General features: G+C 42.3%; 6 protein-coding genes across 12 annotated transcripts; 4 read left to right on the top strand and 2 right to left on the bottom strand.

The window, feature by feature from the left end:
* Positions 1-4,421: 4,421 nt before the first annotated feature.
* LOC108919406 (serine/threonine/tyrosine-interacting protein) lies at positions 4,422-6,310 on the top strand. Its single transcript, XM_074559722.1, is given in 9 exon segments — positions 4,422-4,466; positions 5,286-5,339; positions 5,476-5,527; positions 5,530-5,572; positions 5,741-5,752; positions 5,754-5,799; positions 5,902-5,938; positions 6,043-6,082; positions 6,223-6,310. Coding segments are annotated over 9 exon segments (384 nt in total). The 3' UTR covers positions 6,278-6,310.
* A 2,008-nt stretch (positions 6,311-8,318) lies between these two features.
* gnpnat1 (glucosamine-phosphate N-acetyltransferase 1) lies at positions 8,319-13,540 on the bottom strand. Its single transcript, XM_018727276.2, has 6 exons — positions 13,401-13,540; positions 10,716-10,879; positions 9,393-9,455; positions 9,128-9,255; positions 8,981-9,042; positions 8,319-8,827 (listed from the first exon to the last, which is right to left on the bottom strand). The coding sequence occupies exons 1-6, from the start codon at positions 13,406-13,408 to the stop codon at positions 8,680-8,682; spliced, it is 573 nt and encodes a 190-aa protein (XP_018582792.1). The 5' UTR covers positions 13,409-13,540; the 3' UTR covers positions 8,319-8,679.
* An 8,692-nt stretch (positions 13,541-22,232) lies between these two features.
* On the top strand, positions 22,233-24,807 carry socs4 (suppressor of cytokine signaling 4). Its single transcript, XM_018727511.2, has 2 exons — positions 22,233-22,400; positions 23,254-24,807. The coding sequence occupies exon 2, from the start codon at positions 23,644-23,646 to the stop codon at positions 24,805-24,807; it is 1,164 nt and encodes a 387-aa protein (XP_018583027.1). The 5' UTR covers positions 22,233-22,400; positions 23,254-23,643.
* A 1,841-nt stretch (positions 24,808-26,648) lies between these two features.
* wdhd1 (WD repeat and HMG-box DNA binding protein 1) lies at positions 26,649-42,939 on the top strand. The gene is made up of 26 exons (XM_018727503.1): positions 26,649-26,715; positions 27,710-27,808; positions 28,022-28,133; positions 28,335-28,486; positions 29,173-29,284; positions 29,930-29,980; positions 30,163-30,258; positions 30,532-30,624; positions 30,745-30,851; positions 31,008-31,155; positions 31,733-31,946; positions 33,311-33,477; positions 33,852-34,036; positions 34,448-34,689; positions 34,953-35,090; positions 35,233-35,389; positions 35,642-35,756; positions 36,278-36,409; positions 36,527-36,750; positions 36,898-37,046; positions 38,230-38,286; positions 38,449-38,480; positions 38,672-38,836; positions 39,253-39,383; positions 40,969-41,104; positions 42,572-42,939. Exons 2-26 carry the CDS (start codon positions 27,732-27,734, stop codon positions 42,746-42,748), a joined length of 3,369 nt encoding a protein of 1,122 aa, XP_018583019.1. The 5' UTR covers positions 26,649-26,715; positions 27,710-27,731; the 3' UTR covers positions 42,749-42,939.
* Positions 42,940-44,545: 1,606 nt separating this feature from the next.
* Positions 44,546-63,250, top strand: gch1 (GTP cyclohydrolase 1). Of its 2 annotated transcripts, none has more exons than XM_018727328.2 (6): positions 44,546-45,073; positions 48,430-48,539; positions 57,709-57,764; positions 59,934-59,977; positions 60,553-60,637; positions 60,997-63,250. In XM_018727328.2, the coding sequence occupies exons 1-6, from the start codon at positions 44,710-44,712 to the stop codon at positions 61,121-61,123; spliced, it is 786 nt and encodes a 261-aa protein (XP_018582844.1). In that variant the 5' UTR covers positions 44,546-44,709; the 3' UTR covers positions 61,124-63,250. The 2 variants fall into 2 exon arrangements, with proteins under 2 accessions (XP_018582844.1, XP_018582845.1); XM_018727329.2 differs by having other exon boundaries at positions 59,934-59,965.
* Positions 63,251-67,369: 4,119 nt separating this feature from the next.
* On the bottom strand, positions 67,370-108,463 carry samd4a (sterile alpha motif domain containing 4A). 6 transcript variants are annotated; one of them, XM_018727317.2, is made up of 14 exons: positions 108,430-108,463; positions 107,857-108,044; positions 105,661-106,181; positions 87,975-88,490; positions 86,165-86,428; positions 82,203-82,312; positions 81,875-81,961; positions 79,027-79,258; positions 78,724-78,809; positions 77,445-77,563; positions 77,004-77,202; positions 74,991-75,117; positions 73,699-73,782; positions 67,370-68,858 (listed from the first exon to the last, which is right to left on the bottom strand). In XM_018727317.2, exons 3-14 carry the CDS (start codon positions 105,854-105,856, stop codon positions 68,830-68,832), a joined length of 2,049 nt encoding a protein of 682 aa, XP_018582833.1. In that variant the 5' UTR covers positions 105,857-106,181; positions 107,857-108,044; positions 108,430-108,463; the 3' UTR covers positions 67,370-68,829. The 6 variants fall into 6 exon arrangements, with proteins under 6 accessions (XP_018582833.1, XP_018582837.1, XP_029114513.1 ...); XM_018727321.2 differs by lacking the exon at positions 107,857-108,044; XM_029258680.1 differs by lacking the exon at positions 108,430-108,463 and having other exon boundaries at positions 107,857-108,063.
* Positions 108,464-144,179: the final 35,716 nt, after the last annotated feature.

A 144,179-nucleotide genomic window follows, 5' to 3' on the forward strand; every position in this document is an offset into this window, starting at 1 on the left:
GCTTGGAGTGCCTTGCGACGGACTGGCGTCCCGTCCCGGGTGTGTCCCTTCGCCCCGGGTTCGGCTCCGGCTCCCCGCGACCCTGTACGGGACAAGCGGTTTTAGATGGTGTGTGTGATGTTCCTGTTGATGTCTTCAAATTTTTTTTGCCTTGATGTCTGTTCACTTCTCTCCTTAGCAGCTGAACCCGACGGATGGACTCTACACCTTGCACAGGGTGAAGATCATCATGGCTACTAACTGGCTTGCCACATCAGACACAGCCCTGCTGCATCCTGGAAGAGACGAGAGACAAGAGAGGCTTTATTGTTTCAACCACGTACAGCTGGTACAGGACACAGTGAAACCAAACAACGTTCCTCCAGGACCGTGGTGCTACATAAAACAACGCAGTTACCTACACAGACTACATAAAGTGCACGCATGCAAGACTTGTGCAAACAGCACTAGACATTTCACAATTACTAAACATGGGCTTGACCGCAACGTCTCTGTACAGCCTATCGGTGCAAACTGCAAAAGTCCTCAGTAAATGTTTGAATACATGATGGAATTAAACCAAGGTCCTGGAAACCTATTAAGAAAGTATTGCTTCTCTTGTATTTTCTAAATGTAATTTTCTGCATTTTTATCTGTTACTCTTCCTTCATTCCTGTTATTATTAAAGTTTATCTGAAACCTTTATCCAATAGGATATATAATGTTCAGTATGCTGTATTAAACTACCTACAGTTTACATTTACATTTATTCATTTAGCGGATGCTTTTGTCCAAAGCGACGTACATCTCTGCAAAAGTACAATTTATGCATTATATTAAGAGAAAGAGACACAGCTGCAGACACGTGACTCAAGTAAACCTAGTTCGTTGTTCAAGTAGGTGCATAAAACACGGGATAGACAAATCCCGATACCCTCCCACCAGTTTCTTTTAAATATTACAAGATACACAAATAAGCAAGGCCAATGCTGGAGTAGTGGCTGAATAAAGGCTTATCTGGGGATGCTCATGAAGTTACGGCGCATGAACATTTACACCTCACATGAGCTGGGGAGATCTTGGGAGAAATGGATCCAGTTATTTATAGAACAGGGCAACAGAACACATTAAGGGCAGTTTAGATTGACCAGTTCACCTGAATTGTGTGAAACCCACACAAACGCTGGGAGAACGTGCAAACCAGACCGAGTCCAATCCAAAGCCACGATCCAGGAACTCTTAGGTACTACTGCTACTCGCTGCGCCACCATGCTGCGTGTTCCTTTTCCCAGCTCCGTTCCCAAACCGGTGGGGCTTTGTCTCGACCAGTGAAGTAGCACATCTGTGAGCTGACAGCTCAGAGGTGCCTTTACAGTCAGAACCGGAGTTCATCAGAGGTGCCTGCTCTCGCCTTTCCTTTTCCTACTGGTAATTGAGCGGATAATGAAAACATCCACAGACCAAACTAGGACAGGAATACAGTGGACACCCTTCACAACAGCCTCAAAGACCTACATTTTGCTGATGACTTGGTGCTGCTTTCTCACTCCCGGCAACAAATGCAGGAAAAATCAGATAATGTGGCAGCCAGTTCGGCACAAGTAGGTCTACTAATCAACAAGGCCAAGACAAAGGTTCTGAAGACCAGCAGCACAATTATGGATAAAATCAATCTAGAAGGAACAGTTCTGGAAGAGGTAGGATCATTCACCTACCTTGGAAGTGTCATCAATGGGGGGGGGGGGGGGCATAGATGCAGACGTCAAATCTAGATTTTGCAATGCAAGAACAGCTTTCCTGCACCTGAAGAACATCTGGCAATCAAAACGATTAGCGCTCCACACAAAGGGCAGGATTTTCAGCTCAAATGTCAAGTCTGTTGCTTTTTACGGAGCAGAAATCTGGAGAACAACAGTGGCCACCATGAAAAAAGTACACACCTTTATGAATACCTGTCTCAGAAGAATACCCCAGATCTGCTGGCCAGAAACAGTTAGCGACACTGAACTTTGGGAAAGTAGAAACCAAACTGGAATTCAAGATGAAATACTGAAAAGGAGATGGAGGTGGATTGGCCACACGCCGCGCAAACCGAAAACCAGCATCGCAAGACAGGCACTGACCTGGAACCCCCAGGGAAAGGGAAAAAGGAGATGGCCGTGCAACACCTGGCGTAGGGATCTTGAAGCTGACAGCAGGATGCTGGGATACACCTGGAGCCAGATCGAGAAGAAAGAAGAGGACAGAGACGCCTGGAGAGCCCTTGTTGTTGGCGCCCTGTGCCCCAGCAGGGGTGGAAGGCGTGGATAATGGTGATGGGTGACATGGTGGCGTAATGAGTAGCGCTGCTGTCTCACAGCGCCTGGGTGGTGTGAGAGGATGTGGGTTCGATCCTCGCTCAGTCTGTGTGGAGTTTGCATGTTCTCTCTGTGCCTGCATGGGTTTCTTCTGGGTGCTCTGGTTTCCTCCCACAGTCCAAAGACATGCTGTTCAGGTTCCCCCATAGTGTGTGTGAGTGACAGGGAGAGTGTGTTCCACTGATGTGTGGATGAGTGACCCAGTGTAAGTAGTGTATCTAGCAGTGTAAGTCACCATGGTGAATAAGGGGTGTGGGCTAGTAACACTACATAGTATCCATTGTAAGTCGCTTTGGAGACTTCCAAGAGAATAAATGTAAATGAGGTCAAGTACCGCGGCGACTCACAGGCTGAAGTGCACAAATTGGCCACCTGGTGGTGCTGTACCAAACATTTCAATTGTTGACTTGTCGCCTGAACGCGGTCGAGCGTGACGATGAATCCCGCAACCACGTGACTCCTTCATAAGCGCGACGTTTTCGTTACACGTGGGTGGTGCAGGTTCGTTCACGTAACGTAGAAGCGCTCGGTTCACTTTAAACGGAAGGCTTCCAGCGCTTTGATTAGTTGTTAGGAGAAAAGGATAATGAATGAAATGCTAAGCAAAAGGTTGTAACAAATTAATATTTATGTACGTTTGTAAAGAATATAGTGCTTCGTTAATTCGTTACAATCTTCTGCTTACTTTGTGTTGTATTGAGTGTCGTATAAACTCAGGGATAAGTTTTAATAGGCCACTCTAATAGCAGCGTGGGTTAGAGTTTGGTTGGCCAGCGATATTACGTAGGAGGAGAACAGGAGTTGTTGCTTCCGCGCGGTTCAGTAAAAAAGAAAGGCGAAAATGTCGTGTCTTGTGGTTATTCGCGTTCGAGTGTAATGAATACACCAGCAGAACACGACACTTAGCATTTAATTTAATTTATTATCCTTTTCTCCTAACAACTAATGATGAAAACACTGGATGATCGAAACTAAGTTAGCCGTTAGCAGCGGCCGTCTCAGTCTGCGCTGGATTTCGATTTTGTGTTCAGTGTGTAAAACTTAAACTGTCAGTCACAGACAAATAACTTTTACACACTTAAGCACAGTAGCCTGGTGCTTAAGCAGAGTCTCCCTCCCTTCCTCCCTCCCTCACTGTCAGATCACTTGGGATGATTTGGATCAGTCATGAGCCGTCAGTCGCTGTTCCGCCCGAATTATTATTGGCCTTTTTTTTTTTTAATTCAAGTAAAGTTTCGACCCAAAACTTTGTGTTTGTGTAATTTTTTAAGTTACTGTAGGGCGGGTGCCGCTCTCTGGTGGATCTGAGGTTCGAGTCCCGCTTAGTTGGGGTGGTTTGCGATGGACTGGCGTCCCGTCCTGGGTGCGAAAAGCAAACGGATAAACTAATAGTGCATTACCTGCTTATTAACTGGTTGCACTACATATATACACATTTTAGTTATAGATGTGACTTCTTTTGCTAAAGAGGGGCTACTCCTACATTAACATTTATTTATTTGTCAGATGCTTTTCTCAGCAATTGAACTTCCCATGAACTCTCTCTCTCTCTCTCTCTCTCTCTCTCTCTCTCTCTCACACACACACACACTCTCTCTCTCCTTATTTACCGCCCTGATTTACACTGCTAGATACACCACTTACGCTGGGTCACTCATCCATACACCAGTGGAACACACACACTACAAGGACAGCTGGTAAAGCACTGCTTAGAACTGCTGTCCTTGGACCCCAAAGGTTGCAGGTTTGAATCCCACCTCTGGCTGTAGTACCCTTGAGCAAGGTATTTACCCTCAAATTGCTCCAGTAAAATTACCCAGCGGTGTAAAAGGGTAAACGATGAGTAATTTAACATTATACACTGGAGAAAGGTATCAACTACTTCAAATGAGAAAATTTGCTAACTATTTTAAATATATATACATTGCATTAAAAATGATATAATTAATTTATATGTTAATTGTCGATAGCTGGTGAGAAAGTGCCTTTTGCCTGTTTAGCTCCACTGGACTTCCTCTGCCTGCATCTTTTGGCCCACCTGTCTCGACGTGAAAGTGAAGACCGCGAGGCTCGTGCGGTTTGCCTATGTTTTTACAGGACTGGTCGTACCCCATGCGGCGAGAAATGCAGGTATGTGGCAGCTGCGGGAGTTTGAACGGGACTCAGTGATGCGGAGGAACTCGCTCAGCCGACGACTCGGTATTCTTTTTCCTCGACTTATGGCCAATTGCAGTACGATTTTCTCAACGCAGGAACAGAAACGCATCCAAAAAATTGCACATTCCCACTTTTATTTCCTAAGGCTTGTGGTGGAGCAAAAGCAACCCCTGTCTGCCCAGCCATTTCGGTCATTTTCAGTCATGCGAAGCTACTTTTAATTTAATGCACTTTGACATTAGATTTTGCCAAGTATTTTTCTTATATTCTTATAAAAAAAGATTTTTAAGAAGATTAAGCTTTTTTAAGACCTAACCTATAAATTAATCAATGAGTGTCTGTATAATTATAAGTTTATTGAGTGTTACTTGGAGGAAATTCTGAGTTTGGATTTAGGAATAATGAACTATGAACAGATGACCCAGTTGAGAACCTGTGTAAAGGTAAATGCAAACATTCGCAAGTGTTTGGACCTCAATCTGGACCACCCTTTCCTTTTGTCATCTTAGATCCTCCTTCATTTACTTTTTCATGGATCTTAGTGTCCCTAAAGTAAATAACAATTATTTAGAGCATTTTTGTTGTCTAATATTACTGTAATAGTTTTGATGGATACAACGATAATGCACATTAAATGTGTATATTGTAATCTTTTGTACCACATAATGGTTTTATTATGCCTGTAGTGATTGTTATCCGATAACTTTGTAATAACGCTGTATTGTGCAATCACCGTAAATCTGACAAAGGTGTCAGGAAAAACTATGAAAATGCACTTGTTCTTTGTTTCAGGAAATCATCCCAAAGTTGTTTCTAGGCCCTTATTCAGCTGCCATGAAGAGTAAGGTAAATTCTTATAGATGTTCTAATGCAAAGGAAAGTCGAAGAAATAAAGGAATTAAATGTATTTTAATTTTTCTTAACTACTGGTGCAAAATTAATTTTTTTATTTGCAATTACCTAATCTTAATATCATTTCAAGCTTCCTACACTTGAAAGGCATGGGATAACACACATTATTTGTGTCAGACAAGATGTGAGGGCAACTTCATCAAACCAAACTTCCCACTGAGATTTAGGTGAGAGTATTTTATATAATTATATAATTAATTTTATAAAATCCAGACCATATGTCCACTTTATGAATTCAGATATTTTAAATGTTCCAAATTTGTGAAACAACTCGCTGTTTTAACACAAGAAGCTCACTTATAATGTAGTTGCTGCTGTTTTCCCCCAATTCTCAGCTACCTTGTCTTATATTGCAGATAATCCAGTGGAAAATATAATTAGGTATTTTCCAGTGGTAAGTTACAGGAAAAGCTCTTTAATTTGCATAATTTTCATTGGTTTTAGAAGTGTATGCTGTGTTTAATTACAAATAGTTCAAGAAATCTTTCCTTTCTAGACCAAAGAATTTATTGATGGAAGTTTACAAAGTGGAGGTACTTACTCTTGTATATTAAATTTCTCTATGCAGATTGTAAAGTGTGTTTTCAGTTGCCAGACCTTGTTTGTTTTGAATATGAACAATGTATTTTTTCCACAGGAAAGGTACTTATTCATGGAAATGCAGGAATATCAAGAAGGTTTGTTTTATCTACAAACATGCCTCCTGAAATGCAGATTCATTGTAAAAGGATGTCTTTATTGAGTTAGATAAAAATGACATGGAAAACATAAACAGTGCATCTGTCTAAATCTCTCCAACTAACTCAATTTTTTTCAGTGCTGCTTTAGTTATTGCTTACCTTATGGAAACTTTTGGTATAAAATACAGGTAGGTATACAACACTTGTCTACCTTTATTTTCCAAGTATTGATTAAATTTATAACTTTTAGATAATGATTTGAAAAGTCAACTTGAGATCACTGAGATCATGACTGGCACAGAATGGATAGCCCTGCACTGATTCCCTGTCTTTCAAAGGACTTTTTTTTAAACAACATTACTGTGATTAATTGTGAGGTATTTCATGTGGAACAGGAGCAACTGTTGCTGTCATCTAAAATTGCTACAGCAACTTTTTGCATTTTTAAAGGATTTAAGGCATTTTGCATTAATAATAGGACAGTATTGCAATTATGCACTTTGATACTTGATTTTTTTTTGCAATGTGGAATGAAGGATGGCAATATAGAATAGTGTAGATACTGTGTAATGACTTGTATGGAAGTATGTTTTGGGGTGCTATTGAATAGCACTTCATTAAATACACCAATGAGCAATGACTGAATATTACTCAAAGCAATGTTTGTGCTTCCTATCTTTTTTCTAGAGGTATTCAGCAGTAAAGATACCATGTACAATCTCTCCTGCATTATTAGTGTTTCAGATGGATTGTTGTGGTCAATATAGCTTTTCAACACAGTATGTGGCTTTTATACTTTTTGGTTTCATATATGCTGCTCTACTTTATTTTTTGCTGGAGATGCAATGAATTTTTTTTTTTTTTTTTTTTAAAAACCTACTCAGGTTCTAGATTAAAATATTTTTTGGCGTTGAGCATAAGATTGTGATTAACTGGAGTCACCGAAGTCGTCAAGCAAATTGTCAGAAACAGTTTTATTAGAATGGGGAAAAGTCCTGTTAGATATATTAGTAATCTTAACTATGTTCAGGATTTTATGGTTGAGGTTGAAGCTGCACTTATTTTTGGTGCCACAAGTTAGGCTCGAAGGGGGAGGGGAGTCAATTTTACTGTGTGATTAAAAAATTTAGAAGGCATACAGATACTACATACTGTAGAAGTGATGTGAAATAAAACTTTTATACTGCCACATTCTTCATAAGTCCTTGTAATGTAATCATGGTTTGTCATACAGGTAAATAGTGCTAAAAGGGGCAAATCCATTCTTTTAGTATCAGGGATGTCAAAAACAAGGCAATTTGCAAAATAATTTATTTGCATTCTACATCTGTTAATCATTATAAATAAATATGCAATCTTTGACAAGACTACCAAAGTATAATTAAATAAAGCAGGTACCTTTCCATACAAAGAAAATTACATTTTAATATCTTTTACCCCCCCCAGGGTTATCAGAGTAAAGCATCCTTCGCTAACTATACAGTTTTTTCCTTACTGTATATTTCCTGAGAAAGCTAGAAATTAAGATACTTGATCATTAGAAATACTACAGATCATAGTAAAGAGGCTAAGTACTGTACAGACAGCATTTATCAGTAATTTAAAATATACATATAGCATTTAAATGAAAAGGCTGAAATGTTGTTTAACCCTTTGTGTGGGAAAAGCAACATAAGTAACATAGTTGCAGCACTGGCAAATTGTGTCAAGTAAGGTAATCACCAGTTTGATGCAGATATAAAAGTAGATGACATCCCTCTGCCTAGAATATACCTTCACAAGTATCACCAAATCTTAAAGCACCATACCACCACCACCAGACCAAAACAATCCCCGGTGATCTTTAAAGAATGATATGCAAACTCTTTTATAAACAGTTTTCTGATCTGGTATAAAACAGGTCACTTATTTTCTTCACTTTAATAAACATTTTAACTTACCTAGGTGGAATTTAAATAACCAGACTTCTCAAAACAAACATCTCAGAAACAAGCAACTCATCAGTTTCTTAGAACTTTCAAAGAAAATTTAAACAGTGAAATAAATCCAAGGTGCTAGAAAGAAGTTAGATCTATCAATCCTGAAAATATTGTGTAGGCTACACAACTGCAATTATAATGTATTTAGTTACATACGAGTCCAAATGTGTTTTAACCGTATGCAGAAGAAGCATAAACAATACCAAGAATTCAGTGGATTAAAATATCCTCTTCATCACTGCAACACAACAAATCCTTATTTCAAAGAGATGGAGAAATTCCGGCCCGGATGAAATTCAAAGAATCTTATAGTTCAGGATCTTATAGTTCTTTTTTTAATCCAACTGTAGAGGGAAACTATTTCATGTAAAAATGTTCACAGGCCACACACACCTGTGCATCATACACCTTGGCATTTAATCAAATGCTGATATTTTTTAACCTAATTTATCATCACATTCGTGTCCTTCTGAAATGTTGCGTTTCCAGGATTCCTGGCTGTGCGTCGCCCTTCTGAAGGACATTCACATCTCTCTGCACGCACAGACGTGTTGGGAGTATCGTACTTGGTCTCGACTTTCCACTTCATTCCAGTTCCAAAGGCATTAGCCCATCTTAGTCAAAAAAGCGGAATTGCATGTATGTCTCATTTGATGCAGAGTAGCCAAATTTCTTATAAAATGCCACATTATTTGGCGCACACTCCAGTGTTATTTTGTAACAGTCCAGTTTTTTACTTAGAAGGGTCAGAGTTGAGACTAACCTGTCATTGGAAAGAGGAAAAAAAATAAATCTGTAAATTTCACAAGACTATAATGTTATAATAATAATGATGATGTTTCCAACCTCCAGCAGACTAGTTCTCAGGCAGATATGGTATTTCATCTGAAAACTGAAGCATGCAAGTGTCACTTACAGTTTCCCCAGCTGTTTTCCTCTGCACACGTCACTCACAACTACCTCTTCCACTCGACCTCTCTGTGAAATATATATCGGCAACATAAGAACACAATTCTAGTTGAATCTAATCCACTGCCGCTCCACCGATTCGACTTTACTGCACCTTGGCACAAGAATGGATGAACTTGTGCTCTGTGATGAGCGTCGCTGTTGCAACAATCTGCCCGAGGTTGCTGTCCTCCACCACAATGACATAGTAATCACCTGTACTCTTCATGTGCTCAAACTTCTCTGAAAAAGCCAAAAATGTCCTTTTTCAATAAGGACTTGATGGAAAGTAATAGGAAATACTAGTAAAATATCAGTTACAGTTTTAAACAGTTCAATATTAACATCTAAAGGCATAAAGTGTTAGATGAAAAACTTACTGATAAATTTCTCAGGAGTTACATCCCCTGCCAAAGTGAGCTGAGAAAGGAGTTTGAAGAACCCTATATGGAAGGGAAAAACATTTTAATGGTTGGCATACAACAAAGATTTAAAATAAAGGTTAGTCAGCTTTAACTGAAATCAAAATTCTGCCAACACAAAATAGCAGAAAATGTGTGAACAAATTCCTGAATGTATGGAAACTTGCTATCTTTAAACGAACTGAAAATATATTTATATGAGTTTCATGTAAGTGACACTGATAAAATCAATTGAAATTCAGTGAAATGATTTATCAAGCCTTCCTTTCCATAACAAAAACTCATAAGAATTTGTACTGGAAAGCAATTAATACAATTTGTATAATGAGCCATCAACTCACGACCGCCATTAAAACCTTACGAAAACATAGAATTTAACTTGAAATAAAAGCTTAGGTGATGTACAGCACCACATAAAGCAACACAAGCCCACTCTAAAGCACATTTCAGAAACAGACTTCATCATAGTCTAGAACCATAAAGATATAACAAGTCCAAAAGCAAAAAGATCTGAAAGAAAGTGCTAGTGCAAACTGAAAAGGCAAAGGAAAGCCTTAGCTCTCAGTTTAAAAATTAAAGTGGTAAAACAGAAAATTCTCTTGAAAGGCAATTTTACAAAAGACTTTGTGTGATTTGCATTACAAGTGATACTGTAATTGCATTATGAGAATTTCCTCATGAGGTACTGTTCTGATATACTGGTCTTGGTTCTGAATTATGTTTTCTGTGTTTAGAAGATCAGGCTGGACCCTTTGCACGATTGGTGGGGATAAATCAGGTGAAACTTTTGTAGCTCAGGAAAGTATTATTTTTCCTCACCTTACACCATCCCTTGTTTTAAGAAATGTTCATATACTGTACTTTAGCAATCATCTGTCTTACTTCATCCATCACCTGCTTTGATGTTCTAACAAAATTCATTACTAGAGCATAAATATGCCAACAAGCCACTATCACCTCGCAACAACATCTGAGGTCTTATATTTAACATGACTTGCTGATAGACCAGCCATTAACTGAATGAAGCTTCACCTTTTAAAAACATCCTCGCCTGTTAAAACACCCACAGTACCTTCTCAATTACAGAGCGAGACATCGCAAGACAAACTGAACCATACAACTGTTTTTCAAACTTGTAAATTATTATAAATTAGCACGTTTTGTGTAAATTAACCTAACATTATGAAACATTTGGCAGAAATCCAACCCCATAATTTCAGATAGAGTATGTTGAATAGAACCTAACATTAAAACTCACACGTTTGATGTGTGAAGTCTTACCTCGGTTGAGGTCAGCTGTATGCAGTGGACGAAGGACCAGGCCCTCTCCAGGGTAGGCTGGAGAGATGGGGGGAGAAAAGGACACAGTGTTGCTACTCCAGTCCAGCTCCTGGAGCAGAGAGGGGTCAAAAAGCGGAGTCTCATCTAGCAACATCCCACAGCCCCTGAAAAGAAAAGGAAAAAAAAAAAAAAAAAGGAAAAAAAAGAATGTACGAATTCAAATTCAAAATATCAAAGCACATTTCTGAAGAAAAAATACACAAGAATTATAACTCAATGGTAACGATCAGCCCCAGAGGATAACACTTGCTTTTAGGGAAGCTTAACTAATCATCTACACAACTGTTCCTCTGTCTGACACAGTGTTAAAGGTATAATAAATGAAAACTTCATATCCTGTCAAATAAGCAAATAAATATAAAACACTTGTGACTTTGAAGAAACATGCAGACGGACATGAGGACATAGAGAAATATATTATCCGCAGTGCTGTTTGAAACTATGCGAGCCCCTTATGTCCCTTGATTTTACCACTCAAATCATTATTTAATGAGAAGCAGTTTTTTCTCATCTGACATAAGTGTGTAATGACCAGTTCCACATGTTGCTCTAGAGGAACTCATGTGTGTAGTAGAAAAATGGAAGTAGTGCAGGTGCAGAAGTAAGTGAACCCCAAGTTGCACTGGTTAAACCAAGTAGGTAAGTAGAATTAAGTGTATAAATCACTATCACTTATTAATAAGTGTAAGATTTAACATTTAGATTTAATATTTTATACAAGAATAATGATCATCCCAAAAGGGTTCACATGCTTTCAAGCAGAACTGTATATAATAGCATAATAAGGGGCTTTGAGATCCTGCCAAAAAATAATCACTTAATGTTTGCTTATGCAGAATAAATACGGCTTTACTAAGGAAGTGGAATTTGGACTAATGGACATACCGTTCAAATACAGGGGAAGGATTTAAATTGGAGCAAAAAACTTCAATAAACAACAGAGACATAAAATGGGTAACCTGAAACCAGTGCACACAAAGATATTAATTTGCATGGATCTAGCTACTAAATCAAGTTTCTTTAAAACACTCAGAGATAGCAAAAGTGGTTCTCCCAGTGGCACCACTTATTGAGGACCACCCCTGCAGCATCATCTTCCTTCTAAAGATCGCTACCGCTCCTCATCATGACACGTGTCTTATCACTGGCTTGCCAATAATTGTCCGTTCTTATTCACGGGTCGCCCTTTGCTCTTGACATCTGTGAGCAGCTCACCATCATCGCCAAGACCAACATCTTCCACATACTCACCCAAGCATCATCTTCACATGAGTAAGAATTCCAAACAGAAAATGTTCCGTGTTCAGAAGAAAAACCGCATACAGGTCCGAGCTGCTACAGGAGGCGGAAATATAGGAGCGAAATGGTCCAGCCGCGAAATTGGTGACATCTCTGCTTCTCGTTAAATAACGATTTGAGTGGTAAAACTAAGGGACAAAAGGGCTTCGCATCGTTTCAATGGTGGTTATCAGGCAAAGCTGGATAATCCTGCGTGTACCTAAAGTTCTTCTGTTGCGACGTGCACTTTTGTGCAGATCATGAGTTGTACCCTCTGTTAACATAAGTGACACACATGAAAAACCTTTGCTTTCGGCATACTAGAAATCCGTGGCTATCGCGGCCTGGTTTCTGTTACGTTTCCAAGGAAAACTTGCAGATCAAGTCTTTCCAGGACACGTCTCAGAGAGAGCAGTTCCTGGAGTTCCTTACTCTCAATTATCGAGTGATGTCATACAATTACGACCGCAACGTCGACCCGCCCTGAACCGTCACCATTCATAAAAGTTACCAAAGTAAAAAAAAAAGAAAAGTATACAACTGTGAATGAAACGAAGGAAAAGGCAGTCAAACTTCTGAAGGACAAAGTTTTGTGACACAGCAGCACGGCGAGTAGCGCTGCTGTCTCACAGCACCTGGGTGGTGCGAGAGGACATGGGTTCGATCCCTGCTCAGCCTGTGTGGAGTTAGCATGTTCGCCCTGTCTGCATCCATTTCCTCTGGGTGCTCTGGTTTCCTCCCACAGTCCAAAGACCCATTGTGTGTGAGTGACAGAGAGAGTGTGTTCCACTGATGTGTGGATGAGTGACCCAGTGTAAGTAGCGTATCTAGCAGTGTAGTCACCTTGGTCAAAAGTGTGTGGGCTGGGTAACACATAGAAGTCGCTTTGGATTTAAAGCGTTTGATAAATGTTTCGCCTACGTGGCCGGTTGAATGAAATAATGTCCTCCTCCTCCTGGGCAAATAAGCACATATACGGACGAGACACGCAGCACACCCGACTGTGTAAAAATGTTAGCAGGACACTCAGTCCCGGTAAGCGTTACGCTGGTTAGGCTGCCGGACACTAGACTGAAGATGCGTCGAGCGGCGAGCTAAGGAGCTTTCCACCACGGGAAATTATTTAGCTACGCGCTACTCCTAACTTTGGAGGACACATGATCATGAGGATCATGGCACATGATGATGTATCCAGCGAGAAAGTCAGAAAGAGATATAACTTATAAGTCGTCGAGTCACATTCTGATGATTACTATAGTATATTACTAGCACACCCTGCTGTTGCGCCCGCGATCATACGAAGTACCAGCAGCGGCACGACGCCGCGCGAGCGGTTCAGTCACTTACGTTGACATCCACGTGAAGGGACCCGCGTGCCGAAGAACCTCTGCTTTCGGTGCTACGATTGTCGGTTGCTGCGGCTCGCGCAACAAGAGAGTTACTTGAGCTGACGTACGTACGCGGCACGCGACACTTCCTCTTTTCCCTCCGCCTCCTCTGTACGACGTGGCGGGGAGGCCGAGGCGCGCGGGCACGTCGCAGTGACGCAAATAGCAGAGGCAGTACGAGAAACACGGGGATTGGATAAGGTTTCGCTTAGTAATTCGCGTGGAAAGAGAAAAAAGAATGAATGGTTATAGGAATGTCGTGAAAAGATCATATGTAATATAGCAACCGTTGTCTTAAAGATCAGATATTGCTCACAAGATTGTTTGCTATTTTGATGGTAAATTAATGCTTATGCTACCATACACTTTAAGTGTGTGGACTAGTAGTAGTATTCACAACACTGACAAAAATCATATGTGTAAACACTTAATAATAAGTCTTGTGTTTTTATGTAATAGTCGTAATGAAATTATATATTATTTCTTCGCCTGTATTAATTTGAAGAATTGAAAGGAGTTGAGGGGAGGGCTGTTTGAAACGAATCAAAAGATAGTTTATCATGGTGAAATAACGCATAAGATTTTTGCTTGTTTTGGGAGATAGTTACTGTTTTATTTTGTCTCTTCTTCTTTAATAAAGACAGACAATCCCAGTTCTGAAATGACTGTTAAGTAAACTTAGAACACTGCACTTACACACTCACGTTATCCGGGACAGCTTTCTTTCTCTCCCGGTGCTCACTCTAAGTGACACCTCCTGCAACAGCATATTATATAACAATAGTTCCTATTTTCTTGTTACAGCCTTTCTCTTTTCTTTTCTTCTAAGAACCTTCAAAAAACTTTCCTGGGTATTCTTCACTATTACCACAGTTACTGTGATACGTGCAGCAGGGCTGCAGTGTTTTTCCACAGGGCAGTTTAACGAACCAGGAAGAGTACATTCAGAGAGGTGTATAATCATGTACCTCCAACCCATAAAATCATAAAATCTGACTAAATGAACGCTGAGTTAAGCAGGAGGAAGTGGTGGCCAGTTCTGAAGCAATGCAAATAAAATGTGTTTTATTCTGAAAAGTACTAAAAAGGTGCAAAGTAAACTTTGAGGATTTTTTTTTATGTACTGTGTGTTACATTGAGTGAATTTCTAGGTCCACTAGCCTAGCTGGAAGCACCAAACATTTTTAGTCTGAAGTATTCCTTTCTGTGAACTAAGCACAAAAATGTAAGCGTACTAGGGTTCCAGGGCCGACCCCCGCTAACACACCCCTTGAGGAGCTGCGAGCAGCGATCGTGTTCATCCGAAGTGCCGGCTGTCCAAATTCATGGTATACCACTGTATAGTCTGGTCCACCAGACCATCCGCCCTTCTGATTTATAGTGATGATTCCAAGCTCAAAGTTCATTACACCCTTGTGCAGGAAGCAACTTAATTACTGCCTATTCTTGAAATATGAGTTATGAATGGAATACCAGCTACCATGATGTAGGCCACTGAACAAAGTGAAGACTTTGTAGAAGTTGGGCTGATCTTGCCGCTAAATTACAGTGGAGTTCATCGGTCGTATGCGGTTTTTGACAGAATTGTTCATTCTTTTGTTTTCGGAAAACACTTTTACCGATACGATTGCAGTGATATGACAAAGTCTTCTCTGGACAGCACTCAAGTTCATCACCAGGCACAAACTTAGTTATCCCCACAATCATTAGAAAACACTAAAGCCAACTGAGTGTCAGCATTTCACCTGAAAAGCACATCTTGGCAACGCCAAAGTAAATCTGAGAACCAGCATCTGAGATGGCTTTGACATGTTGCTGACCAGATGATTATGGACCCATCTGTCTCAATTTCTAGAGCTTAGGGTGTGTCATTTTATTTGCTTTCTGCCTACTCTCATAGTTTGCCAGTATCCATTTTGTAGACATGTCTTGAAGTTCTGGCCCCTGTCCTTTTGCCATTTTATCCAAAGTGCCTTTTTGGGTAAATCAAAATACAGATACTTGTGCCATTTCTCATATGAGCCAGTGAACTCTCAGTAGTGTCTGTATGGCCTTGCTCAGGGGCATACTATTCAGAGTCACAGTAGGGTAAGGAGTAACAGAACAGGACACATAAAGCTGTTTCTTGTTTCTGTAAGGTGTACAGGATTGTTATCTTGTTTAGAGTGACTTTTTTTGTCTGGAAATTAGTTATGAGATGGTTGGATGATGTGTAACAAGTCACTGTTTTTGTAACAGGTCATGTGTGGTCTTCAATAAAATGCGGACCAGACTCAAGTGGAATTTCCCCTTAAGTTACATGACACTTTTATCCAAAGCAATATACAATGTTAAGCTGCTTCTAGCTATTTATGCATCTAAACAGCTGGGTAATTTTAACTGGAGGAATTTATGGTGAGTACCATGCCCGAGAGCGCTACAGCTGGATTTGAACCTGTGACCTTTATGTCCAAAAGCAGCAACACTAACTACTATTCTACCAGGTGCGTCCTCTGTATGAGAACTATACCCACCAGTTTTCAAACAATAACACCAACTCCAGCAGAGAACAAACATAATTACTACTCAAGTAGAGTATCCAAGAAGGGAAAAAAGAAGAAAACACAGTTGTGTTATTCATTTGGCAGGATGTAGCAATATATATACAAACAGTATTAGCCTTCTTCTATTACTATGGACAATATTAAACAATACAAAATGAATAGTAAGTAATTAGAACAGTTAACCACTATGCACGCACTGATTGAAACACTTGTCCCAAATGGGGTCACGGCAAACCGGAGCCTAACCCAGCAACACAGGACACAAGGCTTGAGGGGGAGGGGACACACCCCAGATGCGACGCCAGTCACCTGAAGGTAGGACTCGAACCCCAGGCCTACCAGGGAGCAGGACCCAGCCAAACCCACTACGCCACCACGCCACCACACCCCCACTGCTGTATATTATAATAAAATGCCATCAAACCTCTGCAGCTTCTACAGAATTCTGCTGCACGAGTTGTGTTTGATTCGCCAAAGCGCTCCCATGTATCTCCTCTACTCATTTCTCTGCACTGGCTTCCTACTGGCTCCGTTGTGGCGGAATGACCTTCCCCTCTCACTCAGAAATGAGGAAACTCTGTCTATTTTCAAGAAGGGTCTGAAAACCCACCTTTTCCATATCTATTTTGCCCAAGATCTCTCCAGCTCATCTATGGTGTAAAAGTTCACACATCATAACTCCAGAAGCATCCCCAGATACAACCTTTATTCAGCCATTACTCTGGCATAGTACTTGCTCATTTGTGTATCTTATGATATTTAAAAAAAAAAAAAAAACTAGATTGGCGGGAGGGTATCGGGATTTGTCTGTCCTGTGTCTTATGCACCTACTCGAATGATGAATCTCGGTGCAGCAAGTGGTAGGTAACAAACTAGGTTTACTTGAGACTTTTATGTCTGCAGCTATGTCTCTTTCTCAATGTAATGCATAAATTGTACTTTTGCTGAGATGTCCGTCGCTTTGGACAAAAGCGTCTGCTAAATGGATACGTGTAAATGTATATGTAAAATTCACAACTACTTAAGAATTTTCAATTATTTTACATTTAAGAGGTCTTAGATAAAAGCCTTGACTGGCTAGGATACATATATTTTTCACTACTAGTGCACTGGATAGTATATCATATAGGGAGTTACCTTCTGAAGTGATATTTGTATATTTGAAAATAACTTTGTGAAATCTTTTTATAAAGCTTGGAAAGGCATGTGAATGACTGCTTCTTTATACAAGCAGTCTGACTGACAAAGTAACTTCCAAGCACAAACAAGCTGCTCAGTAAGGAAGTGGTTGCCTGGATCCTGTCACATTTTGAAGTTTCCCCCACGTAGTCAGCTGCAACGGTCTTTTCAGCATTTACCTTGTGTGTTTGTTTTGCTACTTGCATAGCACTTAGATTATAAGGTATAAACTATTTGTTCCGCTCCAGCGACAGATTTGTACACAGACCACTGGGATTGGCAGTATAACTTTAATCATTAAATTGAAAAATAATTACATCTATTCTAAATAATTTCTCAGAGTAAGTAAAACTAAGGTGAAAGGCTGCTCTTATACCGTAGTTTGCTTTGGAAAAAATGTGAATGCTACGCCTTTTCCTCTTCTTTTCTGATTTGAAAACCATAAGGAAGTGAGTTTTTTCCTGTGTAATGACAATGCACACACGCACACACACACCATCCGAAACCACTTGTCCCGTACAGGGTCGCAGGGAGCCGAAGCCTAACCCGGCAACACAGGGCGTAAGGCCGGAGGGGGACGGCACACACCCGGGGCAGGACACCAGTCCATCGCAAGGCACCCCAAGCAGGACTCAAACCCCAGACCCACCAGAGAGCAGGACCTGCGCCAACCCACTGCGCCACCATGCCCCCCCTAATGACAATGCAGAAGGTTTGAAAATGTTTATGCATATGAGCGATGACCTAAATTATTCAATTTGCCAAAGAAATATTTATCTCTTACGTGAATATAGGTGTTTTTCTTATTCGTTGCATCCACATCGTATTCTGCTCCCTGCAAGGCAAATTTACCCCACCCTGTTTTGTACCCGCCACAAAATTTACTTTATAGCTAAAACTCCAGTGTCCTTTGAACTGATGCCATATGTACACAAGCCCATTAACAGAGTACATCCTGCAGGATTACTGGATTTCCTGATGGTTACCAAAGAGGGTAACAAATGCAGAATGTTAATGGCATATCGTATGAAACACATTGTGCATAACAGTTTTGGGGCAACTAAATATTTAGTTTCACATGGCAGTAGTTTCTGCTATTTCCATGTTTTCCAAAGCTAACAGAGTCACAGTTAAAAGTGATAAAAGTCACGGATATGGAAGTGATCTGGCAGGATAGAAACATGCTGAGCTAAAACACTTTGATGAACATTGAAATGTAGGGATCTTGAAAGAGGCAAAGGTCATTTGACCTAAGACAAGTACAAACTGTATGTTTGCTTGCCCTTATGTGCGGTTTCAGTGGTGAAACAGATGTATGCTTTTCTTGTCCCGACTGTTTTCTTTCTTTTAATTCAAATGTTCCAGGCTATTTTCTAATAACATGTTTGAAATCATTTGCTAAAAAGTGAGAACATGTATGAGGTTTGTCACCTGTTGCGTCTGTCATGTTTTCATATTGTTATATTTAGGTGAATTTAATTTTGTAATGAGTGATTACAATACAATATACAGACCCTTTCTGAGAGGTTGAAGGGTGGGGATGCTGAAAACAAAAGCAGAAAATGTTAAGAGTTTTTCTGTGGGATGTACCTTGTTATCCGTTCATAGCAACAATAAATTATTCAAGATGCACATCCATGGTGTGTTCATCAGATCAATAAAACTGCTGTATCTGTCTAATATAAAACCTTCCTGACCTGCTCCCTGTGTACTGTATTAATGGCTTACTGGGTTTCCTCCACATCCTGAGTGTAAGCATTTAGGGCCGAAATGGCTGCAAAAAGACATTCTTTAATTTTCGAAAGCTGTATTTTTTGCTTGTTAAATGAATGTTGCACATTCTTTGTATTAATTGATACATGTGGTGTATTAATTAACATTATAGTATGTGAATAAATGTGACCCTAGATCTCTCAGTACAGAGATGAAATTTGCATAAAGTCCATAAAACAAAATCAAACCTAGGCTCAGGGACTCAATGGATATGGCAAAATTTGTGAAGCACAGTTGTCATATAAGACATCCTAAGAACATATGAAAACACAAGAATCATACATTTAAAGAGCTTTGAGTAAGCTATAGAGCCCAGGTCAGAAACATTCGATACTTCCGAGCTCAAGTGCAGACTGATGGTTTTGAGTGGGTTTGTAATCTTATTTAAAGAATGGAACAAATTCTATGGCTTTGATTGACCTCAGTGGGAGGACAGTTAGATGACTTGATGACTCGGGACATAGTAACTTTGATGAGATGTAAGTTAATCAGTGAAGGGAGATCATGTTGAAAATATGAACACTTCGGCAAGTCAAAGACAAGATGCCCAGCAGTGTCCAGGTAGAGCTGGCACATGCTGATGGCACATGCCTGGACTCCAGTGCTGGGCAAACTTCCGATATTCCAATGAATGGAACATTACATCCTGTGGGAGACAGTGTCATGACATAGGGTCCTTTTGGATATTGTAGAGCAGGCATCTCTTTGGTTACCAGTGATGAACCGGTGCTCTTTGAGGCTGAACCTGATATTTTTGGCAATTACGGAGATGTCGTCTTTGTATTGATTAGGGATGGTAATCTCACAATGAGCCTGCAGTAGGTGAAGGCAGAGCTTAGTATCGCTGTGTTGGACAAGGTCTGGTTTCAGATGGTATTCAGACAGTCATCCAGACAGATATCAGTCAGGTATAAGCAAATTCATGAAAGTTCCTGAATTTCTGTAAGCAGAATCTAAAGCAGAATTCAGTTTCATCTTCATAAAAGTGATAGGAGAGAATGTGAAATGAGATGAAAGAGTCAACTGGAGTAGAGTCCTCCAAAGAAAGGAGTTTCCATACTGACCGAAATTGTTTTACTGCACTGTGTCGAAGAAACAAGCTCCACACATTGATCAATGAACACTAAGGACACAGGAGAAGTGGGCTCTAGCAGAAAAGGGGCCTCAAGGTTTGCACGAAGAGCCATTTTTATCGAGTGTCTAGAGCACAAAATGCGCAGAAAGAACAGATTTGGAAATGTTTTCTAAATACTTTGACTTCAGCTCACAACCAAAGAAAACACTGTTCAAGCAATACATAGTGGTTTGTGTTGTTGCATCGCAGTCAAAGACCCAGCCTTGAACACCACCTCTACCTCTACTACCCTTCAGGAAGGTACTTACCCACAATTGCTCCTGTAAAAATGATCCAGTGGTGTAGTGTGCAAACCTCACCTTACAATGAATAAATAATATTAACTTGGTGACCCTAAATTGCCCAGAAAGTGAACATGCTTCTGCTCATATAGCCCATGTAAGTGTCCTCTCCAGCTTTCACACTGCTCTCATACAGGACTTTGACAAGACCAATGCTTCATGATAACAGGGACAAATTACTTTTTGTAAAGAAGGACACAGGGGCGAGAATAGTAAAAGTATCAGAGCTACGGGAGCTACAGTATGTCTCTTGTGCAGTGTATTATAGTATACTGTTATGTGTAGTTTGTGTGTGTGCACACATGTATGTGGGGGGTTACACATCATATTTATAACATAAGCAATATGGATAGATTGCATTGCCTTTTTCTTAATAATGCACCTGAAGTTTCTTCAACTCCAAGCAAATAAAAGAACAATAAAACAAAAAACACCAGTTACCACTGCAGCTTGGTGACTTCTTTACCTATTTTCCAGTAACATTCTCTGACCTCTAGGTAAGTGGTAGATCCTGCCAGACAATTAATTGACCATGCAGCGCACTGACAAGAACAATAACTCTTTTTGGTCTTAATAATACGAGTCATCAAATATTTAAGAGAGGCTTCAGCAGAAGAAGGATGTCATCACATTATCTCAATCTTTAAAAAGGCAGTGATGATCTCTCCCCCCCTTCTTCAGTCCAGTCGCAGAGCCTTTGTACACTCTGGTTAGCCGCTTATAATGGTTCTTCTCTCATGAATAATTCAAATAGTATGAGTTAAAGACGTCTGGCAGGGGAAGATGCGGACGAGGCAAATGAAAACTTGTTTTAAATATGAACATGACATCACCGTATTTAATGGGGCGGCAGCGTGTTTATTGGATTTATCCAGTAACCCGTTTAGCGGGCCGGATGTCCACGCGCTGCACCCTCTGACATCCGATAGAGCGGCGCTGCCCTGAGGCTTCGCTGGGGGTCCGTGGAAAAGCCGCCACGCGGCATCTGCTCTGCTCTGTGCGCGCGGGACCTCGCACAGTAGCCCACCGTTATCGACTGAACTCCGGCGTGTCGAAAAAAGCAGCCGCAGCCTGACAGGTGTTAGTCTTGCGATGGTGGCTAGTATTTGCTAATAAAGAAAAGCTCACATTACCAACCTTTTATGTGGCATACACTGCTATGTTTAGCTCACTAGCAACTCCAAAATCACGTCACTTTCAAACTTCTAAGCTTGGCTATAGCCTATACTGTTACATTTTATGTTTCACATAACCTGAGCAAAACCACAACGACAAGCAGTTCATCTACTTACAAATTGTTATATGATTATAAATCACACACACACACATACAGTATGTACTGTATATATACAGCATATACATCTATACTTATAATTTGCAGTGTCTTTTTTCAATACCAACGTATTACATCTATCCTATACATAAAATCTTTACGCTACAGCATAATATAGCACTGTATGTATAGCATATGATATGGTATAAGCACACAGTACATGCTATAACAATTTTTAAGCTTTTAGCGGCTTTTCGCGCACGTCGTGGGCTATACATGTAGTCTCATAATAAGTAGTATGTAGCCTGAAGTTTTGTGAGGCTACATGTACTTAAAATGCACTGTTAGGTTCACTACACCGACTACACAACAACAGCAGGCGAGCAACGCAGTGTGTTGAGGCTCTTGTTGTTCGCGCTGCCGTGAACCAAGTGCGACTCACGAGTCCGTCTCAGCGGAACCCCGTCGCCGCTAATCATGTCCAGCCACGATTTGTGTCGCTGCGCCCTTCGGACGGCAGAGCACGTGCCTCGGGGCTGTGGGTGGGGGGTGTTGTCTACGGACACGTCGCGCGTGTTCACATGAGCGAGTGACTGATGAGGGGAGAGCGAGGGCCACTCCCGGCCCTTTAAAAGCTCTGCGGCGCTTCCACTAAGTTGCTGTGAGTGACTGCGAGCGCGCATCTGCGCTTCGGACCGGTGCGCGCTGTCCTCCCGGGGACACTCGGGACACTCGGGACGCTCGGATGGACGCAGGGAGGATCGGCACGTGCGCGGTAAGGTCACCGCTTAGCCCACTCTTCTTACCGCGGTACGTGACGAGCTCCCTTCTTCTTCCGCTGTTGTACCGCACTTCTGACACACTCAGCTCACACACCCTTTTACAGCATCGTACTATCCTACTCTTGACAACAGTGAGTGTGTGTGTGTGTGTGTGACTCATTGTTTAACCGGAACGTTTCTTTTCTCTCTGCGCTTTCGGTGTGTGGATTAAACACAACAGTGTGAGATCCACTGTAGCCGTACTAAAGCACTCTGAAACAGTGTAATATAGTTTTCATATGTGTCAGAAATTACTGACCAAGAGTTAGTGTGGACTCAGTAAGAATGTCCTATTATTATTATTATTATTATTATTTTTTTTTATTATTATTTTTATTATTTTCAAAGCAGTGTCTGCTAAAGCCAACCATGGGAGCAGGAATGCATTACACATATGCAGTATAATACATTACATGATATATAGACATTACACGCATCCATGCCATGGACCATCCTGAATCTGGAATATCCAAACAGCTGTGTACAAGTCTTATGTCGATACTTACAAATACGCCCTTTTTTCTGACAGCTCTTTCAAACAATAGCTCGTAGCCTAATGCATTCAGCAAAGAAAAACAGTTTGACACGTTGCCCATTGATATTGTAAAAAAATAATAATTTAGTTAATTTCTTTTCTCTTTTGAAATTGGAGTAATGCATGATGAGTGAAAAGATGTGCGAAGTCGCGCCGTTTTCAGCAGACGGTTTGTTGTGGGATCCGGACCCGCCGTTTCCTCTCTTCTCCTCCGGGAAGCTCCGGTGGGATACAGTTAATGACTTCACATTGATTTCCTTTCGTTTCCACAGGCGAACCAGCAGCGAGATATTCTGACTTTTACTGGAACTTCCAGAAGGAGAACATATTGACCTTCAAGTAACGGGAAAGAGGAGAAAAATCCATACACAGCTGAAACCTGAGTAATAACACAGTAGCCTTATCAGGAGAAATATTATCTGGGAAGATCATGTCAGCGTGGTTTGCCAGAACATTTTAAAGTTAACTCTTCGCAATTTTATGAAAATCTAAATTATTGCAAAAAATTCTCCAAGAGTTTTTACTAACAAGGTGTAACAAGAGCTTTAAATTATAATCGTCATCAAGCGCATTTGCATGCGTTACTTTTCTGAGAATAGTTCGGAGGTGCTTTTCATCCACACAATACACCTCTTTTTGCAAGCGTTCATTAAGCATAAACAATGGACTCCGGAGAGGCGGGTGTGTCTGAAAAGAAGAAGAAGTCCGATGCTAGGCCCAAGTGCGTCCGGAGCTGGAGCGCTGACAGCTACGTGTGGAGCAGCAAGAAAGGAGCCAACCGAAGTAAGACGGGCGTGCGGCATGCGGAGGGAGACAGGGCAGAAGACTCGGGGGCTCGCTCAGCCTCTTGCCCCAGGAGACGCAGAGAAAGAAAGTGCAGCTGTACGTCCCTCAGCGAGGCAAACTCTGAGCCCCCCTGTCAGAAAGCCCTGTCTCGCCGCTCCCTCCGGCAGAAGTTCCAGGAGGCGGTGGGCCAGTGCTTCCCCATTCGCACCCACCACCACTGCCACCATCAGTCTGGAACCTCGCACCCCTTCTCTGTGCTACTCTGGTCCAAGCGCAAGATCCACGTGTCGGACCTGTCGCAGGAAAAGTGCCACTTCTCCACCACATCTGAACTAGTGCACTGCTGGCACCTCATTAAGAAGCAGTCCTCTCCGAACGGTAACACAGCGCGTGTGGAGAGCAGTCACAGAGCCAAAGGTTTCTCTTCCTCTTCTTCTACATCCAGCCCACCGTTTGCTTCCTGGGAGGAGATCAGCTGCCGTGGAGGTCAAAGCCCCGGAAACTGGGACTCCTCGTTCCCCCATGAGGCAGAAGATCCATGCTCCCACGCTGACTATGTCCTCGTGCCGGATCTGCTCCAGATCAACAACAGCCCTTGCTACTGGGGTGTTCTAGACCGCTTTGAGGCAGAGGAACTGTTGGAGGGCCAGCCGGAGGGGACCTTCTTGCTCCGTGACTCCGCGCAAGATGAGTTCCTCTTCTCCGTCAGCTTTCGCCGTTACAGCCGGTCCCTGCATGCCCGCATTGAGCAGAACGGGAAGCGCTTTAGCTTCGACGGCAGCGACCCGTGCGTCTACCGAGATCCCAGCGTCACCGGCCTGCTCAAGCACTACAGCAACCCGGCCACCTGCCTCTTCTTCGAGCCCCTCCTGTCCCGTCCGCTGCCCCGGAACTTTCCGTTCTCACTGCAGCATTTATCCCGAGCTGTCATTTGCAGCTGCACCACATATCAGGGCATCGAAGCGCTGCCCCTGCCGCCGGCCCTCCGGGACTACCTGCGGCAGTACCACTTCAAGTGCAATGGGGCCTGTGCTGTTTAACCATCTAGGTTCGAGACACAGTGCGCCTGTTGCAGCCGCAGTGGGACAATCAGAATCTGTTGCCTAGTGGGAAAATTGAAATGACTCGTAAAGGTATCGAAAATTTTAAAAAAAATTATTCATAAAGGCGTCCTTGTCATATGATAAGTGTGCTGAACTCTAATTTCTTGGACCATTACCTTTGGGTAACAGTGAAATGCAGAGAAACACATATGTCAGGAAGGAAGAAACGAAATGCAAAGCCAAAATGCAACCGGAGTTGGAACTTTAATAACTACACGTTGTAACTTTCAGTTGCGAATATTGCTGCCATTACTGTTCCTCGAAAATCTCTTGTGGGAATTTATAAGCACGCATGGGTCAGGCTTCTCTACTGAACTGTAATTGTCAGTAATGTCTGTTCTAAATATGGATAAACAAGGAAGGGAACACTTAAATGCAATAGATTTTAATGTAGCCTTATTTTGAGTACAGTATAATAGTGTCGGTAGCACAAAGTACATTCAGTGTGTGTAGCATTGATATAAGGTGTGTACTCTAAATGTCCACCTGATGGCAGTGCTGATGTTCTAATATGATTTTTATTATATGGCAAATCATAACGTCAAGTACAATAGGCAGGTAGAACTACTTGTTTTTTGAAAACATGGTTGTTCATGTTATATTTCTTAAGATTTGTAACATTCAGCGTGTTGGTTTCCAGCATTATATTTTGGATGTAACTGACAAGACCATACTCTCAAAATTATATAAAGTACACATTTACATTGAAGTTTTTCATTCTGCAAAACAGACTGTATCTAACATAAGCTGTACCATGTTGTATAATACAATATATTGCCTTTTTCTCCAAGGAAGATGGTTCATGAAATAAAGTACCAGCAAGTCTGAAGCATGTTTTCTTGTTTTCTAAAATTTTCTTTTGAAGCTTGTCATGCTCTAAAGAAACCATGTACAGTAAGTTGAGTTGCAGGTATTGAGTTGAGTTTGGCCTTAGTAAACTGCTGTGATGAACATACAATTATGTACAAACTGAAAGCAGTTGTGCTCTGCAGTCTCTCCCGTGTTCCCTGAAAATGATCAAATCATCACAGCCAAACAGAAATTCTGCTCACCCAACAGCAACAGGTTCAGTTACACCTGTTAAGGTGAACAAATTCCTCCTCTTGTCTATCATAGTCTTCAGTTTCACTGCTTTTTTTTTTTTTGCATCTGAATACAAAGTAGATCTTGGGAGGTGGGTGACTCATTCACATTGCATATAGGATATTGATCATTTATTGTAACTGATATTGATTCATTGCAAGCTTAGCTCTGGCATCTTCACATTAGTGTTGTGGTTGAAGAGGTGTTTGAGGGCACAGTAGGGGTTCCTGAACTTGCTCAAGTAATAGGAGGGCCATGCAGCATGCTGTAGTACCACTGAGATGCCCTCAGTTGCTCCGATGCAATAGCGCAGGATAAATGGGCAAATTATTGCTACTATATATTACATTTCAGTTACAAATACTGTAATTCTGGGAAGTAAATAGATATTTTTAGTTTTAGCTAAAGTTTTAGTTCAAGCAAAGTTTTGGCACATTTTATTTAGTTTTTACTGGGCAAAGGGGAGCAAATAATAATACTGAATACGTTTCTTATCGTTAGGAAGAAAAACGAGCAGAGAGCAGCACCGACCTAACAGCTCAGAAAGCGAACGCGCGCGAACGGCTGGTCCTGCGTCTAATGAGAAATGCGCATGCGCCTGCGCACCGCGCGGAAATCCCAACCCACCCAACCAGTTCCGCTCAGAAGCGGCGTTTTGTGTTGGTCGAAGCGCCGTGACGTCACTGGCGGGAACACTGAACCGGGTTAGTTTCCTCTTCGCAGCGCGGGAGATTTGGACCACGGCCTCTTGTGTCCATTATTGTAAGTTTTCTTTTTTTTAAAAAATAAATCTTTTATAAATGCGCATATTATGGTTATGCTGTTCGGCGTAATGCTTGTACCTGGTTGAGGAATTTTGCTTTGACATTGTGAACTGTAGCGATAAACATGATGATGATTACAGTTCGTGTTGTGACTCGTCGCGCTTCCATGGTTTCGGATCATCAACATGTACGGCTCCTCACATCGAAAGATGAAGTACTCGTGAAAAACATTCGCCAGTGTGTTTTGCAGCAGTGGTTTGTTATTGTTTTTACACTATTATTGGTGCATGTAACAATCCCATAAGTAGTAAGTACGTCGTAGTAGTGTGTGTCGTCTGTGTGTGTCGGTACTTCAGTTTGAGGCTAGTAGAGAAACCTTAATAAATCGTGATTAGTAAAGTAACGACGAAAAATTTTAATGTGACGAAACCGTTCACATTTCAAAAAACTTAAACAACTTTTTAAAGCCTGTTTTTACGAATCACCCGGACAGCAGCAGGTGGCGTAGTGTTGAAGGCTGTGGTCTTACAGTGTTACCCAGAGCAGAGGTCAGGTGGTAATAAAGTAAGAATACATGTCTGAAATTCAAATTGTTGTGTCAGCAATGTACAGTTGACTATCCTGCAGTCTAAGTTGCATTGGTAGACATTAAACACACACACACACACACTGTCTGAAACCGCTTGTCCCATGGCATGTGGGGTTGCGGTGAGCTGGAGCCTAGCCCGGCAACACAGGGCGTAAGGCCGGAGGGGGAGGGGACGCACCCAGGACGGGACGCCAGTCCATCACAAGGCACCCCAAGTGGGACTCGAACCCCAGACCCACCGGAGAGCAGGACCCGGTCAAACCCACTGCGCCACCACGCCCCCCCCGAACATTAAGCATTATAAACTTAATGTTCTCTTTAGTGTAAATATGAACATAGTCCTGGGTAAATGGCTGAGGCCTTGTTGTTTTTTATAGTGTTCGTTTCCACGTTGTGTCTGCAGACTGTTTCTGAAGATAGGGAAGATGCCTGCGGAGAGGAAAGCGCTGCGCTATGGTCACTCGGAAGGACACACGGACGTTTGCTTCGACGACACGGGCAGGTGACTTCCACGTTCATACTTGGCATTAAGAACTGGACGCTGTAGAGCGTTTGATTATTTACAATAACCTGAGATCTGTCCTTAATCGCATTATTTGTTTGCCATTAATCAGACATATCCTTTCTTTCTTGACAAACTTTTGTTCTAGATGTGTGTGATTTTTTTTTTTATTGTCACCCTCTCGACATTTCACTCTTGGCCTTTTTTCGTAAGGTACATTGTGACCTGTGGAAGTGATGGTGACGTTCGGATATGGGAAGGTTTGGATGACGACGACCCGAAGTCCATTAACGTGGGGGAGAGGGCTTATTCTGTAGCCTTAAAGGTGAACGTTGAAATGGATATGCAAAAATAAAAACCTAATTGGCCATTTCATCAGATTTCTTTTTATTTCTTATTTTTCTAGTTTTAAAAAAGTCAGTGAAAATGAGTGAAGCACATTGCGTAAGGAATTGTTCATTAGATTAATTGCGTCTGTGGTGTGAATATAACGATTGTGACAAAGGCCTGTGCGACTTTCCCGCAGAATGGAAAATTGGTCACTGCGGTGTCCAACAATACCGTCCAGCTTCACACGTTTCCCGAAGGCGATCCAGATGGAATCCTGACACGCTTCACCACTAACGCCAACCACGTGACCTTTAACGGCGATGGGTCAAGAGTGGCCGCTGGATCCAGGTATGCATTTGGTCATTTTAGGAATATTTTCCCACTGTAGTTCTTTTTTGTGACATTTGTGTGAATTAACTAAATGGTAGATGTCTAACAATTAATGTAACCTCTGCAGGGTTTTTTTTAAATTCACTTTCTGCTCTTTTACGTACAGATGGTGTACCTAGAGTAGGGGTGTTCAGTTCTTTAGTGGGTGCTGCGTGAAGAGCAGAGTTGCTTTATTAAAACCTGATGTTTCACATGTAAAACCTGGTAGACCCTTTAATTTTTAATGTGTTAATTTCTGAGATTTGAAAGAACATTTCTGAGCTCTTGCCATCCTGCTGTTACTTCGAATGAGCAGGAAATCAAAAATGATTAGTTTGTGTTTATTTTTGTCCTCAGTACTTGTCAGCTGCTTAGAGGGATTTTTATCAATGTATATTACATCACCGAAGGCACAGAGCCTGCCGCATGATTGATCGTTCAATTTCTGCGCCTAATATCCATTTGATTGCCGAGCATCATAAATAAGACAGCTGAGGCTCCAGAAAAATGCTAACAACTTTATTACAAAAAATATCTGCCTAAGTGTTTTTGAGCAGGTATCGCTGGAACGGTTGTGTCTCTTATTGGCCTGCCAGTTGGTTTTGTTTGTTCTCCTCTGAAAAGGATCGATTTAGTTTTCACCATTGTCAATTCCCCATCCTCAGTGACTTTATGGTGAAAATTGTGGAGGTGTCTGACAGCAGTCAGCAGAAGACGCTGCGTGGACATCAAGCACCTATCCTGAGTGTGGCCTTTGACCCGAAGGATGAGTTTTTGGTAGGAATCAGCTGGAGTCCTTATACTTTATTGCACAGTTAAGTCTGTCTTTTGGTCCGTAGTTGACTGTAATCTCGCAAATTTTGATCTGAATCATCGAGTTACGTATCCTGGGGGCGAATCCAGGAATGAGTTCTGAAATAAGACCGGAGTTCTTGTGTCTTTTCCCGCAGTTCCACATACTGTTCCAGTGTGTAAAGATGAATGGGGTATGAAGCACGTTGCAGGATAGGGATCGTACTTGGCGTGTTTAACATCTGCAGTTCCATTGGCATTTGGCAGAAGTTTCTTTTCCATTTAGAATGTGCATTAGGATTTTTTTTGTTTTTGATGTCAGGATTTAAGTAGTTGCAGGTTACACAACAGCTTAATTGGAATATAAAACTGTAGAATTTCAGAATGTTTGTTTCTCCATTTTGGAGGTGGAGCATTTTTTGGAACAATGTTTTTTTTCCAATATGTACGTCTTTCACAAGGCGTTTTGCTCCCGTTTCGCTGCTGGGCAGGTAAATAAGTCACGCTCCTTCTACAGAACAAACGTTTTTAAAAATAGTAGTGAACAAAATGTGCAATTTCATTATTATCCAATAAAAGAAGTGAACCTTTTATTTACAATGAGTTTGAGTATGTATCTGTCCATTGCAGGGCTCTTCTAGCTGTGATGGATCTGTAGCTGTGTGGAAAATAGATGACCAGGTAAGGTTGTGTGGTGAAATAGGGTTTGTGTGTCTTTGTCAGCTGATGTGGCTGCCGGTTTTCCTTCCTGCATTTTCACCAGTATTCTGCCCCTTTCCGGAAACACTAATATTTATTTATTTTTTATGCATATGGGCTTTTTTGAAATTTTAAATGCCATTTTTTCAAAACTTGCTTTCCAGGTACAGGTGGTCAGCTGGAATGTGTTGCAGAAATCCAGCGATGTCAGCAATGCCAAATCTCTGTGTAGACTGGCCTGGCAGCCAGGTTTCGGAAAGGTAGCGAACGATGTGCTGCAGACACACACCCAGTTGATGCAAAGTGGTGTTTTCTGTGATCGCTGCGCTGTGTATGTTTGATAATCATTACAGTCAGTAGGAAGTGTGACTGAAGAACAGCGTGTGATGATGACATTTAGTAGCCAAGATGCTGCGTTAATTTGAAACCATGTGATTAAAATCGTTAACGACTCTGAGAGGTTACATGTAATGTAGAGATTGTTCAGTGATTCTGTGCACTCGACTGCTCTTATTTCTCCTTCCTCCTTTTAGCTCTTGGCTGTTCCAGCTGACAAATCTGTGCAGCTGTATGAGAGGAACTCTTGGAACAACGTGAGCAGACTTTCTGATGACTTCATCGCACAGGTGAGTCGACCGGTGATGCTGTGCTCTCCAGAGGTCAGTAGAGTAACCTGCTAAATTCTCATGCTGTGTAGGAATACAAAGTGCGTGATACAGACGAATGTATGTTTCTTTCTCTCCCAGCCTGTGAATGTGGTAGCCTGGTCTCCCTGTGGAAAGTTCCTTGCTGCTGCCACTATTGGGGGTTTCATTGTAGTGTGGGATGTGGACACCAAGCAGTGTATAGAGAGGTATTAGACTGCTCATTTTCTTTTTTTTTTTTTTTTTTTAAATAAATCTGTCTTATGAAATACTGTTGAAATATCACACCGTTGTAACGACGTGTTGTATCTACACTCTAAAGAAGGGGTTATACTTTTTCGACCAGAGGTTTTGATTTCTCTCAGGCAAAAGCACGAGAAGGGTTATACAGTGTGTGGGCTATCCTGGCATCCATCTGGGGGTCAAATAGTCTATACTGACACCGAGGGCTGCTTGGGACTTCTGGATGGGGTGGCTGCCTCATCTCCCCAACATGGGTCGAAGAACAATGAGGTGGGTATCTGTCAGAGGTGTTCTCTTTCCGTGTTAAACCCTCTCAGAGCTTCACTTCTCCTTTGACAGCTTACTTTGTCCTCCCCTGCTTCTAAGACTTGAACTATATGTCCTTATTCATGACCTGTTAAATGCACATTTTTCTTCCATATACATTTTAAAGATATATTGCCAATGGTGATTATACAGAAAAATCCAATGTAGTTTTGATATCAGAAAGTAACACTGCAAAACATAACTTGATCTGTCTGAGCATATTTTGCTAGGATGTCAGGCTGTGCATGTGTGTGCATACATACTCCTTTCCTGTGTATTTTTGCGCCAGGTTTCATATCAGCGCAAATATGACAATCATGTCTTATAAGTAATTTTGTGTTTCACTATTCTATCTCCTTTGTGATGCCCAGCTCGCCAGTACCTTGATTTCTGTGTGTTCTCTACCTACCCTGTAATTCATTTAATAAGTGTTAAATGGTAGAGTAATAGCTAACACTTTTTCATAACATTAAAATCATGATAAATTACATTGGTAACCACTGAAAACACCTAACTAGTTTGCAATTCTGGTCATTTGCAGATGGTAGTAAACAAAGCGATGGGAAACTATGATGACCTGTTTGATGAGGATGACGATGGCCATCTCGCAGAGGACTTGAGTGAAAACGGCTTGGCAGCTAACACCGTCACCGGTGGTGGCAATGAAGATGATGAAGACGATGACCTGATGCCCTCCACCGGAAGACCTCGGAACCGTGGAGCCTTCCTCGATGATGACGACGACACTTCCGTTGGTAGGGCAGCGTTGAGAAATGTATGATGCCGATCATCATCCCCACTTACGGCTGTCATTGAAGAAGTGTTTTTGGAGACCATATTTTTATTTTCAGTCATTATAAATTAGTCTTAAAGTAGGTCAAGTATTTTTAATAAGTACTTGTAGCTACATCCAAAATTTTACATAACCTGTCCTGCAAATAATTTGAGAGACGTTTATATTAAGTTGTTACCGGGGTAAAAGTGACTTCGGAGTTAGAGTTCTGGTCCCAGTTGTGTTCTTAGATTGAGAAGCCACTATAGTGGCAAAGGAGAAGTGAAATGCCATATGTATAGCTTCTCGTATGTACATGTATACCGCTACTTGCATAATTTGTACTGGTTTTTACAGCGGCGTGAGACAGGTTGGCTGACTCTTCTCAAGAATCGCGTGTCTGCATATAGATCTCTGTTGGTGTAATGCAGGGTGATATTGTATTTCCAGATGTGCAGTAAATGTGGCTTGAACAGTGGTGTAGCCCAGATGTTTAAAAGTATGGAATTAACTGAAATGGCATAGTGCCAGATGAACATTGCCTGTCTCTAAGATTTGATTTCATATTAATATTTGCAAGTAATTCTGTTGTCACAAAGCCCATTTTGTAGAGGAAATCAAGCAGAAACATCCTGTTAGCTACTTAAGGGGGAAAATTGGAAATGATTCCCTGACCCCTACAAAGGGCTGATCAAGGAAAACTCAAAGAAAATAGCGGGCTTGTTTGCCGAGTGATGTCAGCAATGCCAAAGGCTCCACGGAGAGCCTTGATCGTGAGACTCGGCCACAGATGATCATCGCTCTGCTTATTCCATCACGAGCTGAGCGGATCCATGTGAACTTTGCTTCACTGTGGATGCTGTCCGGAGCTGGCGTCTGGAGGTCGCCCTGGAGGTTATCTGTGAGCTTGGGACCAGATGGCCCTGAGCAGGAGGTAGAGGAGAGCAGGAAGAATGCTTACATTCTTGTTTATAATTACAGCAGCAGACAGCCATGTGTGCTACGCAGAGACCCGGCTGGAATAAGCTCAGATAGGTTTAGGGTACATAAGCATGCGTTTGTGGCAATGTTTTGATCTGCACATGTGTTACTGGAGACCGGATGTACAAACTGCTTCACTCAGTCCTTAGCTCGGTAGCTTCCATACAAAGTCGTGCACACTGGTGTGAGTTTTCACCAAATCTCAAATATATGAAATGCAATTTTTTTAATATATTGTGTGTGTGTGTGTATGTTTGTGTTTATATTGATCATTTACCTTTTTCCGTAACATTTTGATCATTTACTGAGTGAAAATTATTCCTGTCCAGACTCCTCTTCAGAGCTGAATGTGTTTTGTTTTTCCAGATGCTGGTTCAGTGAAGTACGAGAATGATGGTAGGGTTGGCACCCCCCTGCCCTCTGTGCCTTGTCCAGCTGTGTCCCAGCCCCGCTATGAGGGGCCCATGCCCACACCCCCACAGAAACCGTTTCAGCCCGGATCTACTCCTGTGCACCTCATGCATCGTTTCTTGGTGAGCATCATCTCGACCTTTTGGCTGTCAGGTTTGGGTTTCAAGGATTCTTTTTGTCCCTTTGCGTAGAAACCTTGACACGGTAAATCAAGTTTCATGTATTCAGTCATGTGGATTATTTATTTATTTAAAATACATGGCAAGAAATATCAAGCGGCTTTCTTCGGAAATGTTTTAAATATGTGCAAACCTGAGGAAGTTATGCTTTTTGGGATTGACCACTGCTTTGTTTGAGGAATAACTTATTTTTTCCAAGAGTTTCATTCTTGCCATCATGATGCATATGATGATTACAGTGTGTAACTAGCGCAACTTATGTCCTCTTTCTGAATGGCGATCCATGCGTTTTTTTTAATTATTATTTTTTAAACAAGGTGTGGAACTCAGTTGGAATCGTGCGTGGGTACAATGACGAGCAGGACAATGCCGTTGACGTGGAATTCCATGACACGTCCGTTCACCACGCCATGCACCTCACCAACACTCTTGGCCACACCATGGCCGACATGTCCCAGGAGGCAGTGCTGCTGGCCTGCGAGGGAACGGATGAGCTTGCTAGGTAGATCATGATTTCCAAAAGCAATGTTAGAGGCCAGGTCATTGTGCTTTGATGCTTTTTGTTCTAGTTCCAAACTTAATTTCTTTCAGTTATTATATAGATGGAAATTCACTGTTTTTTTCAGATGTTCATAACTTGTGCTTGCAAGGTGTCAGGTGATTTTTTTTTTTTTTTCTCTCTCTCTCTCTCTCTCTCTCTCTCAAAAGAAGTATTTTACTTATTGATGCAGTCCTGAGACTGACCCTATGGCCCTTATAAACCCTGTTCATCCCTGTCTTAGTGGTACTGTGCTGCACACTGTGTCTTTTGCACTGTCTAGGGTTAAATTCCATATTTAATAAATGAGTATTTAGACATTGTAAATACTGTTAGCACTGAACATTTTTTGATTTCTCCTAACTCCCAATGCAGTAAGATCCAGTGCTTGCACTTCTCTTCCTGGGACACCAACAAGGAATGGATGGTGGACCTTCCCAAAGAGGAGAATGCCAAGGCTCTATGTCTGGGGCAGGGTTGGGCGGCTGTGGCCACCAGTGCCCTGCTGGTGCGGATCTTCTCCATTGGTGGGTTGCAGAGGGAAATCTTCAGCCTACCCGGACCCGCAGTGTGCATGGCAGGACATGGACAACAGCTGCTTATTGCTTACCACCGAGGTACTTGCGTGTGTTTACCTTAAACTGCCATAAGCCCCAGTCTCCCTTAAGTCATGTGAAAAGTTACTGGGGAACGCTGGCTAAAAATCATACGTAATTATTTACGGAAAGGAACTTAACAAAAGGTAAAAAGCTGCATGAAATTCTTATTGTCATCTTTTGTTGGTTTTTGAGAATACTGAAGCAAGTTTTATGTGTCACCTGCTTGATGCTGATATTATATGGTTTTGTTTTCGTCAGTTATGTTTGATTTCTGTTCTCAGGTACTGGATTTGATGGAGAACAGGCTCTCGGGGTCCAGTTGCTGCAGTTTGGCCAGAAGAAGAGGCAGGTTATCCATGGGGAGCCACTCCCACTCTCTCAGAAGTCATACCTTTCTTGGATGGGTTTCAGCGCTGAGGGTGAGTCATTTCATTTGTCATCACATTGTCTGCACATCTTGTCATCCCCATCTTTTCTTTTGATTTCTACCATTTCTTTCGTGGTATCATGACGCATCTGTCCGCCTGCTCTCCTTTCCAAATTAATGTTTGGTATTTGCAGGCACACCGTGCTTTGTTGACTCGGAGGGCACGGTGCGCATGCTAAACCGCAGCCTTGGGAACACATGGACTCCAGTATGCAGCACTCGAGAAAGCTGCAAGGGGACGTCGGACCACTACTGGGTGGTGGGTGTCCATGAGAACCCCCAGCAGCTCAGGTGAGACGTGTTGGACATGTGTACATTTTTCATTTAGTAAGTCTTCATATTTTGTAGACCCCCAGGTAATTTCAGTTGATGATGCGTGTGTGTGTGTGTGTTTTTTATTGATTTATTTTAAACCAGAGAAAAATGCCTTCCAAACTGCTTTTTGTTGGCTCGGATGAAACACAGAATAAGGTTTGTCTTTCTGCCTCTGGAGTGGTATCTCACCTTCTTATTTTTGACCTCGTGTTTGATCTTTTACCTAAGGTGTATTCCTTGTAAAGGGTCCCGCTTTCCTCCAACACTGCCTCGCCCTGCTGTGGCAATCCTTCCTTTCAAGCTGCCCTTCTGCCAGACCGCCACAGAGAAGGGTCATATGGAGGTAGGATCATTGATACGCACCGAGTCACTCTCCTAGATCTGTGTACTTTTTCAGACTTTCTTCTACAGCTGAATACTTGCTAAATTGGTTATGTACCCCCTTGGCTAACTAAATAGTCATGTGGAAAAAGTATGGTTTAATGTAAGAAAAAATCTGGGCCCAACCGTTGTACGAACCATTTAGAACGATCAGGTGTTTGAAAATAAAGTCATTCTGAAATTATCAGATCGTCAGTTGAGGGCATAATTTCGTTTAGCGATTGCAAGAACTAGAATAATCATCTCAGGATAATTTCCTGCCAATATAATTATAAATTCTGAACCTGTTAAACACATACTGTAAACATGGTTTAGTTCTTTTTTTTTTTTCTTACAATTAAGGTATTTTATGAAACTATTAAAAAGTAAAAATACAGTTGTTACACAATTCATTTATTGTGAAGAACTGGCTGACGTCTGAATTTTTTTCCCCCCCAACATGTAATGTGATTTCACTAGATTAAATATATGTCTGTATTCCAGGAGCAGTACTGGAGATCTCTGCTCTTCCAAAATCACTTAGACTTCCTGTCCTCCAGTGGATATGAAATAGACGAGGAGGCAAGGAGCAAGGGTCAAAAGGAACAGCAGGAGCTGCTGATGAAGATGTTTGCGGTAATTCGTTTATCAGAAGCTACAGGCAGACGTACTTTTGCAAAACTGGGTTTATATTTTTGTTTTATAACTGATTTCTAAAATGAATATTGCCAAAGTAATCTGTGTGTGCCCTAGCTGTCGTGCAAACTGGAGAGGGAGTTGCGCTGCATGGAGCTGGCGGAGCTGATGACCCATAGCGTGGTCACGCTGGCGATCCGTTATGCCACACGCTCCCATAGGATGGCCCTGGCACAGCGTCTTGGAGAGCTTGCCCTGGAGAAGGCGACCGCTCAGCACGAGGAAGATCACGAAGATGACGAAGAGCAATCTGAATTGCCTAGCACTAGGCAGATGTCTGGGTAATGTCTTCTGGGCCTTTTTACAGAATTGTCACTGTGCAGTTGTTGGTACAGGTCAGCCATTGATGTTGTCATCCTAGTAACTTTTTGAAGATGAAGTTGAGTGAGTTGAAAGCCTCACTTTGCTCTAACTAAAATGCTGTGCAGGTATAGCCAAACAGGCAGTAAGTGGAAAGAGAGCCATCAGCCAAATTGCCAGCAAACACAGAAGGAAGAGCTGGAAGACGAGGATTTGGGGGAGCAAGATGACCGGGAGGGGATGGATTCTAGAGAGGGAACGGAGGGCCGGAAACCTTGTGAGTGTCTTTCTTCTTTTGGAAAAGAACAACACGCCAAAAGTCACACAAGAAATATTTAATCCTTAGTTGCTTTTTAAAATGTTTGCGTTTAGGATCCCCCCCACCACCACAGCGTTGAGATTTTCGGTGCAGGACGTATCCTGGAAATAAAGTGAATGACTTCTGCTTTATTATGCTTTTATTAATAATCTCAGCAGAAGCTGACAAACATTGAACACACTTATGAGATGAATCTTTCACTAGCTGGGATTGAATGAAAGGTCAGATGACATTTTTTAAAAATGCATTTCATTGGATTTTATTGTAAAGTACTTTGAAGGTAATGAAAAATAAACGTTACACTGTGAGGGACTGGCATCCCCTCTAGGGCGTACCCTGCCGCGTACCCTTTGCATGGCTCTGGACCACTGCATTCCTGCACTAGTTAGGTTTTTGTAAATGGATGTATGGAATGGAATGTTTTTCATTATTGTTGCTTTATCTCAGGTTTTCCCTGAATCAACCCCATCAATGAATGGGGGATGTCTATTATGTGGCTTTCATTGGTTATGATTTAGTGGTAACTTTGGAGTTAGACAAATCAAGTGATGAACAGACTTCTGGTCTTAATTGTGTTTTTAGGTTGAGGAGCTAATGCATCTCCCACTTGGGACAAAGTAGTCTCAAATAAGGCTACTGGTTGTCTCAAATTCAGTTTTCAGAAACCATATTGAACAGTTATGATCCTAAACAGCACGGGGGTGTGGTGGTGCAGCGGGTTGGACAACAGTCCTGCTCTCTGGTGGGTCTGGGGTCCGAGTCCCGCTTGGGGTGCCTTGCGACTGATTGGCGTCCCGTCCTGGGTGTCCCCCCTCCCCCTCCGGCCTTACGCCCTGTGTTGCCGGGTTGCCTCCGGTTCCCCGCAACTCCGCCTGGGACAAGCGGTTCAGAAAGTGTGTGTGTGTGTGTGTGTGTGTGTGTGTGTGTGTGTGTGTGTGTGTGTGTGTGTGTGATCCTAAACAGTACCATACTGGAAAACAGATTTGCAAGTCATAATGAAGGTTTAAAAGTACAGTTTTGTAATGAATTTTTGGTGTGACATCAGACTTATTGTTCATATTTATTGTCATAGAACGGTATAATGTTTTTGGAGCACAATTAAAATTTTGCTGTTTTGAAACCAGCTGTCTTCAATTTCCAGGTTTGCCTCTGTTCAACAAAGCTGACATCTCACCAGAAAGAACATCTTTAAAACCCTGTAAGCTGATATGTATTAACATAAAAGCAGCCCGTTTGATGTTTAGTTTCCATAATTAATTTTTCTACGATTTTTTTTTGAAGGATATTTTAGTAATGATCAAACAAGTATCTTGATTTAAAACAGTAGTAAAGCGCTAACTTTATTTTCTCTGTCTTGCAGCTAGCAAAGAAGGGCGCGTTAATCCTTTCAAGGTGAGCCGCCGCTTGTGATGAGTTGTGGGCAGTGTGTGTTTGTAAACCAGTCCTTCTGTAATTATCCCACCAGAATTTCTGTTTCATTGTGCAAGGGGAAGGGCTGCTTGAAGGTGCACTCGTACAATTCACTCCTACAGCTGCTTGATTGACTTCCAACTATCTGTGAGACCTTAATTTGTGCTTGCCAGGTGTCTGCGTCAAACCCTTCTGGTTTGTCTGCTCAGCCCCGGGCAACCAATGTCCTGGACAGCATGACACCATCAAGCAGAAAACCTTTGTCACTAGGAATCTCTGGAGGAAAACAAAGTAAGGAACCAGCTCTGAAACCCCTGGTTCCACGACCCAAGTCAAAGGTAACCCAGGGGATTATAATGGTGGCACAAGTGTGTTTCCTTCGGTACAACACAGTAGGTTACAGGGGTAACTGCTTTAGCCACCTTATTTCTTATTTCCTCCTGTTTCATCAGGACTGCTTTCATGTCAAATCAGTGGTTACTCATTGCTTAAAACTCAAGCTTTCATTTGCTTTTGAATGGGGAAAAAAAAAGGTATGGCAACAGAAACTACTATTATTATGTTTAAATTAAATGGTCCAGTAAAATACTGCTGTCCTTCGAGACCTGATAGGGATAAAGGCTCTCATTTTTCCACGCTAAGAACATTAGAGATGTTTTTTCATAGCACCTATTATTAATTGCTCCATGTTGTGAGTTTGTACTCTGCAGTAAAGCCCCATTGTGATTTTACCGAAGTCTGCTGTTTCCTCCAGACTCAGGTTACTCTGCTACAGATGAATTGTCCAAAGATTGCAAGAAAGAATCTAGAACCAGCTACAGAAGAACCAGCACAGAAAGACACTATTTCTCCTGCTAGCCCTCCTGCCAGTACAGAGAACTTGAAGTAAGTTGAAATTTCTGATTCATGACACTAAATTTGTTTTTTTTTTTTTTCTTTTTTCTTTTAAAAAACAAAATCTTGGTTAGTGCTTGAAATCCACTCTAGTGTTAACGATATGGATTATTCTTTGATGTGCATACTGCAAATGAGTGTGGATTCATGAGCACACACTCACACTAAGAGTTCTGTTTGTATGAATTATAATATATTAAAATACATAGGCAACATGGTTGATGGATCTAAAAGGAAACTGTACTACACATTTACCTCTTTTGTCCTGATTTCCCTGAGACTCTATATTCACTGATTTCCTTTACTGTAATGTTTGCAGTAATGGGGGAGAAAAGACCTTTTTATTTCCATAGAACTATTCTTTTGGGGTTGGGGTAGGCAGGAATTAAAATGTCATAGTCAATTTTTTTTTTTTTTTTTTTTCTAAACTCTTTAATGACTTTTGTAACAAGTAAAACACATTATACATGTAATTGTTTGTAAGACTTTCCTAATTTCTAATGAATGTTCTTCGTTGTAAAAATATTGTAATTAATATAGTATTTTAGTACATTGGCCTCCAAAATGATTGGCACCCTTTATGGGGGGGGGGGGAAGTGGTTTAAAATAAACAGCTATGGGTAATCACCAAAAATCAAGAAAACCTTGTTTTACTGAAATACTTGTTTCAAAACATATACATCAGCAGGTGCATTTTCTTCAAGAAAATATGTTTCAAAACTGTTGGATCTCCTGTTCCTAGTACTTGGTGCAACCTTTGCTGTAATTTGTAATAAGGTTGGAGAATACACATCTTGGACCATTTGTCCATGCAGAACTTTTCCAGATCCTTGTTGTCTTTAAGTTTGCTCTAGCGGACTTTCCTCTTCTGTGTCCGGTGAGTGGTGGTCATCAGAAGACATGCCAGCCATTTCTTTGCTGGTTTTGCGCTGTGTTTTGAGTTATTGTCATGTTTGAAGGCCCACCTGCACCCTAACTGTGCTTAGTAGTGTGTAAAGGGCAGCAGGCAGTATAGTGATTATGACTGCCTCCTTGCATTTGAAGAACCCTGGTTGGAATCCAACCTCCTTGTGTAGTACCCCTAACCATGGTACTTTTCCTAAATTGCTCCAGCAATAAAATTACTCCACTGTACAATTGGGAGTGCACTTTAAGTAGTGTGACGCCCAAAGTCACTTTGGAGGAAAGAACCTTCTAAATAAATGGTTTAATTTTTTCCATCTTTTTTTGCATCCATGACCTTCTTGGAGTTCAGCAGTCATTTGTCTTTTTTTGAATAAGTTCTTTACTTTTTCCCATGCTGATGGCTGACAGTTTTTCCTCACATGACCTTCTTTTTTTTTTTTTGCCCCCCAGTGAAACAAAGTTGAATTCCTTTACATGTTTCTTAATATTTCTATTGAAAGAAGTGTATCTGGATTAAAATCCAGAGGATTTTTGTAATTACACAAAATTTTTATGTTTATTCTGCATTTTTCATCTTTTTCATGGGTGGCATCTAGTGGTAATTAAGGTTACCACTATATATACAGTATTTTAGTCCAGCCCTGCATCTGTCTGTCCCTTTTTCATCTAGACCAAAGACTGGTTTCCAGCTGTGGCTTGAAGAGAACCGTAAAAGGATCCTGGCTGATAAACCAGACCTGGATGAAACCGATATCATCAAGGAAGCCATGAGCCTGTTTCGGGCCCTGTCAGCTGAGGACAGACTGGTAGGTGTCCATACAGCTTGTCAATGGGTCAGTCTGTGTGTGTTTGAGGTATTGTACTGTAAATTTGCTTTTTCAGTCGATCTGGGCTGTGAACAAAACGTGAAATGGGGGACCAGGTTATGCAGCACTGCAGCATTGGTCTTGTGTCCTAAAGGTTGCTGGTTGAGCCCTAGTCCCCTCTTCCACTGTAGAAAACCTTAAGCCAAGTCCTTAGATTGAATTGTGAAAATACCCAGCAGGATAAATGCATTAATTACATGTTACTTTCCATAAAAACCTCAGCTGTGCAACAAATGAAGGATAAATGCTTGGGCTTTATCAAGATATCCTGTAGATGCTTTCATGAAGAGTGGGTGTTGAGACCTGTAGTTTTCCTTTGTCACAGTCTTACTTTGGAAAGCTGTAATTCCATCCTACAAGCCATGCTCTAGCAAGAGATGTTGATGGTTTTCATTTAAATAACACGGTAAGGAATATTTGGAGATAATCTTCGAGTGACTTGTAATTTGCCGTATTTTTCCCAGATGCTTGTAATTTTTATTTTCCCGGTGATAATTCCATTTATTTATTTTATTTTTTGATGACCGATCATGTTGAAAGAGGGCTCAGCTTTCTGAGTTTTCTCACCGTCTTGTACCTTGCTCAATTCCTGAAAGAAAGCATCAAAGCTTGGGCACCACAACCACTCATATTTGGGCACCTTGTGACCCTGCATTAAAAAGGCCACTCAGTGGTGAAGAGTGACAAGATACCTGAGCCCCAGGGAGGGCTGGTAACCTGAATGGACCTGGGATGCCTGTTGCTTGGAAACCTGTGGCAAAAAGGGGTTGGGATAATGTTCATTGATCTTATGCTAATGATTGATAATGAAGGAGGGGGACAAGGGGTGGCACAGTTACTGTGCAGGCAGATGCAGGGACACGACAGTGGATGCGTTCATATGGGCTGGAGAATAGGAGTGGGAGGCTTTCATTGGGTTAAGTGGGCATTGCTGCTCCAAGCAGGGTGGGATGAGTCATCACAGGCTGTGTCACGTCCAGTGCTTTGTTTGGCTGTAACTGGATTGCGTATGTGTGTCTGTCTCTTCGTGTGTGCGTGTAAAAATGGACCCGTCATTAGTGATGAAATAACCCACATTTACTTTCACATGGCAAAATGTGTCCATATGCACGTTTCACCGAGAAGCAAAATATTAGTAGAAATTTTGTCACTCCCTCTCAATTCACTGCCGTCTTTGTTATAGGTGAACGAGTGGATTTATGTGGCTTTAACTGAGAATGCCACATAATCTGCTCTCTTCATGACCATGCCTTTTCTGTGCCTGCTGGATAAATATTTTTTTTTTGAAAATATGTTCTCAGACTCACTGATTTTGTACACGGCTTTAAACGTGCTCTTTTAGCATTTCTTTGTGTACTTGCTCTTTCTTTGTTCTGTGTGTAAAATAAGATGATTCTTTCCTGACAGTCCTGGACAGAGAGAGCTAAAGGGCAGTCTGGAGGGACTGCAGATCTGAAGAAAAGAAAGAGGAGAGAGGAGAATGTGGAGGAGAAGAGGAACGAGCTGCAGGAGAACAGTACCAAGAAAACCAAGACCGTGGACACGTCAGCTAGGCTGTCTGCGTTCGCTTTCAACAAAACCTGAGATGAAATTCAGCCCAGATCAGTTAAGGTCTTATGTGTTCCTTTTAAGAAATTTTTTTTCTTTTTTTTTTTTTTTATGAGTGAAGGTAGCAATTGTATCATACATGTTTCTTCATAATTTTTGCTGCAGACTGTAAGACATGTTAAAAATGTGATTTTTAGAATGATTGCTTTACACCATTAGGATTTGTTGCCATCAGATTCCAGAGTTGTTAATTAAATGTTTTCTGAAGTAAAGCTGGGTTACTGGACTTAGTTAAAGGCCAATATTCTAACCGCTTTGTTTATATTAGCTGAATATAAATTTTAATCTTCAGAGGGATGAATAAAAACAATGTCTTTGATATACTGTTTGCTTCATGAGACAGGTTGTGACTGTTGTACTAGAAAGCAGGGTTGCGCTCCCTTCGTTACGTCAGTTTTCAGTTAGGTTCGTTTTTTTAAATGTTTCTTGTTACTGTGTAGCTATTGAATATGTTAAATATATTAAGGTGAGTTTTGTCTGACAGAATCCATTTAAAGCAGTACACCAGCTCTTCAGTTTATGAACACAACTGGGACTGGAAGTCTGTCTAACTCAATTTGTTCATAACTTCAAAATCACCTGTAACGCTCACAATCATTAAATGCTACATAATACAGATGTCCCTCCATCAAGTTAGGTTCTGCATAAACCTCAGGAAGAACCGCAATGAATACAGAAAACCTCTCTAACCTGTCCGCATCCATCCAGCCAGCCATCCATTATCATAAACTACTTGTCAAATGCAGGCTCGCGGTGATCCAAAGTCTATTCCGAAAGTAGAGGGTGAGAGACAGGGCACACCCTGGATGTGATGGCAGTCCATGCAAGTGTAATATTTATTTTTCATTAACTTATTTTTCATGGACTTTTAAACAACATTAAACTTGTTTAAAATTAGATGAAATGTTTTTATTTTCAAACTTCCTCTTTAATCCAGATTGCTGACTGGCCAGTGCTCATCACCTGAGAGTCTTAATCGCTATTATATACACAGTGAATAACATAAAAATACAGAAGTCCACGTTTTTAAGGGTTAGGCCCTGTAAAGATTTTGTAACAAACTTTGTAAGGCTTTTGTTATTATATTATTATCGTCTGACTTAAAACAAACGCAGGTCGCTTTCCCTCTGCAACACCTAGAAATTGCGTAAAATAGTGCTCCTGAAAATGAAATTACAACGGATAAACTGGAAGATATTACTGTCTTTGAAAATCCGTGATATTGATGATGGATCATAGAGGCGATCAGCACACGAACCATCGCGTCCTTGGGTTTTGCGAAAGAAGTTCAGTTTCATTTAGTCTCATTGCACTGAGCACTAGTAGTATCATTTCTTCGCTGATCAAAGGTCATTAACCAGGGGGTCATTTACACTTGCTCGCTTATTCTTTCTCGCTGTTGTAACAACTTGTATTATAACTTTCTTTTTCCTTTCTTGAATGTAGTTACAGTAGTTTCTGGGGTTCTTTTCTTTTTAGTTTTTCATTTTTTAAATGAAATTATCACGCACTCGAACTTAAGTCCAGTAATATTTCTTACACAACCGATAACAGTTTTTTTTGTACAAATGTGATTTGTAACACATTAACATGAAGCCACCGGACGACTGACGTTGAGATACGACTCTTAAAAGCGGTGCGGCTTTTCATCCGCTTAGGCTGGACTGACGGGCTCTGACGTCACCGGCGTGCCGGCCAATCGCCTCGCTCGGAGATTAGTGCGCCTATATAAAGCGAGAGGCTGACAACGTGCGCCCGCTTCGCGTACGTTGACGGGCGCGGGAGGCTGTTGCGAGAGTTGAGCTGAGCTGAGGGGAGGGGGGGGAGGTCACTAGCGCAGGTGACACACGCTCCACGCAACGCCGCAGGCGCGGAACACTGAGAACCGCCCGCAAAAGTGCAGCAAAGTAGCAGCGAAGCTCATTCTCGCCTCAGACATGGAGCGGTCCAACCCTGGTCAGCTGAGTCAGAATGAGAAGGCGGTGGGGAGCGCGCGCGACACCTCTGTGAACGGACACTTGTTGGAAGGTGTGGTGAAGGTGAGGGGCCGGACCGCGGGCTCCGTGGGGGTCCCGGCCGAGACGAGTGCGCAGCCGTCCTCGGTGATGGAGAGCTGGAAGGAGGAGCGCACTCGGAGCGTGGAGGACAACGAGATGAGCCTGCCGAGCCTGGCGGCCGCCTACAACACCATCCTGAGGGGTCTGGGAGAGGACCCGCAGAGGCAGGGGCTCCTCAAGACCCCCTGGAGAGCGGCCACGGCCATGCAGTACTTCACCAAAGGCTACCAGGAGAAGATCATCGGTGAGTGGCGGGAGACACGTGCACTGCCGCGCGCCAAGAGAGCTCCTTGCGCCCCGTTTCATCATGTCCTAAACATGTGACACGGACGGAGTGGACACACACTGACTGACACACAGCATTATGGCAGCAGGTAACACTGGACGTAACATCCCGTTAAAAAAGTAACATCCGCCCAACCGCCCATCCATCCATCCATCCATCCATCCAGCACCTCGACATCTAGGAGCAAACTTGGGTTCCAGACTCAAGTGTGGAGAAGTAATAGTCCAACATTCTGCACAGTGAGACATGATTTATTAAGTAGGTGCACGGACATGATGATCATGATGTGTCTTTTCTCATACTGTAAAAATTGTTTGTCAAGTGCCAGCTGCTGCTGGGTGTGATGCTGCGCGGTGAAGAAAACTTCTCAGTTTTGCCCGGTTCCAGTGTTCTCTCAGTATAAACTGTTTTGTACTTGCTCTCCCTGTAAAATAATGTTTTATGAAACGATTAAAAATGAAACATTTTATTTGTGCCAAAATGCGCAACTACATGCAACATATAAGGACTTAGAAGAACGCAAATGCACATGGATGCCATTCATCACATCTGTCCAGCAAATTCACTTTCACAACATTTTATTTCCGGCAGTTTTGGTAAGAGTAAATGATGCACGTAATCAGCCACTGGCATCTGTTTGAATCGAGTTCATTCAGCTCATTGCTGTTATCTAGGCTGTTAAGACAACTTACATTTACATCTATTCATTTAGCTGATGCTTTTCTCCAAAGCGACTTACAGTGTTGAGGTTACAAGTATTTACCCATTTATACAGCTGAGTAATTTTACTGGCGCAATTTAGGGTAAGTACCTTGCTCAAGGGCACTACAGCCGGAGGCGGGAATAAAACCCGCAACCTTTGGGTCCAAAGGCAGTAGCACTAATCACTACAGTACCAGCGCTCTCCTATCAACTTAAACTGCCAGTGCGTGTAAGACAGTGCGAGAACACTGACACTGTCAATGATTTTCTTCTGCAAGTACAGTATTGTGATATTTTTACCATGGATTCCAAAAAAACCTTGTTATACATATGAAACGTGGGATGTGGACCTGAGCTGTAGAACTCACTGTATATGATCAATGAGTACATGTGTTGAGTCTCCCGTGGACTGAGTGAAAATGGTGCGGTCCGTTCTAGACTCTACTTTGAGTGGTTCATTTGAGGGAGTTGCCACTCCACCTCTTCCACATTTTACATCCATCCCCCTCTTCTGCCACATCTGGAGCTGGTTTGGGCAGTTTTAAGGGGCCTTTGTCAAAGCAGAAACATGCTTTTAGTGCTTTCTTTTTGTGTTAATCATGTGCACGTGGGGCAACCAGAGAAAGTCGATTCATGAAAGTCGATTTGATGTCGCGTTCACGTTACAGTTATTCAATTAGCTCGCACTTTTCCTCACGGAGAGAGCTGCGAAGAATCAAAAAAGTGCATTCGGCACCAAACACTTCTGACTTGGGTACATCTGACTGGGTATATAAAGCCTGCAGAATTCATTTAAATGCACAGATGTGGAAATAACCTCCGGCCTGGAAATAATTTTAATTTCTGTCGTCCACTTGTTAATTTTTATGTGCCACTGGACAAATAAAGGCATGTGTGTCTGAGTGTCTATACTGTTTAGGGTAGAATAAGCTTGAATGCTCGCTGGTGTGTGTGCGAGAAAGAGAGAGCGACAGAGAGAGAGACGGTGATTCACGGATGCGTTCTGAAGGAAGGAGGGCTGGGGGCATACGTACAGGAAACGGCCGTCCTGGGTCCTGCGTAAGAGACGGGCAGACAGGGAAGCTCCCTTTATCCTTTTAACCTCATGCCATTTGGACCAGCGGCCTTCCGGTCCTTTCTTGTTGCTCCGGTTTACTTCACTTAGTTCATTCTTCCACGCAGTACATTTATTTACCCAGCCCTTTAAATGAATCCATACAAAAGTATCCGTTACAAAGTACACTCGGTACATTCGTAAGTACTGAAAAACACCGATCTAATAAAAATGAACCGTAGAGCGCAGTTCCGTGAAACATCTTGCGTTTCTTTGCATCGCTCACAGTTTTATCTGTGTTAAACCGATGCTTTTTGAACTACAGCGAAGGGAACACACTCCCTCTCCTACGACACACAACTGCCACTTTGACATTCAGAAATTTTGAAGGGTTTCCATAGCAACCCATTGTCTTCCTGTGTATCTTTGTGCGCGCGTGTTCGTTGCGCGTGGCGGCGGGGCTCAGAGGTGCTCGGGGCGATGTTGATTTGATTTCCTGCTCTCTTTATTGTGTTGTCCTGACAGGTGAGAGGGGCTTGTTGAATTGTTTGTCGACGGCCAGGCAGGTGACAGGCCTTTCTTCGAACAGCTGCTGTTTTTTAGCTGGAAAGTGGCAAAGATATTAAGATTAATTCATTGTCAGCTTTAAACGATTACCTGTGTTCAAAAAGATTGCTTAGTGTATTTAGTCAGAATTTTCTTTTTTTTTTTTTTTTGGAGAAAATAAACTTTCTACAGTTAAATTTTAGATAGACTTTTAACCCCAATTTTAAACATTAAAGAATGTGGAAGGAATACCCGTCTCTGTACGTTTTTATTTTCGAATTATAATTTTCACTGAAATTTTCAAACTATATGGGGAATTAAAAACAATGCACCGGTTTCATTATTAATCTCTCACTTAAGGTGAGAGAGCGTTAAAAGTAAAATGAGCTAATATGCTTTTTATCCTTGCTGTTCTTCAACGGCGGCAACACGCTAATTACATTTCTGCAGTTTTATTGGCGGTTAATTGTTAAAAGCACTGGATAATAATTTCCTTTAGACAGTGATCACAATTACAGCACTGCGAAAAGCCTGCAGAATTAAGAGAAGTAATTAGTTAAGTGATACACGATTGTGCTCGTCGCCATTATCTCCGCCGTGCAGCGACCGCGGCCGCGCTCGAGGCTCCGGAGTCCTGGAGGAGACGAGCGCAAGTTAGGGATTCGGCTCGTTGCGTTTCCTTGGAAACTTTCTCTACGGTGAGATAGGCAGCCAGGAAATTAAAAACCCTGACGGAGAAAGGCAATCGCATCGCCGTAAACAGATAAAAGAGGTTTATTTGAACACAGATATGAGCTCTGAGTAAAAATGAAATAAAAACAGGAAGACTAGATGGGGCAAAATATAATTACCTCGGCTGTTAGAGCCCTGAAAGGAAGGAGAAGTAAGGATAAAAGTTATTACGCTGTCTGATGCATTGAAGTGCCCTGTTTTGTTCTGTAACGACAGTGGCTTTACCTCAAGCGTTTTGAAATGGCAAACCAAGCAGTTTGTTCCTCTCTCTCTCCTCCAGACATACTGAATGATGCCATTTTCGATGAAGACCATGATGAGATGGTGATTGTGAAGGACATTGACATGTTCTCCATGTGTGAGCACCACCTGGTCCCCATTTTTGGCAAGGTAAGACTGGGTAGCCACGCTAAACAAATGACATATACTAATCAGGAGATCTGGCAAGTCTCATGTTGGGCTGAAATAATGCTGTATTTTCTGGGTTTCAGGCTTTAATGAAGTTCAGTGGTAGAGAGAAAAACCAATATATTGATACCTGGGTCTCTCAAGGCTGAAGTGATTTGAACACTGTCATGCTGCAGAAGGTGTATTGTGTTTGTCTGCATCTGTACTGACGGTGGAGACAATGCCATTGTTATATACCATTTGAAGTCAGAAGAAATATTGTGGGGGGGGGGGGTGAAAAATTTTAATTTTTTGCCAGATTTTGCTCAAGTGATATAAGTATTATGTTGGCCCAGGAGGAGAAAGGGTTAAATAAAGGGGGAAAAAAACACGACAAAAAGAAATGAGTGACCATAAGCCAGTTCTTTAAAATATGCTGAGATATTATAACCGTTTGCTCCATTTGAAGCGTCGTATTTGTACTGCCCATCAAAGGGGATCAGACACGGTGGGTGACGACAACCAGCTTGTTAGGAGGACATCGCTGCGCTGCCACCGTTTTCAGCCGCTAGCGAACGGAGGAGTTCGCCGCTCTCCAGCGTTCAGTCAAGGTCCAGGTGAAAATGGTCACGGACAGAGCTGCGGTGCACAGGCCAGCAGAATTGCCACGTGTTTTGCGTAGATGACCTTCCGGTCCTCGTCCGCCGTACCCCGAACCTTCTGCGTGTTTTTGCGTGACATCGTAAGTCTTTTTCCTCTCTGCGTGTCCCCGTTTCCGGTGCCAGCCCAAGCAGGGTTGTCAACTGGACCCTTTTGCAGAAGTTCTTGTAAAACAGGTTCAAATCTCCAGACGCGGTGAAGCAACCTGCGTGTAAACCAGGCGTCCATTCTTTCGATTAAAAGCGTGAAGCGGGGCGGCGCGGTGGCCCGGCGGGTGGCGTAGGTGCCGCACAGAGCTCGGATCATGGTAGCGGGCATAGGTTCGATCCCCATTCGCTCTGTGAGGAGTTCGGCTGTTTCCCCTGCGTCTGCATGGGACTCTTAATTGCCCATTGTGTGAAAGTGGGGTGCCATAGAGTAGTCACACACATGCTTTAAGGATAGGCTCTGGACCACTATGACTCTGCCTCAAGCAAGTGCTTGTAGATACTGAGAAAGAGCAAAGTATCAAGTGGTGTGCGATATTATTCGATGCGATGGCCAAAGTATATCGCATCGCATCTTCGTGAAGTGACGGATTCCATCCTTCACGGTATTCGAGCTGTACAACTAACATTTCATGAATTTAATTAACATTTAATCAAAAATGCCCCGTACTCCCTGAACTTATGAAACGTTCAATAAAGGAATTGCTTTATTACTGCATGCCAGTAATTTCTCTTTGGTAAAAACCAAAAAACGTTCGAGCGCTCTTCTTGTCGAACATTAGGATGTTACCGAATACATAAATAAAATATTATTATGTTGAATATAGAGAATTTGTTTAAAAAATGTATCCAGTGTCCACAAAACTACCTTTGTGGTTACTGATGGAAGCCTGACTCCAGCACGCCGAACTGCTCAAACTGAAAGACTGTTCAGCATTGTACCCGGTTTTTATGCTGGTGCGTTACAAAGGCTATAGCGTGGGGTGGGGGGAGGGAACAGTTATACGTTAGCGAGTCAATTCAAGCCAGGATAAATTCGAACGGATCAGAGTCCATGCTGGAAAGGTTAAGTAAAGTTTAAGGGTCGTCTGTGCCGTACACTGCTCACATGGTGCTAAGCGTACCTCCCGCATGTAAGGGGTGTTCTGCTTGCTGCGGTGGTGACCCCTGTTTTGTAGGGATACGGTAGGTGCTGTCAAGTCGGATTCAACTCACGGCGGACGCTCGTTTCGAGGTAATAGAGGGTGAGGAAGTGGATTACGTTTGCCTTCTACGCATGTCTTTGACTGCGGGAGGAAAACCACGAGAACGCGGGAAGGACATGGAACTCCTGACAGACTGAAGCACATCGAAGCCCGTGTCTGAGCCGAAGTCCAAACCCGCAGCACAGGAGGTGTGGGGCACCAGTGCCACCTGCTGTGCCACCTGCTATGCCACCGAGTTGGTTGGCTTCAGTGTGATTGAACCTGTACTCTACGTTAAAAAGTAATGCGATTAAACACAAAATCATGAAAATCATAACTCTGTTTAAGGAATTTTTTCACATCTGTGAGCTGTATTGTATCGCGATACAGCTACTACTGTAGTGAAGAAATTTAGTTTACATTTGTTTATTTAGCAGATGCTTTTCTCCAAAGCGACTTCCAATGAACTCTATGTAGTGTTATCAGGGCACACACCTTATTCACCGCGGTGACTTACACTGCTAGATACACTACTTATAATGGGTCACTCATCCACACATCAGTGGAACACACACTCTCTTTGTAACTCACACGCTGTGGGGAGCTTGAACAGCATGTCTTTGAACTGTGGGAGGAAACCAGAGCACCCATAGGAAACCCACAGGAAGAACATGCAAACTCCACACAGACTGCACTGACACTAAAATGACTGTTTGTGGTATTATAAAATGTGTTACTTATATATCATTCATCATTACGGACATGTTTTTAAAAGCACCTCTCCTTTAAATGAACAAATGGCACTACGATACTTGTTAATCCAGAAGTCTGGTTATTTTAACATGGGAGCGTTTACAATTTCTTACAGTATTGATGTAGAAGAGGGTCACGGATCTATTCTGATGGCACCGTTGGTGAGAAAGCATGTACGGAGACAGGTGTTCGGGTGAGGTTAACTTTGTTCCAGGTGTAATATGTTACCGCAAATTACCCCAGGTGACATTAAACAGTTCCGTGCCATTATTAGCTCTCGTTATTATTACTGGATTGGATATTACCGATCCCTTTGTGAATGTGCTGAAAGATGAGAGCTCCTTCGTACAAACTGTGAGCCATTTTCTGAAGCGACATGTAAGACGGAACTGAACGGGAAATTGCATTAGATTCTCAAGATATCTGGAGAGAGATCGTGACGTAACGGAAGACAAGGCTGCATGTCCCAGCTGGGGAACAGGGTTATGACTAACAACAGGTGTGGCAATTGAAATTCAGCACACTTGGATAAAAATTCTTAATCTCCTTGGTTAATTTAAAAAAAATAAATATAATTTGCTGAAAAGATTCTTTCAAACACACTTGATCACTGGGTTCTTAAATTATGGAATTTCTTCTTCTTCTTCTTATAATAATAATAATAGTAAATTCTATAAGTTAAGAACCTAGTGATCAAGTGTGTTTGAAATAATCTTTTAAGCAAATTATATTTCTTTTAAATTAACCATTATTATTTTTATTATTATTATTACTACTACTATAGGTATTCCGCATTACATTTGTTCTTGAGAATGGTCCCTATACCAAGTCTGTAAACTGGGAGGTCCTTTCCCATTGTTTTAAAAGGGGAAAAAAAATGATACAACTTCCAAACACTTAGAAACAATCTCAAGAAATGGTAATGAAAACATTAGGATGATAAAGCATTAAAAATAATCAAGAAGGAAGTTATAAAAGACTAAATTAGGCCAGAAAAAAAGTTTTTACTAAACTGCTGTACAGTACAGTACATGTAAACGTACAAAAGACACATACTGTACATTTACATTTACAATTATCCGTTTAGCATTTGTATGGGCACAAGTTTTCTAGGGCCATATATCAAAAATCTGTAAACCAGGAGTCCGTATAATAATAATAATAATAATAATAATAATAATAATAATAATAATAATAATAATAATAATTATTATTATTATTATTATTATAAATTTGAACCTACTCTGGAGTGGCACAGTGGTCAGTGCTGGTGCCTTACAGCACATGGGCTGTGTGATCAGACAGAGGTTCGATCCCCAATCTATTTGCATGGAGTTCGCATGTGTTTCCTCCCAAAATCCAAAGATGTGTGCTGAAGAAGTCCATGGTAAACAGCTTCTATACCCTCCCTTACCATGAAAACTATAGGAGTTGATTCCGTGAGCCAAATGTGATGCACCTTCCCCAATCCTAGTGTCAACGGGGGGGGGGGAGAGCTGGTACCGTAACGGTTATAGGCGTTGCCTTCGGACCCAACGGTTGCATGTTTGAATCTCACCCCTGCCTCTAGTACCCTTGACCAAAGTACTTACCCTGAATTGCTCCAGTGAAATTACTCAGCTGTATAAACGGGTAAATAATTGTAAAGTAGCTTAATGTTATACGTTGCTTTGGAGAAAAACATTGAATAAGTGTAATGTGACTATTCCAGGAAAGCTGTAACTGGTGGTTCATAAATAAAAAATAAAAAACCTGGTTGACACATATAACGGAAGCTGATATAAATCCTGCACTGTGTTTCATTGGAACAGAGTAAACTTTGGAGCAAGACTGCGCAATATTACAGCCCCGTGCCGGTCGTATGAACCTTTGTGTCTCCTGTAGTGTGTACTAGTGTGAAGAACGCTTCTCACGGAGACAGATTATTTTTTCTCTCGTTTTCATGGGTATTTGACTCAGTGACTAATGGCTGAGATTGACTGACTGTGAATTGGATCTTCCTCTTCGCTAATTTGAGAAGCAGGTATTTCAGCTTGGACATGTTCATCTCTTTTACGTATATCCTGTGGAGTTGCACCCTAGAGCAGTGCTTCTCAGGTTCCACATCGACATGCGTGCCTAAGATATTGTGGCGCGCAGCACCGTGGGTTTGGATGAGGCGAAGGAGGACGCAGAGGCAGCGTTCATCTCGAACGCTTTATCGAACACTGGCAAACGGGAATGATACTCTCGGTCCGAGGACCCCGTTTCCTCCAGGACCTGCGCCTCAAGCCAACCTTCCCAGCATGCTTAGCTCCCCCAGCCTCTCTTCTTTCTGCCCCCGGCGGACGCAATCACCTCCTTGTATTCCCTGTACGTCACCAAACGCGAACCAATTACAATAAGCACATTTCCCGCTCGGAACAGTGACGCGGGTCGTTGAAATATTACAGTTCAATTAATGATAAGCATTCGTGTTAAATTCAATGGACAAATGAGGGATCATCATTCGTTGCTTCACCGGTTTGACTGATCTTCCAGTAGTAAATAATACATAAATTGGAACGGCCTCCGACGTGCTTTAAGTTCCACGTAGGAACGGGCTGCTGCCCCAAACGGCCGAAATCACGTTACTTCGAGCGAAGCGCGATGCAACCTGTGGCTTAACTCAAGGCTCTGACATTTAGCATCCCCTTTGTTTCCCACCCCTCTGCACATGTCTGCCCTTTCAGACCAAAGAGGAAGTAATCAATCCCTTCCATGGTACAAATGGTTGTGATGATAGCTCACGCCATCGATGAAGCTGGCAGAGAAGGGGGTTTCGGTCATTTTCTCTGTCAGCTGCTGTCAGAAGCTTGCCGTTTCCTCCCGCTGATAGCTCCCTGTTGTCACCAGCAAATTCCTTATCCGTGCTCATCTATTTACCTCACATCTCGCAGCTCCCAGAACAAGATAATGATGATTTCTCTAAAGAGGCGCGCGTTTATTTTCATCCTCTTCTCGCTTATGCGTCTTTCCATCTGAAACGACAAACGCATTTTAGCGCCTACTATTAATACCGACACGATCTTAGATTGAATCTAGCAAACTGCCCCCTTCATCGCTCTTTTCTCAGCAGACACGTTCATCCAGGTAACGTAGTACGTAGCGATTTAACGATGCCACCGGCAGAGCGGTACGTCACTGTCCCTTAACGTTGCGTGTGGATATTTGCTTTGTTTCCAGGGCTAAACACATGTACAGCTTCTATCAGTCAACAAGTACATAAAATGAATACTCCTGTTTGTTTTTTCTAATAAAAATAAAGCGGCGTACACACGGTCCCCGACTTACGACGGGGTTACGTTCCGATCGACCCATCGTAAGTCGAAAATATCGTAAGTGGAAAATGCATTTAATACAACTAACCTACCGAACGTCATCGCTTCTTATCCTTTAAGGTGGTCGACATCGTCGATTGCCAAAGTCCAAGTTCGCGTGCGATGACCGTTAAGGGCTTGCCGCCTTCATGCTGGGCAGTTATCTTGAGTTTCTCCTCAAGAGTAATTGCCTTCCTCTTCTTCTTCTCACCGGTAGCGAGAGACACAGATGGGCGTTTCGTAGACATGATGGATGCACAAAACACAATGTAGATATGGGGGGGGCTATTTAAAAAAAAAAACGCTGGCAACACAGAACACTGTAGAGTATCGGGTTGCAGACACTAGCCACTGCATGGCAGACTGGGAGATGCGGATCGCTGCCGCTGCTGCTGCCCAACACCTCATGAGACTATCGCACCACGTATTGATTGCCCGGGAAGAAAGTCAAAATTCAAAGTACAGTTTCTATTCAATCAATACGTATCGCTATCGCATCATCGTGAAATCGAAAAATCGAAAGTCGGACCATCGTAACTCGGGGACCGTCTACAGGTGGTCCTCGTCTTACGAGGGGGCTCTCTTCTGATAAACTCATCGTAAGTCGATTTTGTTGTAAGTCAAAAACCCCTTATGCTGTATGGTACGAAGCACAAGGATATGGAAAAAAGTAATGTGCATAAATGCTATGCTGTATGAAAAGGCTTTGCTATATTTTAGTTTCTTTCTTATTTTATTTTGTTAATTTGTTTTTTTATTTTTTGTTACTTTGTTATATTTTGTTATGCACATTATTTATGTGAAAATACTACAAATATAGAATAATAATAATGATAGCAATAATAATAGTATAAAACAGTGCAGTGTTATATTTTCATGCTGCACTGTTTTCTTTTGCTTTTTCGTTTGCACACCACCAAAATGATATTTTTGCACCTTTGTCGTTTTACATGAAAAGTAACAAATGGAATCAGGACAAAGCATCGTGTAAATAAAGCAATCTTTAGGGGAAAATCAACACCTAATAGCCGTTTTTCCAGGCCATGCCCAATGGCTTCGGCAGAATTCTAGAACTTTCTGTTCCCTACACTCCAGATTTTACCCTCTTTGTTGAAACACTTGAAAACAGCAACCTGACAATTAAGGTGGTGTCCCTTTCTTTTAATTTCTTCATTGCAATCAGCATTCTCTACTTAGCCGATGCTGATTTCAGATGGTATAAAGCACTAGGTGCGTCCTGATGAACTCATTCACATCAAAACTGAACCGTTACAAGGTTGCCTTCAACATGCACTGGAACGGTTTGCAGCCGAGCATAAAGCGGTGGGGATGAGGATCGGCACCTCAAAGTCCGAGTCCACGGTTCTCTCATGGAAAAGGAAGGTATGCCCCCTCCAGGTAAGGGGAGAGTTTTTGCCCCAGGTGGAGGAGTTCCAAGTATCTTGGGGTCTTGTTCACGAGTGAGGGAAGGAGGGAGCGCGAGACCGGCCGCAGACCGGGAGCAGCGGCAGCAGTAATGCGGTCGCTGTACCGGACTGTAGTCGTGAAAGGGGAGTTGAGTCAAAAGGCAAAGGTCTCCGTTTACCGGTCGACCTACGTCCCTACCCTCGCCAACGGTCACGAACTCTGGGTAACGACCGAAAGAATAAGACTGCGGATACAAGCGGCTGAAATGAGTTTTCTCCGCAGGGTGTCGGGACTCGCTCTCCGTGACAGGGCGAGGAATTCGGCCATTCGCATCGAGAGGAGCCGGTCGAGGTGGTTCGGGCATCTGATAGGGATGCCCCCTGGGCGCCTCCCTTTGGAGGTATACCGGGCACGGCCAACCGGGACGAAGCCCCGAGGTCGGCCCGGGACCCGCCGGAGGGATTATATCTCACGGTTGGCCTGGGAAAGGCTGGAGATCCCTCAGGTTGAGCTGGAGGAAATTGCGGGGGACGGGGCGGCCGGGCCTCTCTGCTCTCCCTGCTGCCACCGCGACCCTATTAGGACAAGCGGGATGGAAGATGGATGGATGAATTTGTTTTTATTTAGTATCTGCCTGAAATGGTTTGTGATTAACAACAAATGTTAATTGCTTATTAGATACTTAACTAGTAACCCTATTTAAGACCCCTAGATTATAACAAATTATGTGCGAAAGAACTCATTTAACTAGTCCCGTTACGCAAAGGTGACCCACAGACAATTCACATAACTTACCGTGTTCTCATTAAGTCTTTTGCATATACTGATGATGATCTCTTGGGAATCTATTCCCGGCTGACTACTTAAATGAAAAGTGAGACACATGCCACTACTGCGGTGCTGTAAATGTAACGCGACTACTATTTGTTTCAGATGGTGGCGCTGATCATTTTGTTTGGGCTGCTTTTTGTTTGTTTAAGGGGTCAGATACACTTTTTAACCCTCGGAAAGGAGGATCTACCTGGCCTCCAGTCCAGTCTTATTATATAAGCAACACGATGTACGTCGCTTTGAAAAAAAGCGTTTGCTAAACGAATGAACGTAAGTGCAAACATTAGCAGCCGTGAATGAACCGTATTACAGTCCTCTGCATTTGTCACATGGCATTTATCAAGTCTGTATACAGGTGGTAAAAAAAAAAAAGATGAACTGTATCCATGAAGCCCTCGTGCTACTAAAACTGTACATTTTAATGCAGTTGTACCTTTGCCTGTTTTATAGAAAATGTGGCAGTTTGGGGGCTGAGTGTCATTGATAGAAATACACCGGAGCCGAAGGAAACGGTTCCTCTCCCGTACCGCTCCTTGCACGCCGTTGCTCCATCTTTTCACGATATCCTCCAACACATATGTGTGCGCGAAGGACGACGAAAGATTACACTTGCAGTATGCTTACAGGTGGTTATGTTCTTTTAACAATCAGCCTGGGCTTGGATTGGTTTAAAGTAATTCCAGAGCATACAAATCTTCTTCCGGTGATAATCTTTTATAATATTACTATCGTCTTTATGGCGTTTTAATATATCCAGCGTTGGCTACCGTAAACTGATTTGTCGTGTGGAAATGTTAAGTGTGGGTAATAACTACATTTTCCTGAGTTTTTCAAAATGTGTAAAAGGTCTATTACATAATCTGTGTGGAGCTGCAGCATGGAGGCTTGAGGGAAAGCCAGCGTTAAGCCCATTATTCATCACAGCTGTTTCTTCTCGCGGAGCACGATGCCTCCGTCTCGGTGCTCAAGCTCTTTACAGCCAGCTTCCCGCGTTGTCCTTTGTCTCCCACAGGTCCACATAGGTTACCTGCCCAACAAGAGGGTCCTGGGGCTCAGCAAACTAGCCAGGTAAGAGGTGTTCTGACCCAGGGCTGAGCCCGAGTCTCGCACCGTTCGTCGCTCCAGCCTCAAAACTGCGGAAAGGTGTTTTCAGCAACGTTCATTTTACATTAAGGCTTCATGTCATTTTTGCACAATAACAGCGTCGCTCTCAAAAGGCTGGACTTGTCTTGTATGGAGCTGTTTGGGAGTTTCGGAAGATTTACTTGCATATCAGGCACATAATTTTTTTTTTTTTTGTACAGTTTATTTTTACAGTAAACTTTAATGTGGAAAATATCTGTTCAGGTGGTTCTGTGTGCTTCTGGCCTTGTGCCCAGGGTCTAATTCTTCATAGGTGTTGCAGTATAAATGGGCTACTACAATAAGTGGTCCTAAGCAGATTAAATGTGATATGCAAGTGACAAAGAAGACTGATCCTGTCTGACCTCAATACCTGGTTTAACCCTTCAGTCCAAAAGCCAAGACACAACAGCTAACTTTCCAGAGAGAAACACGACAAAAGAGCACTGAAATTTCTGCAGAAAGTAAATATATGTAATGAAAAGCAAACACCATATTAATGTTAAATGACTATTAAGGAACGGGTCTGCCTTTTGTATTTAGAGCACCTTCAGTCCTTCTTTTAAAGCTTTTAATGTAATGTCTTGAACTGCATGCAGTGGGATATAGAACCGTTATTCCCGACTTCAGGAATCCATCCTTTTCACCATTTAGCTGTGTGAGGGGTCATTATCATTTTGGAAAATGGTAGAGGTGTTCAGGCAAAAAACATAACCCAAGTAAAAGGATTGCTCCTTTAAAACAAGGTAGCAGAGCGGTCAGAGCTGTCGCTTCTGAACTTGGGAGGTTGCAGGTTTGAATCACACCTTCTAGTGTAGTACCCTTTAGCAAGGTACTTACCCTAAATTGTTCTAGTAAAAGTGACCCAGCTGTAGAAAAAGTAATAATTGTAGGTTGCTTGACATTGTAATCAAAAAGGTAAAGGAATAAACGTAAAATGATTGTTCACAAGTAGTCATGCAAAAAATGTATATTAGCAATAGGTAAGAAGTATCAGGTCAAAGAAACTACTTTATCAAATTACTTAGATTAAAAATTGTTATTCTCTGAACTAGTAGCAGGGGGGTGCAGTGGGTTTGGACTGTGCCTGCTCTCTGCTGGGTCTGGGGTTCGAGTCCTGCTTGAGGTGCCTTGTGATGGACTGACGTCCCCTCCTGGGTACATCCCCTCCACTTCCAGCCTCATGCCCTGTGTTGCCGGGTTAGGCTCCGGCTCGCTGCGACCCTACTCAGGACAAGCGCTTTCAGTGTGCGTGCACGTGCATTATTATTGCACTCACTTAGGATCCTTAACCAGTTGTCCAAGTCAGGGTCATGGTGGTCTTGAGCCTATCCTGGAAGCAATGGGTGTAAGGCTAAGTAGGGTACACGCTGGACATGACGCCAGTCCAACGGGGTGTTATTGGGGTTTGTTGATTTCCTGAGTACATCCAGCTTGAAGAAGAGCTTTGCCCGTCTGTCTGTGCTGGACTTTTACCATAATTATGTCTGGCAATAAAAGTATTTTTCATCAATCTATATATGAAATAACACAATGATGATATTGCCTTGTTAAAGCAGGTAATATAGTTGCATTATAAAATACAGTATATATTTTTCTACTAAACATTTAACATTCAATGGGTCACTTTCTGTGATTTTTACACGTGACCCTCGAATCATTTTGCAATAATTGTCCCTCTTAGCCAAAAATAGTTGGGCAGCATGGCTTAACTGTCCTTTTTGCAATATGAGGCATCGCATTTAAGTGGTTTCTGAGATTGTGCCGTGTCACGTGCCGACCTCTTCCAAGCCACGATAGCGATTACAACGGAAGAGTCTTTTAAGAGGCTGACGGCTCACGGTCGCTCAGGTAGGAACACGGAGCTCGGACACCTGACTTTGAGGAGCCTTTGATCCGTCAAAGTGCAGCCTTGTTACCTCCAAGTACCGTGAGCTCCAGGAGATGCCCCACACCCGACATGACAATGCAACACCTTTCCTGCTGCTGCTTTTGTGAAAGTCCCGCTACACACATTGACAGTTTATAACATGATCACAGCTAATCACCACTAGTAAATTACAACTGATTTAGCCAGTTTACTGACAAAACCTTTGTCTTTTTCTCCTCTTCCAGGATTGTTGAAATTTATAGCAGGAGGCTGCAAGGTAGATACCCAGGTCATATATTTAATAAAAACAAATAGAAGAAAGGGGGTGGGGGGAAAGGATTGCTGTAACTTATTTCAGCTAGATGTAAATTAATAAAATCTGTGATGTATCACAATGTTTAGATGCCAGGTCAAAATACAATAAATGGTGCAAAGTACATAATTTTATTGCCTCCAAACACATAGTGTTGCTTGAAAGTATGCGAACCCTGTATGGATGGTCATTGTTCTTGTATAAAATATTAAACTTAAGTCTAAATGTTAACTCAAACATATAAAATGAAAACATAATTATAATTTACACTCTTGATTCTACTTGCCTATTTGGTTTAACCAGTGCAACTTGGGGTTCACTTATTTTCACACCAGCACTACTTCCACTTTTCTGTTACACATGAGTTCCTCTAAAGCAACGTGTGGAATTGGTCATTTTACACACCTATTATGTCACATGATAAACACCGATTCTCATTAAACAGCAATTTAACAAATGGTAAAACTAAGGGACACCAGGGGTTCACGTACTTTCAATCAGCACTATATTTCGTATCATCACGTTCTGTTTGTATGTTTGCCTTTCTACAGTCCAGGAGCGGTTAACCAAACAAATTGCTGTCGCCATCACTGAAGCTCTGCAGCCTGCTGGTGTTGGGGTTGTTGTAGAAGCCACGTATGTCATTTTGTGTTCCGTAAATTATTTTGGAGACCACAGTGCATTTGTTAAAGGCAAACCAATATTTTTATGTTCACAGAAATTATGTGGCATAATGTACAGGTTACCAGTTGAGCTGACTTTGTTGGCTTTTGTGCATTGAGTTTTCTTGGAACCTATTTCTTTTTGAATGTCCATAGCTGACAGTTGCATCCTAGATCATACCACTATGGTGTTTACAGTAAATGTAGTGTACTCAGCAGCACTGTACACACCCTTGGGTTCCACTCTGAATTTTAACACAGGACAAATGCTTTTGCCGTTTTTGCATAACTGCGTAGCACTGTATCTCATTGAGTTTCTTCTCTCTTCTACAGACACATGTGCATGGTCATGAGAGGAGTGCAAAAGATGAACAGCAAGACTGTGACGAGCACCATGCTGGGCGTGTTCCGCGAAGACCCCAAGACACGGGATGAGTTTCTCACTCTCATCAGGAGCTGAATTCACCTGCCTAGAACAAGTGTGGAAATTCCTTGGCTCTTAACACAGAGTGTTGCCTAAACTCTTCCTTCACTGAAACATTGATAAAGTAAGATTCAAAGTATGTTCTCTCTCTCTCTCTCTCTCTCACTCACACCGTTTTGTGTCTTTGCTAGTTGCCACACTGGTCTGTCAGTCCCTTCTGTGTACATTCACTGGTCAATATTTTCTCATGATGAAGTGGTGAAAAAATGTTTCAGTGCAGGACTAGCATTAAATGCCCTCATGGTCTGAATTGTTCAGGAAACATGTACATCAAGTATTTTGTTATTCAGAATTTTATTAAATACAGCTGGTCTACTAATGAACTTAACTGGGACCGAGAGTTGGTGTCTAACTCGAAAACTTCTTTCGCTAAATGTGACATGGTGCCGGCGAGGGGCTTGTCGTCAATTCTATATGTAGCTACTCGTGCGATGTGTGCTGACCAAAACGGTGGCGTTGGACAGACTACTACAAGAGCTGCACGTCTGAATCGGTCTCTCTTCATCTCTTCTCATTTATTAAAGCATCCGATAAAGGTAAATGTCAACAATCTCAACAGCTGTATGAAGAGAGATGCAACAGCTGGGTTTTTCAGATAGGAAAAGAGCAGCAAACAGTTTGTCTCTCCCACTGAACAGATTGCATACAGCATAGCAGGCAGATAAATCCCTCCCTCTGGGAGTCAGAATGTCTTGTGCATGTGTCTGCACCTTTTGAGCCCCCGGTAGGGGTATTTGACATGTTGTAAATAAGGAACCCCAATAAAGAACTGACCCAGAGTTAAGCTACAGATTTGGTGCTCAACTGAAGCTTCAAGATTCCTTCTTTTACCCCACACGACACAAAATTCAATAATATGGTCCAATCCAAGTATAATAAAACTAATAATTTAAAGACAATGTAAGTTGTATGTTATTTACCTTGAACTGCAGACAGCTGTGTATCAACCTGGAGATGAAAGTACACAGAGGTGCAGGACGATGAGAGATGGCACTTCACCGGTAGCTCAAAACAGGGAGATGAAGGCAGAATAGATTCATCTACTGCTTGTTCTTCTGTTTGCTTCTTTCACACCCTCTACACTCTTGCAAAAAAACTTAAGGCTGCACTGTTTGCGGTCGCTATCTGTCAGCACATCAGATGCTTTGGTTTGTGATTTGAATGGGTATGGTAGCTATTGTTATGAAAAAATACTTCTCTAAAAAGTCTTTCAGTGAAACATTTGTAAGTTGGGGACCAACTGTAAACATTTCTTCATGGTTAGGATGAGTCAGTGGGCAATGTTTACCTTATTTCTCATACCACTTGTATCAAACTTTTCCCCATTTATAATGGTTTTAAGTTATGTGATAACGAGTATTTTACATTACAGAATAAATGAAAAAGCAGTACATTAAAAAAAATCTCTTTGGCAGTATAACTTTTGTCAAAGATTCAAGTTTAAGATGTATCATACACCTTTCAAAGTGAAAATAAGGTTGAATTATATTAGTGCTATTACCCCTGACACACACAATTGAGTAAGAATTCCTGTGCATATTCCCTTTTCCATTTAAATTCAGAATGTGAATATTAATGTTTTTTCATTCACTTCACATAAAACTGGCAAGCTTTACCCAGTAATTATTTTAAATTTTGGCAAATTTCTTCTTTTCATGCTTTGCTAGTAAAAATGTGTTTTGTTGAAGTGATAAGTTCCCAAATTAGACTTTCTATATATTTCTGAATGCATAAAAGTCATGACAGCCTCAATCTTGAGTTATGAGTACAAAATTTTAATTTGAGGTTGGTCTTTCTTACATTTCACAGGAAGTCAAACTAAAGTTTCCATCCTCATATAATTCATTAAGAATGTATGGTTATTATATAAAATGCATTTCTTCATAGAAGGTGTCCATTCTGGGAGTGTTCATATTTCTCAATTAGTGTCAAGTCATTTGTCCAGTGAAGTGTCTTAATACATGAATGTTTTTGTTTCATTCTGTTTACCTATCAGTAGCTTAACAAGCCAGCTGAGACGTTTTGTATGTCCTGTTGACAAAGATGGCTTTCATAGGTTGTTCTTGTTAAAATGGTGAGTATAAATATCTTGTGAAAAAACAATTGTATCCTTTGTATTGTATTATTCCATATAATTTCCCTGCAACTTTTTAGTGAACACTGAAATTCAGATAAATCAAGTTTGATTACCCATATGAGTGGATCCTCAGTATCTGTCTGATGAAATCCTAAAAGGTGAAAGAGTATGAAGGAAGAAATAAAACTGGTATGACAAACATACACAGCTACATTTTTTGTTTTCATTGTCTCAAAATTAAACAATATTTAAATTCAACTATTAGATGTTGTTCTGCATGATACACAATTTTAAATGGGTAGTGTCTTAAGCATTTCACTTGTCTGAGATTGTACTGAGTTTGGGACCAGGAAACAAGCTTTTGTCTTTTTCCACTGGACCATCATGGTGCCCAATAATGGTAACTGCAAACTGAAAGTGAAACTGAGAATGGAAAGGGATTCAATTAATCTCTTCTTGCCTTCCATTCAAGGAAGGTCAGCTGGTATTTGAAACATTCATTTTTACTTTGCTGTGGTCTTAGTGAGAATGGAAGTAGTACATGTCCATTACATACCAAGTCTAACAACACATTTAAAAATTATTCTTTAATACTTTTTTGTCTGTGGTTGTCACATTGACATCAGATGCTTAACAGACTCCACAAAACAGGACATTCATTCAATTCTACAATTGTACACATACCCACAGCCTCTCTCACACACACACACACACACACACCCACCCATACAGCACTCCTGTCATAGCCACAAAATGCTCCCATACAACAAAAATAAAACTTTTCATTGCAGAATTCTAGAGGTTCATATGACAGCAGTGGCATTTCCATGGAAAGTTGTTGGACTGAGCAAAAACACCAAAGCAGGAAGAAATACTAACTGTAGAGTTTAAAATTTGAGGCAAAACACAGTATGAGCCTGAGACTCAGGACCCTCTTGAATGGGAAGGTCTCCACTTTCAAAAGCATTGTTTTGAAGCTGGAACTCAAAGTGCGCTAGTACATTAAACTCCAGAGTAAATTCAGTGTTTGTAAACTTCATAAACAGCTTTAAATTGTTTCTCACTGTAGATAGGTGTACACTCAATTCTCCATGGAAACCCTATTAGGCCGTCATACTGACACATGGACTTCATATCCTAAGATAACTTGTAACCACATTTTGAAGTGTAAATACTGACACCCCACCCTTGATGCACTTTTTTTTTTTTTTAAGAGGCTTTTCAACAGACCTTCTGACAGGTGTCAGAAGCAATAGGCCAAGTGACAGCACACTGGTACACTTTCAGAGAAGACATATATACACAAAGTTAGACACATATACGCACACATTCATATACCTGTTTCTTGCAGAAACTGGTTTATGTATAACTTCATCTCAACAAGGAGTACCTACAGAGCATGTATCATGTTGAGCTAACGACAAGTCAGCGAGAGAAAGCTGTCCGCTTATTGTCCTGAAACACAAAGTCACTTATGTCAGATAGCTCGGATGCACAATTTTGCCATTATCACCACCGACAGAGCTATAATGCTTTGCTTCTGTACTATTATTTAAAACTCATATAAAATCATTTACATATTAGCTAAATGTCCGAGTACAAAAAAGGCACTGCCATTTTTTTTATTCTAAATACGACTTCCAGCCTTTCGCATGCATGTCTACAATATAAATACCTTGTTTCCTTTCTGCCCCCCCATTTTCTTTAACCATTTCACAAGCATACACACACAGGGTCCTGTGCATGCATGTAAGCCTGCTGGCAATACATATGTTGGCTCTTGAGATTAATTAAAACAAAAATCGTGCATGTTAAAGCAGTACTACATCTTTACAGTACAGACACTTGGTTTAGAAAAGCAACATTTGACCAACAATGACACTTCAACTTTGTATGCACATTAACGCAAACAAAGCCAAAAACAAACTATTGTCTTCATTTACACACAGACGGGCAGACACAGACACACAAAATGTGGAATACACAAGAGCGATTCACTGTTCATACTGTAATTGCACAGCATCGCTTTTAAGAGCCCTCAGAACTCAAAGTAAATAGGGTAAATGTCTACGGAGGACCTGCCACTCCAGACAGCAAGACATCACCACCACTTAACAGCAATGATTTGTTTGCTAATATTTTACGTTGCATTCTCATTAACATGTGGGACTGCTGCTGTTGTAGAAAGGTGGCCTTGATCTTAGGACAACAGGCCCAGCGGGGGGGGCGGCATTGGGGCACAGCGAGAAAGATGGCCATAACTGAACACAACTACAATGGTGATATTTCCATGTCTTACAATAATCTCTACTGCTTTTGTCATCAAGTGATGCAAGAATTGTTGTTATTTGGTGACTATCCTACTGTTTCAATTTACTGGTAATGAGTAGCTTTCAATCACTGCCTGAAGTGCACACAAGTATAAAGGCAAACACCACATTTTAAATAATAATAATAATAATAATATATATATATATATATAAAAAGGTATTCTTGGCCTTGGGTTGCCAGTAACCAAGCATTAATAAGTGAATATAAAGGCAAAATAATGATACGTCTCTGCTATAAATTGAGCGATTATAGTTAAAAACAAACAAAAAAATAACTATGTTAATATTTGAGATGTACTTATGGTCACCAGCCATAGCAAGTTAATATATATATTTTGTATATATAATACATAAATACATCTAATGAATACTAAAGTCACATCTGCAACAGTAATAGAAAAAGAATAAATAATCACGATTTCAGCAAATTTATATGGCAGCAACATTAAGTGGCTGTAACTAAAATGTAAATCTAAGATCTCTGATAAGATTATTTGTGTCAAAAGAATATTTAATGCCACTTAATGAAGACAAACTATGCTTAAAGTAATGCTAAAAATTAACACACTGCATTTTTGCCATGCAGCTTTAGGCATTAAAATGTCCCCCCCCCACTCCAAATGCCTAAGAGAGGACCAAAATCTTAACTACGCAACGCAGCTCAAAACTTCTCTGCCTAAAACTTGATGCGGTTTTTATGTACAGTGTTGCACTCGAAGCCTTGGCCTAAACTAAATGAACACTGGCAGCTCATTGTGAGGCTGGCATAGCACAGACACACTCCTGATTTCCTGTGCATAACTACAATATTGTCATCTGGTTACGTCCGATGAATATTTTACCTCCCCACTATCACCACTTTTTGTCAACGTAAGTGGAGGGCCAGCTGGGAGGTACAGCACATTGGCACTTGTAGGAAAAACTTCAATCATTTTCCTTTGGACAGTACAGAACTGACACTGATAAGGATGATTAAGAACACTGAACCGGGTTACACAACTAAAAAACAGTGTCAGAGAGAAAGGCACGGTGCAGAGGAAAGATTTATGACTGAAAATCTAAAAACAAACAAAAAAAAAAAATAAAAAAAATAAATGTGGCACTGATACAGAGCATCTGTCTGCCTGAGATCAGGTCAGTGGCATCACAGAAGAGGGGCAAATTTTCATTTGCATGAATCCACCTCCATCACCACTCTGACTATCATATCCTCTGTGTAATAATTTAACAATATCCATGTGAAAATATATTGCACAGACTGGCATTGCCTTTGGAATCCACACTGAAATAACAATGCACAAAGCAGGAAATTATAAAGAATCAAACTTCAATGTCCTTTACAATATAGGACAGTAACCTGCATACACTTGACAGTGAAAACCTCAGAAAACCCATTACATGAAAACTAAAGATCCTTGTCATACAGCAAATGGAAATAATTTAAGTAGAAGTACAGCTGTCGTCAAAATTAACAGCAAATATAAAACAAATTGTAAAACAGAAACCTAAAATACAATGCTAATCGAATTCAAAATAAAGGAAAAACTAAGTGTGTTAAGACAAAACTGGAATTAAACAAGATCTGAAGTGTAGATTAGTTTGCGGTGCCAAAGAATTCAGAGACGTGCGGTTGCACTTCCAAACTTGGCCACCAGGGGGAACTAAAAACCGCTGGAAAAGCGCTCTGCATACACAATCTTCATGGTAGGGGGTATCAAAAATCATTGCTAAAAAGCATCATTTTGCATTCACCTAACCTACATGGAACTACTTAGATGAGAAAACCGCAAAATAAGCTTTTTTTTTAAAAAAAAAAAAAAAAAAAAAAAAAAAAAAAAGACATGCTTCACATGAGGTCACTGTCCTCCACTTGTCGACAATTAGCACCTGTTCAAACATGCACTGTCCATCTACATTTACATTTCTCAGCCTACCTGAAACCCCTCCAGCCCTGCATCTAACAAGATGCTATTCTAATCTTTCACATCTACCATACCAATGCTCTCTAACCACCTTAAAACAAGTCAATTTTTCACCACATGCAGATCAAACTTCACTGAAATTTTACGACTAACCAGGAGAGAAGGAAAAAAAAAAAAAGTGCAATTTACTGTATACCTTAAAAGATCACAGCAAATGGGAATGAAAATCAAAGACCCTATTGTAGCATTTTTCTGTGTGTGAAAACTTTAATCCCATATTTGGGTCTAATTCACATTTTCCCCCTACAGTACTTACATACCATCTTCCCAAGGAATGACAGACTGAAGCTGGCAGGAACATGTCCTATGAAATATAACCTCAGCATCATTTCCTTTTCCTCCTGCTTCTTCCTTTCCAACTTCTTCCTCATAGCATTTGTTTCCTTTGGCAACTTCCTTTTTATCCTTTCTTCGTCTTGGTGTTCCCTACCTACGCTTCCCTTAAACCCATGCGACACCCGAGTGGGCTCCCTCAGCTCCTCCGCAAGTAGGCAAAACAATGATGAATGCTACAGTAGGAAATGATAATCACGTGCTTAGGAAGGGGGGGAGGAAGAAAAAAAAAAAAGGTAGCATTCATACCTGAAAGCCATAAATGTTTCAGTACCCTCAATTGTATCATATGTAAACAATATGTTTTATTGCCTTCTTCTGCCCTCAGAACAAAGCCTTCCTCACTCAGAAAGCAAACAAATTAACCAACAAAGCGAACAAATCAACTGCTTCAGTCATTTGTTGGTTTGGTTGTTGTTTGGCTTTGGATTGAGCTGCGGCTCCTTTCTCTAACGTGGCAGGCTTCGCCTGGACCATCCCTCTGTCCACCCGCCCGACTGCCCACCTGCCTGCCCAAAGGATTACCGACCCTTTGTGATGGCCGCTGCTCAGCAGGGTCTTCAGACCATCTCAACATTCACCCTCTGAGTTCTTGGAGGAGGAGGCTTCTCCACTTCCTGTTGTTGTTTTGGTTCGTTTTTCAAAAAAAAACTAAATTTTACAGCAAAGACCTTAGTTTTGTCTTAAACTTTGTTTTCTCCTCTCCAAAACCTCAGATTTTGTAAACACATTTTTTGTTCACAAAATGTAGTGAATGATAATTACAAAGTGAATTATCGTGCCAATGTGGAGCCCTTTGTGAAATGGCAAATTAGTCCCCCCCCCTTTCCTTTCTTGGACTCCCCCCCCCCCTACACACCACAGCGGCTGGCTGCTGGCAAGCGGACCTTTGTGACCTTGGGGTGACCCTGTCTCTGGCTCACAGCCATCACTTTCCCTCTGGGTCTCCTTGCACCATACTCAGATTGTTGACGTCCGGTCAACTCCGTCTGCAAAGATGAGAAGACCAAAGAAATGAACCAAAACACACTACTTTTTTTTTTGCAAAACACAAGCTCATTCATTGTTTAATAATCCTTTATGATAAGCTCTCACACAAGAAGTCTGAACAAATGTATTAAACAAGAAAAATGTAAGCATTCAGAACAATTACCAGTGGAATTCTTGCTTGGGCATATGTGTTATAAAATACTACCAAATACTATAACTGACATTTTCACTAAAATGTTCAACAGTGATTAAGGAAATTTGCACTAGTACCCTCTTAAGTTACTGATGTATGACTACATGAACAGATGTGGCAGAAACACATATTTTACACATTGTCATTTTATTATGCCTACTACAAGGCCCACTTGTCAGGAAGCCATACACGTATTTGCAGTATATGACTAGGCACCACTACAAAGTGCAGATAAATTGAGGTACATTTCAGAGCCCTGCCACATGCCATTTTTAGCTTCCTCTCTGCTCACAGAGGCTGCTGCCTCAGCCGCAGTTTGAGAACTCCACTAAAAGGTCTGCACTGGGACAGCGGTAGCAGGAGGGACCATTTCCTGTGCGGCGAGGAGGAACCGGGCCTGTTTCTGCCGGGTATGGCGGGTTCGCCGGGGGGGGGGGGGGGGGTGCAGAACACTGGCTGATCTGTTGGATGTGGTCGGCGGCAGGACGCAGGAGCGCTGCCGCGTCTGGCATTCCTGAACGCACCGCAGTGCCGCCTGCCCACAGGTCCGCGCCTCTGCTCCACACTCCCGCCCCAGCACCTCGCATACAAAGCTGCACTTGTCCACCGGTACACGCTGAGAACTGAGAGGCCCTGTCTCTTCCTTAGTCGACACAGGGGAAGCTAACTATTCAGAGGAAAACTCCGTTTTGCATGGGAACCGTGACTGGTTTAATCCATACATTTTTTTTCTGGGTCTCTCTTGGTAACATGCTGTACTCTCACAGAATTTTAAGTTTTTTTTTTTTTTTTTTTAAATTTATGATTGCTACGTTGCTTGTCACATTTCACTGCTTTTGCAGGAGTACTATGAAGTGACTTATGTTGAATTAAGTCAAGATAACTGAAGACATGAAATGCTCCTTAGATTGCAAAATTGAAACTGCACTTTAGAGTACATTGTACAGTTAGGTTAGTATACCCCAAAATTAATCTCTAAAGCTGAATTGTAAATCTGAATTCATTATCCATGACCTATTTTAAAAACTGAGCAGTATGACTAACTTTTTTTTTTTTTTTATATAAAAAATAAGAGGGGAAAACCCTTCCTATATCGGGGCCTTGGCGTGGCAGAAGGGCTTGCGTGATCTAGGGATCTCCAGAGCTAAGTCGTCGCTCCTGGTAGGGTCTCCCAAGGCGAACAGGTCTGGAGTGAAGATCCAGACTAACACGGTCCAAAAACCTCCATGGAAAAAGTAAACAGGAGATTGACCCTATTCCAGGCAGGGTAAACATCGGGACCTGCCCCTGGAGCCAGGCCTGGGGGTAGTGTTCCTAGGTGAGTGCCTAGTGGCTGGGCAGCCCACGTAGCCCAGCCGGGCTCAGCCCGAAAAGGCATCGTGGGGTGGGGGGGGCATGTGGGCCCACCACCTGCAAGGTCCAGCATGGAGGTCGGGTGCAATGTATACCTGGCGGCGGGAGGGGGCGGGGAGGCGCATGGCGTCGTAGCCCCTCGCGACGGAAACTGGCTCTTGGTACGTGGAATGTCACCTCACTTGGGGGGAAGGAGCCGGAACTGGTGTGGGAGGTTGAGAAATACCAACTAGATATAGTTGGGCTCACCTCTACTCACAGTGTTGGCTCTGGAACCAAACTCCTTGACAGGGGGTGGTCCCTCTCCTACTCAGGAGTTGCACGAGGTGAGAGGTCCCGGGCGGGTGTGGGGATAGTCACAAGCCCCCGGCTGGCTGCTATACAGTTGGCGTTTGCCCTGGTGGACGAGAGGGTCGCCTCAATGCGACTTAGGGTCGCAGAGAGGAAAACTTTGACTGTTGTGTATGCTTATTCACCAACAGCAGCTCAGAGTATTCGGCCTTCCTGGAGAAGGTGAGTGGGGTTCTGGACAGGGCCCCACCTACAGAATCCATAATCCTGCTGGGGAACTTCAACGCTCATGTTGGTAATGACTGGGAAATCTGGCGGGTGGTGATTGAGAAGAATGGCTTGCCCAATCTGAACCTGAATGGTGAAATGTTATTGGACTTCTGTGCTAGTCATGGTTTGTCCATAACAAACACCATGTTCGAACACAAGGAAGCTCATAAGTGTACTTGGTACCAGAGTTCCTTGGGTCAAAGGTCAATGATAGACTTTGTAGTCGTTTCTTCTGACTTGAGGCCACATGTTCTGGATGCTTGGGTGAAGAGAGGTTCTGACCTGTCAACTGATCACCATCTAGTGGTGGGTTGGATCAGATGGCGGGGAAAACTGATGGACAGACCCAGTAGGCCCAGGCGTTTAATGAGGGTGTGCTGGGAACAACTGTCAGAGGACCTTGTCTGGAATGATTTTAACTTGCACCTCCGGGAGAGCTTCTCCCATGTCCTGGAGGAGGGAAGGGACATGGAGTCTGAATGGACCCTGTTCAAAATCTCCATTATGGAAGCAGCCAGGCACAGCTGTGGCCAAAAGCTTGTTGGGTTGCCGCCCTGGCTGGCACCAAGAACCCAATGGTGGACACTGGTGGTGAGGGAAGCCATCAAGCTTAAGAAGGAGGCCTTTAGGGCCTGGTTGGCTCTGGGGACTCCTGACTCAGCAGACAGGTACCGGCAGGTGAAAAAGGCAGCAGCGACTGTGGTTGCGGAAGCAAAATCCGGGGCATAGGAGGAGTTTGGAGAGGACATGGAAAACGACTATTGGTCGGCTTCAAAGAGGTTCTGGAGAACCATCTGACAGCTCAGAGGGGTCAGAGGAGTTTCACTCAGGCTGTGTTTAGCAGGAGTGGAGAAACTCTGACCTCTGATGAAGACATTGTTGGGAGGTGGAAGAAGCACTTTGAAGAACTCTTAAACCCGTGTGATATGCTTCCCTTACAGGAGTCAGGGCCAGAGGCTTTCGGGCTGTCAGATTCCATTTCCCTGATGGAAGTCACTGAGGTAGTTGGTAAGCTCCACAGTGGCAAAGCACCAGGGGTGGATGAGATCCGCCCGGAAATGCTTAAGGCCCTGGATGTTGCAGGGTTGTCATGGTTGACATGCCTCTGCAATGTTGCATGGACCTCGGGGACAGTGCCCTTGGATTGGCAAACTGGGGTTGTGGTCCCTATCTTTAAGAAAGGGGACCAGAGTGTGTGCCAACTATCGGGGCATCACACTTCTCAGCCTCCCTGGGAAAGTCTATGCTGGGCTGCTGGAGAGGAGGCTCCGGCCAATAGTTGAACCTCAGATTGAAGAGGAGCAATGCAGATTCTGCCCTGGCCATGGAACAGTGGACCAGCTTTTTACCCTCTCACAGATAATTGAAGGGGAATGGAAATTTGCTAATCCAGTCTACATGTGTTTTGTGGACTTGGAAAAGGCCTATGACCGTGTTCCCCGGGAAATTCTGTGGGAGGTGCTTCGGGAGTACGGGGTACCGGGGCCACTACTGCGGGCCATTCGGTCCTCGTACATACGGAGCGAAAGCTGTGTCTGCATACTCGGCATTAAGTCAAGCCTATTCAGTGTGAGTGTTGGACTCCGCCAAGGTTGTGCCTTGTCTCCACTCCCTGTTTGTGGTTTTCATGGACAGGATATCAAGGCGCAGTCGAGGTCAGGAGGGCATTCTGCGTGGGAGTCGGAAGGTGACGTCTCTTTTTTGCGGATGACGTTATCCTTTTGGCACTGTCACACGGTTGCCTCCAGCATGCGCTGGAACGGTTTGCAGCTTAGTGTGAAGCGGTGGGGATGAGGATCAGCACCTCAAAGTCCAAGTCCATAGTTCTCTCATGGAAAAGGATGGTATGCCCCCTCCAGGTAAGGGGAGAGCTTTTGCACGAGGTGGAGGAGTTCAAGTATCTTGGGGTCTTGTTCACGAGTGAGGGAAGGAGGGAGCGCAAGACCGGCCGCAGACTGGGAGCAGCGGCAGCAGTAATGGGGTTGCTGTACCGGACTGTAGTGGTGAAGGGGGAGCTGAGCCATAAGGCGAAGCTCTCCATTTACCGGTCAATCTACGTCCCTACCCTCACCTATGGTCATCAACTTTGGGTGATGACCGAAAGAATAAGATCGCGGATACAAGAGACCAAAATGAGTTTTCTCTGCAGGGTGTTGGGACTCACTCTCCGTGACAGGGTGAGGAGTTTGGACATCCAGGAGGAGCTCGGAGTAGAGCCGCTACTCCTCCACATTGAGAGGAGCCAGTTAAGGTGGTTCAGGCATCTGATAAGGATGCCCCCTGGGCACCTCCCTTTGGAGGTATACCAGGCACGGCTAACTGGGATAAGGCCCTGAGGTCGGCCCAGGGCCCGCTGGAGGGATTATATCTCACAGATGGCCTAGGAAAGGCTGGGGATCCCCCAGGTTGAGCTGGAGGAAGCTCCGGGGGACGGGGCGGCTGGGCCTCTCTGCTCTCCCTGCTGCCACCGCGACCCTTTTAGGACAAGCGGGACAGAAGATGAGATGAGATAAAGGGGAGAAGTAAATTTCGGTTGTGAGGTACAGCTGACAAAAATCAAAAAGGATTTTACCTCAACACAGATGCACATGTAACTATCTGCCTACTGAAGTTCTGCCTGAGCTACCAAGAGAGATGAGAAAATGTGACTGTCAATAAATAGGATGAGGAGTGAAGGACAGGAGTGAGGACTTCTAATTAAACCTTGGACACCTGAGCAGTGTGGACCTTACCTCCCAAAGCATGTTCTGTCATACTCAGGCACAGAGACTCAAGGCGGTTGTTGATGTCAGGTTCTGTTACCGCTACCTGGAGATCTGGATGATGAGAACAGTGCATGTTCAGAAGAGTCATAAAAATACACACACACACACACACACACACACACACACACAGTTCAACATACATAATCCTTGATGATGACAACAAAATTGTGATCAGCACTGATCACTGTCATGGAACCCAGTAAACCGTTTACTTTGACCATAGGCTAGCCTCTTGCATTGAACTGCTTAGAATATCACAAAACTTATCAGGAGAAAGTAAAATCAAGATTTCAAATTCCCAAAATATCCTTTCACAGTAAGCGTCATTCAGCCACTTGTGCAACATTACCTGATTAAATTGCAGAATCAATGGCATATGGCGCGCGCACGCGCACACACACACACACACACACACACACTCTACACAACCGCTGCCCTTGTCTAAATGATCTCTGAGAACGGGCCCTGTGCTCTCCCTGCTCCTCATCCTGATCGCATCACTGGAATAGCCTTAAGCGGTCTTGCCTTTAGCTGAGTCAACACAGGCTGGGCTTTGAAAATCCCTTGTGGGGAGGAAGAGCTGAGTTAAGCATTCGCTAGCTGGACGGAACAGTCAACCTGCTATTTTTAGGCATCCGAACCCCACCCCCCGACTGATGCCTGTGATTCAATCAATCCATTAATCTGACTAGCTTTGGAGGAAGAAGGGGGTGGTGGGTGGGAATGTGGACTGTCCTTTCCCAGTGGCATACTCTGGCTAGGGTCCAGTCCCAGCAACCCCTGGCTGCATGTGTTGTGTTTGTAACTACAGGGCTGTCAACTACAGCAGGGAGGGAGAGTGAGTCAAGAAAGAGCAAGCGAGCGAGCGACCGACCGAGAGAGCGAGCAAGCAAGTGGGAGTGTATGCGCGTGCCAGGGTGTCCCAGCACCCAGTATAAAGGGGTCCATTGTAGCTACAGAGCACAGTGCCCCTTCTCTTACTCACACTGCAAATTTCTCCTTTCCTAAATGCTCCCTCCTAACTTCTCCTGGGGTTGGGGGGTGAATAACAATTCTTTATCAAAACAAAGCCACATCATGTTCTAGCTAATTTCTCCCTCCCTCCACCCTCTAAATCCATAGCCAGGACACAGGAAATAAAGGTAACTGAAATATGGCAGATTTTTTTAAAAATCTGAATTCATTTTATATGCAAGCTGTATTTCTGAACTCAACTGATTTGCAACACAAACATTTCGGCCACTGACAGAACTGCTTACCAGTGTTCTGGAACATGACCATGGTGTGTGGCGTGGTGTGGACAGGCAGCGAGCGGGTGCGCTGGACCGAACTGTGGGTCCGGCTGGGCATGCTATTACTGCCCCCTGGGTTGGCGAACCACAGGCCCTGGGGGGAGGGGGGGGACAGAAACAAGATCAACGCTGGTGAGATACCCTGCACAGCCTAAACTACAACTATAGCCACATAAACTCTCCCTCCTGTTCAATTAAGGCACCTTTAATAGTTAAAAGGACAGCAGAAACAGATAACTTGGAAGACCTTAAGAGAACCTTAATGATGTAGATTCCTTACAGAGCATGCGTGTCTCAGAGACCTAACTGAACATTGCTATTCAGTGTTTGTCTTGGGTCTCTTAAGGAAGTCACCATGAAATGTCCAAAGAGAAACTAAATTAGGCCTTTAACAAATAGACAGGAGTGGACAAGTGGTCCATTTAAGACCTGCCTTTACTCATCTGTTCCAACATCTTTGAGTGTTGAATCCAAAATGGTCTAGATGTTGTTGTTCCTTCCGACCCATGCAGGCTGTTTTCCCAACTTACATTACACTTTGACACATTAAGGGGGCTAAAGTCTGCACACTGCCATCATCATTTCCTCAAATAATGAAACAAATCATGCAATGAGCAACAGGTCTACTGGTCAAAGGGAAAAGCCCAAAAAAAAAAAAAAAAAACTACATTCCAGCATACAAATAAAAGTCGAAAAAGCTTAAAAGTAAAAAAAAAAAAAAGGGTTTTTAAACAGAAAAGTGAATGCTTTGGTGTCATTACATTGGAAACACACACAGAAAACCAGGGAACAAGGAAGGTGAATTCAATGCAGTGTATAACAGCTCTAATAATTAGATTTATTTATGCAGCAGATGCTCTTCTCCAAAGCAACTTCCAATTAACTATGCACTGTTCTCAGCCCACACATCTTATTCACTAAGGTGACTTACACTGCTAGATACACTACTTACAATGGGTCACTCTACCACACATCAGTGTAACACACTGTCATTGAAACACTACTGATGAACCTGAACAGCAAGTGTTTGGACTGCTGGAGGAAGCCAGAGCACCCGGAGGAAACCCACACAGACATGGGGAGAACATGCAAACTTCACAGACCGAGCAGGGATTGAACCCATGTGCTCTTGCACCACCCAGGTGCTGAGAGACAGCAGCGCCACTCGCTGTGCCACCGCTGTGCCATTCATATTTAAAGTGTAGCTTTGATGTTTTAAGATGTATTTTCAAATTTGTACTCAATTATATTTCAGCTACTGATACTTTTTTTTTTAACCCTGTGATTTTTTTTTTTTTTGCATCATGAGTGTTCCCCCCACAAATATTTTGTGTTACTGCTAAAACGTACTTAACTGAGGAGTTACAAGCATTCGCTTCACAAGTTATTCTACACATGAATTATGTAGATATCCACAGAGCAGATCAACTGTGCTCAGCGCACTGCCTTCTGTACACAGAACCTTCAAATTTGTCTCTGTGCAGCCCTTCCCAGCCCTCCCCTACAGAGGAATAGGGAAAAACAGGAAATGCCTGTGCACTGTTCTCACTGCCTCCAACTAGTTCCCTCACTCGGTGCCTTTGCCCCGACTCTGAGCCCCGTGCCCCTCCCACCACTGCCTCACGCCCCTCCTCTTGCTCCACATCCCCTCAGAGTGACTCACACTTCCCCCCCCTCTGCCTCCAATCCAAAAGCTCAGTAGTGTCAAGGAAAATGCTGGAATTTCCTCCTATTGTAAGGATGCCTAGAAAAATGTTTGAGCAGACATGCAAGAATGCCAGGTTATCATTACAGCTAAAACCAGATCCTCAACTGTTCCATTTTGCAGTGTTGCAGGAATTCTGGTATGTTTTAAATTGTCTGTGGCTCTATCCACTTGACTGAGCAATAACATTTTTCACACAGTCTGTAAGAATCTAGGAGAAAAATCAGGGCCTTAAATATGATCACATGCCAAGCAGACGGTTTCAAGGGACACACCTGGCGTCCTTGCTTCAGGCTGCTTGGGGTACTGCTGGCACTGCGTGGCGTCGGTCCCAGAATGCCCGTGGTGCCAAGGAGCCCAAGCCTCGCGCCACTCCGTGACGGCACCTGGAACTGGCGTAAACTCCTCCGGGCTGATACCCCACCCCCGACACAACCTGCAGTTGGGAGGGAGCTGGACTGGCCAAAGGCACGGCTGGAAGATCCAAGAAAGAACAACATACTCAGACAGTGTCAAGACGATGTCATGGCAACCAAGAGCAAATGAAAAAAAGTCTTCTTTTAAATTATTTTCCTCGTCCACGGGTGTAAAAAAGCCACAGGTTTGGAGAGGTTAGGAAATAAACAGGTCATGAACTTAGTCAAATTACCAGAGATATATTTGAACTGAAACTAATATTGATGAAAATGATGAGATGTTGCACTCAGCTAACTGACCTTCTCTGCTGCCGGTATCCCGCCATGTCCAAGAGAGTTTTCCGTGGAAATGAACGAAACAACTTCTGCACCTGCTGTTTCCAGGACAACAGTCTCCTTTTGAGCGTCTCTGTGAAAGCCTAAGAAATGGGAGGAAACCAAAGAGTAGAATGCATGTCTCTCACTGTTTATTAAAGCATTTTTTTTTTTTTTTAAACATTTGACCCTTTCTCTATAATGTTTCACAAATACAGTAAAAGTAACATTGAAATTTGCAAATGTTAAGACCAAAGTGCCCAGTCAGGGTATCAATATGAAGACTAACTGAACAATTGCTGAAACAGTGAGGAGGAGGAAGAGATCACACTGGGTTCTTGTGCTGTAAAGACTTAAGTTACAAATTTAAAGAAACTTTTTACTGTTTATTTACTTATATCATTTGTCTTTTTACTTAATTTGTAATGGACTGAACATCCCCTGTGCATGTTTATGACATGAATGTCAAAATCAGCCTTAAACAGGAATTTGCAAAGATTTATTTTCAGTAAGTTTGTTTTTAAATAATTTAATATAGCTGGAAGTTGTTAACATGCTGAATCTTGTAGAGCATATTCAATTAGGTCTGTATCAGATTTTTACATAACTTTCCTGAACATAAACTGAGGTATGTTTCTATTATTACACTTTCACTGATGGCATAGATTAAAGTAGCCAGATGCTGATTAATGTTGTGCATGTTGTTTCATGGCGGAGCCGGAAGTACAGTGGTTACAGCTGTTGCCTTTGGACTCAAAAGTTCAAGTTTCAGATCTCCCCACCTCCAGCTGTAATCCCCTTGAGCAAGGTACTTAACCAAAAAGTGCCAGTAAAATTACCCAGTTGTATAAATGGGTAAATAATTGTAACCTTAACATAAGTCGCTTTGGAGAACATCATCAGCTAAATGGATAAATGTATGTTAATAAAAGATAAAGTAATTCAATGGACTTGAGCCCTGTCCACTGTGTACCTTGCTTCATACCATATATGTCCTGGACAGGCTATGGAACATATTGAACCCGCAGAAGACACATTAATTGTTCTATTTTTAATTCATTACAGCCCATCTGAAGCTCTGTAGAACCTAACCCACAAAAATTGAGGGATGCCTGTATTATTTAGCTTTTTATTGATTGTGATGTAGCAGTTTGATTTAGGAATGACCCAAGTTACAAACAGAAAGTAGTGTAGCTGGTGACCAGGTCCACATCTGTATTAATTATGGCAAAACACCTCAAAACAACAACAATAGCAGACATACCTCATGGATCAGGCACTTGTCGATTAGCTGGAGATAGGAACTGATATTCTCTTCGTCTGGCCTGGAGACAAGGAGCTGTGTGCAAACTAGATGGCAACAGAAACTTGAACAGTCTTATTTAAGGAACAGATCAATAAGCATGTGAAAGATTTTATGTAACTCATCAGAATAACATAAATGAACCACAAGATCTTACTGGATAAATGCTACAAACTCATGTTCCAAATCTCAGCTGGAACATTACCAGCTCACTTAAAATTTCAGAAACATCTCTCACAGAAGCCTGTTTTCTCAGACACACACCTTTGCCCATGACACGAGTGAACTGGCCAGGGATATCCTCTTCTGCAATGGCTGCCCCTCCTGACTCTGCTTCCCCACCACTCAAGTGCGAACTCTGGACACTCCCCTTTCCGTCAGGTCCCAGCAAGGGCCTCTGTCCAGATTCTTCATTTCTGCAAGCCTTGATGGGTGTCTGTATCATCTGGTGAAGCTCTTGTAGGGGTGTACGGAGATTACCCCCTTCCAAAATATCCTAATTCACACAAAATTAGAAGAGGAGAAAATAAGAGGAGGTTAGAGAGAATGTATATATAGCAGAAGGGAGCTTATGCTTTCTTCTCAGCACATTGTCAATGACTGTTTTAGCTCATATTTAATCACTTGTCTCCTTTTCCTCCAATAGCTTTAGTTATCACTTTAATATAAACTATGGGTTGTATTTGATGGCTTATTTGCTGTATTTGTAATCTTGTCAATGTACGCTGTCTTCAGGATAAAGTGCTATATCAGAAATTGCATTGCAGGATCAAAGGCTCTGGACAGCAAGTTACACCATAAGATGTAAACAAAGGTTCTGATAAATTCATCTTAATATTAAAAAGCAGAGTTAACAAGAAAGCTTTAAAATAGTTTAAAGTTCACAGACATGTTCCAACAAGTTAAATACATCAATACAAGTATAAAAGGATAATGAAACAGCAGAAACTTGTAATGAGAACACAAAATTTGGACAGAAAGCAATGGAGGGTGGTCATAAATTCTACAAGCAAGCAACAAATATATACTCCATTACTTGTGAATACATATAGAGACACCATCAGCTCTAATTTCAATTCTCTAAACAGATGTAATTCTACACAAAACTTGCATACATGTCTTAATTCAACCTTGAATGCAAAAACAGAATAAAGAGAAAAATCAAAACAATGCCAAGGAATTCAAACGCCTTGAAAAAGTTGACGTTTGGATAACTGAAAAGACAACTGTATAGAGGCTCTGGCTACATTGCTCTCAGCATTTGTAAATGGCTCAAAATTCAAAACTGAGGTATCTATTTTACACTTATGTTCACAGAAAGGCTGCGCTCCAATACCTTGCAGACATCTGTGCTACTATCAAAGAGACAGTCAATCTGACACTGAATGCGGAGAGACAGGGTGGGAGGGACGGACAATGACCACAAACAAAATACAACCCCAATTCCAAAGCAGTTGGGACGGTATGGAAAATACTAATAAAAACAAAAGGGAGCGTTTTGTAAATTTACTTCAACTTGTATTCAAACAAAACCAGTATAAAGACAAGGTATTTATGTTTTACCTCATCAACTGCATTGTTTTTTGAAGATAAGTTTTCTGAAATTAATACCTGCAACACATTCCAAAATATTTGGACGGTCAAGTGTACACGTCTTTTAAAAACACTTAAGTGTTTGGGCAGTGAAGACACCAGTTGGTTAAATTTAGCAAGCATAATTTCCCCCCTTTCATCCATTATACAGGTCTTCAGCTGCACAATTATACAGCACCTTTGCTGTCATATATTGCGCCACACATTCTCAATCGGAGACAGGTCAGGACTGCAGGTAGGCTAGTCTAGTACCTGCACTTTCTGCTTACGCAGCCATGCGCTTGTAATCCAGGCAGAATGTGGTTTGGCACTGTCCTGGTGGAAAATGCAGGGACATCCCTGGAAAAGATGGCATCTGAATGGCAGCACATGTACAAATTTTTGAGCAACGTATCTTTCTGCATTAATGACGCCCCCACAGATGTGCAAGCTACACACGCCATGGGTACTGAGACACCCCAAAACCATAACAGATGCTGGCTTTTGGACCTGGTACTGGTAAGCGCTTAGATGGTCCTTTTCCTCTTTTGTCCGGAAAAGATGGCAGGTGCTTTTTTCCCCAAAAACTACTTTGAGATGTTGTCTTGTCAAACCACTGTGTTACTGTCCATTTCAGATGAGATGGAGCCCAAAGAAGTTGGTGGCGCTTCTGGACAGCGTTGATGTACATCTTGCCCATGTCAGGATATCCATTAGAGATGCATGACGGTTTTAAAGACAGTGACTTCTGAGGGATCGGAGATAATGTACATTCAGAAGTGGTTTTTAGCCTTGCTCTTACCGCACCGAGACTTGACTGGATTCCTTGAATCATTTCATTATATTGTGTACTGTAGAGGGTGAAATGGCAAATAAAACTTCATTCTGATTCTGAAACGCCCAAAATCCTTCTGATTTTACTTTGGGGAAATCGGTTCTAAATGTGCTGGATTATTTGCTGACATCTGTCGGCAAAGTGGCTAACCTCGACCCATCCCTTTCCTTGAAGCACTACGCCTTTTCTGGAGGCTCCTTATATACTATAACGATTGCCTCACCTGTTTCACAGCACCTTGTTATTTTAACTTGTCAGATCATTCCTAGTCCTAAACTACACCATTCCAACATTTTAATGCTGCAGGCATCAGTTTCAGAATAAACGTATATCTTTAAAAAACAATGCAGTTGATTAGGTTAAACATGAAGTACCATGTCTTTATAGTGTTTGTTTCCATACAAATCAAAGTAAATTTACCAGTCACTTTTTTTGTTTTCATTAGCATTTTCCATACTGTCCAAACTTGTTTGGAACTGGGGTTGTAATAATTATTTCTCCACACGGCTAGTTTAAGGGAAGGCATCCAGCTGACCAGAGGAGTTATTATAATGCTTGGGGAGGAACAAGCTCAGCCACGGAAAGAAACACAGGCCAGTTACATCACCCTGAGACTTCTCTCCATACCTGTGCAATTTGGCAGGCAGGGTCTCAAACATGAAGTACAATGCATTGCAATTTATTGCAATAAGCATGGTCACTCACCTTTTCAAGGGAACGAAGCATGTTTTGTCTCTCCTTTAGCTTCTGAATACTGATAATAATCTTATGCCTTGCCCCTTTAGTGACATTCTGAAAACATGAAATCAGAATATAAATCCTTTTTTAAAACATTTTTTCACCAATCCCTTTCATCGAAGGCCCCATTCAAGTTAAAGAATTTGAGTAAGAATGTGCTAATGTTTGTTTGAACAAAATCTCTCGAGCAGCTTGTTATGAAACTGACTCCTATAGTTAAAGAATTGTTTTTCTCCCGAAGTTTACAAATTCAGTATACAGTGAACAGTTATGTCTGTACATAAGTACCACTAACCTGGGATTCCAACTGCTCTTCCGTCAGTGACATCATTTCATCATATGTCATTGTTGAGAACAACGCTGCATACTTGTGAAGGCGGAGGCTTTTCAACCATGCCGGTACATCTGCAAACAAGCAGCCGCAACAGTTATGGAATCAGTGCTAGTAAATGCCCATTTCTTTAAAAACAAATGGTTACCGCTAACATCCCTCCAGCTGACATAGCAAACCCAGTATTTTTTTTTCTTCTTTTTTTTTTTTTTTTTAAATAAAATGAAAGCCACTATCCAGGTCCCCCTGGTAAATTGTTTTGGTTACTTATGGGCCTGCCTTTTCACTGGCTAATGCACTATGCACTTACTCATAATACAACACTGCTTAACATCCCACTTCAAAAAGAAACTATTCTGTCACTACAACACAGGTCCAAAGGAAACCATTACATGCACCTTTAAGATCGTAAAGGTTTAATAAAAATAAGTGGTGTTTTAATAGTTTTATTGAAAGTCTACAGTAGAATGCATGCACTGTTACCATTTTTGTATCAGCGCCTGCAGCATTTTCAGTCAATTATTGTAATCAGTCTGATACACACATTCTTCCAATCAAAAACTATTTACATGTACTGACACCATTGCAAAGTGTGCTAATGTTTCAGAATTACTAAACATTTTCTTACTGAAATGGATATGTGCAACAGAAATATTCTGAAAAGTTTGTCAGTAGGTAATTAAAGAAATTGGAAATATGCTGATTGTAGAAATACAGTAGTTCCCAACATACAAACTTTTAAGAAGCTTTTTGCCTTCAGCAACTTTTTGGAAAAGTATTTCATACTTTTTTTTCCCCTGAAGTGAGCTATATCAATTCAAGCAGCAAGACAAAGGTTCACCTGATGCTCTGACAGATGCCAACTGCACATAAGCAGAGCTGTAAGTTCTTAAACACCCTGTTAAACTCTGTAAATAAAGTACAATTAAAAAACCCTAGCCAATGTGGTAGTAAACTCTTGCCAGGGGACTAAATGTGCAGCCACATGCACGAGGCATCCTGGCTCAGAGGGAAGGCTGTCTGCCCCCCCAACACACACGAGCTATTCTATTCTCATCCAAAAAAACCTCACTGCTGCCCGAGTCTGTGGAGCTGTCCAGGTTGCTTACATTTATTCATTTAACATTTATTTATTCTGTCACTGTAGAAAAAACCATAAGTGCACTTTACCAACAAAGAGGTACATAACGTGCTTCTTGTAGCAGTCTTTTTGTCCAATACCAATGCTTTTGCTATACAGAACATTACCCAGGTTGCATTAAAAAGAAATTCAGAAGCCCCCTCAAAGCAACCAGTTTGATTCAATTTATGAATTTTGAGTAACAAACCAACTATTCCAATTAATTTAGCAAGAAACCCACTCTTAAAGACCCTCTGGAAGCTCTGAGATTGCATGGGTGGAAAAACAGTCACATTAGGAAATAAATCTGAAGGTATGAAAATTAAGGTAGCACTCTCAAGTGAAGGCACTGTAGAAACATTAAGAGATGAAAAATGTATCTATTAGGAAGCAAACAAAAAATGTACTCCACTGACCCCCACTGACCACTCAAGACATGGAAGCTACACCACACTGCCCAGAAAAGGCGGTTTCACACAACTCAAAATCTGAACAATGTGACTAGCTAACGATTTTGAAAGACTTATGCAATTCAGTGGCTGACAGTGGAATAACGGTTCATCAGTCAGCTATACCAGGAGTTCTATATTACACTATCCTGAAAAGAAGGGTTGCAAGAAAGGTTTCAAAAATTTAAGCCCACGTCTGCTGTTCAAGAAGCTTGAATGAGCTGAAGCAAATCTGCTAAGAATGAACATCAGTCACCAGTATGCAAACCTGAAGGACTGCGACCCCAGAAAGACTTCAAGCTGTTATTTTAGCAAAAGGCAGGTTAACAAAATATTTATAGATGGGCTTGGAATAGCTTCTCCACCATTCATCAGAAGCTGGGGAGATGAAGTCCAAATGTGTCCTGTTCATCTGACAAACCAGGAAGGGAAAGCAGAATGTTGCCCAAGGTATCCTCAGCAAGAATGGGTCCAAGCTGGTCTTAACATAAGGGGGAGGAGAAAGGAGCACAGTGAGGAACTCCTGAACCTGCTAACCAGGCTTTCCTTCCTTCCATCAAGGTTTAGAGGGTATGTAGACAGGGGATTAAAAGTATTTTATTACTGCTGTTGCAGACTATGTAGTCATGTTAGAGACTCTTGAAAAGTGATCTGGAGAATATACTAGAGCAGTTCACAATTAAGTGCAATGCAGATGGGACAAAGGTCAGAAACTTAAACCCTTGAGGTGTTCTCACCAGGTAAAAGGTAGCAACTACATGGGGAATCTGTTCTAGGTAGGGGAATTTAATAACCTTGCGGTCCTTTTATGACAAGGGGAAATGCAAGACTGAACAAAAGCTTGGTGCAACAGCTTCAGTATTGTGACTTGGTCATAGCTTTGAATGTACTTCTTAGTCTATATCTAGATACCACCTATAGATGAGAGATTTAGGTAGTGATCAAAAGAATAAAACTGCAGATACAAGCCGTGGAAATTAATGCCCTCTGGAGGATGGTGGGCCTCACTTTCAATGACAAGAAAAATTTCTCATTATCAATTATATACAGTTGATAGTTCTCCATATTAAGAGGAACCAGTTACATTGGTCAGGGCATCAGCTCGGAATGCCCCATGGGTGCCTCCTGCCGGAAGGCTACTAGACATGTCTCACCAAGAGGTGACTCTGAGGCGAACCCAGAACACTGACAGATTAGATTTCCAGGTTGTTCTGGTAACAGTTGCAGATTACCCAGGACAAGCTGGACTTTGGCTTGGAATAATTATGCAAACAGAATCAGTTGTTTTGGCTTCAGTGTGTTCAGAACTAATATTGTCTTTAAAAATGTTTGTTTGAACATGAGTTCTCAATAATACTGACTGAAAATATATCTAATCCTGCTACATTTGAAAAAACTTTCACAAGGTCAATACTTCTGCAAGGCATTATTTAAATGAAAAAATCCCACACCCATTTAATATTTCTAACTGTTATTTGTACTCAACACCTGATAAGAAGTAAAGGACTATTCTAGAAGGTGGGGATATGCTCACAGTTGATTGTAAAGATGTAGAGAGATCTATAAAAGGGCTTGTAAACAAACACTTAACAGGGTAGCTGATAAAAGCTACAACTCAAAAATTACAACTGAAACACTTCTGCAACCCAGTCCCAGCAAAACTGAACTGTGAGCGTCATTTACAGCACAGACACCCTTTGGAAACCTTGTATCCAAAGTCAGCACTCAAAATGCATAACCTGGAGCAATGAACACAAAACATGGGCTCTAAACAATGGAAAAAGTAATACAGACTGGTTTATGTTTAGAGGAGGTCAAGAGATGCCTTCAACCCACATTTTTGCTAACTGTTACACATGGTGGCTCTGGAACGGTGTAGGCAACCATCTTGTCAGCTGTTGGCTCACATGATTGCTATGCAAGGTTGTACAACAGCCAAGGAATACGAAGCCATTTTAGAGGCCAAGGAGCACCCTACGAGGCAAACAATTTCCTCAACGAAGTCCCATATTCCATGATGACACCATACACATATAAGCTACAAGATGGGGTGAATCATGATTTCATAAACACCAGTATAAAGTCAATTGCTTTACTAAATCAATCATATAAGATTTAAATGTCTATAAAACCTCAAAGGAAATTCGAGTACAGACTACAGTGCTCTTTTTCAACTCCTTCATCCCCATCCCCTCAACTGATGGTTGCTTTCCTACTACACATTAAGAATTGTCCAGGGGTTACAGGTGCATGGAGTATACAGCAGAGAAACAGACGCAGCACCAAGTTCAAGGCGCTGAAATTCAGCAACAGAATAAACTGGGAAAACTTGATGGAAAGTTCCTCAACTGACTTACCCCTCATGCCGCTGCCCTCTTCGTGGAATGTGCTACGGTGCACTGCACCCCCCATGCCCTCTTCCAAATGCTCACTGCCTCCGCTGCCTGAGGATGCCACGCTACTCTGAGGGGACAAGGGCGCATGATCTGAAGCTGGGCCTCGGACCCGCAGATCTTCCTGGGACAGCCAACCGTGGCCCAGGGGCTGACCAGAAGGACCGCTCATTGGGGGGGTCAGAGACACAGAGCGCTTCAGAGGAGTGTGCTGCCCACCAGACAGGACTGCAAGACAAAGACACCATATAGCACTAGACTGGCTCCAGAGACTTCTAGTAAAGGCCGTTTTTGTCAAACAACATCCAAGTCTAATTGTCACAAGGTACGTACACTCCACAGTTTTTCCTCCTGGAATTTTAATCAACAAATTTCTGTATACAAGACATACAAGATGATCACCACCGCCTTTAAACATCCAACTTGTGTCAAACTAAAATAGTACAATGGTTAAGCAGTAAGACAAGAAATTACCCAAACCTCAAGTATGTTTAGTAGAAGGATTATTATTTTTTTTTTTTTAAAAAACATAACTGACACACAAGATTTAACGAACCTACAACGTAAGGATCCAAACAAAAGCGATGTTGACCTACACTGTTCTGTAATATTGTGATTAATAGTAAATGCTTCTAGATGTAAAGAAAAAGTGCTCGGGGTGGGGTGAATTCCCATTACTGGAGATGGCATAATAGTATAATGCAATGGTATTCCACAAGCCTCTTCCTCCAATATGTAGCAGTAACCCTTTGGGCTATCTATAGTTATTCACTGCTAGACTAAAATAGGTGACCAGATAACATTACAAGTTCCAGTCCCTAAATATTAGCCATTTTTCCTAAATACAGACTCTGCAAAGCATACCATACATGGAAAGAAGAGACTGAGAGGTATGTGTTGCCCAGCTGGTGAGGAGGGGGAGTGGGTAGAAAGATGGCATGCTGTACACTTAAATTCTGCCAGGCTGTCTCATCTACACAACAATAATTACCTGTTTCTGCTAGCTTTACACATTAACAAAAATGAGGCATATATAGCTGATAATTTGATTTTTTGTTTTAGGCAAATACCAATTCATATTTTAATCCAAACATTTCTCACAGGGAAACAAACTATTCAACAAAACCCAGACAATTATTTAAAAAAAAAAAAAAAAAATTCCCTGTCTGGATAAAAACAAGTCATCTTTGTTAATGTAATTTCGTGTGTGTAAACTTGACCTCTGCAAAGAACATCAGCATGAGGCAAGTTTACAAACACACACACAAAATAAAAACTACTCTTTTTGCTGCTAAAACTTCAAGCAGTCCAAAATAAAAAGGATCTTTTCCAGCTGAGGTTTAAATGTGTTATTATTTATATCCTCAGCTGTCTCCTTCATCAGGAAAAAGACCCTTGCATTCTTAGCTGGAAATATCCCTCTCTAACCACAGATATGCTAAATCCAAATGTCTTTGTTGCACCTACTTTTGGTCCAAGTATCATATGTGCACTGCTTGTATCTTATGATAGGGTTATGATGACCATGTCCATTTATTACTCAATGTTGTGGTCAGTGGTTTTAGTTCCAAGTAAAAACAAACTTTTGGGACTGCTTTTATGAAATTTACCAAATTTAGAGAAGGTAAAACTAGACAGAGTACAGCTGCCAAGAAGGGGGATTAGATAACCAGTAGGAAACTAAAGAAAGGGAGAATGAAATGTTCAGAAAGGTAACTCAAGAGAGCATTAGAGAGAGGGGACAGGAAACACAGACACACAAAGCTGCACTCACTGGTGCTGGTCCCACTGCCTGTGCCCACTGTGTTGATAGTAGTGGGGACTGAGGAGGCTGGATAAAGGGAGAGGTGCCCATTTTCTGCATTTTGTTGGTGGTGCCAGCCACCCAGACTGGAGTCCCTGGAACTCTGCCATCCGTTGAGACGGTCATCTGAACCGTAGCGCTGGTGCTGGGGGTACAGGTGGGGGTGCTGATGATGGGGTGTGGGTGTCCGCTCCAGGGAATCACCCGCCCCTCTAGCGGCCGCTCGTTCCTCCAGGTGGTTGAGCCAGAGAGCGAGTGCAGCACGGTCCTCCAACGACGTGGCTGGATGGATGAGGGCGTAGGACAGTAGCTGTCGACTCTCTTCCAGGTGACGCCCGTGCTCAATGGTGTGTGCCAGGATTTTGGGCAGGAGGTGCATGTATTCCCCCTTGGCCTCTGCATTCCCAGGCTTCAGTAGTGGCAAATGGGTCAGAACCAAGGAGATGACCCGTTCTTTGGGCTCACTTTGCCATTGGCTGATGACCGCTAGAAGAGAGGTAGAAACTATTAGCACGGCTACAACAAATTTTCAGGAACAGTGGAGCAATATGCATCAAATCCACAGGAAATGTGTGAAAATTACCATTTCATTCATATTTAACATATCTGTACAAAATGAACACATCTGACTGATAATTTTACAAACCGTTAGCCACTCAATACCTTGATTACTTCCAATCTTAAGTGACATCTAAGAATACTAGTAAACTAGTTATATCTAAATTTAGTGAAGAAGAGAAAGAGGTGGAAGATTCAACTTCTCACCTTGTACTTCTGTTAAAATAGATGCTCTGCAAGTCAGGGGATGTTAAGCCCAAGCGATGGTCTATAGATATCTAGGGTCATGGCACCCATTGTTAACGGCCTGAGAGTTGCATACCTTAAAATTGCTCATTCCAGCTGGGTTCAGCAAGTGCTATAGATATATAAAGTTACACCACTTGGGAAGACTCCCACTACAAATAGAGAACTTGTAATGTGGGCCCAAAGTTGATATCAGCATATATATCAACCCTAAAATGGGGTGTGGTTCATATTCATGTTATGATACATATTTTATAAACGTTTTACAAAAAAGTTTAAAAGCAAAATAACGGATGAGGGTTTTCTGGGTGGCACAGAATTATAAAACAAAAACACAGTCTACTCAATACCCCATGAAGCAAGTGAGGCAATTCTAAAGCAATTTCATCCGGTGCACTTCCATTACAGATTTACATTCATTTACTTAGATGTTTTTCTCCAAAGCGACTTACAATGAATACTAGGTAGTGTTATCAGTCCACACACCTTATTCACCAAGGTGACTTACACTGCTAGATACACTACTTACACTGGCTCACTCATCCATACATCAGTGAAACACATTGTGTCACTCACACACTATAGCACACTAATATACACTCAGATGCCATTTCTACTGTTACTCAAATAGAGTAATTACAATATTTCCACCACTGCCAAAAGCCACAAAATCTGATTTTGTGAAAGTGCCACTATCCTTACCAGAAATACTTTCAGAAAACTGACTAACAGACCTCAGTACGATCTGAAGAGCACTAAAACATGCGTATAACAATAATTCCTAATAAACTGTGAAACCATCACTATAAACGCTGATATAGTGTTGAAGCACTTAAAATAATACTCACTGTCGTCATCATCATAAAGTACAAACAAACACCTTCACATCATGGCCTTCTGTCTTCCAGGTGTGCAACATTTCCAAAAATGGTGACAATGACAATTGTGATGACTTCTTGCAGAGGAGGCGGCTTGATTGCCTGCCTCTGTTATAGGCCCATTCAAGGTCAAAGGCTCATTGGTCCACTTCGGCTTGTTCTTAATGTTATGTTCACTTATGCATCTCAAACTTACTACATCACTAGCCTCAAAGAGTAAGATTCAAGTGGATTCCATTTAGGCATTCCTTCCCTCATACTTTTCATGCACACATTATGTACATAACTTTTGAACATCACATAACAGGGGGAAAAAAAAAATCATGAAAGTAACCTTTAAAAAAGAAGGCCCCTTTCGCATAGAAAAAAAAAAAAAGACAAAATGATGAGGCAACTGAGGAGTCTTGTGATGAGTTTGCCCTTCTCACTTTTAAAAGAAAATGTACAGAGTTGTTCTATGTGGAGCATTTTCAGACAATTACATCTACTATGAGGGAGGTTTCCACTAAATGAAGAAATGGATATAGATATACTGTAGTCTGATAGACATTCATTTTGTGAAGTTTGCTGTAACAAACAGAATAGTGAGTACATTTTCTTCAAAGGTCACACATACCCATTAACTGCATTGTTTTCATTCACAGGGATGGGCCAAAGAAAAAAAAAAAAAAAAAAAAAAACCATAACACACCATGAATTTCTAAGCAAAATCTGCTTCATTTTACATTGTGGGAAATCCACTAGCTTTAGCGTAAAGATTAGTGTGTACACACACACACACACACACACACACACACACACACACACAGAGTCTGAAACTGCTTGTCCCAAGCGGGGTCGTGGCGAACCACAACCTAACCCGGCAAGACAAGGCACAAGGCTGGAGGGGGAGAGGACACACCCAGGATGGGACGCCAGTCCGTCACAAGGCACCACAAGCGGGACTCGAACCCCAGACCCACCAGAAAGCAGGACCCAGCCAAACCTGCTGCGCCACCGCGCTCCCCCCTTAAAGATTGGTATCCCTTGCCTAAGGCAGAAAGCACAGGTTCCTTATCTATTTTAACAGCTCTTAGTACCAATTTTGTTTTCATTCTTGACAAGTCAACTCATTTCAACATGGACCTCCAAAAGGAAGCAGTTCCATTTTATTACTAGAAATTACCACTTTATTAGCCAATCATAAAATTATTTCCCTTATTTTACCAATTGGTCCAATCACAGAACCATTAAAAAAATTGTCTGGCTGATTAAAACAAGGTATTATTGATAGAAGGGAGCATATATATCAAAATTGGGTATTTTCTTTGCATCTCATTCCATCTTCTGGTCACTACAAATTTAAATTACCCATAGCAGATACATTCATGGTACAAAGTAGACTTGATAATATGAAGCAGTGAGACTAAGAAGTTGTAAAATATGCACAGACAATACGGATTACAGGGGCACGTCTTAAATGGGACAAACCTGTGAAACGGAAACGGGCACTGACACCTAACCTGACAAGGGCGGTCCAACATGTGAAAGGAACATTATCGATATATTCGGTCTGTGTTACTGCAGAAGGGATAAATGATACCTTATTTCTTATATATATAAAGTGGAAAAAAAATCTGGATCTAATTTTGGTCTGAAATTTAGACATGGAGAATTCAAAAACCTAGGGTCAACAGGAGTCCAGTGAAAATATACTGATATGGAATAATTAACATTTTGCTTCTGGGAGGTCCACAGTGAAACTAGTTGTGTGTGACAGCAAACAAATTGAGGTGTTAAGTGCTGATTACCCTGGAAATATGGGGTTGTGCTCAAATTAACCGTCACAATAACACCAATCCAAAGTATAATTCATTTGTCTGAGGGACAAGCGGTTTCAAATGATGTGTGTGTGAGAGAGAGCGCATACGGACAAAGTCTCCCTTTATAGTAATCATTTGAAAGCCGACTCAGAAGAATGGCAGTAAAGGTGGAGGGAGCTAGTATTCATTGGAAGCCTGCAAGAACACAGCCCCAACATGCAGGAACTGGAGATTCACTTGGCACAATATGCACAGTCTTGGTGTTGGTTCATCATTCATTTACCTATCACTTTCATTGACAGAGGTGGATTATGCCTTCTGACCCCATTCCCCACTCTCTGCACTGTCCTGCGGTATTGTGTCTCAGTCCGAATGCAGTAATTTGATAGGAATGGTCTGCAAGGCAACATTCTTCTCACCTGCATAGTTCTCATTCTTCAGCCACCCCTCCCCTTTGATTAAGAACAGTTTCTACCTTGCTTTTCTCTTCTACATTAATGTACTCCCCCCACCAAAACCTCTATCAATCAAGCTTCACAAAAGCTTTGCTTTTAAAAGCAGGAACACATTTTCTCAAGAAATCATTTCCTTGTAGATGCTTGGATGATACAAAAGGATGCAATTCCTTTCAGTTTGAATTGTGATAGGAGAAATTTACCATAACTTAACACTCCATATACAAAGGAAAAGGAAGCTTACAATTTTAACTGAGGGAATTTGAGCATCTGTATGTTTCAAATCAACCCAACATTGAGAAATAAATACAACAGAAAACCAACTGATCACTCATTTGCTTGCTCTTTTCAAGAAGCATTGCACAAATTAAAATATCAGCAATATCGTAAACCTACTAGAGAACCAATAATGTACAGTGCACAGAGACACAGGCCCCTTAAAAGCAATTGCACAAAAAACTAAATTGACTGAACATGTTTAGAACTCTGAACAAAAGAGCCTAAGGAATATGGTATCACCTGTATTTGTACATTACACTTGTTTGTGAACTGACTAGAACAAGGTGCAGAGACCTGTGAATTCTGTACAACATTTCTGTTTGGCTGGAGAGCTCAGTGTTCATGTTTGAATCCTATCCCATGTCATTGGAGAGAAGGCCTGTATTCCCTGCCACCAGAGCGGTGACTCACTGCAGTTGTCACGGGCACACAAAGCTGCTCTCATTCCACATTTAAACCTTGTCTGAGAGCTCCAGAAAGCGGTAAGAAGGAAGGCTGGTGCTGGGAATCCATGAATCAGACTGTCCGACAGAGGAAAACCCTCCCCCCCCCCCCTTTTAAATAAACGCAAGCAATACGTAGTGGTGAACTCCATCTGGCCTTCAACCCTAGCAAATAAAGCAGCTGACGAAAGTGCTACTTTCAATGATTCCAGTATTGTTATATTTTATACTCAGCCCACTTTATGAGACTTTTCAGCAAAAAGTTATTTCACCTACACAACACATAGCATCCTAAAGAGGGAGGAAAAACTTTTTTTCCTTGCTTCTGTAAGATCTCTGGCATCTTATTTGTCATATTTGCTTATTCACTGCATATGTTTTTGTCATACAAGACATCAATAAATCTGTATTTTCCCCAAGTAACCAAGTATGGACTCACCCATCTGTCTGTGGCTGTGACTAGTTAGCATGTAGTCACTTCGATTTTCCCCTTCCCCAAACGTGATGACGCTTGAGAACCTGGAACACATATACCCTATTTTCGAAATCCAACTTCTCTCACACACACACACACACACACACACACACACACACACACACACACACCACTTGTCCCAAGTGGGGTCGCAGCAAACCCAAGCCTAACCCGGCAACACAGGGCATAGGGCTGGAGGGGACACACCGAGGACAGGATGCCAGTCTGTCACAAGGCACTCCAAGTGGGATTCAAACACCAGACCCGCTAGAGAGCAGGACCTGACCAAACCCACCACCCCCCAACAAGTCAGTTTTTCATCAGGGGGAAAAAGGAACATGTCTGTACCAGGCTTGCCTTCTGTCATGTTATTTAATGTTCATACAGCTTGTTCATGAAACAAAACATACACACACTTATTTTGATGACCTAGCAAAAAAATGTTTTATCCAGTATTAACAACAAACTAAATAGGAAAAAATGTAATTTCAATGTGATATAGATTGCTTTTGAAATGGAAATAAATGCTGAATCTTGGTCTGCCCCATTTTTGAGAGGGGAAAAAAAGAGGCAGAATATTAGGAATGCTTCCATCCACAAGAGGCAACCCGCACATACACGTCTGCATGGGACAGACCGTTTAGCAGACACATGATTCCAGATCTAAAAATAGGCCTTCCTCATCACACAGCCCCAATAAGACAGGCTGAGAGATAACGCCCTATTTATACTAGACGATGAGGGAGCACATCTACTAAAAACTGACAGGAGACACACAGCTCCTTTGAGACAAGAATAAGGGTGTTGAGTGAAACAAAAACCAGAAGAGCAAGTTCAATATCATTTTGAAGGGATCCATACTGAGAAATGGGATCAACAAATCAAATGTCTGAAAACGTTACATATACACATATCCAAAGTGGTCTCTACTGAGGCTCATGACCAAATTTCAATCACATCACTGAATGCTACCAAGGTCTTTTGGGTACAGAGAACTTTAAGAGATGGAGAGAGCGCCACATTGAATGAACCAAATAGCCCGAGGCATCGAAAGCAGGGCGAGTCCTGAACCCTTTCTAAGGAAAAACTTTGTAAAAATTGTTTGGTGGACACACAAAGAATTCTCAGGGACAGGATTTTCCAGGACGTACAGCAGGAGAGGAAAAGAACATTTGGAAAAGGCAAGTGAGAGCGGGAAAGTGAGCTCTCCCCCACCCATGCCTCCGACGGCTCTCTCCAGCTCAGCAGTGCGGAATGTGCTGGCATACCACAAGTTCTGCTGAAGAATGCACAGTTTCCGACTTGCTGCGCTGCATCCGAATCGGCTCTGGTTAGAGACATACTTTTTCTTTGAGATCATCCTGCCCCTACGATAACGAACACTTCCTTAAACGGCCTCCCCAGTCCTAATGCGTTCCACAAAATTAAAGAAAAAAGGGAGGGTGCGGTGGGGGTACTGGGGTGACAGTTAGTGCATTCTGCACAAGGGGAGCAAGTAAGAAAACAGTCTAAGGTGTGTCTCTTCAAATAAAGCTCAGGGGCCTGGGAATGTCACACAAGACGTAACATTGTTTAATATCAGAGTGTAACACCCTTTAATTTTACACCGACTGCAGTACAACATGGAGCACAGAAAGCTGATTCTCAAAGAGAATTTGACTAAACTGCCCAACTAAATGGAAAGGACAAGCTTATTCCCTGAAAATTAAACTAACCTCTCAGTGTCCTACGAATGCAGATGTTGCTCACCGACCAACCTGTGAAGGCAGCCACTCCACCCTACTGCGCCGCTGGCCGACTCGGGCGGGTCCACGCTGGCCCGTGCCGGCCCAGACGCAGCGAGCTTTCCTTCCACTGCTCAGCATCAAGGTGATGCCTATGGCAGCTGAATCTTTCCAGTCATCCAGCCCACTGACCCAGATCATTGCAAGTGATGACTCAGAACTGGGCTTAAGTCGCCTCAAGAGGCAAGGTCCACGCCTCTGCGGTGTGGGCTTTGACACAAAACACTTGTAGGTCCTACTAAGGAAGAGACAGACGTGTGCTAACAACCGGCTTCAACACCGCGAATGTCCAGAATAATTTAGGTGCGGGCAAAAGGCATAGCTACATACACTGTCTGCAAGCATTTGGGCACATAGCCAAACAACTGCAAGGTTAAGTGTTCTTCACACTGTAGCCGTAGAGATCACCACACTCCATACTCACCTCTCGGTTTGTATGTCAAAAGTATGCGTTTCTTTTCTGACCTCTAATTTATATTTATGACCTCTAATCCCACTCAGGGTTGGAAATAGTAGCCCAATTTGACCGTCTATTGAGCTCGGCTGGACAGATAAACTGGGGAAACACCTGCTTCTGTCAGTACGTAGCAGAGTCAGACTGGCACCGGGTCATCCACGTGTTAACATTGCTCAGCAGGCACGCTGGACCCCTCTCTCCTGCCACATCGCAGCACTGTTCTTTCAAACGACGCACAAGCGTTCAAAAATTCGACTCAAGGACTTGCATGGGCACACTACTCTTTCCTTACAAATACATTAGACATTTTCATACACAAGAATAAATTTAAGGGGGGGGGGAGTAGTGCCACTTCAAATTTTGCATTAAAGCATTCATCTCAATTTTCAGGTGGCAATGTTTTAAATTGTCAGAAAACAAAAGGATGTTAAGAAAAAGCACTACAGCTTTAAAACAGCTTATCTGCAGTAGTACAGTATTTCGGTGTACCTACTGAAGTTCCAGAGGTTATGGATTTGCAAGGATAGGAATGTCACTGCTGGAATTATGTATGGAATGCAATCTTCTAGTCGGAAGATTCCAGAGTCCAAGCTCTCTATTTAAGGTAATGCCTGGGACACCATTATTCCTTCCTTTACTTGTTGAAGAATGATAATCATTTCCCCCTTCTGAAGGAGCACTTTGCTGTACCTGTAATGTAAATGAAGAAAAACCTCTTCAGGGTGGGCTCCATGAGATACTGAAGGAGAAAAGACTACACTACATTGGGTGCATTTGAAATGCTACCCACGTTTTGTGGAAACACTGAGGAAAAAAACGACTAAACTAAAAGGCACCAGCCACTTGAAGGTGAAATGCCACTTTCTCTAGAAGAGGACGTATAAAGTAGGCTGACATGAAAGAGTAGGAAATGCACTGCAGAGTACTCCGACATGCACTAGGGATACTGTCCTCTTATTGAGTCTCTCACTCACTCACTCACACACACACACACACACACACACACACACACACACACACACTGAAAGCTGAACTCTGATACTGTTGTGCCAACGGACTAATTTCAGCACATCTGTAGAAATGTTATGGTTACCAAGAGAATGTAAAGATCAGGGCAGGCACTACCCAGAACTCCTAAGATCAGAGTGACACAACAAAACTTCCATTGTGGAAAGGCATTCAGGTTTTTAAAGAGTTAATACAATTCACAAATTAGGAAGAGCAAAACGCCCAGAATTTTGGTGGAGATTTGCATTTTCATGTAAAAGAAGGAAGAAAGGCATTTTGAATAGTCAAATTAATTTTTAAGCTTACCATGGGTATAACTCTGAACAGAATGTCATTTCCCAAACATTACAGTGGTTTTGGGCAAAAAAAAAAAAAAAAAAAACACTGAAGAAATGCACTTTTGTAATAAGAGATCCTCGAAAAGCTACTCCTTCACGTCTCAAGCTCTCAAGCACAGACTCTCGACAGAAGAAAGAAAAACCTGCTTGGAGCTACATGAAAACGAAGCATACCAAAGTACAAACCAAATACAAGCTACACTAGAAAGCCTTCATTGGTTTATCAAGTTTGATAACGACAAACAATTTTTTGCTTTAAAAAAAATATTTATACCACTGCAGTTCATGTTTCTTTGTAAAATTAAAAAAGCAACCATTTAAATAATATGCAGCAGCAAATCTAAGGGACATAAGAAAAATTACTTTAAAATGCCTAACAACTGAGTGGCCTCTTTCTGCAAGGAAATTTTCCATACTTTCCAGAGTGAAAATACCCATCTGTGTGAGGCTGCCTGGTTAGGTAGTGTACTTAAGCAAAAATCCAGTAAGTTTTCAAAGCAAAGTTCAGTAGAATGACACAAACATGGGAAAGTATAAATATCCCAGAGAGCCTAGATTCTTTCATAACCAGGAAATGGAAGGTGTGTCATACCTTAAAACAGCCTAGATCCTTCCTGGACTAAACTGAGGAGGACACAGGGAGGCCTCTCACGACTATAAAAGACAGGGTGCATTTCTTAAGTGAGTTAAGCACTGGCTGAAACGTACTAAGCAGATACTTCCAGGATTGAAAGCAAAGTAAATGCTTCAAAGCACAGGAACATATGAAATAAAAACCTTTATGGTCTTCTAAAGACTGGAGAATGAATTTCAAGGCCAGTGTCAAGGTCAGTAATGTTCTGCAAATGATTTGGAAGGTAAACGACGGGTAACGCACAGAGGTTCTTGATTCTGGCTCTGATGTGGTGGAGAGACCTTCTCCTCTCACTCAGAACTGTAGAAACAGTCTACATTCAAGAAGGGCCTGAAAACTCACCTTTTCCAGTCCCATTTCACCCAAGATCTCTCCAGCTCACATGTGTGTAAATGTTCATGCACCACAACTTCATGATCTTCCCCAGATAGGCCTTTTGCTGCTACTCCGGCAGTGTATGTGATTGTGTATCCACTTGATGTACCGATATTTATTGCTCAAATAGGTGCATCAAGTGGATAGTAAACTAGGTTTACTTAAGAATCACATGTCTACAGCCATGCCTTTCTCTTAATGTAATGCACAAATTGTATTTTTGCTGCGTTGTACGCCACTTTGGAGAAAAGCGTCTGCTAAATGAATAAATGTAAAAAATGAAAAAGTTTTGAACATAAAAACATACACTTGGATTCCATCAAGGATTTGAGACAAACTGCTGTCCACAAATGATCCCCAAGCAACTTTTAAAACCTTTAACAGACAAATACATTAGAGCAAAGTCATTGCCATTCAAAGTGCATTACATGTCATGTAAAAAGGAATATTTTTCAGTAATAAACAGGAGGTCTTCCTAAAGCAATGGAAATAATGCTTTTAGTTGAACATCTGGATTTAACACATTTTTCTTGTAATGACCTTATGTTCAAAAGTTGCCATGAACATTAATTCATCAGACATCAACCAAGCACAGCTCAAGAGGCCTACAATAGCCAATCAACTGAGGAAGACATTCAGAGGAACAAGTAACTAGTAGCATCACTGGTACAAAGGGTAGCCAAATAGATTTTTAGAGTACATTTGTAAATTGGTTGTGGTAAGATTTGATTGCCAGGTTTAACAGTGCACGGTTTGCCCACACTCATCCTCTGATTTGTCTGTAAACTGGTCTGGAAATGGCCAACCCAGGATGTTTACCCTGCGTCCTCTGCCCTGCAACTTTCAGGATGGATTCTACTCCACAGATAAAATTCTTCACAGCAGTCCGGATAAAATGGAAATGTTTTCTGCTCATACAATTGATATCTCCATAGGGTAGAATCAGATGTAGAACAATCCTCATCAGCTATCCACTGTTCAAGAATACTATTATTTTATCACCCATGAAAAATTGTATCATGAATATTATCAATTGTATTTTTTACAACATGAAAATATTGCGATTCAATTTTTTGCAGCAGGCTTGTCATATTTTGCTATAATGATCCCCCCCATCTGGAATGTTTTATTTTTAAATGTTTTCTTGCCCAGGGACAAAGGAAAGTTAGATATGGTGCAAAGTCAGGCACAACAGGTGCAGTCCACATTGGTCCTGTTAAACCAATAAAGTAGATGAAACCCACATTGTCCATAGGTGGGGAAACTGCTATGAACATGGAATGTGACAGCTTACACTGATTTGAAAGTAGATCAAGTAGCAAAGTGTAATAAGGAGAATGTAGTTACCTAAATTTAAAAATAGCACCTTAAACTATGAATGTTTTCAAATGGTTTGACTGGAGAATCTATACAGATGATCCCAATTACATGTTGACATGCAGACAGTTTGCTCCTTATTTGTGATTGTCTCGCTGTACTTCATCCCTGTAGTGATGTTGACAGATTGACATGCATTTTAACGCCAACAAGTGTTTTTACATTTGCATTTAAAAGTCATCTAATTTTCATAAAACACATTAAGAAAACACTGTACCAGTACACAAACTAGCAGATTTCATTCCATCCGCGTGAAACTTGCTTAAAATGACAGCATTGCCATATCACCAGAAATAATAAAAAAGGACCCCTTTAAAACATACAGCACTCACTTTCCAAAAATAGGGAAATTTAATGGCGAGGTTAGTGGTACACAGTTTTACAGTACAGCATGTGTTAAGATCCTCAGACCTTCATTTCCTGTGCTACTATAATGTAGCAATAAAACCCTAAAAAACAGTCACTTACTACATCTGTCAAACAGCTAATTGCAGAAACTCACCATACACAATAACAATTAACTAAAAAGGTAAAATAAACATATGTATACTTTGAAGCATTTGTTATGCACAGCATATCCCAGATTACCCATATCCACAAAATTTTAGATCTCACTATCTACAGACTGCATCACAAGCATTCTAAGTGTCTTGCTTCATTTATTTTTGTACATGCTGTAGATTCATACTGTGCAATTCATCATTTTATATTTCCTGTAGTCAGTCAACACAAGTATCTAACAGTTGACCAAACAGAACCTAGCCCCACATGAAAAGATGAAAAGCTGAACAGGTCAACTTGCTTTTCAGCTCTTTATGTCAACAGTCCACACTCACATATTACATTATTTCTTACAGAAAAGATATCCCTACTATATTTTGTTTCAGTATATGTAGAACCTTTTCAGTCCACATTAGTAGCATAAGAGGCACCATAATAGCCTTGACAAAACCAATGTATTCAAAACATCAGAATTTTTTTTTTTTTAAATCACCCACCCTCCTGATAAAGTTATTACTGAGGTGAATCCTATTAGTATCATTAATGATACTAAAGTCATTCACATTAGGTACTCGACATATTTTTGGGAAATACAACTGCGAATGTACACCGTTTCCGTATTTACAGGTTACACAAGATGGTTTACTTAGTATTTAAATTATAGCAGAACTTAAATATTTTTCCTTAGAAGATTTCATTCCCTGTCCTTCTGGAAACAATGTGGTCTTTGGTCATGCTTTGGTTAAACAGACTTAAATTCCTCATGTATTAGTAATCACCTTCGAGTGGTTACCACAATGACAGAGAACACTAAATGGTGTAATAAGCTAAATAACAAATGGTTCAACAACAAATAATGAAATTAAATACTTATATTGATTTCCAACCCTGAAATAACGTTTACTTTACAGTCATTTAATCTAACTCGACAACCACTCTTATCACAGCAGTTCTTAGTCAAAAAGTAACTATTCGAAAGTTCCTTCAACACTGACGTTCCATATGAATTTACAAAATACAATCAACAACCAATAATTTACATGCTGTGGTACTACGAAATGTTTAAAATCTACCAATTTTTTTTGAAAATATTTTATAGAAAACTGTGTATTACAAGTCAGCAGTAAAGGTGTATACAGAATATAAACAAATTATCACTTGTGTTGAATGTGTAGTAATTTAACTGAAGGCACCAAGAGAAACTGTTCTTGTTCTTAAAGAACAGCCTGTGTAAGTGACTGAAATGACCCAACAGTCTTCATTAAATAAAACGGGAAGAATGTGGTACAACACTAGAGTATTCCCGCACATCACAAAGGTAATGCATTAAAGAAAGATGCTTTCTAAGGTGAACTCATAACATTTGAAAGTAACTATGCGAGTTAACATTGTGTACTTGAGTCCCAAAAGTGACAAGAATTTATGCTAAAATGTTACCAAATAGCACTAAAACGGTCATAAACCCAATATTCAACATCAGTTAACACAGTTTCCCTAATACAGACAGACACACACACACACACACACACACACCTGAAACCGCTTGACCCGTACGGGGTGGCGGGGAGCCGGAGCCTAACCCAGCAACACAGGGCGAAAGGCTGGAGGGGGAGGGGACACACCCAGGACGGGACACCAATCTGTTGCAAGACACCCCAAGTGGGACTTGAACCCCAGGCCCACCGGACAGCAGGACCCGGTCCAACCCACTGTGCCACCGCGCCCCTCCGATTATAATACTGTATGTCTAACTGTACTCATGTAACTATTCCATAGATACAACATGCCCCAATGTTTCTTATAGTCCACAGACACGCATTTTAGGTCATCTGGTCACTAAACTACCTGCAGAATATAAAACGCAAGTGGGCGTTATATTGCTCTGCTGCCAATACCGCATGTAAAGAGGGGAAAAAGAAAACTGTTTAACCCTGTCGCAGCATAAGCCATATTTGACATGTGGCAATACACTTCTATTTACAATGTTCTGTTTGTGCATTTATAAAAAAAACATTGTAATTACTTCGAATTAAACTATAAATACAGCTATAAATTTAGAATATACATATAAATGTCATCTTGCATCTCCCACACCCCCCCCGAGAGTTTTTTTTTTTCTGTGCCCTCTGGTTTCCTCCCACAGTCCAAAAACATGTTTCAGGTGGATTAACCACTCCAAGTTGCTCATATTGTGTATAGCACTGTGTGGCTGAATAAATGATTGTAGAGATTAGCACAGGGTATCTAGCATTATAAAATGATCTTGGAGAAAGACATCAGCTAAATACTAAATTTTAACCATTATACAGAAAAGTGTCTGCTAAATGTAAATAGATGTAAATGTCAGGTGGTGAGCAAAATCCAAATTCAATACTTGTAAACACAAAGAAATTAAGTTGAAGCAGGGGGGACTAAATGAAACCACTCTTGTTGAATTCTCTTACCTCTAATGGATGTGTTGTAAGGGATGACTATATAACCCGTTTTCAAAATATGAAAACTGCTCTTGAATGATTTTTTAGGCTCATCCACAACTGTATGAACTAGATGATACCCCAATATACAAACATGATATATGTTTATCTTCGTAACAGTCCATTTTGTAGCATAATGATTTACAGTGATGGTCAAAAGGTGAAAATGTGTCACAGCATACCATTGAGGAATGTACTTAACCAGAATTTGCTTTAGTAAGATACCCAGCTGTATGAAGTATAACATTATACCCTGCCAAAGCTGTTATGTATAAAAGTTTTTAATAAAAAAAAAAAAAAAAAAAAAACTAGCTCAAAAGGGTTTATTGGTATCATAACTGACTGGTTTCCCACAGGTAGATGCCATTAAAAATCTTGGTTAAGAAGTTTAAATTATTGGAAAATGACTCATTTTGAGTTATTTTCCAATAAAGTATACTAGCATTTATACTGTAATCATCTTTGAACAATTGTGCACTGCAACAACTCCACAAGGGGAACTGCACTTTTTAAATTATTATTTTGTACACCTAATGCTACAAATAAATATCCATGTTTTATCACTGACCCTCAACTGAACACCTCTACACAAGAACTGGGGTTTGTAATGTGCAACTTCATAACCATTCATTGCAAAATATGTGACAGAACAGCAACGTATCATGCTCATTTGTAATGGTACCTCCACAATCCTTAACCCAACAGCTGTACCTACAAACTGCCTGTGATATGGGGTATCAAAGTGCAAAAATGCAGAAAGGAAATTTGATCACACTAACTTGATGCAACAGGAGAAAGATACTAAACAAAAATGAAGTTACAAATTCATGTTTCATTGAAAATTACCATGAAATTCCACATCAAGAGACAAAGTCAGTGAGTTAAGATACTATGAACCAAAAAAAAAAAAAAAAAAGACTTGGTAAACCCCCTGCATGTGATTTTACAGTTTTCCGTTTAAAAGGTCAAATATTTACTGGAGGAACTGTTAAAGTATTAGGGAAAGCATCCAGTTCAAGGACACCACAGCAGTGAAACTTCTGGGGTTTGAACTTGCAAACCTTGGTCACAAGTTCAGTTCCTCATCCTACATCACACAGACTTGAAATATATAATTATGTAGTTAAAAACACTGCTGCTCTGCACTAAAAGAATTCTGTAATTTCAGTACACAGTGTTACTGTACTTAATTCACTGGATTTCTATTTTGAGTCCAGTAAAAAACTGTTCCCAAAATATGAAATTGCATATAATTTCACATTTGCATTACACACAAGCACACACTGTGGCTGTAGTTTACTTGATGCTGCGTCAAGAGGAAAATAAGTTGCATCACATGGGTGAGGAGACAAGGCAACTTAAGCGAGTGAAAGAAGTAGGTCATTGTGGATTCCTTTCATTAGTGAAGTACTTTCCAAATAATGGTGTCTTTCCACTCAATTTCCAGCTGCAAGTTAACCCTAGAGAGACCACTTCTATGCATAGAGACAAATACAAGGCCATCCTATAAAGTCATCCTTTTTGATAAAAGTTGCCCTACAAAAAACATTGTTAAGAGGCCCTATATCAGTTACTTCATGTCTCACTCAGACATTTATCAAAACTAACCTGAGTAAGTCAAGAATAAAATATATTTTGAAGCACTGGTAACCTGTACTAAACACAACACCAACAAGGTGCTTTTCACCCATTCATTGTCAACAACCAGTTGTCCCGGGGAGGGGGGGGCGGTTACAGAGATGGAGCCTTACCCAGAAACACAAGGCCGGGGGGGGGGACCTACATCACAAGGCACCCTGAGCAGGGCTCGAACCCCCAGACCTGCCACGCCACCAAAGCCCCTTCAGTGCTTTTTAACTCTCCAATTTCTTTTTCTTTCAAAGAAAGAGGAAAGAAAAAAAAAAAAAAAAAAAAAATTCATGGACAAAAAGAAACCCATTAACGAACTGTACCAACAGCCACGTTTCATAAGTTGATGATCTCATTTTTGTGAGGCTACTGGCACAGTACAAACTGCTGTAGGGTTATGACAGCATTAAGGCAATACAGCCTGTGCGCTGCTCATTGTGGCTGTCTGGGAAACCCTCCTCAGCCCGGTGACTCACCCAAAGGTGAGAGGGCTTGGCACTGCTGACGTTACTGTCCTACGTTTGATTTGGACGAGGGAAATGGAACACCCAGACAAAGGTTCACAGACATTAACTTCATTCAAAACCAACAGCTAATACATTTATTAAACTTAGCAGACGCTTTTCTCCAAAGCAACATACAATGAAGAAACCCATTAACGAACTGTACCAAAAGCCACGTAATACAGGGCAACACACAAGTGCAGGCTAGGAATCGCAAGCATCAGCCACTCAGGCTGGTCTAACATACACACACTGTCTGAAACCGCTTGTCCCAAGGGGGGGTCGTGGCGAGATGGAGCTGCCTTACCTGGCAGCACAGGGTGCAGGGCTGGGGGACACATCCAGGATAGGATGCCAGTCCGTTACAAGGCACCCCAAGCAGGGCCCCGGCCAAACCCGCCGTGCCACCGCACCCCCCCGTTCTTACATTTTACACTGAACATCTGAATTTTACCGTCTCCTTTCATACAAAAACTTTTCATTCCTACTGCACCACAAAGCAAATTCGACTTTTACTAGGAATGCACCTCTTAAAGCCCCTTTAAGAGCAGACACTTGTATCCTAAATGAGATATATATTTTGTTTAGCAATTTAATCAGTTTTCAAGTACAAGGTAACGGGTATCATCATGACACATGAACTTATGACCTTCTGCTTACAAGTCAAATTATCTTCCATCACCAACTAGTGTGTAATCCTCCTTAGTAGAGCTAACAGAAACCTTTAAGATTTCATACCTCCATTAATTCTGATTAAAATCAATCCACCCTTCATGTATATTAAATCAAAGAACAGATAATTCACCTCAACGGTACGTAATGCATCGTAGGCACTCTGCTGGGATCACCCCATGACAAGAATAAGAAAACCTAATCCTAACCCGTACCAAAGGAAGATTCTTTAACCAAAAGGCCATTTGCTCTTAGTAAAATTTCTAGGATTGACAGGTCAATGGAGGCTGCAGGTAGTGTAGCCATTACAGCTGTCGCCCTGCACTCAAAGGACCCCAGGTTCAAACCCCATTTCCTGCTGTAGTACCTTTGAGCAAGGTACTTATCCTGAACTGATCAAGTAAAAAGTTACCCAACTGTTTAAATGGGTAAATAATTGTGAGCATCTCAACGGTAAGCTGCTTTAAAGAACGGTGAATCAGGTGAATAAATGACAGACTCATAATACAGGCTTTATTATTGCCTTTAAAGAAAAAGTAATGTTGGAGAATTTAAACAATCTTAAAATGGTTTTTACACTCAGGTTTGCAGTTGCAAAGAACATCGTGATCAACAGCCATCCATTATTTTTCATTTTATTCCCTGGCTTGGGTTTAAAGAAGCTGGAAGGACCAGCCACTCTGCACCAAGGTAACCAAAAGAGCGAACTACACCGCACCACCCAGCGCGACCGGGGTACCTTAGGCAGTGGCGACGGTCCTCACTCACCCGGATTGTTGGCCTCCCCCTCCAGCACGTGCAACTCCGTGCATTCGGCCAGGGAATGCTCCAAGCAGAGCTGCAGGAAGCGGGCCTGGGTCCGGCTCACGCGCTTCAGCAGGGACAGCAGGGCTACCGTCTGCTCGCACTCGTTCCACCCCTTGAACCAGCTGTTGAGAACTCCGACCTGGTCGCGAAACATCATGGTCTAGTGGACGGATGCCAGGGACGAGAACTCAATCGAGCACCGTATCGTTTCTTGAGTCGACGCTGATCTTGATGCTTCAGCCTTCCAGCAAAACCCAGAAGTTAGATTTTCCTTTCTTATTCTTCCGACAATAACTCGTGCGTGGTGGGGGGGGGGGGGGTAGTTTATTAAACAAAATTTAAGAGTATTGGCATCTTATCTTCGCGTGGCAAGTTCTCCCTGGTGTCCGTTCTTGGATTTGTCTTAAGGGAGGAGACAACTTTTAAAGGTTCACACCAGCTCTTGCCTTGCTGGCCATTTTCCACAGGGGAACTCCTTGGATCTGTAAGGACAGAAAAACCCAGTGGTTACATTTTCTTTTTTTTTTTTTTTTTGGGGGGGGCAACATCTGTAGACACACACATCATGGCCCAGTGGTGGTGGTAAAACACCACATCCAGGCTGCTGCGCCCGGACCCCTTTCCAGCCGCAGTAGCAGGTAGACAAACGGTCGCTGTGGAACAGAAATACCAGACACGCTCTGAACAACACATATAATTAGAAAGTGTGTTAATACATTCTATTAGGAGAGGGACACGCTATTAAGTGACGACTGGGACCCATCCAGCCAAGGGCCAGAAGAGCCCTGAGGAGAACTAAACATAACTCTCTGTGGCAGCCATGACATGAATCACCACCTTATTAAATCAATGAGACAGACACTTTTCTCCCGAACTCTCACGTTATTTTGCCAATATTTAGCGACTCATAAATACAATTAAGTAGTAAGTAAGAAAAAGTATTACTTAGCAAAAAAAAAAAAAAAAAAAAAAAAAAAAAAAAAAAAAAAAAAAAAAAGTTTCTTCAGTTCGCCCAACTGACCAAGTCAAGGAGCCCAATGAACGCAGGAATTCACAAAACACACGACGCTTTCTGTGCTGCGCGCGCACACACACACACACACACACACACACACACGTTTCTTCGTGTCCGAGGGACCCTTCTGCTACATTTTTTTTTCGCGCTTAAATGACAAAGTTTAGTTGTTCGCCAAGCACGAGCCCAGAGCGGGAGTTCATTTTTTGCGCCTGCGGACGCCGGCCTGTGCCGTAGGACGCGACACTAAAATAAAGCTCATCCACCCACTCCTAAAAATAAGTCCGTCTCACTGAATCCCACATAGGAATGGGTGGAAAAACTGCGGGGATAAACCACCCACTCGTGTTATTCTTCATCAGCGGGGTGCCGTATCCCCACACTAATATACATACCCGCCCTTCACCACCTTTTACAATCCACATTCCACGTCAGTACGAACCGCGTAGGAACTTTAAATATTATTTTCCAGTATAACTGGGCTGTGTGGTAATACTTTCCCCCAAAAACTGGTGGGTTATTTAGTGCAAAACTGCCTCGACAACACGTAACACACCAATAGGGGGAAAAGTGCTGCTCGTGTGGCTCCAGCTCGCTCTTGCCGACACTCGCGTCAGAGACGCCGACTGACTCGCAGCCTTCTCGCTCAACCCAGAAAATACCTCAGAAGAAAGTCGCAGTAGTAATGTGTGTTTCACATGAAAGTCGCAGCGAGGAGGAGGGCGTTGGAAAGTGCGGAATGTGTGCGCACGAACTCGGGGAAAAGGCAGCCGAAGCACTCGGCGAACACAGGAGGGAGCAAAGCCGCGGGGGGGGGGGGGGTAACCCTGCCTGCGCCACTAGTCCGAGCCCCGCCGCGTGCTCGCGGAACGAACGGGCAGCGCCGCCCGGAACGGAGCGCGCGCGCGCACACACATACATATTATACATATATATATACGCACACAGACACACCACCGAACTGAACTTACTACAAACGTATAACACGTGCAATTTAGGCGATCCGTCCCATGTGTTGGTTAACTTCGCGAAAATAAACAAGTGTGAAACAATGGGTGCAGCTACACAGTTAACAACCGAAGCGAGGCTGCCCCTGGTGTATTTTAAAATCGAATCGCTCGCGCACACAGATTTGAACTCACGTTTGGGTGGGCGCGGTTGCATCGGTGGTGCTGGTGGTCGCAGAAGTGTGAAAGGCAGCCGATGTCAAAGGTGTGGGGAGCGCAGCCCCTTCATCGCGGCTCGGCGCGCTTTGCCATCTTGACTGAGTTCACTGCCTCCTGTTGCTCTGCTCGAACCGGAGGAGAGTCTCCGCAGCGCTGCCCACATGCTAATAATTAACACGGAGCATTACGTCAGGGCCTTGGCAGCACGAGGAAGCACAAAAATAGAGAATGGAGTTTAGGGACGGATCACATTGCCTATCCTACGGACGCCGCTGTCAGGGGCTCACGAGTTTACATACAAAAAAAAAAAAGGTTTCCATAGCAAAGCGGACAAAACGAAAACACGAGAAAACATATGTGAGCGTGGGGAGATCACGATTCGCGAATCATGGTGGGGAAGGACCAGGTCAAGAATGATCATGTTTCGGTTTATTTTTGTTTCTTGTAAAAGTAATAAAAGTATTATAATGTCGTAATATTTGTTTCATTTGGCAACGCATTTCCGAGAAATAAACAGTTGGCAAAGTCGTAAGGCAAACAGGAGTGTACCGTTGAGTGTGGAGTGTAGCTGTGTGAGTGGGAAATCCTCCATATGCAGCTCTTGATGATAAATGAAGCTGTGCGGTGTCGTAGCGCATTCCGGCCAGCAGGGGTCGCCCGAGCCACCTCGTCCTCTCTCCGCTACACGCAAAGTTCGGATTTCCCGCTTGATCTCTTACTGGGTATTAATTACAGTAGTAGACTTATGACTATATACTTGCTTATAAGCGAGTTATGAATTTTTAAAATACAGTTTTAAAGTGTATTTTCTTTTCTTACCACTCTAAAATCTCTCTTTAGAAGAGCAAAGGTGACCGACGTTCACTCTCCTGAGGAAGAGCCTTGTGGGACTAAGGAGCTAATTCACTTCAACTGGTTCCCACAGCGGAGACCAAAGTGGAGATTGGAAAGAACGATGAAAAAAGCAAGAAAATAACAAACACAAACCATCTTGTTGTCAACAACTGGCACTGCATAGGAGTTTGTGTATATTTTCTTTTGAATTAGTTTCACTGTTAACATAGGCCCAAAGTTATAAAATAATCCATTAAAATAATGAACATTTCTTATCAACTGATTTTTATTTGCTGTAGCTCTATGTAAAGATTTATACAAAACTTAGAAATATATCAAATAGCTCTCTGTTCCGAAGAGCTCTCCTTTCCGAAGCTCATATTGATAGTAACTCTGAAGTTATGAACAGAATGAGTTGTGAACACCCTACCCCAATCCCAGTTTTGTTCCTTAGTTGAGGAGACAGTGTAGTTTATTTGTCTTAAGACAGGAAACTTCAACACTGCAAAACATTAATATGACTGACTTTTGTCCGTCTCTCTCTACGAGATCATCGACTTTATAATTGACTTCAAAATCATCAGCGTTAGCAACTGCAAAGGTGATGTGCGTGCTGCCAAAAATGGTACCATACAAAGTAGCTGGGCTTCTACAACAGTGTGCCTGCATTGAAAACACTTAATTTGTTGTGACATGCTCCACTGTTACCCAGAGTTTGAAGAAAGGCACATTCTGAATAAACAAATGTGATCTAAATGAAAGACAGTTCTTTTTCTAAAATTTTGCATAATCATAGAAAAAAAGATTTCATTGTGCAGTGTATAAGGACACATAATCCATATGATCATGCTTGTCAGAATACATTTTAGTATTCCTTGGAAGAAGAAGGGAAACTTTTACTTTTGTACTCAAGTTTACTGGACAACATTTGAATTTTATTTTAGCAGAATTTACATTAATGTATTCTTAATGACAATGTATCTAATTAGGGTTTCAGTGCAAGAGATTCCAGTCCATTGGCAAGACACTTTCATAAACACATTATCTCAGAGGGGACCCTTTCAAAACAGACAGGTAAAAACTTGTAAATAAAACTTTTAAACTTGTTTCAGACATTGCTGAGGGTCTGAATTCAAATGTGCATCCCTGGAGCTGTGAGCTACTGCTCTGTACTCTTTACTGATGTTAAAATTTCTGCAGGAGGTATCTCATGCTTGTTACAGGCAGTGACTACTGACAGCGGTGAAAACTGATCATATTTCTGTACTAGACTAAATGTCAGCAGTTTCTCATGTCATTTCCCTTAGCTGAAGTAAAATTCCAAATTCCGAATATGAAAATAATTCCCAGTCTTTGCAATATGTTTTCAGAAATGTATGATCAGTTTGTACACTGTGACCATTTGAAGAAGTTAATAAATTAAAAAAAAAAACAGGAAAACTGAAGAAAAACGAATTCCACTAAACTATTAGAAGTTTGAGTTTATTTCTATGAAAAAATTATCTTAAAAAGCTACCAAAATTAAGTTCTGAGTCTTTTCAGTCTGTTCAGCTCTAGGCATTATTTTGGATAGTTCCTGAATCGAATTCAATGAATTTAAAATAAATGTCGCCACCTTGTGGACGCTTAATTTAAGTACACCATGTTTTACGACTTCAGCAGTAACAAGTGAGCGCCAAAAACATTCCAAAAAAGTTTCCAGTACACTTCCTCACCCAGAGAAGTCATCATAGAAAGGAGGCATAACAATATTAAGCTGTGAAAAAAATTTTCTTTAGGTTATCTGCTTACTTTGTTATATGTTATGTTTACTTTGTTATGATGTTATTAGCAAGTTAGTTTGGAACAAAAACTGCTTTAATAAAGTCATTGCACCAAACTAATATTTAAGTTTTTAATATTTTTAATATTAGAAGACGCTGCTTTGGTGATATCAGTTTAAAGTAATGTTACCTGTTCCACATGTTGCTCAGGTAATGCGAATGTTGTGTGTGAGTGACAGAGAGTGTGTGTGTGTGTGTGTGTGTGTGTGTGTGTGTGTGTTCCACTGATGTATGGATGAGTGAGACAGTGTAAGCAGTGTATCTAGCAGTGTAAGTCACCGCGGTGAATAAGATGTGTGGACTGGTAACACTACATAGAGTTCATTGGAAGTCGCTTTGGAGAAAAGCCTCTGCTAAATAAAGAAATCTAATGTAGATGTAATGTGCCAATACCTAATGGGAAATAAATAAAGGTATTCGTGGCTGCTTGATGTGACAGCTATTTCAAGTTTCAAGTTTCGAGTTTACTGTCATAGGTACAAGTGCCGTGTACAAGTATCACGAAATTCATTTTTTGAATGCTTCTCCACAGACTATGGACAAGGACAAAGACAATAGAAATATTGCACAAAACAAAGCAATGGCAATGACAGTGAGTAATGCAAATGGCAATAACAAAAATACCAGTAGACAGCCAGAGAACTCAGAACATGAGAATGCTTAAAGTGACTATGTGATCTACCAACGTGCTTTGGTGGAGCAGTCCAACTCTAGTTACTAAAGGTGGCACGTTGGTGAGTGTTGTATACTCTTACAGCAGTGGGGTAAAAGCTGTTCCTGTACCTAGCGGTGCGGGTTCGAATAGACCTGAGCCGCTTTGCACATGGCAGAGAAGAGAAAAGTGCCCGTGCGGGGTGACTGTGATCTTCCATGATGCCCATCGTCTTTCTGAGGCAGCGTGTGGCGTAGGTGTATTTCAGCACATTTTGAGAATAACGTGTCTGTGCTGGGGGGCAAGTGCTGCGGTGGTGCTTACAAGAGTGTGGTGTGGTAGGCTGGAGCTGGGCCACACGCATCCCCTGCCAAGACTGACACCCACACCTGTGTATAGCTGGTTGGAACAATGAGCACCAGGTGTGGCCAGCTGGAACAATGAGACTCTATAAAAAAAAAGAATCCTGGAGAGCTAAAAGAGAGTTGCTGGTGTGCTGGCGTGCTGGCCGTCGAACTGAGAAACTGTATTTGAAGTTTACCGACAGAGCGTTATGTATTGTGTTAGAACCAGGAGACAATCTCCACTTGTGTTTCTGCCTGTAATGTACTATTAAATACTTGGAAGTTTGCATTTTTTGTCATTAAGGGCTGAATAAACATTTCCTTTTTTATTTCGTTGATTCAGACAGAGTTTTGCGTTTGGGTTTTGTACACGTGGCGCTTGGTAATGAAAGTAAGTGGAAGTTCAGCCAAAAACACCCCGTGCCTGGTTACTCATTACACAGGACATGTCCTGGTGGGACTCAAACAGCATGCTTAGGGTGAGCTCAGATAGGGATTATGAAACATACAGATCCAGTTGTGGTTTCTAATAATGCGTATAAAAAGGAAGACGTCATTGTCAGAAAAAAAAAAAAATGTTGTGATGGTTGAGTTGGTTCTGAATGCAGAAACAGCAAACAAACCTAGAAAGAACATTTTTGAGAAATTATTTAAATTTATTATTCATCATAAACTGAGATTGAAGAAAGAGATGATATTTACGATGTCAAAATAGCTTATCTTTTCAAACTGAATCTCATTTTATGCATAAAGGATATTCATAACCTTGTTTACTGAAAGAGATATGCTCTACAATATACAGTATTATGGGACAGCACTTAATATGTCAGTGAGAAAGTGGTTTTTAATTGTCTGGAGCGCCTGCTGTCAATAAGGATTTCATCTTAAATTAAATGTGACTCGAGGTGATTATGCTGAATATTATTGTCCAGCTATTGCATATTGTGCTGTCGAATTTTATATTTATTAAAATTATAATTAAAATTAGCCAGCTATTAAAATTAAAATTATTTTTATAAAATATTTTATATCTTAACCTTTTTCAGTTGATGCCTTTTTCCAACACAGCCTAAGCTTAGAGAAGCAATTTTATAATAATTCACACATTATACTCATGCTCTCTGCATTGGTTACTTTATGTGTGTACATATGTGCATGTATGTTGTTATTTGTGTATGTATGAATGCTGTACATCGTCTGCTGATGGGCAGCTGGTAGTGTAGTGGCTCTTGTAAGGTGTAAATGCTCATGCACAGTAACTTTATGATCATGCCCAGATGAGCTTTTACACAACTGCTACTCCTGCGTTGTATGCAAATGTTTGTGTACCTTTTTTTTATACACAAAATTTAAAAAAAAAAAAAAATGTAGGAACGTGAACAGGATTTGTCTCTCCTGAGTTTTATGAACCTACTTGTGCGATGAACATCGGTGCATACAGTGGAGAGGAACAAGCTAGGTATACTTAAGACTCACGTGTCTGCAACTATGTTTCAATTTCTCCTAATGTAATGTACAAATTGTATTTTCTCTGAGATGTAAGTTGCTTATAAATGTAATTGCTAATAAATGTAAATGTAAATGTGAATGTGAATGTAAATGTAAATGTAAATGTAAATATAAATGTACCCCAAGGTCGTAGGCCTGAACTCCAACACCGACCACTAGGGGGAGACAAAGTCCATTTGAAAACATTCATTCGCGAAGCTGTCTGTCTCGCAGAGGCCTGTCTGTCCGCAACTGCATTGTGTTTACCAGTGTCTCATAAATATTTTTGTTAGTATTTACTGCGCGACAGATGCCGAAGTAAAGTTGTAGCTGATAGTCATGAAAAGAGTTTTGTTCAATCTGTAAAGGCGACGCTCTCCTGCATGAAAAATTTCTATTATCGAGCCATATTTGAGCATTCGGAGTTTAACCAAGTCTTTGCTAAGCACACACATAGTATAAGAATTCAAGTTAGATTTAGTTTTATAAATAAATTTTTTTGCACAGTTTGAAAGAAATTGATAGCACTCGAATCAAAGCTCTCTGACTATAAAATAGTTTAATGTAAAGAATGAGCATCCTAAAGGAAAGGGGAGGCTGGTAGCCTAGTGGTTAGAGCTGCTGCTGCCTTTAGAACCTAAGGTCACAAGTTTGAATCCCACCTTTAGCTGTAGTACCCTTGAGCAATGTACTATTTTAAAAAAAATTGTTCCAGGGAAATTAGCCACCTCTTTAAATTGCTAAGTAATTGCAGGCAATTTATTGTAAGTCACTGCGGGGAAAACAACCAACCAACCTGAACAACTGGTTGTCCCGAGCAGGGAGGTGGCGAGCCGGAGCCTAACCCGGCAACACGGGGCACAAGGCCCAAGGGGGAGGGGACACACCCAGGATGGGATGTCAGTCCATCGCAAGGCACCCCAAGAAGGCCTCGAACCCCAGACCAGCCACACAGCGGCCTTTGGGAAAAAAAGCGTCCAGTAAATGTAAAGAGAGAGGTATTAAGTGCAGACTGCTCGCCCTTGGTCATGCTTGAATGAATGGAGGTGTACAGTTCTGAAAGAAACACCTCTTTATTTGGCCGATGGTTGGCCGGGATATTAAGCAGATCATACTGTACATAAAAGGAACCTTTATGAATTACAATAACTTCCCCTAAACCTATATAAGCTGGCCAGGTGGGGTTCCTTAATCTCTGATGAAGTCAGCGGAAAGCATTCCAGCGTTTCTCCGCAAAGTGTGTGCGTGTTTGTGTATACGTGCTTACACCGACAGCGTAGGTGACCTGTACCAGTCCGCGCGCTACGGAGAGTTGAAGCCCTTGCAGCTGTGTTTCGTGTAAACAGATATTACCCTTCCGCATTTTAATTTACTGCGGAGTGGGAATCAGATCCTAAACAGGTCCCACCCCAGAGTACTGAAACATGCCAGAGTGTGGCTATCAGCAGCAAGCTTCCTGGGGACCTCTTCGCTGCACACGCTCTCCGGCAAAAGGAAGAGCGCAACTTTCCCGTCACCACTACAGATTCCATTCTTCTACCGGATGAACGTGTAGTGTTTTAAAATGCACAAGGTTATTTTTAAGTAAAATTTTACATAGCTGGACATTTCATTATAGCAAAGGTTCTAAAGCCTTGGAGAATGTAAGAGGATCTAATCCTTTGTGAAAGATTTTGCGAAAAGCTGCATGTAGCCTGTATGTGTTCTGCAAAGCGAAGACGCTTGTTCGCTGCCAATGATCTGCCACTCCAGATCAAGTGCTCTGCTGCATTTTTCATAAAAATCAAAACAAAACTTGCTTATACAGACCTGTAATTAGAAATGCTTAGTTTGTTAACAAGGTGTGGGACGTAGAGTCGGTCTTCAGTTCGGTGTGGGATTTCTCTGGAATCTGCAGGTTTCTTTCACAATCCAAATACATCCTTTAGGTGCATTAATAACATTCAAAATTCAAGAGTGAGTTCTGTATGTACACACACGCTATCTGAAACCACATGTCCCGCACAGGGTCGCGGGGAGCCAGAGCCTAACCCGGCAGCACAGGACGTAAGGCTGAGGGGGGAGGGGACACACCCAGGGCAGGACGCCAGTCCATCGCCAGGCACCCCAAGTGGGACTCAAACCCCAGACCCACCGGAGAGCAGGACCCGGGCAAACCCACTGCACTACCATGCCCCCCCATTCGGTATGTAGGAACTGTCAAATGTCAGCTCTTTTTTCATTTAGTTTAGAGTCAGAGTTCACCTAAACGGCGATGTGTTGATTCCCTTGATTTTTTCTTCCTTGTGATATGAGTTTTCTATGTCGTACCACCTGGATCAGTACATGATGAACACAGTGCAGATCTTCCTTCCAGTGCCTGACCAAATAGATATTCATAAGCAGCTGGTCACCTCGCCTTCCTGCCGAGACCGTTACAGCAGTGACAGCAAGCTCCTTTGCAGAGCTGTTGTGTCGCCCCAGCCTTTGTTCTTCAACGAAGAGACCTGCTCTCATCTGCTCCTTATTGGACCTGTTTTTGTAATGTCCTTCACGTGGTCACAGTAGGGCTACTTGCAGCGATGCTGTCAGACACACTGGAACTCCCACTCCTGTGTCTCAACACAGGAAAAGAACCCATAACAAAGATGATCTTTAGTAGACTTTTCTAGATATTCTTGCCCAGGGTTTGCAATTGTTGAACACACCGACTACACAATTATTGATTTTTTTATTGAAGAAATTACACGGCATTGTTATTTTTGGGTAGGTTTTTGGCTTGGTTTATGGTTATGCCTATTGGAATAATTCTTTGATGCTTATAGAGTTGGAAGATACAGTTGAGTCCAAAGTAATAGCAACCTTTGATGAATAGAGATGAACACAAAAACTGCAAAAAATAATAAGCTGATAAGGTATATTTTATGCTCCAACACGAAAAATGTATTCCTTCACAATAATAGATTTTTGAAACAAAGTTAAATCATTATGGTCTAAAATTGAGTCAACACCAAAATCCTTTTAATGTGATAAGAAAAGGCAAAAAATAGACTAATCGAAAGAGACAAACTGTCATTGACTTACATTTATTAGCTCACAATATTCAAAGGTTTAATATACCACAGACCTTCAACAATTATACACACAATCCATGCCAAAAGGTTGTTCGGAAGGACTGTCAGGAAAATGCCTTAACTGAAAAAAATGTTGAATTTTGTCAGTTAAACTGGAACTAAGTTCTATGGAATAATGAGAAAAAAACTTGACTTGGTGTCCATCAACATCATTTGTATGTATTATGTCACAGAAGGGATGGATACAAAGAAACTAATACACAAACCACGAAAGATGTTGATGCTTTGGGGATAAATCAATAATTGGGGCAGAAATTCAAGAATGCCATCTTTAAGTGTAGACCAGAAGACATCACAAATCTACATTGGTTGTTTTTAATAAATTCCATTTCTGCGGCTTAATTGTTAAAGTTGTGCTTTTGATTTTTTATTTATGGAAGGCTGTGTTGTTTATTTTTGTATGCTGTAATGAATGCCAAGTTCATCACTTGAAAAGGCAATATTTGCTGCTTTTAAAACAGTCATTACCCCACCCTTTACATATGTGGCTATCATAACAATTAGCCTTATATCGATAGAGCGCTCTTAAACATGTGTACCTGTTCCTCAGATGACAAGAATAATTTGCTTCATGAAATTACCCCATTAGACAAATTCTGTTTGTGAGGTATTGAATTACACTTATTTTTCACTGAAAAAAATAGTTCCCAGATGAAATAAAGAAATAAAGTTCAGAAGATTGCTGCCAAACATTTTACCCTGCCAAACATTCAGTCTTCACACCACAAGAGGCGATGTGTGGTGTTAAAAAAAAAAAATGTTAAATGTAAAATGACCTTCATCTAGCTGTCATTATTTCTAGGGTAATGTAGAGATAAATGAGTTAGCTTTAGGCAGAAAATAGCCAAACTGACATGACTGATGGACAAAAAACTTTTGGGTTTGAAACACCAAAGGTGTGTATCTGTTTCAAAGTGTCTGCTGTTATTCTGTAATGCAGAATAAAATACCTTGTTTGGAAGAAAAATTACTTTGCAGCTGGGAAAAAAATTGCTGTTCGACAGAATTAAAGGGCGGTATATTGGGTGTACGTTTTCATGAGCTTTAGTACGTGTTTTTTGTTGTATGGGACCCTTTTATACAACATTTGAGTGTTTCAGTGTAGTATGTTTCCTTAGAGTTTAGCACGAAATATGCCGAAAAGAATTTGTCCTAATAGTGCTTTTGTTCCTATTTCTATGACCTTCCAGAAGATCAAATGTGTGTCCCGTGTGGAAGCTGCCTGTCACTTCCTCCATTAAAATGTCCCCTTCTACGCGTTTCTGACATGAAGCGATAACACTCGGGAGATAAAGCCTGCAGAGAGTGAATCACAGTCAGCACCGTGTGCTGTAGGATGATACTGATGACTCTCAGTGTGATTCTTGGTTGACCATATCAGTTTGTACAAAAATTTCTAATGGGCGTTTTCCTCTCTGTGCCACAGATAAGCCTGAGTCGCCCCATCTAGAGTGGCTGCTGTGGAAGAAAGTGATTGTAATGACATGAGCAGCTTCGGTCATTTACGCACAACACACCTACGCGCTCAGAAATATCTTCCTTAGATCTCCTGCTATCCTTCGAAGCGTGAAAACAGGGCAGCTGTAAATTCTACGGTGTTCTTGTACAATCCAGTTCGGATAATAAAACTGAAGTCTTATTTGTGAAGACTGCGTTGGTTGAACGTGATGCAGCGGTCGACTGACTTCGGGCCAGGGTGTCTGCACAGCAAGGCATGATGGTCACGGTGTGCTGAAAGCACAGGGTCAACTTAAGCTCATGATGCCTGCTTTGCTTCCTGTTCATGTTTTATTTAGGTTGTCCCATTTTAACAACGGAGGCGCTCAAGACCCGCCGAACATATAACTGGTGCCTCAAGCAGCATAGAAAAGATAACAAAAAGTGATCATAGTTAAATTCCTGCCTATGTTTGGTCTTAGATCTGGCATGACTGACCAGTTCATGTTCTAAAAGCGGTTCAAACGTCTTGTTGAGCGCGGTGGACAGTCAATGTGCAGGTTTAAATCTTGCTTTTACTGACATTAATACCAGTTAGTGAGGTGAAATGATAAGTCACTCCTGAGCATCTTCATAGAAAGGGGACATCTCAGTCGTGTCTTAAATGCACAGCCTCTCAAGGCAATTTGATACATTATTCTAGGAATGTGAGAAGATATACTGTAAGCTTTCTGGACCGGGGTACATGCAACCATCCAAGACATCTCTAATTAAAAATTTGATTTATCCATCTATTTTTTTGTTGAATCACATCTCAAACTCCTTTCTTGACGATTTCATGGTAGGTAGACTAACTACTCTTACATATTTGGCAAAGAAATGTTTCACAATGCTGTGGTCTACAGCAGAGGTTCCCTCTGTAAACATGTGTATGACTGAAGTGTATAAATGTTTCTGTCATGAAAAATTGAAATTTGATTTGCATGACAACTACAATAAATTCTGGAATGTCTGGGCACCCTTCTGAAAGTGATCAGAAAGAGCTTCATTGTAACCTGTTGACCTCGAGCCCTCGCTCCGTGTATGTGGATATATTTGCAATTTCTCCGTGTACCGTCTCTACCTGTATGTACCTGCTGTGACCCTCTGCTCTTCATAAAACCAAAAAAGGAGTCATTTAGTGGTGCACTGGTGTTTGGATGGAGTCGTACAGCTTTGCGGAGGACCATTCGCGCTCCTCCTAGTTTATACTGGAGACACTATATTGTGTTGTAGACAATAAATAGTTGCATGTGCCTGTCAGAGCTAACAAGACATCACACTACCAATGTCTTGTCAGCATGGCTTATGGATACTTGATGCGTTTATACTATTCTTTATCTCGTGATCTGTTCACATATGTATGAGCTCAGGAGAGGATTCAGCAATAGGAAGTAGTACACTGTGTGCATTTGGGTAAAGTCTGCTGAAGGGCTTTCACCTGATGCCACGCGAGATTGTTGCGCAACCCTTGTTGGGACACTTTGGAAAACAGAGGTCAGAGTGTGGGTTTGGGTAAAACAGTGCATGAATGTGGCAGTGTGAAGATTAGTAGGCGTTTATGTACCTTGCGCATGACCAATGACTCTGTGTGAACAGTGTTTTGGTCTAATATACGCACACGTTGTCTGAAACTGTTTGTCCCGAGCAGGGTTGCGGCAAGCTGGAGCCTAACCCAGCAACACGGGGAACAAGGCTGGAGGGGGAGGGGGCACACTCAGGATGGGATGCCAGTCCATTGCAAGACACCCGAAGCAGGACTCAAACCCCAGACCCACCAGAGAGCAGGACCCAGCCAAACCCATTGCGCCACTGCACCCCCTTGGTCTAATACCTCTGTCCCTAAATTCTTTTTCTTTTTTTTTTTACAAAACTCCAGCTCTGATGGTAGTAACACCAAGAAAACAAGAATATGATCAACTGTGGCACAGAACAAACTCAAAAGAGTAGAAAAATAGGAATACCAAACATCAGCACTGACTTGTCTTCATCAACCTACTGCAATACATTTGCAGACTGTTATCTTTATGGTTATGAAAACTGTAGGGGTGTGTGTTAGTGAAATAAAATTAGAAGATATATGAACACAATAATTGACTATTAGATGGACTCTGAAGATTATGTGACTGACTTTGCCAGCATGTTTTTCAAGTGATTATACAAAGGAGCACACATGTCCTAAGTGGGGTCATGGCAAACCAGAGCCTAATACAGCAACACAAGGCACGAGGCTGGAGAGGGAGGGGACACACCCAGGGCAGGGTGCTAATCTGTTGCAAGGCACCCAAGCAGGGCTCGAACCCCAGACCCACCACAGTGCAGGCCCCAGCCAAACCCACTGTGCCACCACACCTCCCTACCAATGTTTTATCAAATACAAAATTTTTAAATCTTTAAAATATTTCATTGATCGGTTGTCTGTCAAATATGGCATTATGGGGAAAATTGTACTTTCTTGCAATTGATATTTACATGCTTTATTGTTTCAAGCATATCTCGGTCTCCTTGTCAACAAGACCTTAAGTGTAAAGTTTGAGAATGCGGTGAAAAAAGAGCAAAATGGTGTTGCAGACCTGTTCTCAGCGGCATCCAACACTCCTTGAAGGGAGGAGCGATTGAGCAGCTTTCATGTTCATCCATCTTGTCCTTTCAAACACTGCACGTGTCTAGAGACCAGTGAGCACAATGATGGGAGTTGTCTGGTTAGTTTTTCTAAACTGTGTGAAGAAACAATTTTTACAGGTTTTCCTAAGAAGTGTAGAAGTTCAGAGACATTATCCATGTTTGATGAATGTTGGTCTGGCCTGGAACGGTTGAACATCCATGCAGTATATTGAAAATGAGCAGGAGCCCATGGAGAACTAAACCAGGTGGTCATTTTTAGTAACATCTCAACAGACACTTCCCTGGCATCCCAGAAGGACTATTCCTAACACGAGATTCTCAGAGAACCAGGCAAGCCAGACTCTGTCCAACCAAAGGCTTGCATTAGTAATTCATGACAGATGTTTCCATGGCCAAGCTGTAGTAGGAGTGTGTTTCATGTTAGTTCCCAGCGTGATGAGCAAGGAAGCAGCAGGAGATGAACAAAGCACTCCTGTTACAATGCTTCCATTTTTTCCTACGTTTCTAGTTTTATTCAATTAGTTTCAAAACACTTTGGTATTAATAAAGACTACATGAAAGAAATAAAGGGAATAAGAGGAAAACAGGGACATCTTCTCACAAACTGCTGTTTCTTCCGCACCCTCCGAAGGTAACCTTGCCGATCTCGTTGGTTATTTCGCAAACGGTGACGGCAAACGCGTTGCATTTCGGTCCCAGCAGCAAGTACTGCATCTCTCCAGTTCTTCACACTTTAAGAACTGGAGACATGCAGCAGCTCGGTAGAATTATTCATATTTTCTTTTAAAAAACGGACCTCCTTTCCCCCCCAAGGAGCAAAAATCCATGCAACTGTTATAGGATGAACTATATCAAGGGAAATTTGGGCGGGGGGTACGGATGGAAGGGGTAAGAGGGGAGGCAGCAATGGTCTGGTTTACACTCGCTGCCTCTGGTAGGCCTCCGAGAGCAGCTTGGGCATCGGCGGTGGGGCAAGGGGTGGAGGGAGCTCCGAGACCCGTCGGCTCTCTAAGCCTCATTATCTCCCTCTCCATGTCTGGCCCTTAAGTCCACATCCTCAGCGGTGCTCTGTTTGTTTAGAGAGCGAGAGCCTTTTAAGCTACATTGGGCTAATGAGCCCATTATCTGCCACTGATCCACAGTGGCCCCCGCTCTCCCTCGCTTCCTCTTTTACCAGCACCTCTGCGCCTCTCTCTGTGCCTCCATACCCACTCTCCACTCTTCAGCAAGACCCTGGCGGTTGGGGGTTACCTCCCTATTCTATCTTTTAAACTCGTACCCTGTGTTTTAAAAAATGCCATAATGCCATTTAACGCTCCGCAGCCGCGTAACAGTTTGTGAGGTACCTGCCTAACCTGCTCAGAAGGCATATCAAGCAGAAGATACGCACAAATACTCCTTTTTTTCGGCAAGAAATGTATATACTATTGTCACTTCATCGGCTTTTAATTGTCACTTTGCCATCATGAGGTACATCTGCAGATTGGTGATGACTGTGCTCTAAAGATGCATTTATTTAACTGAGAAATTTGCATTATATGTGTTGAGCGTGTCATTTGATTGTGTTCTCACTCGTTTCATCCGTGAACCTGCAGAAGTACTCGGTCTGTCTTTAAGACAGAGCGCTATATCACATGTCACGATAAAATCCATTGTCTTGCACTGCGCCGTCTCATGTCTTGCGTTACTGTGACAACGCTGCAATGTCGGTACGAGCTGTTACGAATTCCAGCGCCGGGGATCGCAAGTCAAGCTTCTTGTGCCTCGCACAGATAGCAGTGTGCGGCCCTAGTGTTTTGCAGATGCCGTTACCTGGATCGTCGGAGGTTCCTGCGGGACAAGACTTCACGAAGTGTCCAAGAGGAGAAACTCCAGCCAGCGGGGGGCAGGATCAGTCAGTCCCGGGGCCCCTTCAGTAGCCACAGGAAGCTGCAGTAGATTAGCACTCTCTCCCTCGTCCAGGCAGGGCAGCCTGTAATGCTGAAGGCTTAATTATGGTGATCTGGTAATAGCGGAGAAAATGGCAGGAATGCTATCCACATGGCTGTGCTCGCAGCAGGATTAACTGCACGAGCTGCTCTCAAAACCTCTCTCACAGCTGCCTTTGTCCTGCGCGAAAGAAAAAAAAATGAAACGAAAGACAAAGAAAATCAATCTAGCGGCGCTGGATCTTAATTCGGTTTAACGAAGGGGCCGCGCTTAAGAGTTTTCACACACGGGCGGAACTATTAACTCGTGTAGGTCCCTGTTGATCTGCTGGCACAGCTCACGAGTCACTGCCTTATCCCCCGGTATGGCAAATCCAACTCTTTCTTTCATTATTAAAGTTTATTAATCGTGGAAGCTCGAGCATGACGCTTCTGCGATATTTACGCACGGAACTTATAAAATTAAATCTCGCTTCGGTTCCTGTTTTGGCCCTCGGCTGCACGCTCGTTTCAGCGCGTTGCTTTTTTTTCCTACGCCGCGAGAGCCGTGAGACTTGTGCGACCTTTCGAGCTCTTCGAGTCTCGTGCGCCGAACTGCGGAAGAACTGCACGTGACTCCTTACGTTTAAATCGTGGAAAATTCTGTCGCGTTCGCCGCGCAGTTGCACAACAGAAAGCTGTTAAAACCTTATGTGGAAGCGGCGTCACGAGCGAGTCCTTCCTCTCAAAAGAGGAAGTAAATACAGATAAAAGTGGGTAACTCTACACAGCTGCGTCCCTTGTCAAACGCGGGAAATAATGCAGGGTACCTTACGGAGCAATTCACAGCATGCAACCATTTTTCAAAGTTTCTGGTGATAATAGGCGCACTTAATGTGGCCAGTATTGAAGGGAAACATTGAGAAACCTTTTGCAGGCAGCACCAAGCCCAACCCTCAGCTATCCACCGAGCTAGAGAAACCCATTACTGTGTTCATCTTCTCAACATTTGACAGGTGGAAGTAGAACTTTGTGGTTTATGTTTTAATTATAAAGAATTCCAGATGTGGTAGGGGCTCATAAATTAGAAGCAGAGCTACTCGAATATCTTTTTTCAAAGAGACCAAGTGGGTCAGCATCTGCTTCTCATTGCACTGAATGTTATTAAGGGCCTGGACTAAAGAAAGCCCCAAGTCCCCTGTCTGGCCCCACAATAATTGACACTATTAAATATGCCTAAACAGATTTAGAGCGTCCAGAAAAGTTACATTTGTCTTGCAGAATGACTGTAATCATCCGTTTTCAAGAAAGCAACCTGATAGGTAATGCGGGCCTGTTAATTTTATACATGGAGAGTCATAAAAACAGAAAGGGAGGATACAAACAAATGAGGCAGGTATGCCAGTTGTGCAGCCTCAAGGATTCGAAGGCCTGTGGTATGTTACCCTGCATTTGGCTATGACAGAGCAGCCGTAAACAGCCTCTTAAAAATAGATCAGCAACTATAGGACCTTGTTTTCTCTATTTATGTCTGCATATCTCAAATGTTTCTCTCGTTATGTTTCGTTCTTTGATGATACGGTACTCCAGCTGGGCTCTAGAACTCTTACGTTGGGGTTTACGGACCTGTGTTCAAATCCCCAGTCCTGCTGTAGTATCTACGTATTAGCAAGGTTCTTATTCTAAACTGCTCCAGTGAAAAGTACCAAGCTGTATAAATGGGTAAATAACTTACTTAACGTGGGTGAACAACTTTAAGAAGCTTAGTATGGAAACCTGACATTGTAAGTTACATTGGTGAAATGCGTCAGCTTAATGAATAACACAAATAATGGCAACTTAAACTGAAGCTGGTCAAAGGTATCCTGCCTGACTCTGACCTTTCCTCCTGAATATGTGCATCTTGAACGTTCCCGTCTAAGAAGTGAAAAGAGCCTCCAGTCTGTTGATGTGATTGGATGGTTCTGTACGGGTTCCAGTGGCGGGGGGCTTTCTGGGCCAGTGCGAGGCTGCAATTCCTCCTTTCCGTGTTGGATATGAGTAGAGCCAGATCGTCAGGAGTAAGTGGGGCAGGAATCCTCCAGGGTGTGATTGAAAGGGTGAGAAGTTAATTTGGCAGCTTTTCCTCCTCGCTTTGCTAATGTTTCCTCTCAAGGCTACCACCCCCCACGCCCCCCTGCCCAATTCCACAGCTTCGCTCTCCCATTTCCCAACCATCCCCCCGGTGCATCTCAGTCCCATCGGTGAACAATGACCCGAAACCAAACCTGTGCTTCCCGGGACACTTCCTGCTCCGAATCTCTTTGACTCAAGTGTGTTTTCTCCTGGGATGTCGGATGAGTGTGTTGGTCGGAGGGGGCAGCGGGCAGACGATAGTGTGGTACTTGACCCAAGTGTAAACCTTTTTTTTTGATAGTCTATCAATCAAGGCCCCTTGAGTAACTGAGGTCATGGTGCAGCCTAAGGTGGATGGGGGGTTATTTCCAAAATACGTCCTTATTTTTTCAATAATTCACATTATTGGCAATAATATAAAAACTAATGCTCATGGCTGGATGTACATTAACCGCAAGCAAATGTTTACTAAAAATATGTCATAGGTGTAAGTGAAACAAAGTAATCCAAGCAACTAATGGGGCATCGCCCGTGCATTTCATAGAGTGACCAACCAGAGCTCTTCAGAGGAAGGGTTGTTCAAGCACATGGGGTGTAATCATTCTAAATTGCTCTAGAGGGCTTACGTCAGTAGAACTGCAACTCGTTAGCGAGGAACGAACCCGGTCGAATGGAGCGCTAATCAAACATGGTTTTGCCATCCTTCTGCTTATGCACGCACGTGGTCCCAGACATGCACTCATACTTCTACGTTTTTCATAGTCTTCTTGCAATGACTGGAATGGGTTGACCGATCATCTGCTTCCATGAAACATCTGAAGCTGTGAAACAGCCCGCCACGTCGTGAGCTTTAGGGTTTCTCACAGAAGGACATATTTACCCGTGTGGACATATGGGAACATATCTGCGTGTGTGACTGGAAGAACGACGCTTTGATGTCAAAAATGCCAAATCCCGTTTGTTTGCATGTGTCTCCTTGAGTTTGTGTGTTTCTGTACACGTTTATGTGGTTGCATCTGCGACATATGTACACGCTGCGTGTTCGTCCATGCTACGTAGTCCTACGGATCTGTGCACGACTGGCAGATTGTTTGATCGCGGGATGTGCTTGCGTGCAACGTGCGTGCCGTTGTGCCCTCCGCGAGGAGAATGGTGATGGTTGGGAGGCACACGCGGCTTGCATGTCGCGAGCTGTGCCTCGAGACAGAGCAGATTGGCTGGTGACAGTGCGCAGCCCCGCCGCTGCCTCATTTATCTGCTGCGGCAGCGGACAGAATGCAATTTCCTGAACGGGGGAGGCCGGGGGTGGGGGGGGTACTCACATCAAAGGGTCCTGAGAGTTATCAGGAACTCGAGCACTGACAGTGCTACGTGCCAATCTCCCGCTCGCCGCTGCGCCTCAACGCTGGGCGGTGGGAGCGGATAAAAATACACCCATTTAAAACCCAGACACCATGTACGAGAGCACGAGGGGCAACCATTAGACCCAAGGCAGCGTCGGGAAAAGGTCACGGTTTATCAAGGCGTCGTAAATGCTCCGGCCTCACTTTCGGTCTTGGTCCTTTGCTGAAAACTTTCATATCTTCCGCGGGCAGCCAAGAAGCTTTTATTGGGAACATTTGGCTGTGCGTGTGCAAGTGTTCTGTAATAGAAGCTAAATGAGAACCAGCTTGTGCAAAATGTCTTTGTTTTAGCACCCTGCCCTCGCTGTCCCCTGCGCTGTGATCTGGTTACAGCGCGCAGGCCTGCTGGAGAGGCTGTGCTCTGGGCACGGTGGGGGCAGTAAGATGAAGCAGAAAGCCGGCCCTGGATCCCAGGTCCCTGTTTTTATGTGCCGTTAAACAGCTCTCCTCCGCGTGGAGGAAATGGATCTCCCGGAGCCCACGGGCAACGGAGTGCACCTGCCGGCCCCGAACGGGCGCTGGGGCTCCCCTAGATGAAGAAATGGCCTTGCTGCCTCCGTGACCGTCCTGGTGGACATCACCCTAGTCCTCGAGCAATATTCCCACATGTATTTGACTGTCTCCAGTCTATTCTACTGTATCCTCAATCATCCTCCACCGAATGGTTTTCATCCGTGATCTAGCTGCAGTCTTTGCATGAAACACGGGATCTCGTGCCTCTCTTCGCCGTTTTATATTGTCTTAGTTTGCGGCGTGATTCTTAACCACAAATGTCTGCATGTTTAGAATGTGGGGCAGGAGAGTCGGTATAAAGTATCATCCACTGGCTTTCATTTTTTTTCTCTTTTTGAGCAAAACTGTAAATTGCTTTACAGAAGGTGAAGAGAGTGGCAGCAGGTGGAAGTACTTATGAAAGCCTTCAGAGATGCCTTGCTGGCAATCTTTCATTGAGCTCGGGGAAAATAACCCACCAGCTTCCACAATGAGAGTGTGGCAGATAACAGACGGCTCCTGGGGGTCTCTCTTCTCTTTCTCCCGCTGTGTCTCTGAGGTTTTCCCCACCCTGCTCCTTCCTCCACTCTCTCTCTCCTTCCCCTTTGCTGTCTTTCTCTCTGTGTCTCGCTTTCAGTCACTCAGTTTTAATTGGGGGAACAGAAAACCCAGTGTGGGAAGCCACTTGTTATCTGAGAGTCTTGGGAATCCAGCTCTCAGCGGAGTCCTCACTCACCACACTAATGAAAACTGGACAATTTGTGTCCTTTCTTTCCCAACAAACCCTAACCCCCATCCCTTGCTTTTACTCTTCCTCCTCCTCCTTCAGGCTTTCCAACTCACCTGCTCTCCTCAGCTCTACAGATTCCTAACCGTGCTTTCGCAACCAATGGCAGCCACATTGATTCTGCCTTCCCCGGTAGTAAAAAACGTGAGATTCCATAACTTAGCAAACGCCATGACAAGAAACAAATGAAGAATAAAACATTGAGAAAAAAACTGAATCGGATGTGACAAGTCAGGGAAATAAATTTGTATGGATTGTGCTTCGGGTGTCACGCCAAAGAGTAGGAATTTACGTTTCTGCTTTCCAGTTTTCTGTTGAAAGGAAGGGAATTAGAATTATATAAAGGGTGTAAACGTATGGTGCAAATTCAGTATAATATCAAAGAGCTGACTGCGTAGCTGAAATCACAAACACCCCCACATATGCCCTGGATGCTTTCTTCTGGTTTTATTCAAAAACAAAGGTTTCAAAAATTCCATCCGTTGATCTGTTTTCACAAACCAAACCAAATGTCCAAAAAGGGCGGCTGCAGTTGGAAGGAAGCACAGGTTGCACGGCGGAGTACATCCTTTACAGGATGCCAGAGCGTCGCAGGAAACGTTGTCTCGTACAAACAGCAAGAGCAATTCGGAGTCGCCGGTTCACGTAAAGTGTGGGAGAAAGCCAGGACACCAGAGGAAGCCCATAAAAACACAACATTCTCATGTTGAACAGCCTGTCCGGGACACAGACCAGCATCCCATGAGCTGTGACACGCTAGCGATATTGGCTACCCCACCATGGCACCGTTTCAAAGAATGCCACTTGCATTTCTGTGGCAAACTAATTTGTTAAAGGGATAAGTGATATCTTTGTGTGCTTTATATTGTAATTCGACAATCCTGAAGATCCATTAAAGATTTTGTTTTATTTAAACACGTTTCACTAATGGCACGGTAGTTCAAAATCAGTTTGCAGGACCTTGAAAGTAACGGTCCGTTTTTTTTTTTGCTCAAGGGGCAGAAACACTTTTTCTCAGTCATGCCAGAATCACATTGTCTCGAAATCAGCCAAGACAGTCAGACTCCTGAAGGGTGTTTTGATTCCCGGAGCCATGCAGATCTCCACTTTCTTGCGAATCTCATCAGCGAATTGACTCGCTGACACTTCCACGGCTAGTCTCTCCGTTGTAGACTGCCGCACGTCGGCCAGATTAGCAGCCGCTCGTTTGGTTCGCTGTAGACTGTGCTCTTCTCAGGGGTTCGAGCGAGGAGAGTAGAGGGGTTCGGGGGGTAGCGAACGACTTCCCCGAAGGGGCTGCCTTCCTGTAGCTTGATATCCCAGTAGACTGCCCTCTCCTCTTGAGACAGGGTAATGAGGCAGGAACTGTCCTTTGACAAAGGCAGCAGGTTGCTGCAGTGCACTTTGATCTGGACCGCCTCGCTCCAAACCACAAGGTTTTTTTTCCCTTTGTTTTACCTTGCGTTTCTTCCCAGGGCAGCCCTCTTTTGCTTCGGTCCCCACCTAACAATAGAGTCACTTACAAAGTTTTAGCACTGTTGGCCGTGCGATCCACCAGGGGAAAGAGTGAAACGAGTGACTATGAATGGAGTTTAGTATGTCTCTCGTCCCAACGCGGGAATAGGCATAACTGAATTGAGCTCTCAGGAAAGGGAGGAAAACAGCTGCAAATCTTCACCGAGGACGGTCAAAGAGAAAACACACTAGAGATACATTTAATACGAGACAGTATAAAGAAAAATAAAAAAAAAAAAAAAAAACATTTATCCTAACTGTTAGTTTTTTGTTGCTTGTGATAGTTGCTTCGGTTTCAAAATTTAAAAAAAGTAGAACGCATCGCGAGTTACGCATCCCGAAACAACGTGATATTAGAAACGGTCCTGACCTAGGAAGGTGGAGGAATTTGTAACAGGATCTAAAACCATCTTATGTTGATGTAGTTAAAAGAAGAATGAGGATTGTTTACATCGGTCTTAAAATGCATCCCAGGGCCCAGCACTTAAAATTTGCAATGGCCTGGAAGCACCCATCATTTTTTTGTAGGTTATTCTGTTGGTTCTGACTAAAACAAAGCAACCACGCTGTCAAAATCAATTTACTTTAAGCATTTAAGTAAACAAATGGAAAAGAGTAGACATCCAAAACACTGCACTCTGTGCCCTCTTGTATAATTTTGTGTATTTATCCTCCTGTTAATTATTCCAGGGGTGACCGCAAATGAGCGGAGCAATATTAATGTTCCTCTGCGACTTCGGTTCCTAACAGGCGATAAAAGGGATTGTTTCCGTTTCAAAGCCGGAGGAATGTGGCACAGTCACGTGCTAAATTGTCTGACGAGAGCCAGGTCGCTCAGTGTCGGTGTCACGAAATTACAACACAAGGTGCTCTCTATGAATGAGCGCATTCATGAAAACGTGAATTATGATGGCTGGAATTATGGCGAAAAACTAGTAATTTCAGATCCAGTTTTGCTTGCTGCAGTAGAACTTTCCACTTGCAGAGGCACATACTGATAATTAAGAGTCCATACCTTTGAGGAGCCTTCAGAATGACTTTAAAACTTGTGCGCACTGCTGAAATACTGTAATTAACATCATTACCATGGATTCCCTAATGTATGTGAATACTTATTGTTCTCGTATATACTCACGAGGTCGGTGTTGTAAGCGCCTTTTTTGTGCCAGACGTCTAATGCATTGGATCGGAAAAGAAAGCCCAAAACTCATTTCTGTTCCAAATTCTTTTGTGCAGAAGTTTTTCATAGATTGCCATTCCCCTGCAGAACTGGGGGTGAGATGCATGCGGTGTGTGCCCAAGTGTGCCCAAGTGTGCCCAAGTGTGCCCGTGTGTACATCTCCGTGTGTATTTGTTGTCTGCTGCTGCCACTTTTGCCTTTCGGCAACGGGACAGGTGGGCTGGCTGGGTGGTGGATGTCGGGCCCCTGGAGAGACCCGAGGGCCACAGCTGTCGGAATGTTCGACTTGCACCGGGCCTCCGTTGTGCTAATGGATTAACGGCCCAACTTGGCATGCTAATGTAGATTGTCTGCGATGTAATGAGCTTTTAATTAGGTCACCTTTGAGCTTGACCCCCTTGTAATGAGGGGGGGTAAGAGCTGAACATGGGGAGCCGGCGATAGCCTCCTGACCTGCAGGTGTGAGCCAGCCGAGGCTGTAAACACGCCTGGACATTCCTGGCATTCCCAGCACAGCATCCCTGCTGCCCCCAGCCATCCACCCTCCTCCCTGCCAATAACCCCGCTCTCTCGGGCCAGACACAAAAACACCAACTGCATTTTGTGGCTCACATGCAGAACAGCCAGCACAGAGCTTCCTTCTGTTGAATATTTCCCGGCAGATTAACTTGATTCATGTGGCCCAAAAGCAGAAACACTTTTTTTAAAAAAAAATCAGAACTGCTGACTCTGCAGCTTCCAGCCCTAATTGTGTAATAGAGATAAAATAATTATCAGCCCGCACCCCTGGATTTTCAAACAGACCATTATTTCTGGGTTCTGCTGCCTGAGAATGGCATGCTGCATTTGTTTACAGAAAAAATGTGCAGGTGAAGGAGTCGCAAACTTTAGAGCCGCTCTTGTTCAGTTCTACAGGAAAAATAGGCCTTTGTCTCTAACAGCAAGACTTTGTTTAATGCTGGGCAAGCTGAGAAAAATAAACAAATCCATCTTCTGCGTTTGCACTTTTAAGAGAAATCCTGTGAGAAGCACATTCTCAAAGCTTACACAAAGTATTATTTTAACTGGACATCAGGATTTATTTTACGGTCACGAATCATGAATTGTGACAAATGTATGTTTTCTTTCTGAGGTCCTGCATCATTTTTCTCTCACCAGAAAATAAAAGTTTAAGCCTGGCAAAATCATCATCATCATCATCATAATCATCATCATAATCTTAAAAATTATCAGTTATATATATATATTAATTTGACTTTAAAATTAAAGATGTCACAGCACCTTAAAACACCTTGAAAATATGTGTTTAAGCAGGTGAGCCTTTTTCCAAGCGGCAATGTCATTTCTGGGGTGAGAAGTAGACCTTAAAGTGAAAAGCACACCACTCACATTAAGAATTTGAGTAAAACATTTCAGAGAAATGACTAATCCTACATGCTTTGAGAACAACAATATCATACTTTGGGCTCTTACTGTAGCAATGATTGTGAATGGATATACAGTGCTTCTCTTGATAAATAAGAGAAAATAAACTTAGCAATTGACACTCCAAACTGAGGAGATAATGGCCAAAAACTGAACCTTGCAAAATCAGAAAATCAGCTGCTGTCAGAACTCGAGGGAATATAAACTATTATTGCAAAGCCGTACTCTACCACATCAGCAGAAAGGAAGAGATATTCCCTTTTTAGCTGATACATTTATTTAAATTTTGAAGTGTGATTTATATATACACACACACTTTCCGAACCGCTTGTCCCATACGGGGTCACGGGGAACCGGATCCTAACCCAGCAACACAGGGCGTAAGGCTGGAGGGGGCACACCCAGGACAGGACGTCAGCCCGTCGCAAGGCACCCCAAGCGGGATTCGAACCCCAGACCCCCCAGATAGCAGGAGCTGGGCCAACCCCCTGCACCACTGCACCACTGCACCACCACACCCCTTATATATCCCTTTTTTTTAAAATATGGGTAGCCTTAAGTTAAGCAGAAAACAAGATGCTCTGTGTGTCTATTCAATGACTAAGTCAATCAATACAGAGAGGAGTACACAGCACAGTAAAAAGTGTCAATAATGTACCATATTCACAGGTAATACTGCAGGAAGGCAACCTGTCAGAAGAAATGAGAGGCAGAGGAAAAGAGAAAAAGCGACTTTTGGCAAAACACGCAAACTGAGTGTAAGTGTATCTCTTTAAAAATGCGGTGAATTTCCTCGTACGCGTTTCTAGATTTGTTTAACGTTTATTTTCCGCTCGGACCCAACATGCCACCCGGCTGGATTGACTAGCAATTACCTTTTTAAAGACCTCGACTTAGGTGTGGATAATAGTGTGTTTTTCCTATGTTGGTATGGTAACACCTGTTTTATAGATAAATGGGGCAGTTAATGCTGAGACACAGCTGTGCTTCTGGGAACTGAGGCATGAAGAAAAGTTGCAGAAGATGGTCTATTTAACAATATACTTTCCGAGGAGGTGTTGCCGTAAACTGGACAAATCACACCTCTTTCTTAATACCCGAGAAGTCGGAGATATTTAAAAAAAAGAGGAAAAACGTATTTGTCTCTCACTCTGTCTTTTCCACCCTCACGTAATTTCTCACGCATTTTTCATGGCCTAGGCTCATTAAAATCCAATAAAAACGGGTCTTCTTAATGAGGAAACTTTTATAGGGTTCTTGTTTAGCCCCTGGGGGATAATCAGACTGGAATGGGAAGTCATCTGTATTGATGACCTGCCCCTTTTCTCAGCGGTGGTCTTAGCGCATGTGCCCCCCGCCACCTCCCTTCTTGCCTCTGTTCTTTTTTCTTCCTTGTCTTTTTCTTTTTCGAAATTACCCTCTGTCATGATAAAAGTCATCTGGTGCCCAGCGTGCTGGTGATCTGAGCGTCTTAATTGCTTTCTTCCTCCTCGGGTCGAGGCGACCGTTGGTCTTTTATGGGGCTTTGGCCCAACTCTGATCCCCACCCGAGGTCTTCCTTCCCTCTCTGGGTCACCATTGCCTCAGCGCAACAGCGCATCTGGATTGACACGGGAGGATGCTCAGGGTGCTGGGGCCGCAGCTGGGACGAGAGGCACGGAAAGCAAGTGTCTAATGCTGCTATGCTTCCCTGAAGGTTGTGAAGGATGCAGGTTTTTAGGATATGACTAAGGTAGAGCTCGGGGCTAAATGAGGGGGTAATTTCACTCCCAGGCTAGAGAGTGTCTTTAAGAAGTAAACGTTAAATTCATTACCGTGGCTGGAATAAGTCACAGTGGAAAGGGGAGCTGCTGATGAGAACAAACCTTTCTGGCCAGCTCATCCTGCGCAGCTGGAGATGGCCTGGGCCTCATTTTCTCTGTTAAGGCATTCACACCTTTGCAAGTCCTCCGCGGTCAAAACAGATCATTCTTGCTCAACTCTGTTTACCTCTCGCACAATCCTTGGCATGAGTAGGAGTGGAAGTATGTCTTTCCCCGGATGTTCGCTCTGCAGATCATGGGTTGCTCATACCAAAACCAGGACTGGCAACGGAGAAAACTTTTAGAGGTGTAAATGCTGCTGAAAGAAATGAACGCCACATCTTTCATGCGTTTCTTGTGTTCTTGAAAGAATTCTGGGGAGTTAAAACAATGATTTTCTTATTTTCAACTCAGAATCTTACTTGATGCTTTGGATGACAGCCGAGAGAGACCTCGCCCTGTCAAATTCAATATAATCTCTCTTTAACACATATTTTGCATATCAGAAAACCATGACAAGTATAAGCTGAAGGTATATACTGTGTTCGGCTTGCAGTGTTGTAGTAATATTCAGTGGTTATGAATAAACATTCAGCTCTGTATAATATAAAAATGAATAATGTAAATGATGACTGTATCTTCCACCACACTCTTGTTTGTAACTGTATTGTAATTTATCCCTCATTCATGAGCAGCAAAGAAAATGGACAAGTTATGTTTTTGTTCATACCGTTTTTATCTCCCAGTACAAATTGTGTCAGAGTACCTTGGCTTTACCATGGAAAAAGTAAGCACTTTAGCACGGGCAAATTTGGGGAAAGTGAGAAATGTGTATGAGCAGTAAATGGAGGGGGGGGGTTAAGAGGGGCCAGGGTACTAGGGGTCAGACTAGAGGATTAGGTCTGCAATGTGGATGTGAGGGAAAAGTGAAAACTGGTTGGGGTCCTAATGATGTTTTCTTTAGGAGGAAAAAATCTAAACATGTCCACCCCTTGGTAATGTGACCTGGGGTGGGGTCATGGTCTGGTCACTCTGGGAAAGGCTTGTGTTTCTGTTACCGAAGCTTGAAACAACACATTTGCGGTGGCGTAAGGGGAGGGCAGCGCTGGGTTCACGGCTGTGTGGAGAGTACGTTTTCCCCTCAGAAGACCGCTGATAACACTCGCTACGAGTTAATGAACTCTGATCGCTGTGTCTGTGAAATGTCTTCTTTAATTGCCTCTTTCGTGAACTAGAGCTTCCATAGTCACAGAAGGAAACTAGTTGACGTCTTACTTGGTGTTCAAGACGCAAATGCTGTCAGAGTACATCGGACTATATTAAAGTGCCTTTGAATTAATTTCTTTTTAATAACGTAGTGCATTGTGCACGGGAGGGAAATAACTCGCGCGAACAGATTCGTTACTTTCTAAGGATGAGGTGTAACGTGAAACGCGACGGAAGAAAGGAAGCGAGCGAAAAAGGACAAACGAATGAGCCGATTTCTCGGACCTCGCGACGACGTTCGAGCTTTCGCGCGCCGTAAACCTCGCATTTCGAGATTTTAAAGCAGCGGGTTCGCAATTCTCTCTTCTGTGCTTTTTTTTTTTTTGCTTCGACATGACCGCTATCGGTAGCAGTTTCACAGATTTTCTTTTCGGGATGAAAAGGTCAGATGGTAACAAATGGAATCTGCAAGGGGTGTTGACATCACCCCCAAGGGCCCGCAAGGGCACAAAATTAGAGGGAAACTTTCACATAAAAACAAGAGGCTCGCCGATCGCTTCGTACTCGGTCAGGTGACGCAAAGAAAAGCAGGTATTTATGGTCATGGTCGGTTGTGTTTCTCCGCAGGCCGCAATGGCAACAAATTCATTTCAATTACAGGTAAGGAACGCTGGAAGTAATTTTGTTTTCCAATCGGAACTGTAATCAATTTCTCTTCAGCAAAGGCAATCGGAATTATAGGTGGCCGCAAACCTTGCTTGTTAGTACACCCACCGCATTAAAAAGTTCCTCGAACTTCACACAGGAGAATTTTTCTATGAGAGACGACGGATTAAAGAACAGGCCTTGCGCAACCTCTCGGTCCCGGCCCTGAAACCACCCAGTATATTTAGTGTGGTTGCGTGTGGGTGGGTATGTGCATGCCTGCATGCGTGCGTTTTTTTTTTTTGCGCGCGCGCGCGTGTGAGTACGTGCCTCTTTGCGTCCGCACGCGTTCTCGAAACATCCACTCTTTGCAAACGGCAGCGTTAGTTCAACTCCTCGTCAACAGGCGATCTTTATTATAAACCAAAGGAGCAATATTAAAAGTCTCGCGTTCACCCACCTTTGCTACCGTACAACTGGTCCTCAACCCACTGCCTGCTGCCTTCTGCTGCTTTGCATCCCTGATATAATTATACATTGTAGGATGATTATATGTTTATGCTGGAATCTGGCTGGCCGCCTGTCCCAAGTCGTGGTGGAAGGGATTCTCAAAGGGTTTTTGCTTTAAAAGCACCACAGAGGATTGTTTTTTTTTTTTTTTTTTTTTTTTTTTTTTAAATTAAACAGTACCGTGCAGAGTAGTGGCTGCGATTTAATATCTATTTTTATAACTCTGCCTCATGATCTCTTGTCTGTGTTTTACTTCGATGGACTATCAAGCTGTGCCACGATTTCATGGACGTCAAAATAAACGAAAGTTAGATGGAAAGCATGACACGAGAGGACGCTGCTCTTTGCAGAACATCGTGTTTATTTACGCAGCGGTTATTGTATACTGGGGCAGTATGCGGCTTTTAAACATTATTAATTTCACAGGATGAATAAGCGTGCTCTGCCGAGTGGTATGACAGGAGTACTCGACACTGGCGTCGCTCAAAGCGAAGTTTCTACTACGCCAGGCGTAATCCCGTTACTTTACTGAATCAAGGTACATCAAAATGTGACCCCGGAGCCCTCCATCAGTCACACTTATTTCCTGAAGTAGAAACATGTCGGGTGGAATTGTCTCGCTCATGTTATTGTGTCACGGTTATTACCGAACCTGGTAGCTGGTTTTTGGATTTTTTTTCTCCCCCCCATTTGGGAAATCACACACACACAAGCTGCTTGTTCTGAACAGGGTCAGAGCAAAGTGGAGCCTAACCTGGCAACACAGGGTGCAAGGCTGGAGGGTTAGGGGACACATGCAGGACAGGACACTAGTCCCTCACAAGACACCCCAAGTAGGACTCGAACCACAGACCCACCAGCATGCAGGACCTGGCCAAACCCACTGCACCACTACACCCTCTATTTGGGCGTCTAAATTTTATAATTCACAAAACCAAATTTAGCACTTGCAGGGTAGATAATATAAACATAACTTTTCCTTTAGTTAAACGTAAATGTATAAGAATAAATTGTAAATTTTGAATGGTGGGAAATTATAATAAGTTAGAAACAGTGCCACAACTCATGAATTAAAAACAGGTTGGTGAAGGACACAAGAATACCAACATGAAATAAAACCATTCCTTTCAGTAAATCTGTATTGTACCGTTCTGAGTGCGATACCATGATGAATTACATGCTGGCCAAAGTAAACTGAATCCATCAGTAGCCACTGGGTTGTACTTAAGGTATATTGTTTTAGTCGGTGGCGCAGTGGGTTGGACCAGGTTCTACTCTCCAGTGGGTCTGCAGTTCGAGTCCCACTTGGGGTGCCTTGTGATGGACTGGCGTCCCGTCCTGGGTGTCCCCCCTCCGGCCTTACGCCCTGTATTGCCGGGTAGGCTCCGGTTCCCTGCGACCCCCTATGGGACAAGCGGTTTGGAAAATGTGCGTGTGTGTTTTAGTCCTTTGGAAATGCATCTTGACAACCTGAATGCCTTCTGCCTTTCATCACACACGTTCCCAGAGTTCGACCAGGAGACGATTGCTTTGCATATTGAAAATGTGCAAATTTTAAAATTGAAAATGCAATTTTGCAGATTGCATCGAGTCCCAAACTGTTGAGTTAGTACTGGGCCTGAGATGGTTATGAAACAACTGCAGAACGTGGGGTGCCTACAGGGACACCTTGAGGAAAGGGGCCAAAATGCAGTATGGCTGTGTGGGCTGCGCTGGCTTGCCAAAGACTCGACTGGAGGAACACACACACTCCACCTTCCAGGAAACTAGAAACACTCGGGGTCATTGTGCAGAGCTGACTCTGACACAGAGGTTGAAAGGAAAGCAGTGAGATACTCATTAAAAAGCAAACTATGTAGATGGTTTTTCACTGATTCTATTAACATCTGCAGCCTTATTCTTCATATAACGGAGTCCCGTATAACAAAGAGCCGCTATGGAGCCTTGCGAAAGGTGAAAGTATGTACCTTTTTTTTCATATGACAAGATAATTATTCGGTACAACAGCGTGTTTTGACTGTTATGCTGTCATTTGACTTTCATTTATGTCCTTCCTCGACAAAGGCTAAGACTATGACTCGACTAAGACACAATTAACAGCACAGCAACACATGCATGCAAACGACCCCACGTAGGTGATTCCCAGCAGCACAGCGGCCATCCCCTGCTTCCACTTCGGAGCACGTCGTTCAGCACAACAAGCACAAAGCAAACATGGAATAAACACTCCTCACTGGAACATTTAAGAGAATTGCAGAACACAAGGCATTTATTGGACTATGTACAAGGCAACAGGGGACAGCTCCTTCCTACTCCCTATCACATTCACAAACAACCATCAATCAATGTCAATCTAATATCACACCTGATATAGTAGGTTCAATACTAATCCTAGGATTCGTTCATTTAGCTGAACCTTTTCACCACATTTATACATTAATACGACAATTACAGGGTGGGAAGAGAGACGACCCATACGGGAGTTGTACGAGGTTTCTATTTTAAAACAAGCTAAAAAAACTGATGCTGATGATACACATATTTTACATGAGAATTTTAACACGTTACCCTCGGGGAGACGATTTAGGATTTTGATGTGTAAATCAAATCGTTATAAAAATTCTTTTGTGCCAACTGCGGTTAAATTATTGAATAGAGAATTCCAAAAGTGAGATTGTAAATTGGTATACAGTAGGTTTTTAATATATTTTGATTGTTGCTTCATTTTTTATTTATTGTATGTTATGGAATGCATTGTTTTACGTGACTCCAATGTTGTGCACTAGCCGTGTCATGGGTGTCCAAGATAAATTTCCCAGAAATGGGACAATAAAGTCTATTCTATAATGTAAAATGTGGAAGTAGGCAGTCAGCTGACCAATTCTCTTCTACATTCAAATCGTTCTACATGTAATTTGGGGCAGCAGGTAGTATAGTGAGTACAGCTGAGGTTTGCTGAGGTGCAAGTAACTTTACATTTACATTTATTCATTTAGCTGATGCTTTTCTCCAAAGCGACATACATCTCATAGAAAATACAATGTGTGATTACATTACATTAGCAGGAAGAGAGACATAGACGCAGATGCGTGATTCTTAAGTGCAGTTAGTTTGTTTCTTTCCACCACAATATTGTAACACTGCAGCTTGCTTTGGAGAAAAACATCAGGTAATGAAAAAAATGTACGTGTAATGTAAATGCAGATTTCATTGTTAGGCTCTATAATCATACTGCAGAAAGAGAACTGTATGATAATTGGGGCCCAATGAGTTTAAGATTTATTCTGTGATTGGATCTTCAAATTGTACAGGGGTGCAGTGGCGCAGTGGGTTGGACCGGAGTCCTCCCCTCGGGTGGGTCTGGGGTTTGAGTCCCGCTGGGGGTGCCTTGCGACGGACTGGCGTCCCGTCCTGCGTGTGTCTCCCCTCCCCCTCCGGCCTTGCGCCCTGAGTTGCCAGGTAGGCTCCATGACCCCGTATGGGACGAGCGGTTCAGAAAGCGTGTGTGTGGATCTTCAAATCAGCTCCGGATTATGTAAAACATATCCATTGCAGCAATGGGGAAACTGTTACTCCGTTATTGTAAAAAGGCCCCGAGTTCTGATTTTTCATGATGAAGATAACAATATCAATGAGCAATTGGGGGCACAGTGGCGCAGCGGGCGTGCTGAGGCCTGCTATGTGGTGGGTCTGGGGTCGAGTCCCGCTTGGGGAGCCTTGCGGTGGACTGCTGTCTTGTCCGGGGTGCGTCCCCTCCCCCACCAGCTCCGAACACCGCGTTGTCGGGTTAGGCTCCGGTTCGCCGCAACCCAAGCGGTTGTAGACGTCGCGTGTGATAAGCAATCAGAAGCCATTATTATTTGTCAGTCTCGAGAACAGTAACTAAATGACCTGAATTAGTAGAGTGTATGTGAAAAAACTACCTCCTCTCTTTCACTTGTTTCGGGGGGTTGAATGTCAGATGATCAAATGAATAACTAACACTTACCGCCTTATCCTTATCACCTTTGCTCAAGATAAATCCTTTGGGGTGACGGCTGCCGTGTTTTCTTATCCTCTGCCTTCATTTGTTATCTGCCTTTTTTGTTCCTCTAGACGCTCTCCCTGTTCTGCCCCATTGCAACGGGCCACGAGCACCTGCAAGCGCTCACTTTGAAAGATGGTGCAAGCTCAAGAATGCGTGCTGTAAACACACGAGAGCGGTGTTTATAATAAATCAGCTTTATGGGCCTCTGATGGAGGTGATATCAGGGAAATTTATGCGGACGGACTTCGCAGTCCTCGGTAACAGCTGCAAGATGGGGCTTCCTGTCCCAGGCTGCGTCTGTCGACATGCTGCAAAGTACAATAGTTTCTGCTCAGAAACGCGGCAGTGGACGCAGTGGACTGGTAGAGGGTCTGGAGGCAAGGAGCACGATTCGGGGTGGAGTTGGGAGAAAAAAAGGCTTTTAAAACAAGAGACCTGCACCCCTGTCTTCGGTGCTAAATCATCTATGGGCTCCTGAGGATCTCACATTCCATTTAAAACAGAGAGCATTGCACCGATATAGTCCTCATTGAAAACGAAGAAGATGGGCCCAGCTAGGTGTAGAGAACAAGTCAATAGCTCGGGAACTCGGAATATACTGTACATTAGGAAAAAATGGGAGCACACGCACAAACTCACCAGAATAGTTCTATTTTTATGCTGCTCTCCCGCACACGCTGGCTGAAGCCATTTGTCCCAAGCGGGGTCATGGTGAGCCGGAGCCTAGCCCAGCAAGGCAGGGCATGGGGCTGGAGGAGGAGGGGACGCACCCGGGACAGGACACCGCTCCATCACGAGGCGCCGCAAGCGGGACTCAAACCCCAGACCCGCCAAAGAGCAGGACCCAGCCAAGACCGCTACGCCACCACGCTCCCATTGCTCCCATTTTTTGGTGATCAGCCATACAGTTCACCAATTAACTGTCATATTAGAGGTCTGTAATAAAAAAGTCCTAAATCCTAAAATAAACAAAAAAATATCAATAAATATATACATTGTAAGACACCGAAATGGAATATGCCACATTTTTTTTCCTGATGAACCGCTATTTACAAATAATGATATTAAATACGAAGGGGGCGCCGTGGTGCAGTGGGTTGGACCGGGTCCTGCTCTCCGGTGGGTCTAGGGTTTGAGTCCCACTTGGGGTGCCTTGTGATGGACTGGCATCCCGTCCTGGGTGCGTCCCCTCCCCCTCCAGCCTTGCACCCTGTGTTGCCGAGTTAGGCTCTGGCTCCCCGTGACCCTGTATGGGACAAGCGGTTCTGAAAATGTGTGTGTGTGTGAGAGAGATATTAAATATGTATATCATTAAAATTGAATACCTTGTGTGTGATATCATTAAAATTGTAAGATGCCTTGAACAAAGGTGTCAGCCAAATAAAAGAATAACTGCGTGTCCACATTATAAACTCCTTCATGTTTTATTTTTCCATCATCAATTCAAACCACCTGAAAATCATAATGCCAGGTTTTTCATAACTTTATCTCTGATACTCTTCCAACTTCACCACGGGCAGTATGCGCTGGAGGCCTCCGTGTTTTTTTTCTGGAACCAGTTAAATGGAGTCCAGTATTAGCGAAGCATCTGTTGACGTTCTGTGATTTGCTAAATGACACTTGTCATGCTGTTGATGAAAGTCCTAGCGGAGGAATATATCAAACACACATTGCTTTGTCTCTCAGCTTCTCAGGAGAAGTCAAGTGTCAAGCGAACATTGAATGAATGCTCCACACAGCATGGTTTTTAAATGCCTTCGTTGCAAAAAATGTTTACATTGCTAATACTTTAATAAACTATTAATATATTAATTTAATGTACTGGCTTTGTTCTGATGAAGTGTTTTGCTTTTTGGTGAAAGGTTTATTATAAGTAATTATCTCCTTTTGTATGGCCAGCGTGCGGAAGATTTCATTTTATTTGTATCGTCAGCGGACATTGCACATCCAAATTAAGTGGCGTTTACACCTTTGCTTCGGTACAGACTTTGTGCACATCAGGACAATATAGTTTATTTACTGCAATAAAAAAATGCACTGTTCCTAGTTAACATTTCTTACCAGGACATTAGCTCGCAATCCACCTCAGGACCACCTTGTTCCGAGTTCCTGACAAACCATCCGAAAACAAATAGACCTATTAGGGAAGCTTTCCATCCATCTTCAACTTCAATATGGTTTGGCTCACTGGTGGAAAAGATTAATTTTGCTTCAGTCAACAGCAGAAGAAGACAGTTTCTTGCTTTTTACCACGTATTATCGGAGAGCAATATATTGTATGAACAATGTGCTGAAAAAACCATTTCTTATGTTTATTACTGTGCTGTTAAACCCTGTTGCCTGTAATTTATTTCCATGTATCATATTTAATTGTAACAGTTGCCTTTTATAAATTCGTCACTTATTTTTCCTGTCTTGCATTATCCGTGAACTGTCACGTGTTTGCCAGGACACACTCTGCATGCCTCGTCCTCAACGCTAAGCTATTAGACTGTATGCATTCTCCCTTAAGGCACGTAGTCAAGTAGCTATAGGAAGCAGATATGCAAAGAATGGGAAATCGATTGGCGGCTAAAAATGGCTTGAACACATCCTGGCTGCGGAGAGATGGCCGCTCAGTTTCAACTGAAATGCCATACATATGAGTCTTCATGTGATACTCCTGTTACGAGTTTAATTTATTTAGTGCACCAGACATGGTTGCTGCCTGATTTGCTGAAAATTGTTGGCCTTGTTTCTGGTACGATGCTGCTGTTGTACCAATGAGGCAGTGCTGAGATTGTGCACTCATTTTTTTTTTTTTTTTGCACTAACCAGTGCAGCACATAATAATAAAAATAATAATAAATGAATAACACACACCAATAAGCCATAATATCTTTGCTGCTTGCTTACTTCTCTGATCCTGTTGTGGAGGGGAATGGAGGTGTGTTAAGAGCTGCCAGAATATAGTTTAATCGAGTCTCCTGTTTCAGGACCCCATCCATTCACTGACCCCTGCTGAGTTGAAAGTGGAATGCAGGTTTAGGAAAGTACTGAAGGGGACGCCAATGGGGCAACGCAGCAGACTTGGCACTCAAAGTAGCAGCAGCCTCTGCCATGTTTGATATCTCACCATGACTACAGCAAGACCCCCCGTTGGGTTCCCACTTCCTGTTTTGCGCTACATTGCTCCAGGGACGAGACGTATTAGGCGGTGAGGTTGTTAGTTAGGACCAAGCTCAGAAGGGAAGAAAACTAATTTGTTCATTACAACTTCCAGAAAATCGGGCTCATCCATAATGTCTTACACCTGCTCATAAAACTTGTCTTTGCGGTCAGAGAAATTAGGAGCGGGAAACCAAGATTGCAGACGGTTTTCCTCACTGCATGATCTCACTCCTCCTGACCCCGTAAAGACGGAGTGTGAAATAACAAGATTTGCATCGTGTTGACGTATCCCTTTACTGGGGAGGAAAGAAATGAGCTAAATGATGCAGCAAATGAAGAACACAAACACTAACACTTTTTTGAACAGAAAAAAATTTTTTTGGTTGCCTTTTCAAGAGTAATATCTGAAACTAGATAACATGTTGACCTACTCACACACATCATCTGAACCGCTCGTATAGCAAGCCAGAGCCTAACCCAGCAGCCCAGGGTGCAAGGCTAAAGGGGACACACCCAGGATGGGACACCAGTCCATCACAAAGCATCCCAAGTGGGACTTGAACCCCAGACCCACCAGAGAGCAGGACTTGGTCCAACCCACTGCATCACTACATCCCCCTTGACCTACTCAGCCTTTAGTATACCCCCCCAATAGATGACATACTCTTCTATCCAGGTATATCTACTTTCACAAGTTTCACAGATGTATACTTTATATGGATAAGTTTTTGATATTCACTATTTCGGAGCATAACAAAACTAGTCAGTAAAATTTTGTAAGTGGGTAGTGCAGGTGCCTTACAGAACCCGAGCTGTGCAGTTTGCATGTTCTCCCTGTATTTATGCGGGTTTCATCTGGATGCTGTGGTTTCTTCCCACCTGTAATCTGAGACATGTTTTGCAGTTTAATTGGTGACTATTAATTGCCCATAGTGCTGAAATGTGTAGCTGGAATACAATGGACTGGCTTCCCATCTGTGGTGAACCCTGCCTAGTCTGTTCTTCTGCTTTAGTCTATGGACAACCATGACCTTGCATGAGGGCAACTGGCGATTGATACTGACTGTTTTTATAATTTCTAGCTTATTGATGTCAACAATAGTATTGCTTGTTACCATGCCGGGATGGCTTGTGAACCACACCCATCACCAAGATGATTTGTCATTACAGCACTTGGTGTTTTTTTAGTTAGATTCTGAAAAAATCTGATGTCTGTTTTGGGGAGGTTGGACAAAGAATGTCTCTTAACAGTAAGTTTATGTCTTCAGGGTGATGTCAACACCAACCAGCCTTTGCAAATTGCAATTAGTTGAACTGTACAGCAGCCATTTAGTTTCAATATCCCAAATCATTTTATCCTTATACTTTTTTGCTTACTGTGCATCTTCTTGTTTTCTCATTTCTGCTGAGGGGTTTTCTTCGAATTTGGCTTCGTATGGTGCGTTGTAGGGAAGACTGGGTGAGTAGCTGGTAGCATAATAATATAAGCTGTTGCCTTTAGATACCAATGTCACAGGTTCAAATCCCACTTCCAGTTGAAGTACCCTTGAGCAAGATACTAATCCTGAATTGCTCCAGTAAAAAGTTACCCAGCTGTATAACTAAATTGTCAGGTCAATGTATTGAAACTAATAGTCTTCTGGAGGAAAAAGAAAGAGCTGAAGTTTTCAATAGTTATCTGAATTAAGTTATCTGTATCACCTTCAGAGATTTCAAAAATTATTTTCAATCATTATGGTTTGTGTAAAAAATTTCACCAGTTATCTATACCCAGCTCAAT

Source organism: Scleropages formosus, chromosome 15 (genome assembly GCF_900964775.1).
Source record: "Scleropages formosus chromosome 15, fSclFor1.1, whole genome shotgun sequence".
In the NCBI taxonomy this organism is placed as follows: domain Eukaryota; kingdom Metazoa; phylum Chordata; class Actinopteri; order Osteoglossiformes; family Osteoglossidae; genus Scleropages; species Scleropages formosus.

Bases quoted from the DNA above. Each gene is read 5' to 3' on its own strand.
- samd4a (XM_018727321.2), bottom strand. From the start codon at position 105,856: ATGATGTTTCGCGACCAGGTCGGAGTTCTCAACAGCTGGTTCAAGGGG. The intron at 81,962-82,202 runs GTTAGTGGTACT...TCATGTTTTCAG, and splicing joins AAGAGCAGTTGGAATCCCAG to AATGTCACTAAAGGGGCAAG. The intron at 77,564-78,723 runs GTATGTCTGCTA...CCCATTTCTTAG, and splicing joins ACAAGTGCCTGATCCATGAG to GCTTTCACAGAGACGCTCAA.
- wdhd1 (XM_018727503.1), top strand. From the start codon at position 27,732: ATGCCTGCGGAGAGGAAAGCGCTGCGCTATGGTCACTCGGAAGGACAC. The intron at 28,487-29,172 runs GTATGCATTTGG...CCCCATCCTCAG, and splicing joins AGAGTGGCCGCTGGATCCAG to TGACTTTATGGTGAAAATTG. The intron at 30,259-30,531 runs GTAGCGAACGAT...TCCTCCTTTTAG, and splicing joins GGCAGCCAGGTTTCGGAAAG to CTCTTGGCTGTTCCAGCTGA.
- socs4 (XM_018727511.2), top strand. From the start codon at position 23,644: ATGGACTCCGGAGAGGCGGGTGTGTCTGAAAAGAAGAAGAAGTCCGAT.
- gch1 (XM_018727328.2), top strand. From the start codon at position 44,710: ATGGAGCGGTCCAACCCTGGTCAGCTGAGTCAGAATGAGAAGGCGGTG. The intron at 45,074-48,429 runs GTGAGTGGCGGG...TCTCTCCTCCAG, and splicing joins CTACCAGGAGAAGATCATCG to ACATACTGAATGATGCCATT. The intron at 57,765-59,933 runs GTAAGAGGTGTT...CTCCTCTTCCAG, and splicing joins GGGCTCAGCAAACTAGCCAG to GATTGTTGAAATTTATAGCA.
- gnpnat1 (XM_018727276.2), bottom strand. The intron at 9,256-9,392 runs GTAAGTTTTTCA...TGGCTTTTTCAG, and splicing joins AACTCCTGAGAAATTTATCA to AGAAGTTTGAGCACATGAAG. The intron at 8,828-8,980 runs GTAAGTGACACT...TTCCAATGACAG, and splicing joins GGAAAACAGCTGGGGAAACT to GTTAGTCTCAACTCTGACCC.